Source organism: Ictalurus furcatus, chromosome 17, assembly GCF_023375685.1.
Source record: "Ictalurus furcatus strain D&B chromosome 17, Billie_1.0, whole genome shotgun sequence".
In the NCBI taxonomy this organism is placed as follows: domain Eukaryota; kingdom Metazoa; phylum Chordata; class Actinopteri; order Siluriformes; family Ictaluridae; genus Ictalurus; species Ictalurus furcatus.
In genome coordinates, this window is record NC_071271.1 from 26,271,344 (window position 1) to 26,413,307 (window position 141,964).

A 141,964-nucleotide genomic window follows, 5' to 3' on the forward strand; every position below is an offset into this window, starting at 1 on the left:
AAGCTTCAGATACCAGTCATGCACGCAAGGGCGCTTCCCAAACTGTTATGCTAAAAGAAACGTTGAAGTTTCTTTTGAAAGGGAACTCCATTCATCAGGTTGTGGGGGTTTTCTTGCTTTCTTTACTGGAAATATTGGAGTGCGTACTGACAAATCAGGGCAGGGAACAATGACCCCTGCCTTCAATAATGAATTGAAATCTGGTCCAATGCCCTCAATAGGTTCTGATTTACGAGGGTATTGAGATTGTCTGGGACTAAAGTCAGATTTTTGCTTGATCACGACTGGTAGTGCACTTTTAATTAGGCCTACGTCATGTTTCCCTTGGGCCCACAGCCTGAGAGGCACCTTCTTCAATTGTGGGTGTGTCTCTAGGGGTGTGGGGCTTGTCCCAAGGTTCAGAAACATTCCCTTGTCATGAGAAATTACATCCCGGTTAACCTTGCACATTTCCTGAAAGAATTTTTTTATAAACTCCCAGCGTCGGGCTGTACCATATGTACCATATGTACCATACCATATGCCTTCATTCAGAGTAAAAGAAATTGCAGAGACATTGAAAAGATTTTAATTCTGGATGTGATTATATTTTATTTAAGTTTTGTTATATTCTGTATATATATATATATATATATATATATATATATATATATATATATATATATATATATTTATCTTAGGCTTAACTTAGAGGGTGCACCCTAGGGTATTATATGTATTGTACATGTTTAATTTCACTTAATCTAAATTGTATATAAATCATTCTATATTTACCTTATCAGTTGTGCTGTCACTGTTGTTTCAATCCGCTACCTCCAACTGAGCAGTGGCTTGCTCAGTTGGGATAAATTCGCACCTTTAATATCTGTATACCATGTTGATATTTCTGTAAAGCTGCTTTGAGACAATGTCTATTGTAAAAAGCGCTATACAAATAAAATTGAATTGAATTGAATTGAACAAGCAGCTACAGGTAGCCAGTGGACAGGTACAAGTAGGGGTGTGAAATGTATCTATCACAGAGCATACACACGGTCATTGATCATAATCAAGCAAGCAACATATCAATGTAACTAAGATTATGTAAACATATGAACCCTTTCATTGGTATAATTCAGTTTTTATTTTGTTCATATTAATTATTAGGTATTGTTCTTATGTATGTGGAATAGATGTAAATATATGTCGTGAAATAATTTTATCAGGGCAGTACTAAATAAAATATAATAATTTTTAGCAATTTTTATGATCCCTCTTATTTTTTAAAATGCTAAACATGTTGTCGATTCTGCAGGGGTGGGTACCAACATATTCACTCAACTGTATTGACCAGTAGTTACTAGCTAGTTAGAGTAACCATACCCTGAATGTTAATATTGAGCCGTATTTTAGAACCAGGATGGCATGTACATAAAGAGATGTGACTTTCACTGTAAAAAAAAAAACAACAAAAAAAAAACATATTAAAAAATGTAGAGTGTGTTAACATTATTGTGAATTTATGTTCTTTCAAGAACAAATCTATAAAATGAGACCTTCTCTGCACTTTCAGATAGACAAGTCTGTGCTCTCCATCATGACTGATGAGCAAATGGCAAGGTTTATTAATTCATATGGTGACCAACTGGCTGTCCTCTCCTTCTGTCAGTAAACAGCGGCCTGCTCTGATAAAGAATCTCTGTTACAGAATTTGAGAGATAAAATTGAAGCAAGGAAACTGGGATCAAAGTCAGCTAAAACTTTGCATGATAAAGCATGTGTCTTCTCTAAGGAAAATAATTTATTGGCAAGACACAAAAATGTATCTGCAGAAAAAACTTCCAGAAGAATTGAAATTGGATGACTTCACTTCTGCAGTAATGGATACCAACAAGTGAGGACCAGTACTGGTGGTGGCACTAGACATGTGACGGTTCAAAAAAAGACAAGTGTCTTACAAATCATGGAAATGGGAAAGAACCTTTTTTTCCCAAATGGGGAGTCACAAAAAGGTCCAGAAACAGACTTCACTTTTCATGTTTGTGATTTTAAAAGAAACCAAATTCCCTTGGATAGCACTGTTGGAAATCTGTATGAACAAACCAAACTGAAATTGTTGAGATTTTGTGTCTCACAGACGTAGAATCTTTATCTGATGGAGATAAAGAGGAATGTAATGAACACTCATTACTACAGGATGGATTAGACTGAGATACTCAGAGACCTGCTGCAAAATTGTCATCACATGGATTTGACAGTGATTCTGAGGATTCAAGCACACATTTATTGGATGACAGACTTTCATCTTACAGAGACACCAAGCGGAAGGTTAGTAAAATCACCAAGACTTTGACTTTAAGATATTTAAATGTATTTTGGGCTTCATTTTTAAATACAGTGACAGAAGTGTTGTAAATTATCATTTATTTTAGCTGAGTGGCTATTAATATCATTAATTTAGCTGAATGGCTGAGTTAATCATTGAATGTTATATTGCATGTTCTTCAGAGACGAGAAAGCGCTAGAGCACAGAGAACAAGTGGAATGGAGGATGTTCCACAGAGTGGTTTAACCTTAGAGACCATAGGAATAGAGACACCCAGCACTTCACACAGCTCCCTTTCATCATCAAAAGATACCAAAAGAACAAACATCGTCCAAAGACTCACAAACACCTCAAGGGACGAGGAGACTGATGAATTGTGGAATCAAAGTGCACAGCAGTCGAAGAGTCCACAGCATTCACATGAGCTCCTTGATATACAAGGCTATGATTTCACTGACTTGACCAATCAGAATCCTCCACGACACAACAATATATTTGAAACCCTTGGAGATGATGATAAGGAAGACACAGTTGAGTGGAATGAAGGTGACGAACTTGGACAAACAGATGAAGACCGAGCAATTGTGATAACATGGAATCTGAATGAGAACATCATATTGGTAATGTGGTCCTAATGGACCAAATGTCTCAGTATAGATGTGGAAAATGAAGTATTCAGACTAGAAGCATTAAATAGGAATTATAAAATATGTACATCCTAATTATAATAGAAAATAAATTCCCCAGCTTTGTGCTTCTCACGCATCACTAGGCAACTGTTACATTATCAACAGTGACACTTTTTTTTTAATGTTTTTGTAACAGTGTGTCTCACTTTCATGTTCTGCATGTTTATTGATTATCCAGAATGCAGAGCTGAATGAAGCTGAAACTGAGGTACCATCACCACCCTCAAGTAATCCTGTACTGCTGGTAAGAGAGCCAAAAATATTGCATGTGTCAATTCAAAATATACAGAATTGTATATTTTGTAAGGGTCGACTATTGCTTGTTTAGAAAATTAAATTTAAAAAGATTATACAATAAGGAATAAAGAAGGGACAAAGACTATATAGATCATATCATATATACATACAAATAAAAAAAACATCTAAACATTTTTACCAGTGTGGCTCACATAATGACAAAAACACTTTTTATTTTGAATGAAATGTTTTGGGTAAGTTACTACATTCTGCAGACATGCAATAGAGTTCTGATGTTCCAGCAAACAGTTATGACAATTGAACGTACAATTTAGAGAATGTTAAGACTGTTTCATGCCAAAGCGATTGAGAACAAGTGTAATTATAATTTTGATACACAGTATATTTTAAAAAGCTGATTACTTTGTAATTTGCCTTAATTATACATGAATGTGCCACTGTACAGTGACAAAAGAAAATCTTGTTCAGATTAGACAACAATATGAGGGTGGGAAAATTATTTTTGACTGAACGAATTGTTTGAAAAAAATTTTTTTGAACACACATTGTAAAGAAATCTTGGAATAATGGTTCTAAATGATTTTGTTGTTGTTGTTGTTTTAACCTTTTTCTAGATGGGTAGCGAAATGCCTTCAGCACCAGAAGATTTGCCATTACATTCAAGAAACCACCTTCCTCCTACAATTTCATCTGGAACCTCAGCAAATCCAAAAGATGTCCATGCTTTAATAAACAGGGTAAAGGTTATAGAAGATCTTTTGGCTGTGTTCATGGATATCAGCGTAATTCAATCTACACTGAAGATGGAATTTGTAAATGAGAATGCTGTAGATGATGCTGGAGTGTCCAGAGAAGTTTACACTGCATTCTGGGATCAATTCCTTGAACAGTGTGAAGGGTAAGATGAGCGTGTTCCTAGACTGAGACCAGACTTCTGTGAAGCTGAATGGGAGGCAGTAGGAAGGATCTGGGTAAAAGGATTACTTGACCTCAGTGTACTGCCAGTGAGGCTTTCCAGTGCTTTCTTTTTAGCATGCATGCATGGTATTGACTCAGTCAGTGATGATGTCCTGATGTCATCTTTCCACAACTACCTCTCTTTGACTGAACAATCTGCTGTTGCAAAGGCTCATCAAGCCACACTAGAGGATTGTGATGAAGAGGATTTGCTTTACCTCTTCACTAGAATGGGCTCTCATTGCATCCCTCCAAAAAAACACCATGGAAGTTGCCAGCCAAGCAATAGCTCATAAAGCAATTCTTCAAGAGCTCAAATATATAATAGATTGCTTCTCCAAAACCATGCCATTTGCACTGCTGAAAGTACCAGACAAGGAAAGTCTACTGTCTCTCTAGGACACAAAGAAGGTCACTGGCAAAAAAGTGGCACAGCTACTTCAAACAATACAGATGATTCGCTCTCAGAAAGAACAGATGGTATTCAATCATCTGCAACGTTATGCCAGACATGCTGACCAAAGCAAAGCAGAAAAATTTATACGCTTCTGTACTGGTTCTTCTGTCATATGTGTTGATCAGATCAAGGTAAGCTTCATTGTAGAATCTGGCCTCAGCAGAAGACCGGTTGCTCACACTCGTGGAGCTACTCTTGATTTATCATATACTTACAGTTCTTACCCAGACCTCCACACAGAGTTTGATAACATTCTGTCCAGTGAATACTTTGAAATGGACATCCTGTGAATTTGAGGCTGCTCATGAATAGTTCATAGTTATCATAATCACCTTTTTGGAACTTGACAGCCTGTATTTATTCTAAACTTGTTGGTAACAATCTATGCAAAGATTCTTTTTTGTGTTCCATTCAACATTCAATTACATTCAACAGCAGTCTTTGGAGAACATTTCATTTAAATGGCATGTATATTATTCATTTGTTTTAAATTTACTTTTCAAATAGGTTTGGAGTTCTCCAATAAGTGGTCAGGTTAATTCTTATTCAAAGCATATCACCAGAGCTGTTAGTACACTTTAATTGTTATTTGTCTTATTGTTGCATGCGTTTTGTTTACACACACACACAAAAATAAATTTTAGTATAATATTTTGAAATATACTCTACAGCTGCAAAGTGTTGAAATGAAACAGATTTCTGAGCTGTTTTTCATCTTATGCAATATAACTTTTATTGTTAGTACAGAAATTACTCAATCAACTTTTTTTGTTAATTACATAAAATCTAACCACAGACATAGTAAGTGGTCAGATTTGGGTTTTTTTTTTTTTTTTTAAATACATCACTGAAGCCATTAATACTGATAAACTGTTATTTGATTCTTATATTATTCAAGTCTTATATGTATTGTGTTCACACAGGGAAAAAATTAGTATGTTTTAAAATATGGATTTATGATCTTGACACTTCTCAAAGTTTTTGAATTGAAAATATACTGGAAATGTTAACAAATGGCAGTTATGTTTTCCCTTCTATGTAATACCACTTTGGTTGTTGGTAAGGAAAGTTCTCTGCATCTTTAACCTCTTTGTTTATTCCATAAAGTTTAAACACAAAGTTTACATGGTGTTACATGTTCAAATTTCTCTGAAATAAACAGATTTCCTCAGTAGCTTTTCTGCCCAGTTATAAACAACTTTGTAAACAATAAACAATTTTGCACATGTTGGTTTAATTTTTAATAACATTCATGTATTGTAATTCTTTATAAAAAAAAAACTTTCTACACTGTTGCAGGATCCCCCTGGGGACGGTATTGTCTACAATGTAAGCACAATACAATGTAAGTCAGACAATACGTTTCAGATAAAAAAAAAAAAAGGGCCTTGTAGTTCTTACAGTAATGTCCTGACCACATCTCTTAAATGCATGTAAAAGTTCACAGCTTGATACGGGTCTCTTGGAAGGTTCAACCTCAGAAATTATGATGATGCACAGTCCATTTACATCTGGATCACATGGTATGGGGCGACGGTAAGGGCCGGCCGACTGGGCCGACCAGTGGGGCTGTGATATTCTTTGATGGCCTAATGGTGTGTGCATTCCAAACCTGTGCAGTGTCATCCAGCTCAACCTGTAAAAACATTACAATAATAATAAAAGAAATTAGAAACTTTTAATAGAATTAGTTTACTCAGAAATTAATAGTATGCCCACATTTACCCAGTGTCTTATTGTTTCAAACATACAGACATCTGTGGAAAACAAAAGATGGTGGATTCTGCACTGAATATCCACAAAAAAATTCATGTGCATTGTATGTGTACTATTTGGAACAATGTCACGTGAGTAAAGACAGAATTTTAAATTTTGATGACTCTCTCTCTCTCTCTCTCTCTCTTGCTCACACACACACACACACAAAGAAGCATCAAAACATAATTTCAATTGAACTCACTTGGATGAGTCCCATACAGCAGAACTGGACATTTGTCCAATAATCCTCCATCGAAGTATCCGCTTTCTCTGAGGTCAGCAAAGAGGGAAATCCAGAATTCCATGCATTCCTTGCGCAGAAACCCCCACCAGTACTCGATCCTTTGGTTGGCCATACTTGCACCATCCAAATAGCTGTCAAGAGTTTCATCTGCATGATTGATGTGAAGGAAATGCTGAAAGTCTCTAACATGACCATTTTCAGTTCCAAGATCCCCCCCATCAACTCTTGGGCATCCTCCCAAATGCTCCACCGCTTCAATATAGTAACCGCCTATTAACTTTGGATCACTACAAAGTTGTGTATGCATTAAGCCAGATAATCTTCCTCAAAAAGCTGTCAATGCAACCATTAATACAAATGCCATATGGGTTTAACTTATCGTGTGAGTCCAAAGGCCAAATAAAGTTGTGTCCCTTAGCAAAGTAGTTGCACCGTCTGAGACGTCTGGCTCTCCTCACTGTAACTCCTATAGGGTCCAGTTCCTTCAGCACCAAACGCACATCCTCTTTTCTCACACGTAGACCCTTCTCTCTGCATTTGGCCTACATCCATCGGTACCCATGAAGTTGCCCAGAGGCCTGCAGCTGATTACGGATGAAATCAACAAGGTCCACTAAGCTCGAGTAATTTTTTCGTCGAGACAATCCTCTTTCATGTAATATCCTTTTCAGGTGTCTTTCACTTACGTCAAACCGTGCCTCAATCTAAGCACAGACCGCATTTCTTTGTATTTGAGTCCAAGTTTAAAATAAAACTCTATGAACCGCTCCATTGTGAACCTACAGAGCTGTCTGAACCACTACCACTGGGAAAATAAACAGGAAGAGTTTGACCGAACTCATAACAGGTTTTGCGAGGGAACGCAAAACTTTCTCAGGGGAACAGAAAAGATTTGCGAGAGAAAAATTTTTTCTCCCATCCCAATTTTTTCCACCACCATGTCCCTTTAGGGGCTCCGTACATTTAGGTTTCACAGTAAAATTCAACAGAAATAGCAAATACTACAAGTACACACACAAGAAACAAAGCAAAAAAAAAAAAAAATACAGTCAATGTATAAAAACCGATCAATAAAAACAATTACACATTTCCTTTAAAGCAGTTTGCAAAAGACCTTTAAAAGTTCTCAAAGAGGGAAAGATTTCTAAGTTGAATACATTTTGCAATTCATTCCATACCTACAGAGCATAAAAAGAGAAAGCTGTCTTACCAAATTCTGAATGTACCCCTGGGACTTTCAGATGAATTTGAGTTGCAGATCTCGTGCAGTAACTTAGTTTAAAGATTAAAAGTTAAAAGATTAGAAACATAGTAGGGTAATTTACCTAAAAGTGAATAAAAACATATGCAGTTTTCTCCTGTGATTTAAGGACCATGCTAACGATTCATATAAAATACAGTGATGAGTACGTGACTCGCACAACAAACAAAGTGTAGAGCAGCATGATAGACAGCGTCCAGTGTTTTGAGTAAGGATGCAGCTGAATGCATATATAATATATGTATATATAATCATATATACCATTGAGTTCGTTCAGAAAGAGTTTTCAAACCATTTTAAAGCAACCTCACTAAAACCTATATGCCTGAGTCTCTGTAATAATAGATTATGATCTACAGAATCAAATGCTTTTGAAAGATCAACAAATAAAGCTGCAGAAGACTGTTTCCTGTAAAGAACTGATAATATTATTTGTGACTAACCTGGCTGCTGTAATAGTACTATGGCCCGATCTAAAGCCTGATTGATCGTCATTAAGGATATTATTATCAGATAAGAATTGTTTTATTTGATTGTTTACGCAAGATTAAAATACTTTAGCTAAGACAGGCAGTTTGGAGATCGGGTGATAATTATTTGGATCAGAGGGATCTTCACCCTTTAATAAAGGGACAACCACAGCCGATTTCCACATTCTAGGCCTAATGTTAGAAGTTAAACTTAAATTAAATATAGATGCAATAGGCTCTGCCACGATATTTGCTGCAATTTTTAAGAAATAGCTCTCAGTTTGATCAGTTCCAGCTGATTTTCTGTTGTCTAATTTCATTAAAGCTTCACAGCCTTGTGTGGTGGTAATAGGAGAAAATGTGAACAGCTGCAAAGAAACCTTGAGAGGAACCAGACTCAAAGGGAACCCATCCTCATCTGGGTGACACCAGATAGTGCGATTATAATAAATAAATAAATCCCTTCTATAAATGTACTGATACTACATGGTGAAATAGTTTAGTTGTGTAACCAGGAAATTCATTACAGTTTTTACATGAAGTCTGTTTTGTTGAACTTCTCCACTGTTCACTGATGGAGCCTTGAGTACAAAACTGTTTATAGCAATTGTAGTCCTTAATCCATCATACCATAACTGTTCATATGAATTAAGGTCCAAAGCCATCTTTATTGTTTTTAAGAGATACGATCTTCAGTAATCTCAATGATCTTTTATCCTCAGCAGCAGCATGTGACTTCCAAATTGATGAGAACTCCAACCATAAGTAGGGCATCAGGATGGATCGGGCAGGTCTGGAGAGCAGAAGGTGTCAGGATCGCTGGTATCTCAGGAGTAACGTGTAGCTCGACAGAAAGAGAGAGGGAGAGAGAGGGAGATATTATTAGGTATTCTTATTGTCCAGTAATGGTTAAGGACAATGTACTTTGCGTGAGTGCAATCAGGGACTCCAGAAAGACTAGCTATGACAGAGTAACTAAAAGGCAGAACCAGAAGGTAACACACACATGAGGGCTCCCTGGGACATAAGGCGGCCAGACACTCCATCATCAACAGAACTGGGTGAACACGTGAAAGTGGGGGGGCGACAGCATCCAAACATCCAGTTCACCACAACACTCTATACTTGTGAGTCTCTAGATCTGCTCCTTTACCTGAGAAAAAACTATTCACAAAAAACTTGAGTAAACAAATATGTTTTCAGCCTGGACTTAAACACTGAGACTGTGTCTGAGTCCCGAACACTAATTGGAAGACTGTTCCATAACTGTGGGGCTTTGTGAGAGAAAGCTCTTCCCCTGCTGTAGCCTTCACTATTCCAGGTACCAACAAATATCCTGCACCTTTTGATGGAAATAGGCGTGGCGGATCATTAAAGATCAAAAATTCACTCAGGTACTGTAGCACGAGACCATTTAGTGCTTTATAGGTCAATAATAGTATTTTATAATCAGTGTGAGATTTTACTGGGAGCCAATGCAGTGTGGATAAGATCGGGGGGATGTGGTCATATCTTCTGGTTCAAGTGAGGACTCTAGCAGCTGCATTCTGGACTAACTGGAGTTTGTTTATGCTCCTACTGGAACATCCAGACAGTAAGGCATTACAGTAATCTAGTTTAGAGGTGACGAAAGCATTAACTAATATTTCTGCATCATGTATTGACATTATATTTCTTATCTTAGAAATATTTCTGAGATGAAAAAAGGCTATCCTTGTAATATTATCTACATGAGCATCAAATGATAGACTGGAGTCAATAATCACACCAAGGTCTTTTACTGCTGCACATGATGAAACAGAAAGTCCATCCAGAGTTTCTGTGTGATCATAAAGAGTATTTCTAGCTGCTAGATCGCTATCACTTCTACGAACTGATAGTGGTCAGAACACACACACGCACACGCACACACACCTGTTGCTTTGTGTTTCTGTCCCACAGCTTGACAGTCCTGTCGTACGAGGCTGAGGTGATGATACTCATGACAAACTGATCGACATCTACTGTTGTACTGACTAAAGCTTCATCTGTTATTTGTGTACAATGGATCAGCACCAAGGCCATGATACTGTTTCAGCTAAAGAAAAAACACCCGAAAAACACATGAGAACTGGACATCATCATTCTTTTCCAAGTAAATTTATACAAATTCAGGTGGTTTAATTGGATATGTGTGTGTCATTCACTGTGAAGTGAGTGTTTTATTTAAAGTGTTGTTGGTTGTTGTAAGGCAGGTTAAACAGGTCAGACCAGTCAGTGCAGCTTTAAACACACAGCAACATTCTTACTGCATTTTACACACATGAATGTGTTAAGCTCTGTAACAGTGTTAAAAGATGTTGATGTGAATATAATTTTCAGTCTCTGACACGATGAGGCTCCTCCACAGAGTCCACACCACATTCACTCAGCCTCTATACGCTGGGTTCAGGATAGATTAGGAATCACTTGTGAGGTCATGTGATCCAAATATAAACATTTTGTGAAAGTATTTTTGTAAAAGGTTTAAAAACTGAAGATTTTTTGTTAAAAACTGTCAGATTTGATTTCTCCCTGAGCTACAGTGGCACTTTTGTGTGAAGAAACAGTAATGTTAATGCTAAACAAAAAAGTTTTATTTTTTAAATCTATTAAAATAACAATAACTTAACATTTGCACAAGAATCCAGGTGTTTCTGCACCTTGATTAAAGTTATCCTGTGGTAACTTCAGTTGACTGGAGTAGGAGAAATTGATCTGTTTATACAGGAAACAGTAGAAATGTGAGGTACATTCAGGACCGTAAATATTTGGACATTTACAAGGTTTTATTTTATTTTATTTTACCACAGGGTATTGGAGTATAATTTTAGTATAAAGCGCTGCTGCACTTCATTTCCGAAAGATTGGCTTCCAGGCTTCCGCTTTAACGGGAGAAAATAAAAAATATATTCAGTTGTACTTGGTTCTATGTCCACTCCAGAGAAAGACAATACACATTTTGTCCTTGTTTATTTCTTGTCCCCGAACTGCCGGAAAACTGACCAGTGACAGAGCACGTGAACGCTGCAGCAATAACCGTCACCTACTTCCGGTTACAGATTTGAAACTAAAAGTGACGGTTACACTGGGATTTTAAAAAATGACAGCTCATGACATCACTCTGTGTAAAAGTTTTTACACCTTTACATGAAAAGAACAAAGAAATGTATAATCTATAAAAGTAATCTATCATTATCACATCTAACAAAAATCATTAAACAGCGTGTGTTAAGATAAAAGCAGTGAAACAAAAAATAAATTATATTAATGAACTGTTTAAATCTTCGTTTCTGGATTGTCTGCTTAAATTTGTTGACTTTGTCCACCCGTTCGTCAGGCTGTCTGTCATGGCCAATTCCGTGTCTACTATGAAGCTTGGTGGTGATAGTATCCGTAATAAGATTAGAGATACAGGAAGTATGTGCTTAAATTTAGCATGCATTTTGTTTGAGTTAATCTAAAAATCATTGACTAAGTCCATGTGGGATGTGGAGTCACAACACAGGCAGGTAACATCAAACAAGGATAATCACAGTATAATCTAGGAGAACAATGAAGAACACAAGACAGGGTGCAGAAAAGACATGACTCAAAATAAAATGCTCTGGTGGGATTCATGACAGGATCATGCTGTGGGGATGTTTTCCAGCAGCAGGGACTCTGAGACTTGTCAGGATTGAGGAAAAGATAAACAGGTCAAAGTTAAGAGATATGCTTGAGGAAAAATGCTGAAAAGCACCAGGACCTCAGATTGGAGTGCATTTTTACCTTCCAACATGACAATGACCCAAAACACAACCAATACAATGTGCTGATATACAGTAGGTGTGTGAATGTTCTTGAGTGGCCTAGCCAGAGCCTGGATATGAATCCAAATGAACATCTCTGGTGAGACCTGAAAACAGCAGTACAGCAACACTCCCAAACCCACATGACAGATGCTGAAAGGCGCTGCAGATATCAAACAGAGAAGATCCTTTAATCCAGGTGTGCCAAGCTTGTAGCATCACACCTACAAAAACATAATGTACTGAGTAAAGGGTCTGAATGCTGAAAATGTAATATTTCAGTGATTATATAAAACTACATTCAAATACACAACAAAATCAAATCAGATTTCAATGAATTGGACAGTTTAAGTCAGAAAGAATCTCCTGCAGTAAGGCTGCGCTTTTCCTTAAAAACCTAAAATCTCTCTTTAAAGCCACGCCCACTCTGTCTGTCTGCCCATTCTCTCACGCCCACTCTGTCTGTCGCTCTATAACACACACAGAACCAGGAACTTCATTTCAGAGAAAACAAAACTCAGAAAACTCAGAGCCTCTCTCTCTCTCTTTCTCTCTCTCTCTTTCTCTCTCTCTGTGTGTGAGTGCAGGAATATGTCAGAATCCAGTATTTCAGTAGATCAGCTTTCAGTAGATCAGTTCAGCTGTCCAGTGTGTCTGGACCTCCTGAAGGATCCAGTGACTACTCCCTGTGGACACAGTTACTGTAAGGTGTGTATTAATGGCTGCTGGGATCAGGAGGATCTGAAGGGCGTCTACAGCTGTCCCCAGTGTAGGGAGACTTTCACTCCAAGGCCTGTTCTACGCAGGAACAACATGCTGGCTGAAGTGGTGGAGAGACTGAAGAAGACTAAACTCCACGCTGCTTCTCCTGCTCACTGTTACGCTGGACCTGGAGATGTGGAGTGTGATTTCTGCACCGGGAGAAAACGCAAAGCCGCCAAGTCCTGTCTGGTGTGTCAGGCCTCCTATTGTGAAGATCATCTTAAACCTCACTTTCAGTCTCCTGCCTTTAAGAAGCACAAGTTAGTTGAAGCCTGTGCAGAGCTCCAAGAGAAGATCTGCTCTCAGCACGACAAACTGATCGAGATCTTCTGTCGTACTGACCAAAGCTTCATCTGTTACTTGTGTTCGATGGATGATCACAGAGGCCATGATACGGTTTCAACTAAAGCAGAAAGAACTGAAAAACAGGTGAGAACTGGACATGATTATTCTTTTAAAAGTCTAAATATATCTATTCATAATCTAATTTCTATTTAGTTGATTTAATTGTTTATATGTCTGTCATTCACTTTTATTAAAAGTCAGTGTTGTTGGTAAGGAAGTATTAAATAGATCAGACCATGCAGTGTACTTTAAACACCCAACCACCTTCTTACAGCATTTTACAGATAAAGTGCACAATGACCAAGTTACAACTCCATAAAAGTGTTATTATGGTGCTGGTGTTTAAATTATTTACAGTTTCCATTTGTTTTAGTTCTGTTAGATTTTTATTCATTTTATTTTAGACATGATTATATTTATGTCTATATTTGTGAGATACACTACGTACTGTGTAACATAACTGGAAAATGCCAAACGTGTTTGAAGTCTCATTTGTCATTTGTGAGTACACACCCTCAACTAAATGACATGAAGCGTGATTGTGGAATTGTAAAACGTGGGGAGAACTCTGGGAACTTGAGCTGGACCCCTGGGTGGCTTCTGCTTCGTGCTAAATAACCAGGACCCAAAGAGCTCCAAGTAAACTGATGTAGTTTAGGATTCATTTCCAAAACCCTGTATCTGTTGTTCTGGATGTAGGAGTCCTGATCAGGGTTGAGGTGGATCTGGAACTTCTCCTAGTAACACCAGGCACAAAGCAGGAGAATTCACCCTATAGGCCACCCTGGAGCACAATGCATACACATTCTCACACTCATTCACACCTAGGGGCAATTTAATATAGCCAGTTCACATATCTGCATGTTTTGTGGGAAGTAGGAGGAAACCAGAGAACCCAGAGGAAACCCACACAACCATGGGGAGGACACACAGACAGTAACCCAAGCCCAGGATTGAACCCAGGACCCTAGAGCTGTGTACCTGTACTGCCACCTACTGCATCAATTAGGAACAACTAGGGTTCAGGCATGATGTTTATCACAACTTTTAGTTATTTCATAACCCCAATTCAATTTTCTGCAGGTAAAAAAGAGACCTTAATCTGCCTGAATGTGAGTGGATTCATGGTGTAGTTCAGTACAGTGAATACTGCTGAATTCTGTTAATGTTTCCGTAACAAAAACAACATTATTTCTGCAGCTGCCATTTTCACACAAAACTAAGCTTATTATGTAATAAGTGCTGAAGAAAATATGAACATAGAAGTGACTTTGTTTTGGGTCTCTATTTTAGTCAAAGTAATATTTCTAGTTTTAATTTAATTTCTAGCACTAATGCTTTTTACCCAATTTATTTAGTATTTTTATGTATATTCTTGTACTATAATCATGTAGAACATGAGCTCCTGATGCAGAAATAATGAAATGTATTTTATTTGGTCTCAGAATGAGCTACAGGAGGAGCAGATGAAATCCCAGCAGAGGATCCAGGAGAAGCAGGAGAAGGTGCAGGAGCTGAAACAGACTGTGGACACTATTAAGGTGAAGAGTCAACACACACACACACACACACACACATACACACACACAAATGGATGTCTAGAGGGAGACTCCTAAACATTTTCGTGTTTGTGTGTGTGTGTGTGTGTGTGTGTGCGTGTGTGTGTGTGTGTGTGTGTGTGTGTGTGTGTCTAACAGATGCGTTCACAAGCAGCAGTACATGAGAGTGAGAAGATCTTTACTGAGATGATCAGCTCCATGGAGAAAAAGCGCTCGGAGGTGAAGGAGCTGATCAGAGCTCAGGAGAAAGCTGTACTGAGTCGAGCTGAACGTCTCCTGAAGCAACTGGATCAGGAGATTGCTGATCTTAAGAGGAGAGTCACTGAGCTGGAGCAGCTTTCACACACACACGATCACATCCACTTCCTCCAGGTAACACTCACTGTCTGATCTACAGAGGGCGCTGTTCCTCACAAAGTTTCCTCCTAAAAGCTCATTACTGCAACAATAAATGTTCCTGTCTGAGATCACAAGTGTGTGTTTGGTCTGATTCAGTCTGAGATTCATTCGTTCCTCTCCTACACTTTTCTCCTTCTCTATTATGTGTTTCCTCTCTGTAGAGTTTCCCGTCTCTCTGTGTTTCTCCTGGATCTGAGGACTCACCCAGCTTCACTGTCAATCAACATCTCTCATTTGATGGAGTGAGGAAATCTCTCTCAGATCTGAAAAAACGAGTCGAGGAAATTTGTGAGGAGGAATTCAACAAAATCTGTCCACAAGGTAAACAAGCAAACATTTGTCATAACAAATACTATGAAGATTAGATAAGAACTGAGGCCTTAATTCCTACATAAAGTCCATGAGAAAATAAAACACACATATTGTCAGAGCTTCACCTGGGAAAAGTGTTTGCTTGTTCTCGTGGTTTAAGGTTTTGAGGTGTCGCTGATTCTTACATTCAAATGCTGCACCGTGTTGGGACATTTTTGACCAATAATTTGATGAAGCTCTAAATCCAGTAGAACTCCATGGAGATGTGTCTGACTAGGAGCAATGAAGTCTAATCTAATCTAATTTCAATTAAATCTCATTTTTCATTTTCATGCTTTAAACTGTTTCCACCTCATTTTTCCATCTCCATTTTGTCTCTGTGTCTCCACAGCTGCAGCAGTTCAGATGATTTTACTCTCAGAACTGAAGAGCAGAGAAGATTTTCTGCAGTGTAGGTGTAACACACACACACACACACACATACACACACACACACACACACTGACACACACACACACATTATAAATCCTGTGATTGATATCTTATCTGTGGGCATTTTATTGTTTTAGATTTCTGTTATCTGACTCTGGATCCCAACACAGTACATCATCAACTCATTCTGTCTGAGAAGAACAGAGCGGTGAAGCGCAGTGGGACAGAACAGCGATACTCTGATCATCCAGAGAGATTTGACTCCTTGTATCAGGTGTTGTGTAAGGAGAGTGTGTGTGGACGCTGTTACTGGGAGGTGGAGTGGAGCGGTGATGATGTGTTCATATCAGTCTCATATAAAGAGATCAGCAGGAAAGGACAGGGATATGAGTGTTTGTTTGGATACAACAATCAGTCCTGGAGTCTGTGGCATTTTTCTTCCTCTGTCTCTTTCTGGCACAACTACATTGAGACTGATCTCCGAGGTCCAGCGTCCTCCAGAATAGGAGTGTATGTGGATCACAGTGCAGGAACTCTGTCCTTCTACAGCGTCTCTGACACGATGAAGCTCCTCCACAGAGTCCACACCACATTCACTCAGCCTCTATACGCTGGGTTCTGTATGTGGAGTTCTGACTCGACTGTGAGGTTCTGTGATCTGAAATGAAATGTTGGTAAAAGTTTTTAGTAAAATTATAACTGAGGTGTTAGATTTATTTTCTCCCCGAGTTAGAATGGCACTTTTGTGTGCAGAAACTGTAACAGATCTATACTATTATTATTATTATTATTATTATTCATTTAAATTTTGGAAACCCCTAAGTGAAAATGTCCAAATTGGGCCCAATTAGTTATTTTCCCTCCCTTGTTAGTGTTACAAGGTCTCAGGTGTGAATGGGGAGCAGGTGTGTTAAATCTGGTGTCATCGATCTCACACTCCCTCATACTGGTCACTGGAAGTTCAACATGGCACCTCATGGCAAAGAACTCTCTGAGGATCTGAAAAAAAGAGATGTTGCTCTAAATAAAGATGGCCTAGGCTATAAGAAGATTGCCAAGACCCTGACACTGAGCTGCAGCACGGTGGCCAAGACCATACAGCGGTTTAACAGGACAGGTTCCACTCAGAACAGGCCTCGCCATGGTCGACCAAAGAAGTTGAGTGCACATGCTCAGCGTCATATCTAGAGGCTGTCTTTGGGAAATAGACATATGAGTGCTGCCAGCATTGCTGCAGAGGTTGAAGGGGTGGGGGGTCAGCCTGTCAGTGCTCACACCATACGCCGCACACTGCATCAAATTGGTCTGCATGGCTGTCGTCCCAGAGGGAAGCCTCTTCTAAAGATGATGCACAAGAAAGCCCGCAAACAGTTTGCTGAAGACAAGCAGACTAAGGACATGGATTACTGGAACCATGTCCTGTGGTCTGATGAGACCAACATAAACGTATTTGGTTCAGATGGTGTCAAGCGTGTGTGGCGGCAACCAGGTGAGGAGTACAAAGACAAGTGTGTCTTGCCTACAGTCAAGCATGGTGGTGGGAGTGTCATGGTCTGGGGCTGCATGACTGCTGCTGGCACTGGGGAGCTACAGTTCATTGAGGGAACCATGAATACCAACATGTACTGTGACATACTGTAGCAGAGCATGACCAGTATGCAGTATTCCAGCATGATAACGACCCCAAACACACATCCAAGATGACCACTGCCTTGCTAAAGAAGCTGAGGGTGAAGGCGATGGACTAAACCCTATTGTGCATCTGTGGGGCATCCTCAAATGGAAGGTGGGGGAGCACAAGGTCTCTAACATCCACCAGCTCTGTGATGTCATCATGGAGGAGTGGAAGAGGACTCCAGTGGCAACCTGTGAAGCTCTGGTGAACTCCATGCCCAAGAGGGTTAAGGCAGTGCTGGAAAATAATGGTGGCCACACAAAATATTGACACTTTGGGCCCAATTTGGACATTTTCACTTAGGGGTGTACTCACTTTTGTTGCCAGCGGTTTACACATTAATGGCTGTGTGGTGAGTTATTTTGAGGGGACAGCAAATTTACACTGTTACACAAGCTGTACACTCACTACTTTACATTGTAGCAAAGTGTCATTTCTTCACAGATGTCACATGAAAAGATATAATCAAATATTTACAAAAATGTGAGGGGTGTACTCACTTTTGTGAGATACTGTATTTTGGGGAGGGAAGAGGTCTTGTAGGAGAATAATTTGTAGGTGAGAGGTCATATGATGTGTTTGTAGCAAAGCTACTATCATCATCAGAGGAAAGAATAAACGGGCCCTCCACAGAAGTTATTTGAAGAAGTTGAGCTTCAGTTTGAGTGGAAGCATGAACATTGGTCACTGATGGAATGATACGATAAGCGGGAGAATAAGGAAACCCGGTGGGTACAGGTGAGGAGCAGAGACGTTCCAGCAAGCTGTAACATCGATGGCCAAATAAGCCAGCTGATGAAGTATATTTTCACCCAGGCCTGTGAGATTGAGCAGCCGAGTGAGAGAAAGTTGTAGGTGGGCGTTGATCAGCTGGACAGAGATCAGAGAGAAAGGACGAAAATTAAATAAAACAGTAGTGGTAACACTTAAAACATATTCACATAAATACATGTACAAGCACATGCAAAGAATGTAGGAAACAGGTATCAATACATGATATGGAAAAAGCATAAAATTGAAAAACACACTCATACGATGTTTTGAGAAAAACACACATCCACACACTCACAAAAATGTAACGAGAGAAACACACACACACACATGTATATACTCACAGAATGTCTAAGAAGCACCAAAAAACATATAAACATACTTAGAATTAGAGAAGAAATATGTGTAACATTAAGCAATAATAAAAATACATCTCACCCATAATGAAGAAGTGATAAAAATATCCAAAGTGTTCAGGACAACAGGCGATGAAATGCGCACAGCTCGATTACCGGAAGTGGGAATGGCAGTAAGGGTCTTGGGAAATGTTTAAAATACCCTAAAGGAAAACATGAAGATAATGGAGTATCCAGTGGCTGAAAATGTGTTTTAAGGTGATTTCAGAACGAGAAAAGCTTGTTCTAATGGTATTTTAAAATCCAATAAGTAGTTTTTAAGGGGAATCAGAAAAGACGTTAATAAAGCATATTGGGATTCCAAAAGAATGAGATAATTGGGCATAACGTAAAGATAAGACTGTATAAATAGGGCATTGAATCTGTGCTTAGATTCAGATCACTTTTGGGACGTCTCACGAGGGGATCTCAAGTTGGATTTTTGCTTCTCTCATCTATCTTGTTCGTTGCATCATTTTGATCAGTAAATTGAGGACTATTGTATTGACTAACTACAGGAAATTCAGCAACCTAGTAGTTCTAGTTACAACATTTTGGCGAGCCAGCCAGGAGAGGTTACGGCTGGCGAATCGATCCCATCCTGTGGGACTTCAAAACTCTGTGGACAGCAGATTTTGGCCATATAGGAAAAAGGTAAGCAGGCACCTGTTTTATTCAAAGCTCTGTTGTAGTGAAGGGGTGGGGAGGGGAGGGGAGAGAGGAGCCGGTCCCCTGTGCACGAGCCTAGAGGAACCTCAAAGATAAATAATTGGATAAAAAAACTGAAACCTCTGGGAGAGCTGTGGATAGGAAAAGTGAAATAAATTAAATTTGGGCCTCTGGTAAAAAAGAACCAGATGATTATGTGAATGTTTTTAATGTGTGCTTCTGTGGTATATGTGTATGAATTATGAAAAGGTTCAGTTGTAATTAATAAGTGAATAAGAAATTCCTGTAATACCGCTGTTGAGACGAGGGTTTGGAACCCCCTCAACAGGGCTGCTTAGAGACAGGAAGCGTGAGGCCTCACTCCCTTGAATACCGCTGCCAAGGTAAGGCAGGGCTGCTTGCTGAGGGACAATATCCTGAGCCCAGGTCTGGGTATCTGCTGAAAAGGGGTAAGAGCAATAAGAGCCAACCCTTTTTGTGAAAGCAGACCCAGTGTGTGTATGAGTGTGATGTGTGTGCATAGGAGATGAATGTGTGAGTAAATAAATAAATAAATAAATAAATACTTAACAGAGTGGATATAATATTGGGTTATTGGGCAAATGGTGAAGATATTAAAATATATTAGATAGTAGAAAGAACATGAGGTGTAACTGGAAAGTACTGTGTAAAAAGATGCAGTCATTCTTTTGGAAGGTTATGTGGATAATTAGTGAATATTGTTGAGCCCCTAGGAAACAAGGCGGAGCTGAGAGGCAGAAGGGAGGAAAGACCTACTATATTTCTACGCACCAGAAAAAAGAAAAACAGATATAGTGCGCGAGAATCATAAAAAAACAGACAAAAAGGGAAAAAAGGTAAGGGGGTAAATATTTAAAATCATGAACACCAGTCATACGAGCATTGAAGAAGGCTTAGAGGAAATTCACAGAGTAGTCAGTTCAGACAACTCTATAGCGTAATTATTATTGCTATTGCTAGGAGTTGATCAGTTAGCAATCAGGCTATCGGCAGACGGGGTGGGGGTCACAAGGTACAGCTCAGGAAAATACCTAATTGATGTATTTTGGGGATAAGTCATATCATAAGTAACCTACGAGTAACTAGGGAGTAGGCGTGATTCATGACGTAGGCGTGTAGGCGTGATTCATGAGTAGGCGTGGGACGGCGCCACCATACGGGATGCAGCAGGGACTCAGCATCCCACCACCATACAACATGCAGTACAATCCCCGACCTCCTCCACGCACGGTGGGAATATACCCATCACTGACACAAGGCGACATACCAAACATCGAAGTATGGGAACCTGCTAGGATGAAATTGCATGGAACATTTGATAGGATGTGCAGGCCACTGGATGAAGAGGAAGCTAGGGGAGACAATGTCTACGTCTCACAGAGACACAGAAGCACGCTGTCTGTACCCCGTATGAACACAAGCGCTGAGGACAAAGAGGTGCAAGCATATTGGGAAGAGGCACATCGGTTCCAACATACTAGCACCCCCATATGGGAAACAACCTGCAGGGTGGCTCTTCTGGAGTGTTTACGCCAATAAGAGGATGGGGAGCTACAAAGACAGGAAGAAAACAGAAAAAGGAAAAAGACACACAAAGGAGAAGTGACTGTAGATCCCTCTCCCCATAGTAAGCGAAGGGTTGAAAGATGCGGCAAATGGACAAGAACCACAAAGGCATGGTACTTTTGTTACTAGGGGTAACACGGCAGCAGATGAGGCAGCAAAGAAAAAAGCTGCTTTAGGAACATCACCAATGATGGCCTTGATAAACCTGGGGTAAACCAGGGGGAAGAAGAGGTCCGACACCCGCAAGAGGATAATGTGGAACAAATCGTGGAAAAGAGGCCAGTGAGACAGAAATAGCTAAATGGATAGCTAGAGGAGCAAAGCAAGAACGAGGCACAGGGCTGTGGCGGAGTGTGGAAGGCTTGTGTGTGGCCCCACTGAGCCTCTTACCGTTGCTCATAAAAGATGCACATGGGGTGGACCATGCTAATAGAGGAGAAACCTTGAGGAAAATCAGAGAGGTTTGGTAGTCCTCCTACTTAGCTAGCATGATTAATAAGGCACTAAATTAATTCGAGACATGCATAAAACACAATGTCCGCAAGAGCTTCACAGCTCCTATAGGGCACATCCAGAACCAAAGGGCCCGTTCAGGCACATAATAATGGACTTTGTGGATATGGGCAGTGACAATCGGAAGGAGGATAAGAGATACATATTGGTATTGGAAGGCCGCTTCAGTCATTGGGTAGAGGCAGTTGCAACAGCCAATCAGGAAGCATTAACAGTGGCTAAGTTTCTGTGTAGGGAAGTTATACCATGGTTTGGAGTTCCAGATTTCATCAGCTCAGACAATGCTCCGCATTTTGTTAATCAGGTTATAAAGGCTGTAGCCAAAGCTTTGTGTATGGAGCATAAGCTGGGGTGTGTGTACCATCCACAGTCACAGGGAATGGTGGAAAGGGCTAATGGAATAATAAAAAAAACAAGGTTACAAAGATCTGTGAAAGCTAACGGCTTACCTGGGTTCAAGCATTGCCACTAGCCCTAATGAAAATGCGGTCCCAGACTAACTTATCTAACCCCACATGATATGTTGATGGGCCGCCCTATGCCTATGGCATTTACTCGGGGTCCCTACAAGGGCCCACCTCTTGAACAACTAGAGGATGAAATGCAGGAATATGTGCGCCACCTAACCCAAATCCACAGGCATTTGAATTCGCAGGTGCACGAGGCAATCCATGGTGAAGACGTCACAACACCTGAAAGACTTGTGGAACCAGGGGACTACGTGTACATATGCACGTTCAAAAGGAAGCACTTCAATGACCCTCGAAAGGAAGGACCATTCAAGGTGGTTGCAGCAACCCCAACTGCAGTAAAAGTTGAAGGTAAGGAGCACTGGTACCACCTAAACCACTGCAGCCGTGGGGTGGGAAAAGGCAGAATTTTGCACCCTACTGAAGACAGGGAAGATAGGCTCCAGCATCCTAATCAAGGAGGGAAAGGTAGACTCCTGCATCCCGCAGGAGAAGCAGACGACACACACTCTGTAGATAATCAAGAAGACCTAGACTTCGCAAGCGACAGCGATCCGGACGACCCCCAGGCAGGTCCATCCCACAGAACACATGGACAAGTTAAGAGGAGGGGAAAGCGTAAAGCACGCTAACAGGCAGCAAGTGATAGCAACACTCCTACAAATACACCAGGTGGTAGCACTCCAGAGCAGGGACCATTGATGATTCCAGGCGAAGACTCACGGGTAGTACCAGACATGGCTGACATGCCACCTGAGGAGGTCCTTGCACCTCCAGCCCTTATTCCAGACCCAGACCAGATTCCTGAAGCCCCTTTCATACTTGACGACAAGACAGGGGAGGGAGTGGTGCAATTGTTAGAAAACGACCATCACCCATATGAGCAGCCACTGGGGACTTTAGATCTACAGGATCTGAGAGATCTTGACATCCTTGCTTATCCCCAACAACCCCAACAGCACCTGAACACTGTCCCTGTCATAGATATAAACCAGCAAATTCTATAGCTCCTTTCACCTGAATTTGCAGTTCCGTTTCCTGAGGTAGCTCATGCAGTTGGACCAGATGTAATACCCTAAGCTGGCCCCGAGGCCATAACCCCAGATGCCACTGAACCGCACCAACCATCACATTAAAATCAGGATGCTTCTTGCAGCCATCATTGTAATAAGTGCTGTCGGAATGACCATGCTTATTATTATCATTCTAGGTGGCACTAAGGTCCAGAAAATAGTACCCATGACTGAAACATCATTGCACCACACTACCGTCGGAAACAGTATCACAATCTTTCATTTGCGGGTGCCTAACACTGGGCAGGCTAATGCTGTAATCCCTCACAGACCATGCAGACACACTAATGGCTTACCCATACCAACGAGCCCACCTACTCCTGCTAATATAGACCACAGATGTGCCTTAGCTTTGCTTAAATTGGCCCATGGTGCACAGTTGCTTAGAGCAGACACCAGCTATACCGTCCATTACAGAATGTGGACATGCAGCACTCCTTGTTAAGAAGTACAAACCGGCAGTCACCTGGGACTGATTTTCTGCATCAGAGAGCAGGCATGCTACAATCTCTAAAATTGGTCACGCAAGTTGCTGGCTCAAATTTAGCCTATTACCCAAAAACACTTAAAATTCAACATAGAAGCCAATACTCACATCTACCTCTGAGCCCAGTTGGAGATAGGAAAAAGACACCAGCCGTGAGTGAGAAGAAGCAAGGGTCCAGCTTTATTGGTTCCGTTCCACCACACGAGATCCACACCGATGAGAATTCTCAGAAGTGATCCGATACCCTGAGCTTAAGCTCCAGTATTTATACTGTACTTACACAGTAAATAACCCATATGTTTCAAGAAGACTATGATCTCACTACCAATAGGGTTAAAAAAGAGCTCATCTACCTTACTCTTATGTTCCAGAAAAGGGCTATTCCACTTACACATAGAATCAAAACCAGGGGTTTCAAATTACACATAAAATCAAAACCACGGGATTTCAATAACCCAGAGACTCAAAACTAAGGGATTTCAGTAACCCAGAGAATCAAAACAAGAGGATTTCAGTAACCCAGAGAATCGAAACCAAGGGATTTGAATTACCCGTAAAATCAAAAGTGGAGAGAGACAAAACAATCTAGAGTGACCTTGGTCTTACTGTTATCTCGCGGGGAGGGGGGGGGGGGGGGGGGCAGGCAGCTTGACTCAGCCACCCTTATAAATGGCTCCTCATGGTTCTTTCTTAAAATTAAGGCCTTCCTTGCGAGCCTGCATTTCTAGTTTATAATTTATTTTCATATTAGCTCTATATCTCTATTTTATATATAGTTATACTGCTTGAAAACACGGTTTACTGTACTTCCTACTTCATAATATCATTATATTACCCTTCTACTGTCCCACATATCCTATTATTCTGTTTTTTATAAAGAGTATATATATTATTATTATAAGATATTACCCTTATAATATCTAAATATTCCTTTTTATTATTCTTATAAAGTTATTGTAGTATGTGTGTGAGAGAGAGAGTGTGTGTGTGTGTGTTATGTCTACTTGCCCGCCCTTGACTGTACGAGAGTGTGTGTGTGTGTGTTAGCACTCCTCAGCTCGTATACTTCTTTTTGACTTTTTGACTAATAAACCATAGTGTATTACTCTTAAAGATCTAAGATCTTTAAAGTGTGAATCCAATTCAATATTCAATATCAGTCAATATCCGCCTCACACTGCTTCTGTGTGTCTTGGTGCCCGTCTTTTCTTCTTCTCCCCTTTGCTGGATGCTAGGTCTCCCTTATGTTTATTTTATGACATTTTTTATCCACAACAAAGTAGGTCCATTAAAGATCACTGGTCGCCCAAAGTTGTTTCTTTGCTCATCAGGCATCTTCAGGGTCAATATTACCCAGGCAATTGGTATTACTCGCATTAGGGGACTGAAAACAGTATCGCACCTCCACTTTTCTTTTCGTTGTAACCAGACAGCATGCAGTGATCAACCCCAAACCATTGTAGTCAAGAGGACCGCCGTCGCCCAAATGGTAAAGCTGCAGAGATATAGCTTTTATAAGGAGGGTACCTGCCCTTGCAGCAATTTGTATTTGAATTGGATGTTTCATACAGCTCACACAGTTGCCAATCACACCTGTCTCATTTGTTTGTACCTGTACCTACAGGTTTGTTTAAACAGATTTGTCCAGGAGTAATTGAACCACTTTTAAATATAATCAATTCTTCCCTAAGCACTGGCTATGTACCTAAATCACTTAAATTAGCAGTTATTAAACCCTTGATTAAAAAACCTGACCTTGACCCGTCTCAATTGTCCAGCTATAGACCAATATCAAATCTCCCCTTCATCTCTAAGATTTTAGAAAAGGTTGTAGCAAAGCAGTTATGCTCGTACTTAGATAGGAACACCATTCATGAAATGTATCAGTCAGGATTTAGACCTCATCATAGCACAGGGACAGCGTTAGTTAAAGTAATAAATGACCTTCTACTGACCTCTGATCAGGGTTGTGTCTCGCTGCTTGTGTTACTCGACCTTAGTGCAGCTTTTGATACTATAGATCACACTATTCTCCTTGATAGATTAGAAAATGTTGTTGGCATTAAGGGAACAGTCCTCTCCTGGCTCAGGTCTTATCTGACCGATCGTTATCAGTTCGTAGATGTAAATGGTGATTTCTCCATGCGTACTGAGGTTACTTTTGGAGTTCCACAGGGTTCTGTTTTAGGCCCACTGCTCTTTACTTTATATATGCTACCCCTAGGACAAATTATTCATAAACATGGAATTAGCTTCCACTGTTATGCTGATGATACACAGTTGTATGTTTCAGCGAAGCCAGAGGACAGACAGAAGCTTAGTAAAGTTAAGGATTGTGTAAAGGACATTACACGTTGGATGTTAACTAACTTCCTTTTACTTAATTCTGATAAAACAGAAATACTTTTATTAGGCCCACGTGTAGCTAGAAGTAATCTTTCTGATCACATGGTTACTCTGGATGGTCTTTCTGTTTCATCATGTACAGCAGTTAAAGACCTTGGAGTGATTACTGACTCCAGCCTATCATTTGATGCTCATGTAGATAATATTACTAGGATAGCTTTCTTTCATTTCAGAAATATTTCTAAGATAAGAAACATATTGTCACTACATGATGCAGAAATACTAGTTCATGCATTCGTCACCTCTAGATTAGATTACTGTAATGCCTTACTGTCTGGATGTTCCAGTAGGAATATAAATAAACTCCAGTTAGTCCAGAATGCAGCTGCTAGAGTCCTAACTAGAACTAGAAGATACGACCATATCACACCAATATTATCAATACTGCATTGGCTCCCAGTAAAATCTCGCATTAACTATAAAATACTTTTATTAACCTATAAAGCACTAAACGGTCTCGCACCACAATATCTAAGCGAACTTTTGGTTTTCTATGATCCGCCACGCCTACTTAGATCAAAAGATGCAGGTTATTTGACAGTACTTCGAATAGTGAAGGCTACAGCAGGGGGAAGAGCCTTCGCTTATAGAGCCCCACAGTTATGGAACAGTCTTCCCATTAGTGTTCGGGACTCAGACACAGTCTCAGTGTTTAAGTCTAGGCTTAAAACGTATTTGTTTACTCAAGCCTACCCTGACTAGATTCTATTTTACTACTTCGCAGTCATAATAATTGTTTTTTCTCCCTCTCTCCTTTTGCCAAGCCGCACACGAATTTATGGAGATACTAGAGATCCAGATCCTTTCTGCCTCTGGATGGAGCTCAAATCTTCTCTAATTCCAGACTGCTGGGACTACGGCTGCTCCTAAGGCCATACAGACTTCATATAAATCCATAATGAACTTTTTCACACTATCTGTTGTTACCCAGATGAGGATGGGTTCCCTTCTGAGTCGGGTTCCTCTCAAGGTTTCTTCCTCTTAAAACATCTTAGGGAGTTTTTCCTTGCCACCGTCGCCACTCAGTGGCTTGCCCAGTTGGGATAAATTCACACCTTTAAAATCTGTATACCATGCTGATATTTCTGTAAAGCTGCTTTGAGACAATGTCTATTGTAAAAAGCGCTATACAAATAAAATTGAATTGAATTGAATATGTCATGAGCATAGTGCTCGACCCCCTCTCATGCGACCTTAGGGAAATTTGGAAGAATGTTTGGTAAAACCTTACAATGAACATTACTTGTGTCCTACCATCTGCCTGTTAAGGGGCAGCTTCCTTCAGCTATGGCCCAGCTTGGATGCGCAACGTGAGCCAGAGCTGTGACTTCCACCCAGTGAGTTCCCCTCTCAATGCTTCGATTCCCGTATATGTTAGCTTCCCGTCCACCTTTCCTCTCTGTGTTTGCTCTGAGGAAGGCCTTGATTTTGTAGGGAACATATCTAGCGACTGTACAAACATTAAGCCTCGTGCCTATGGTGTCCACCCGTGCCCATTATGACAACAATACAGGTTATACATGTACAGACTCATCGATGGTTCGTATACAGTTGCCAGAATTAGTAGATGGCACTCTGCCCTTGGTGGACATTTTTTGGTATTGTGGCGGAGACCAGGTATGCCAGACCCTCCCTGTGGATCGGATGGGGTGCTGCAGCCCAGTACGCCTGGAAGGTAAGACTCGTGTGCCACAGTTGACTAATGACACATATAACAACATTACTGTGCTTTCACGCCCAAGAAGGGACGTTGCACACGTATCTTCGTGGACAGATTATGTGCGAGATGTTGATGATATACAGTACTCCGACTGGGGTCCGGACCCAAGTGTATCTCTTGACTTTGGTGGAACACCTGTGGGTATCCCGTATCATTATAAGGCCATTGAATCCGTGGGTGATGGATTTGCCACCGTGCTACTACCCAGTGTCCAAGTAATCCATAACACAGTATGGATTAACTACATCTGGTACAATCAACAGCGGTTCATTAACTATTTGCACGATGCTTTGGGTCTGGACCGTGAACAACTGCATGCTACTTCTATTATGGCAGCTCAGAACCGCTTTGCTATTGATCAAATGCATGCCCCAGACGAAGGAGTGTGCACCATCGTTGGGGCTGTATGTTGTGCTGTTATACCCTTGCATACAGGAACACGTGATTCCCTGACCAAGGTCTTGACCCGGCTTAAATAGCTGCGGGAGGAACATGTCCGTAACACAGGTTTTACCCCCCGTTGGCCTACGTGGTTGTCTTGGTTTTTCTGCGCTGAATGGGCATCCACGTTGACTTTGTGTATGATAGGCCTCATTGCATGCTGTGTTATACCCTTGGCAAGCGCCTTATCCTAGTTGTTGTTAATAATGCTGCTGGACAGCATGTGGTTGTCCAGCCTTAGAACCGGTCGTTTGCTTTTCTCCTTTGGTTGAAGCGTGTCCGCCTCAAAAGGGGGGAGGGGGGTTATATTACAATGTGTATTAAATGCTCTGGAATACTCAAGCTTGCAGGTATATTATGCAGTGTTAAGAGAGATACTGGTATGTACTTATATGATACTGGAAATTTTTATATCGATGTTTGCATAACCCCATTTTGCATGTAAACATTGGCTCACTTACACACGTAGATGTCTGTCAGGGCGAGACTGGGGAGCAAGTAAGGTATTGCTCATCAATATTTATCATGTCTGCATAGCTCATGGCACTATGCAGACATCGCAGAAGTGAGTGCCATACTGTAGAGCCTGGATAAAAACGTGAGTAGATTTGTTTCAAGTGTACTTGTTTTGTAAACACTGTGGTCATTTCCTTTCTTGCTATTTCTCTTGTCCTGCATAATTTGAATATAAAACATTTGTACTTTTGAGGCATCAAATCACAGGAAGAGGGTTGCAGTACTGTTGGGGCTGCCCCAGTACATGTGGGAGAATCCATCTCAGTTCTTAAAGATCTGTGAGTTAAGTGTCTGTGAGGAAAGTAAGAAGGGATGTTGGAAGATATTCAGATAACGGGAGTCCATGTATTTATCTTTCCAACTATTTTGATGGAGTTTACGTCGTTTTATTTTTATGAGAGATGATAAATTTCAGGAAGTTGTACAGTGTTTTTTTTTTTTTTACCACCATCTAATATTAATTCATTTTGTGCGATAACTACTAAAGTTAAGATCGGTTCACTCATGCTGTTCTTAAGTTGTTGAGCTTGTGAGGTTGTATATGTGAAAGCACATTTTAAAGTTTGTCTTTGTTTTTAATACAACACACAGATTCTGAAGAAGATTTAATCAAGGGCATGACTGTTGGAATCATTACAGTTCTGGATGATGTGATGGACCCTATTCCGTGTGACTGCAGTGATGTAGCCCTTGAAATAGAAGAAATTGTCATTCTACACAATCTTGGTGATGTACCAAATGCATTTGTCAACTTGATGGGATTGCTTTATGCACTTAACATAAACTACCCCAAAAACTTCAAATACACATTTGAGGTCATTCAGAGGCTGTTCATGAACATTGGAGTTGATGCCTGCAGTGCACAAGTACATTCACTTAAAAATAAACTGCTGAAGTAGAGATGGGTGTTATACATTTCTTGTAAGAGAGATTTCATGTGTTGTGTTATGAAGTAATCTTTCTGATCACATGGTTACTCTGGATGGTCTTTCTGTTTCATCATGTGCAGCAGTTAAAGACCTTGGAGTGATTATTGACTCCAGCCTATCATTTGATGCTCATGTAGATAATATTACTAGGATAGCCTTCTTTCATCTCAGAAATATTTCTAAAATAAGAAACATATTGTCACTACATGATGCGGAAATACTAGTTCATGCATTCGTCACCTCTAGATTAGATTACTGTAATGCCTTACTGTCTGGATGTTCCAGTAGGAATATAAATAAGCTCCAGTTAGTCCAGAATGCAGCTGCTAGAGTCCTAACTAGAACTAGAAGGTACGACCATATCACACCGATATTATCAATACTGCATTGGCTCCCAGTAAAATCTCGCATTAACTATAAAATACTTTTATTAACCTATAAAGCACTAAATGGTCTCGCGCCACAATATCTAAGCGACCTTTTGGTTTTATATAATCCGCCACGCCTACTTAGATCAAAAGATGCAGGCTATTTGACGGTACCTCGAATAGTGAAGGCTACAGCAGGGGGAAGAGCTTTCTCTTATAGAGCCCCACAGTTATGGAACAGTCTTCCTATTAGTGTTCGGGACTCAGACACAGTCTCAGTGTTTAAGTCTAGGCTTAAAACGTATTTGTTTACTCAAGCCTACCCTGACTAGATTCTGTTCTACTACTTCGCAGTCATAATAATCTTTTTTCTCCCTCTCTCCTTTCGCCGAGCCCCACATGAATTTATGGAGATACTAGAGATCCAGATCCTTTCTGCCTCTGGATGGAGCTCAAATCTTCTCTAATTCCAGACTGCTGGGACTACGGCTGCTCCTAAGGCCATACAGACTTCATATAAATCCATAATGAACTTTTTCACACTATCTGTTGTTACCCAGATGAGGATGGGTTCCCTTCTGAGTCGGGTTCCTCTCAAGGTTTCTTCCTCTTAAAACATCTTAGGGAGTTTTTCCTTGCCACCGTCGCCACTCAGTGGCTTGCTCAGTTGGGATAAATTTGCACCTTTAATATCTGTATACCATGTTGATATTTCTGTAAAGCTGCTTTGAGACAATGTCTATTGTAAAAAGCGCTATACAAATAAAATAAATAAAATAATAAAAAATAAAATAAATGTGTATGTTTCAGTTTCTATGCCTCAACAGTATGACTTCAATATTGTTTTATATTTTCACCTTTAAACACTGGGCAATTGAAATGTCATTTTGTTAGGCAAAAACAGATTTCTGCTTGCGTTTTCTGTTTATTTTGAGAAATTCATGTAATTTCTTAAAAAATTTTTACAATTGTAATAGATTTTTGTTTACTCAAATTGATCTTATCACAATATTACATTTTTAACCTTTTGCTTAAATAGTTAAAAGAAACACAGGCTATTGTAGCTCTGGATATTTGAACCTGTTTGACTTGTTCTGTTTACATTTGTAAATTTATAAGTGGAACAATTGATAGTCTTTCATATGGAAAAATGGGTTGTTATTTATTTGGTTGAACTTGCTAATGGAAGTTAGGAAAATAAGCCACATTAAGTTAAATGAAGTCGAATTTTAGTACAGACAGCTTAAAAAAGTTAAGTTCACCTTACTTTTATAACAGTATTTCAACTGTACTTGGGAAGTCTGCATTATTTGAAACGAGTAGTTGGGTCAATTATTTAATTATGTCAACAAAACTTTTTAAGTTGAAATGACTTATTATTTTACATAAATACAACTTAACTGAGTCAAAGCAAAAAGACAACTCAATAAGTTAAGTTGAGTGAACAAATTTTTTTTTTACAGTGCTGTTAAAAGGAGCGTACACAGAAGGTGTACAGGTACCCTAATAAGAAAGGTGTTATCATAAGGTATTATATAAAGAGGCGTGAGTTCAAGAGGAAAAAATAATTAAATTAAGTTTAAAGTATGAATCAGGTCCTTTGTGTTGGAGAAAAGAAGTGAGTAAGAAAGATATATGGATCTGTTGTAAAATATGAGGTTGAAGATTTTATGTAATATGAAAAACTGAATTTGCGGTGTGTGTTGATAATTAGAGTAGCCAAGAAATCGGTACTACAGTTAGTTTGAACATTTGTTTAATTGCTTCCGTTGTAACCCAGAGGTTTTGTCCAAATGATCCTAATTGTGATCACTGTGATAAAAAAAGGGTATAAAATTTCTGCTGAATAACCCATGAATATAGCGAAAAAATGTCTTTTGAACTGACAAAATCATGAGCATTTGTGTGTGAAGAGTGAAATGACAGGATCCTGCGTGTGTGTGTGTGTGTGTGTGTGTGTGTGTGTGTGTGTGTGTGCTATGTGTTTAATTCTGCGTGTGTCTATATGTGTCTGTATGTGTGAAGATAAGGGTGAGAGAACCGGTGGAGTGTATCTGTATGTATGTATGTGTGCCCTCTGGCTGACACAGAGTTTGGAGGTTCATTTTTTTATTTTTTATTTTCTATGTTACAAAGCACCCTAGGAAAAAGAAGCAGAAACTAGTTTAATCTTTGTGCCAGTAGACAAAAATGTCATTTTTGCCTGTTTTGGGGGTACCCTTGTTCAGTATGGAATTTGTTTGCGATGTCACATTCCACAGTAGTGGTTAATGGCTTATATAAAAGTAGACACTCAAAGCTGTAATGATTGGCAGTTTTTCGTAAGAGTTTCTGTTTTTGCCTTGCCACCTAGGGGTAAAAATACTCCGAAATAACTCCTCTAGAAGCTGTGACACAGTCAGGCTTCTTCAGGAGCACGCCGCCGCTACAAGATGCTAATAAAATGCACCAGAAGAAAACCGGCGATCAGGAAAAACTAACAAACATGGAAAAAAAAACTTGCTGTATAAAGTTCTGCAGGAAAAGTATGGCTGTGATTACTACGTATTTGATTTTCTCAGCCTCTGGATGGTCAATCATGGCCAGTTAGGTCTTCAACTGGTCCATGTGGGTGACAATCAAGTTAGACTGTCCGATTAAAATTTGACAATTCTAAGAATGTTCACCAGAGCCCCATCAGCCAGTTTTTTTAGAATGTGTTTTGTGCTGTTATCACCTCATGGACCTGGGGGCTGGATCTTAGGAGGCAAAAACTGAAGGGAAAAAAAAAAAAAAGAAAAGCAAAAACATCAACTGTAAACAACAACCACCCCTAATTTGGCTGTTTTCTCTGTAATTGACAAGTTTTGCCCACAAAGGCAGTGACACTTCATTAAACCTAAATTCTTCACCTTAATCTTTAACCATTTCCTGTTTGTTAGTAAGCAAGCTAACATTCCCAATTTGATGATTTTTTTTTGGCGTTCGTTTCCAAGTTCAGTTATTTATTCCCAATGTGTTCGCTCTTCGTATTCTGAGGACAATTTCCATTTGCATGATTTCACTGCTCGGGGGGGAACAAAAGATGAAATGTGTGACACATTGAATTAGGTACTCGCCAACTATATGATTGTTCTTGAGCTTTTCCAACAGGCAGTTAGTCATTCTCATTAATAAAGTCTTCAGAGAGAAATTCAGTTTGTCTCTTTTCATTGATATCTATGTATTTCTATAAATTTGATTCATTTTGTAGATTTGAATGATGAATTAACACAATATTGCGTGGTATCATGATACTTCAGCTTGTATAGTATCGTAAGATATGTTTATGGAATCGCGACATCTCTAATATAAACAGAACATTTCAAAATGTTTCATAGATCATTATTTCATTCTTGTTTCATTGATTATTTTCTTCATGTTAAACGATGTGCAGCATCTTTGTTGGCGATCTTATTTTTTCAGACTTCATTGATTCAATGTTAAAAAGAGAAAAAACAAATATGTTCGCATTATTTACTGAGGATCAGGAGTTCAGCCTGTAGTGTAATTCAACAGGCAGCAAAAGCAGAGTCAGTATTATTCAAAAGTACGGCTTAATGGAAAGCTTTTCTCACTTACCTTAACATCTTCTGACATTACAGTTCTGTAACAGAGTCCTCTAATGAGCCTTGCATACTTTTCAATTGTTTCATCAGGGTGAACATCTGATTGTCCAGAGTTCTGCAGCCCTGAGTATTCTGAGCATTTTTCTGAGCTTCAGCCAGAGAGCCCTTGTAGTTCAACAACCAACAGATGGAACAGAAATGAATTATTAAGAATGAACAGACACAAAGTCAGATACAAATACAGATATGAATCAAAGGAGCACAATTTTATTTTGGTCAGTGGATTGTTCCAGTAGCCTGACCAAAATACTGCCGTAGTAAGCCATATTTCTACCATGTTTCTATAACAACTGGCCTGAATATCCCAAAATAAATTATTTTTTCTATGGAGCTCCCACTCCACAGACCAGGCAGTCCACACGCTGTGTGCAGAACATCACATAACCGGGTCTCTAAAAAGAATCATTTTATTACTTCTTTATGCATGTTGTTCCCAGTTTCCTAAATGTATTTCTCCATAGCTATTAAACAAAAATCATACAGGAAAACCATATACAAGTGTTAATGAAATGCTGCTTAAAGGACCTCATACTGGATCAAAACAGCACTGTGTACTAGCTTTGTAGTAGATTATGAGAGAGTCCAGAGATCTTTTCTGATCTTCCTGGAACATAAGAAACCCAAACACTAAAGTAAATCTGATCAAATATTAGGTGGCCATTCTTTTCCAGACTTATTTCCTCTCAGCAATTAAGTCAGTAGATTGGAGAAATCTTATTTTGGGTGTGTTTAGGGTCATGGTCATGTTGAAACATTCGCCCCAGATTCAGTTTCTTGGCCAAGGAGATTAAATTCTCCTCTAATATGTCCCACATCATTCCTTTCATTCATTTTCCACTGCAACTCCAACACAACTTTGGATTCTGCTCCCAAAGACTGCTTTTATTGTACATGAATAGGAACTGGAGCCAAACATTAGCAAACAGGAACTACACAATTAACATTATGACATTTAAAATGAGAAGAAAATCTTACCTTATTGTCTTGGTAACTGGCCAAAAGGTCACAGTAATACAGACACTCTTGCTCCTAAAACACACCATGTGAGAGCTTTTTGTTCACATCTGCAATGGGACATTTCACTTTGTTTTTTTTTTTTTTAAAATGCAGTTGTAAACAAGATGCTGTGATGTAATTAAAACGGCATTGTTGGCTTATGTGATTGAGTAAATAACTGATCAAAGTGTTACAGTGTCTGGTCAAAGGGTGTATTGTCTCACTTGAAAGGCTTTAATGTATAGGTGAACTTTTATTTTTCCTTTTCTCAATATTTGCAGCATTTGCAGAAATTAATGTGAAAATTCAAAAAGTTATACCTAAACGTAGTAGAAAGCATGAGCTATCCACAAATTCATGCCAAGTTTACATAACAGCCCTGCAACACAGACACTTTTTGATGGCAGAGAAAAATCATAAGCTTAGAGGGGTCTCTGAGCCCCATCAATCTGGAACACAATCTATGCAGAAAAAAAAAAAAGCATTACCAAGACCAAGTCACATGACCCCACCCATCATCTGCAAGTCATGCTGGATTAAAGCAATGAAAATAACTCATTTCAATTCAGGCAGCTGTGGCTCAGGTGGTAGAGCGGACTGTCCGCTAATCATAGGGTTGGCAGTTCGATTCCTGGCCCACATGCTGAAGTGTGCTTGGGCAAGACACTGAACCCCCAAGTTGCTCCCGATGGCAAGCTAGTGCCTTGCATGGCAGCTCTGCTACCATTGGTGTGAGAATGGGACACAATGCAAAGCACCTTAGATAAAACCACTATACAAGTGCAACATCAAGTAAGACCCATGTATAAACAAACACATTGAAGTTACATGTAAAATATCATGAGTAAATGTTACTCCAGTGATAACTCTGAAACCATCATAGATGGACATGCTAGACTCAGCTTGTGCACAAGACATTTGAATCAAACAGTCAGTTTGAAAGTAAAAACTGCTTTATTTGCCATAGCTTTAAACAAACTGAGGTGAGGAGCTTTGGGTAAAGATCACAGCTCCACTAGACACTACTCCTGAGGTGTGAGGAGAGCCTTCTGCAGCAGCATCTCTTCCTAATGAGAGAAAGAGAAAATCCATAAGCCAGTCAAATGAAGCAAGCAGGGTTAAGGTGGTCTACCTACTTCTTCTGGCACACGTTGGTTCACAAGAGTCTTGTGCAGTTGGAAGACATACAGCTGTACTGCAGTGGATGTAGAGCTGAGGAAAAACAAATTAAGCAGTCAGACCCATTTCATTTACAGGAGCATGTGCAAGAGCATAAAGAGAACTCAAGCCTTTACCGTCTCATGCATTGGAGCCATAGAGTCTGGATCCACAAATGTGAACATCTTCAGGACAAAGCGTCTGTAATGGGTGGGGTAGGCAAGTCCAGACATCCCATTAACTGGGATCAGCTTGGTCAAATAGCGGTCATCTTTGTATGGACACCTTTGGATTACACAAGGTCATCTCTTCCTGTTCAATACAGTCACTGGATTACATGAGCAGGAGACCTGTGAAGCGCTTACCCATTCACCAGAAGGTCCCACTGGGGAAGGCTGTAGGGGTTAGTCGAAGCAGTCGCCCAGCAGCCTCCCAAAACCAGGACAATATTTGGATCAGTTCTTCTCACAATGTGCACTTCAACATACACTGGTTCCCTCAGAACCTTAGTCACAGGGTAGTCAGCAGCACTGTAGTACGAGGTATAGGCTACTTCATCTGTTGGGTGGCAGAGGGGGGAAATCAAATCCTGTTCAAACCACTGACAAGTCAGACTACATGCTAATATCCAGACAAGTTTCTCACCTTCCGCACACCCCTTTGCAACACAGTGACCATTTCCTAGTCTTAGTTCTACTTGGAGTGGTCCAGAAGCAACAATGGAGGGAGGATCAGCATTGGCTGAAGGGTCAATAGCCAGAGTGGCCAAGCTAACACCTGAATATTTACACTGGAAGTAAAGCCTACAAAGGAAACAATAGATCAGTAAAAGCCTTAAAGAAACCCCTGCCATGAGTTTTAGTCATCTTACTCATAGTGAGTGTCTCTGGTGATTGCTCCTCGGGGTCCAACCCCAACTTCATAGGAAGAGAGCATCCTGTTTTCATAGACCACATAGCCACCTTGTACCTGGACAGAGGTGAGTAGCAGAGCTCACACTTTCTATACATCTTAAAATTGAACACCATCTATTTGGGAACAACTAAACACAAACCATCATGGTCGTCCCACAAGCAGTTACAGGAAACTGGTATATAGCAAAGGCTGTATTCGAGTCAACAGGACTACAGGGTCCAAGGTTTCCTCCCAACATGCTGATGGACTCCAGGCTTATCCTGGGAACTGTTGCATCTCTGGCCACCACCAGCACAAACTGGCCATCAAGGGTACACTGGACAGTCACTGGCAATACCAAAGAAGAGAAAGGAGTCAGTTAATCATTTTTTACCAAGAATCAGAAGTCAGATAGAACTCCAATCTTACCCATCTTCCCATAATAGCACTGTTGGCCATCAAAACAGCAGTTTATAGTGGTGCACTGATCACCGTTGATGCCAGGTTCTCCACAAGGAACCCTTTCATAGTCTTGCACTTGGCATTTCACAACCTGGCCAGGCATCTGTGGCTGCAAAGTAGGCTTCCCAGGAAGCTGAGGAGCTTGAGGTGGCATTTTTACAGCTTGCGGGGATGCAGGTGTACTGCTCACATAGTTGAAGACCAGAAAAAGCCCCACAAGTGCTAAACTTACCCTTGTAGTTGCCATTGCTCCCAAACTGCACACACCAATAGTGAGACAGTCAGCAACAGTGGCCTTTTATTGTGTCTTTCCTCCTAATTGTATCTGGAGTCTCCTCCTACTCAACTAGTCATTAACAGTGTTCCAGCCGTGTCTCAGCATTAACTGCTTTAATCACTGCGTTCATGTTAATGGCGGTCATTTTGAGAGGTGTTTGAAATAGATATTTGTTCAGTTACTTGTCACGTTAATTGTCTGTGAGAGTAATGTAATGCTAACACATGCAAGCCTTAGTTATATAAATTAGATGGCAGCTAATCAACAGAAAAATTAAACCATCGTTTTAATGTATGCATTTAAATAAAAAATACATTTTTGCCCAAAGTTTAAATCAGTATTGTGAAAAGGTGCATAAGCTGAACATAAAATTTTAACATTAACCACAAACACTTCACATTTTAATTACTTCTAATGTTAAAAGTGCCGTGGTTTTAAAATGGCTAGTGCAGACATTATTCATTTCCCTCAATATTCACATCCACAGTCATTTTTTTTAGTCTTGACAGAGAAGATCTGCTTGTAGCTTAGGTTACTTTTATTTTGACAGAGTTTTGTTTCCTTGTAGGGTATCAGTGTGAAGCTACCATCACAAAGATAAAGCCAGACAAAAATACAAAATAAAAGTTGCCCTGAACTACAAACTTCACTCAGAAGTAAGACGCTCTAACCATCTATAAAAATATATATATTGCAAACCTTAAAGTGTCTTTTCTTGTTGGTTAGAATATGAAATATCATGATTATATGTATAGTTTATTATATTATGGACATGAATCCCCTAGCTCTTTCCTAATTCGCTTCTAGAACGAATGGGAAAACAACTCATGTTTTGCATTAGTCGGGGACCATACCATTTCATTCATAAACTCATGTTTAAAAAATATGCGGCCAGAGTGCGCTTAACCCATTAGTATTACTGCACAAAACTTGCAGGGAATGACAGCTTGGGATTTCGTCACGTGACTAAGGGAAATGGAATCCGCCGGGGCGTTCAAGGCCTCTGTCAAAACTAAGGTTAAACCCATTATGGCATCTGACATTCATGATGGTCCGCTTCGGCCCTCGGGTCAATATAAATGCCATATTGGTGCCAGACGGCCAGTTAAATGTCGTTACTGTCATGCTCCAGGTCACTGGGAAAGGGAGTGCCGAAAAAAGCATAGGGATTTAAAGAATAATCAGCCACAATCTGCCCCTGTAACCACGGGGTCGAAGCCCAAAACCAATATGGATGCACAGAGGGAGGGAACACCTTCTATGCTTTCTTTCATACTGATTTCACATCACGGCACACATTATTTACCTTTTTGTCGAGGGTAAATCATACGTTTTTATGGATGACACGGGTGCCACCTGCACCTCATTTGGTAGACAGTACGAAGGGAGAGTATCAAACTCTAGCATTAACTCCATGGGAATAGATAGAGGTTCCTGTCACCTGTCCAAAAACACACTCCCTACGTGTTTCTTTCCCTGACGACCCTGACATTTCTTTTTTTTTCACAGATTTGTTGTCATCACTTCATCTCCTTTCAACTTACTAGGTCGAGATTTAATGTTTAAACCAAAGTGTTCACTCACAATTCATAACGGACAGTTTACATGGCTCACTCAATCTAATCTCTGTTTCTCTTCTGTTTGTCATGTTGCTAATGACGAGCACGAGCCTGACTGCGCCGAGCGTCCACTGCCTGAGGCACTTGCCTCTGTCCCTAAAACATAGTGGCCTCAGCATTCTAATGAAGTGGGTCCATATCCAGGTACCCACATACATGGCTCACTCAATCTAATCTCTGTTTCTGTTCAGAAGCTGAAAACTACTCGGCCTGTTTATTGTAAGCAATATTCTTTATCAGCAGAAAAGGAACTTGGCATACAACCAGTGAGTGACTCATTATTAGCACAGGGCATTGTTGTTCCCACCTATCTCCGTACAATACTGCTGTTAATCCTGTATGTAAGCCAAATGGTAAGGGATGGCGTTTCACCCAGGACTTTAGATGCATTAACAACCTTGTCATACCTATTAGCTCTTTAGTGCGTGACCTAGCATCTATTTTGACTGCAAGTCCACATTCACATACACACTTCACTGTCGTAGACTTCTATAGTGCTTTTTTCAGCGTCCCTGCCTTTGTGCAGACGCAGCCCAGTTTTTCGTTTACCTTTAAATATCAGCAGTACACTTGGACCCGTCTTCCTCAGGGTTTCATTGACTCTCCTGCTGTGTTCTTGTTCGTGGTGCATCAAGCCCTCTCATCGCTTGTTCTAACAGACGGCTGCTGGCTGGTACAATACACAGACGACATTTTGCTGTCGGCAGACGGACATGAACTTTGAAAAGAAGGCTCTCTCAAACTCCTGATACACCTAGCTCAATGACACCATGACAAGGTCCTCAGACAATGCTGTCTCCAAGACTTTTTTTTAAATATTGAGTGGACCAAGGAAATGATACATTCCTTTTGCTACCTGAAACAGTCACTAAGCTCAGCCCCGGCAATGGGACTTTCAGACTATTTGTCCTCTTTGCACCTCTATGTATTTTAGGATGGGAGTACTGCAGTGTGGGTCTTGGCCCAGGAACATGGTGGTAGCTATCGTCCTGTAGCATATCTCTCGGAAACTCTAGAACCTGTAGTTCAAGGTATGCCTGCCTGTTTGCGGTGCGTCACTGCTTCCGTGCTCATGGTCACTGCCGTTGAAAAAGTAGTGCTATACCACAACTCACGTTGCACGTGTCTTATCTATCCCGAATAACATTCAGACTCAACACATGACTGCACAGTACAGATCAGGTTATGAAGCCATCCTTTGCGCCACTTGTAACCTGACCATCAAATCTGTGAAAACGTCTAATTGCCCCGCTGTCCTGCTCCACAGACTTCTGAGTACCTGCTCGGAAGAGCCCGCACCTGAAGCCTGACTGGACCATGAATACTTAACCTACATACATGGCCCATCATCACTCTTTCCTGCTCTATCACAGCACCCTTGGGAAGAATGGGAGGAAGTATATGTTGATGGGTCATGCTCTAAACCCAACAACTCCACATTTTTCTGTGGCTACTCTGTTTGTTCATAACCAAATATTGTTCACGAGATTCACTCCATCCCCTTTCAGTCTGTTCAGGCTGCGGAACTCGTTGCTCTTACTCATGCTTGTCATTTCTTTAAGGGTAAGACTGTTACTATTTACATTGACTCCTTGCTATGCTTTTGGTGGTGCACATGATTTTGGAAAGATAGAGACATTATGCCACTGATGGCAAACCTATATCGCACACCACGCTTGTTTCGGATCTTGTCGAAGCCTCGCTCTTACTTGACATGCTTGCTATTGTTAAGGTTAAAGGTCATGCCTCCTCCAACACAGATGAGGCTCGCCGTAATTCATATTAGTATTAATAATAATACGTTTAGTTTATATAGCACCTTTCTCAGACCCAATGTGGCTTTACACAGTATATACACACATACACACATTTATACCTATAAATACATACATACATGCGAGTAAACATATGTACAGAAATACCCATAAACATACGTAAATACGTAACATATGTGTGTGTGTGTGTGTGTGTGTGTGTGTGTATATATATATATATATATATATATATATATATATATATATATATATATATATATGTATGTATATATATTGTGGTGAAAGGCCGGCGGCTGGTGCACAAGAAGTAAAGAGCACTCCTCGAGCGAGTGCCGATGTGGTGCTGAAGAGACAGCTCCGCTTCAGCGCCACCAATGTTTTGGACAGGCGGAGAACGCGTGGCTGCGGGGCAGGGGCCGCCGACACACATACGGCTGGCGGTCGTTAAGCAGCGCGACAATTCTCCACCATCCAGCAGTCAACGGGAAAGTATAAAAGGGTGGTCCTCCACTCGCAAAGGGAGAGAGGTCCCCCAAGGCATGCAGGATAATCTGTCTTGTGTCTTTTGCAGAGCGTTCGGAGGGAATGGAGGATTTCGCCCCTTGGCTGCACCTGCGGCGCTGGTTGACCCCAGAATGGGATCTCAGCTGCTGGGAAAGCCGGCACCTGAGCACTTCACCCTACTGCACCTCCTTTGCACCTCACACCCTCACTGCACTTAAATAAACTCTGCACGTTTGCCTCAGAAATGGTCTCCTGTGTGTCTGTGCTCAGCCCACCACTATCTAAGCTCACTACAATAAGCATATATATACATATAACACACGCACACGCACACACACACACACACGCACACACACAAACATGTATAAACAAGTATACACATAAACATAAATACATAGACATATAACCGAGTAGAACAGGGAACTACTGAGAGCTGGCAGTGTGATAATGTAGTGTGATTAGATGCATTTTAAGTTTAGATTTAAACCATGAAAGAGTTGAATATTCATGGAGGTATTGAGGCAAGGCGTTCCAGAGATTGGGAGCAGCAGCACTAAAAGAACGGTCACCAATCGAAGACATGGACGTGCGAAAGGTAAACAGGAGCAAGACTGTGCAGCGGCAGCCAAAACACGTACAGTGTGCACTCTACCAGCACTCGCTCACTCGCTGATGAAGTGGTGAAGTGGGCACACAAAGAAGGCTAGCGCAGCCCCTTTGTCCAGCTTATTGGCTCTATTTTTAACATTTTCTCATTCTCTAACTCCTCCAGACTTTGCTTTTTTTACAAACGCATGCCTCTCTAGACGACCTTATGTTTTGGTCCTCAGTAAGCTGCTCCCCCTAGCCCACCGATGGTTTAGTATGCTTCCCTGCTGGTCGTCTCACTCTTCCGTCATCCACACATCCACATCCAAGCTCGAGTCCTCTTGCCTTCCCCCTCTTCTGCATTCTTTCTCCTTTTGTTTTTGATCAAGGTTTCTTTATTAACATTTTTCAAATTAAACATACAACACCAACCAAACAGACAGAACCCCCCCCCCCCCCGTGCCAGACACAGAGCATACATATTACATATCATAAAGCCAGACCACCATAGAAGAGAGCAAAAGAAACAAAATTATAGACAATGATCACATAACAATACTGTCAACATCCACGTCTCTGACAAAGAACAGAAAAGGTTGCCAGATTCTGTAAAATTCCCCAGTCACCCCCCTGAAAGTGTACCTAATCTTTTCCAACTTAAGATGAAACATGACTTCCCTGACCCAATGACCATACACTAGTGGAGCAGGATCCTTCCATCTAAACAATATTAATCTCCTGGCCAGGAGAGTGCAGAAGGACATCATGCTGGTCTCACACCATTTAAAAGAAGTATTCTCCGGGGTCACCCCAAACCACGCAATAAGAGGGGACGGCTGTACTACTCTTCCCAATATCTTAGTAAAGGTCTCAAATCTAGATTGCCAGAATGTGTACAGCTTTGGACATGTCCAGAACATATGCAACAGAGTGGCTGGGGCCTGTCTGCATCGATCACATGTGGGATCTATGTCAGAATTAATCTTCGAGAGTCTAGCTTTGGACCAATGCAGACGATGAACAATTTTAAATTGGACAACCGCATGTCTGAGACATATGGAGGAGGAGAAAATCCCCTGGATTACCTTGCACCAATCAGCATCAGAAATTGATTCGCCTAAGTCCGCCTCCCATTTATTCTTAAGGAGATCTAGGGACGACAAATCATGCATGCTGAGTAGGTCATAGATAACCCTTATTGTCTGCTTCCTGGCCAGTTTACAGTTAAAAATTGCATCTAATAGCGAATTGGAAGGGCACAACGGGAAGGTATCCGAATTTAAGGCCACAAAGCTTCTAAGCTGCAAATATTTATAAAAATGCGATCTGGGAAAGTCATATTTCTGCGTGAGCTGCTCGAATGAGACAAAAACGCCCTCAAAATAGAGATCAGACAGTAAGACAGCTCCCTTTCTAGACCAAGTAACGAAAGTCTTTAGACTCTTTAGACTAATTTTGAAAGGGAATGAGTCCAGGGGTACCTGGAGTGCCCCCTCCCCAACAGGCATCAGTTCACTTTTTTGAATATTGACTTTATAGCCCAATATTCTACCAAAAACCTCGAGTAGGGTCATTAGTTCAGGGAGACCCTCAAGGGGCTGTGAAATGAACAATAGCATGTCGTCCGAGTACAAAAAAACTTTATGCTCTATCCCCGCACGCCGGATCCCCCTAATCTCAGCATTCTGTCTTAGCACCACAGCAATGGCAAATAGCAGTGGGACATCCCTGTCTTGTACCCCGCTGGAGCTCGAAGTAGGTGGACAAATTATTATTAGTGCGAACAGCAGTCCTCGGAGACGTATATAGAAGTTTGATCCATCATATGAACCTGGGACCAAACCCAAACCTCTCCATCGTGCTGAAAAGGTAGCCCCACTCCACCCGGTCAAATGCCTTTTCTGCGTCAAGTGAAAGCACCACTTCTGGGGTGCCAGGCGGGGAGGGGCTATAGAGGATATTGAAAAGGCGTCTGATGTTGAAAAAAGAAGTATCGATTCCTAATAAAACCTGTTTGGTCCGGTGATATAATGGATGGAAGAACTCCCTCCAAGCGACATGCCAGAGTTTTAGCAAGGATTTTAACATCGCTATTTAGTAAAGAAATTGGCCGGTAAGAGCTGCACTCAAGAGGGCTTTTGTCTTTCTTAAGGAGTAAGGAGATAACTGCTTCACGCATACCAGATGGCAGGGCTCTCAAGGAGAACGACTCCTTGAAAACCAACAATAACAAAGGGGAGAGTTGCCTTGAAACTTTTATAGAAATCGTCTGGATAACCATCCGGTCCCGGGGACCTGCCGCTTTGCATAGAGCCAATCGCCGATGCTATCTCCCCAACCGAGAGGTCCTCCTCTAACCCTGCAGCTTCCCCTGGATCTAAGGACGGAACATGCAGGGTCTTAAAAAAGTCTTCCAATGCAGAAAGGTCTACAGATGGGCCGGAGCTGTATAGTGACATATAAAAAGCTTGAAAACTGGAGTTAATTTTATGATTATCTGTGCATTTTGAGCCCTGCTCATCATATATTTCAGAGATGGTCAGATTAGCAGTCCGCTGTCTTAGTTGGTGGGCGAGAATCTGTCCAGCCTTCTCCCCATGCTCATAAAACCCGTATCGTGATTTGGAGATAAGATACTCAGCCTGTTTCGTCGACAAAAGGTCAAACTCTGTCTGCAGTGACAAAGCCTCTTCCTAAAATCTGCAGAAGGTAGTTGGCTATGTGCCCTATCCAGCTCAAGAATCTCTTCCGCCAGTTCTTTAAGTCGAGCCATGTTCACTCTCTTCTGATTAGCACAGTATGAGATGACCTGACCTCTTAAATATGCCTTCAGTGACTCCCAAATCGTCAAGGAGGACATTCCAGGTGTTTGATTAATATCCAAAAAAAACTCAATTTCAGATGCAATAAAACTAGTAAAAACATCATCCGACAGGAGCAGAGGATTGAGTCTCCAAGGGCGGTAATTGGATTGCGTATCCGGGATGCGCATTCTCATAGTCAAGGGACAGTGATCTGAAATAACTATGGGTCCATAATCACATCTGTCTATGAGGGGAAGCATTCTTTTGTCCAAAAAGAAATAGTCTATACAGGAATATGTATTATGAACTGAGGAGAAAAAGGAGTAACTCCTGGAAGCAGGGTTGCGAAAACGCCATACGTCCACCACTCCGTACGACTCGAGGAAGAGCTGGATAGAACGTGCCGCCCCCGACAGGGATGAGGATCTAGGTGAGCTACGATCCAACACGGGGAAAAGTGTACAGTTCATGTCACCCGCCGAGGATAAGGTAATGCGATGACATATTCGGTAGGCGTTGAAAAAAATTTGTGAAGAACATTGAATCATCCCAGTTTGGTGCGTAAACACTGGCCAAGATGACCGGAAAAGTATAAATTTTCCCAACGACAATAACATAGCGCCCAGCGGGGTCAGCTTCCATCCTTGTCATCGTAAATCGTGTATTTCTATCAATTAATATAGCTGCCCCCCTAGGCTTCGAATGGAAATTTGAATGAAATATCTGTCCTGACCACTCCCTTCCCAATCTAATGTGGTCTGATGACGCGTGGATGCATCTCCTGAAGAAAATGCAATATTTAATTAAGCCGTTTCAGATGTGTAAATACCTTCTTCCGCTTCAAAGGATGATTAAGTGCCTTAACATTCCAGCTCACAAATTAACCATACTACCATCTGATCCTGATCCTGATCATGTTGATATTTCTGTAAAGCTGCTTTGAGGACAATGTCTATTGTAAAAAGCGCTATACAAATAAAATTGAATTGAATTGAATTGAATCCTCTGGGAATACTGAAGTCAGTCATAATGAGAGAAGAAAAAAAAAAGGTTAGATATCTGAGCCCTGCAGGTAACCTAGAATGACAGCAGATGGCCACAACACAGATGTCTGGGCAAATAAACACAATAAATGACAAAGTCTGCACACCCTCCCCATAACCCCACCCCCCACAGCACCTACAGGAACAGGGTGCTCACCATATCACCCAAAACAAATCCGCACATTCCGTGCTTGTGTGGAGGAACTCTATAGAGCCTACCGCTCAAGCTCCCACCGAACCCCTGGTACGAAAAGTAAATGAAAAAGTGCATCCTATCACAGCGTAGAAGCATACACCATATCATAGCGTATTATAACAGAAAATAAGACAACGGAGTTGACCATCTTCCTTGTTACAGTAGAAGTCTGATCAAACAGTTATCATCCCAGTCAGAGTTCAGAGACGATGAATTAGCCGGCGGCAACGTTACTCGCTCAGCCCTCTGCCGTAAGTGATGATATTCTTCTTGACGTAGCTCATCACTTTGCTTGCATCTATGAACCCCTTTCCTCTCCGTTGAACATAATACGGAGACGGGCTGGAAACACGATGCCATACCGAACCCCCTGCCGGTTACGGAGCAACTTCCTGACCTCATTGAAGGCCGCCCTGGCCTTAGCGACACTCGCGGTATAATCCGGAAAGATAGCAATCGTCTCACCGCTACGCCGGAGCGGCGCTCGAAGAGCGCGCCCGGCTCAGTATCTCAACGCAGTCCTGGTAGTAGTGGAGTTTGGCTATGATGGCGCGTGGTTTCCCATACCTTCCTCACAGACCCAGGCTTCTATGAGAGCGGTCCACAAGCACATCCCTATCCAGCTGTAGTATTTCTCTCAGTAGCTCCGACACCGATGTTGTGGAGCTGGAATCCATTCACTTAAGCCACCCCAAGAATTCTGATATTACATCTCCTCAGTCTACCCCCATGTCCTCACACTTGTTTCTGAGTCCACTCACCTCCACTGCCAGGGTCCTTCACCGTAGTTTGTAAGACTGCCACTTCGTCCCGACCAGGTCGTTAGCCCACCTTCCACCTCTTTAATTGCGGTTTTTCATTCTGGTCGATTTCGGAGTGAATTGCGGCCGTATTGTTCTGTATTTCCGCTTTCACTTCTTGCAACTCGGCTCTTAAGAAAGTCGAAACCTTCAGCAAGTGCACTTTTCAGCTCAGTTTTATGACCGCAGCAATGTCAGCCCTAAGTGGAAAGCAGGAATATCCGTCTTCAATGATTTCAGCGTCTAACTCCTGGCTGTTCGACGGGGCGGGGGCACCGATGCCCGGAGAGGCAGCAGAACTCGCGGCCGAGGCGGTACTGGGCCTAGATTTTGGTTGACTCGGTGAATTTATTAGTTCCGCAAGTTTGCCGCCATCTTCACGCAAATATACGCACCATCAAATTAAGAAAACGTGTTAGAACAGGGTTTGCCTAGTATTTAACTGTGAAAAAAACTCTTATTAACTTTAAAAAAACATAATTCCGACAGGAGCTCAACGAAACCAGACCTAACTCCATTTCCCGCTCAACAGCGCCCACCCCCTCCGCATTCTGTCTCCTTGACATTCAAACAGCTGCCCACCCACACACAAGGGAGGAAATGTCCTGGACCTGGGTCTTCCAGTAGTCGACCCTCTCTAGCTACAGGAATCAATGCTACCCCGCTCCACACTTGCTATCATCACTTGGTATCCTTCACCATCAACCTTCATATCCTGCCTAAAACCAGCTACCATTACTTCTCTCCTACCCATCAAAACCTCCATTCTATCTCTCGTTTCACCATTGCTTCCTGCACCCTATCATCCCTTCCAGATGCCGACTCCTTTTCCTCCTCCTACCATTGCCAGTTAGCCACAGAAACTTTCCTCTCCTCATTTTCCGCATCCATGGACCCCCTCTGCCCGCTATCCTCTAAGGCCTAGGAACTTTTCTTACCCTGTTCCTTGGCTGTCGGATGTGTTGTGCAGCAATCTGAGAGAACTAAGAACAGCACAGAGAAAGTGGGAGAAATCACAACTCGACACAGATCTTGCCTTTTTACCCGCACTGTCCTGTCCAAAATTCTCATGTGAAGTTCACTTCTGCTAAGACTTCCTTCTACAAGGAAATGCTGAAAAATTCTGCACAAGACCCTCCCAAGCTCCACAATATCTTTTCTTCACTACTCAATCCCACCAGCTCCTCCTGCTCCATTCTGTCTGACTGCTGAAGACTTTGCCACATTTTATGATAAGAAGATTGATCAAATCTGCCAGACCTTCACTTCTACCCAAACTTCTACACTATCCACTGAGGAGTGCCCTTCTCTTTCACTGGCACATTTTTCTAATCTAGCAACAGAAGAGATGTTGCAGGTCATCATGTCTTGCAATCCTACCACCTGCCCATTAGTTCCAATCCCTTCCACAATGCTCCAACACCATCTCACAAGACCTCCTCCCTTCATTACAACTATCATCAATGGCTCCATATCATCTGCTTCATATACCAATGCATTCAAGAGAGCAAGGGCTATTTCCATCCTGAAGAAACCCACCCTGGATCATTCTGATATTGGCAACTACCGACCTATATCAGTCAGCTGTCCCTCTACCTCTCACAGAACAACTGCAAAGATCCTAACCAGTCTGGCTTCAAAGCCAGCACATTCCACAGAGACTGCCCTTTTGGCAGTCACTGAGAAGCTACATGCTGCTAGATCAGCCAAACTGTCATCAGTCCTCATCCTCCTCGACCTTTCAGCAGCGGTTCACACAGTCAACCACAAGACTCTCTTGTCCTCCCTCATGAGTCTTGGAATTTGTGGTGCAGCATGGCAGTGGTTTGCTTCCTAACCTGGAAGGTCGCTCATACCAGGTGACGTGGAGGGGATCCACATCTGGTCCCCGCAGACTCTGCAGTGGTGTCCCACAAGGCTCAGTACATGGTCCTCTTCTGTTCTCCCTCTATATTCGATCTCTTGGTGAGGTCATGTCCTCACATAAGATTCACATAGGGTTCTCATACCACTGCTATGCGAATGACACTCAACTCATCCTCTCCTTCCCTCCATCAGACCTCATCTTTCCACACAGATCTCATTAGCTGAAATCGGCTTAATCCCAACAAAACTGAACTGCTTCTCATCCCATCACCATGTCAGCATCTTGTGATCTCCCTGGACAACCCTCTGATCCCACCTTAGTTTACTGCACACAACCTTGGGGTAACCATAGTCAATGATATGTCCTTTTCTTGTCACATTGCTAATCTGTCACGCTCATGGTGATTTCTCCTTTACAACATCAGAAGGATTGTCAATTTCTATCCATACAGGCCAGTCAGGTGCTGGTTCAGTCTCATCATTTCGAGACTGGACTACTGCAACTCACTCCTGGCAGGTCTACCTCTGAGCACCATTCGACCTCTGCAACTGATCCAGAATGCAGCTGCTCGACTTTTTTCCAACTATCCTAAGTTCTCCCACACCACCGCATTGCTACACTCCCTCCTCTGGCTTCCTATAGCTGCCCGCATTAGATTTAAAATTCTGATGCTTGCCTACAAAGCCAAAAATGGACCAGCACCCACTTACTTCAAATCACTTATCACACCCCGCATTGCACCATCCTCCCTCCGAAACTCTAGCACCGCTAGACTGGTGCCACTATGTCTCAGGATACAAGGAAGGCATGTATCAAGACTCTTCTGAACAGCTGTTCACTCATATATGAACAGCTGAGTCACTGGTGGTCTTCAAATTATGTCTAAAGATCTACTGTACCTCTTCCTGAAGAACTTAAATTAGCACTTTTCATTTAAAAAAGTGTCTGTGTTTTTCTTACTATATTTCCTCCCAAAAGAGTTATAAGACTGATGGTATTCTTAGTCCGTGACCTAGTGAACCAGTATCTGGATGTATTCATTGATAGAGACTTCAAAGCACTTCTGTAAGTCGCTCTGGATAAGGGCATCTGCCAAATGCCATAAAAGTAAATGTAAATGAATGCAAAAGCTTGTAAGTATTAGCCTTTTATATTAACTTGTCATAGGTCGACTTTAACGTGTCTAAGATATTACAGCTTTAGCTTTGGAAACTTTTTCTACTAACCATATAAATACAGTCATCCACTTTTAATGCAACATACTTTGTTACAGAAGAACCACTGAATATTTAAAGATAGCAATAACAAATGAATTTATTACACAAAATCACAAAAGAAGACATACATAGAACAGAGACAAATGTAACTTACAGAAATGTTCATTTCTGCATCGAGGACATAGCATGATTTGTTAATTTAGTTCCTGAGAATGAGTCGGTGGGAAGAATATTTCCCATGCAAACCAGAGTGTGTGAGAGTGTGTGTATGCGTGTGTGTGTGTGTGTGTGTGTGGAGAAAGAGCACATATTGCAACATTTATTGTAAAGGTTGTTTTCTAAACTTACATGATATTTATTATATCACCACATCGTTCACCATGAAATATGGATAAAAATGATACTAAACATGCCCTGAGTAATACTGTTCTTAAACACAGTTTAGATGATCAGGTTAAGTTCACATAGTATCTCTGAACCTCATTCCTGATCATTTTAACCTTAATCAAATTACTACCACACATTGATATATCTTCTACACCAGTCCGCTTTGGATGGCAGCGTCGGGTTTGCAGCCGCCGTGCGCCTCGGGTGCAAATGCACTGCCACTAAAGGTTCCATGGGAGACATGCGGTGAAGGCCATCCTTCGCCATTCCCTCCACATTGAGAGCAGATCCCCCTTGGATGGGCATTTTAATGGTGAATGCTTTCTCCTGCCAGGTGTCCGCCAGCTCCTCCAAGAGCTCCGGAAATATCGGGAGGAGCTGTCTCACTGTCCGTTTAGCTCTCTGCAATCTTTTGCCCTCATAGCATGACTTTGCAGCCTCTGCTACCACAGTCAGCCATGGAATATTGTGTTTCTCTGCAGCGCATTTGCACACATCCTGCAGATCAACACTGCAAAGCGGAGAGGGTGGTGCCCTGCTCGCCCCCTCCATGGATCCCGCTGTGGAAAGGGGTTGTGCCAGTTACAAAAAAGGGAGCCCTCAAGATCTTCCTCTTCTTGCGAAAGAAGAAATTGTGACTGTCCCTTTTCCTCAGAATCGAGCGCTTCCTCCTCATCCTCATCCATGCTTGGCAAGCTGGGCAGAAGGGCGCATGCACTCCCAGGATAATGCTGCCGTGGTGGGCAGCTCCACAGGAATAGATACCTGCAGGGTGGCAGCCGGAGCAGGGCTAACTAACACAAGGGACCCTGGCCCTACAAATACTTGGGTGATATTCTGTGGAGAAGGTTCTTCATGTCGAAGCAGCACAGTTTGTCAGATGAAGGAAATTGACAGGCCACCTGGGCATGTCTAAGCCCGAGAGCATCAGAGCAGACCTGCTGTAGAATTCATGAGTAAGACTGGAATGGAAACTACAGGAGTTAGGCAAAAAAAAAACAGCTGAAGAATCCGGATTGAATAATTAGTTAAGGCGATGGAGATTGGTTTGTTTCTAGAAAGGAAAGGTGAAAGCCCCGCCTAGGGATAATGTTACTGCTTCAGAGAGGTATATAAAGACATGTTTGTGCATGTACAATTCGGACCCTCTGCAGACTGTCTTACGGAGCCCCCCTAGTGCCAGGTAAAAAAAAAAAAACAGCCATGTGCAATCCGTTCCCTCAGTTTTGCAATCTGTACTCTCAGTATTGTAATCTGTGCTCTCAGTTTTGTAATCTGTGCTCTCAGTTTTGCAATCCGTGCGCACTTCCTTCTTCACTTTTTTCTGCAGCGAGCAAGAGACCATAGGACTTTTCGACGGTGTACATCTGCCTGATAAATCCAATTTATCAAGGTTTAAGGGTAGATTTAATGCTATGTTGTGTTTTGAATCAGACATTTCACAGCTTTCATCGTGTAACATTGTCTTTATTGTGCTTTGCCCTCCAAACCCAACTGTTTGCTTCCCAGGCTTTCTTGTTAGCCAAACTTTGTGTTTGAGACCTCCATTAATGGCGCAAGTGCTTGTCCAGGTATGAAGTTATGAATTTCCATGTACTCTGTCTGGTAAGTTACCAGATTTTAAAAACCCAAACTGGAACACTATGGTGCTAAAACCCAAACCATTTTAAAAACCCAAACTGGTACTCTCTTCTGCAGTACTGCCGAATAGCTGTCCGATCTCCAATTTTGGGCACATATTTAATTAGCTGGTCATCTGTCATACCATGGACAGAATAGCAGTCAATCTGGAAAAAAAACAACATTAAATTACAACACACATGAAACATCTATTTGCCTCATTCACTCTGCTGCAATGTTAGTCGACTTTGATGCAACGAGGGGTACTGATGCGGATACAAATGCAGAAGTGTCCATTCACTGAGATCGCATGGATTGTTATAACGGATTGTTTTCTAACAAGTGAGGATCCTATCAAAAGCTGCTGTGATTATAGAGTCAGGTTTAGATATAGAATAATAATAATAATAATAATAATAATAGTATTTTAAATTTAAAGGCATACATTAAAACGATGGTTTAATTTTTCTGTTGATTAGCTGCCATCTAATTTATATAACTAAGGCTTGCATGTGTTAGCATTACATTATTCTCACAGACAATTAACGTGACAAGTAACTGAACAAATATCTATTTCAAACACCTCTCAAAATGACCGCCATTAACATGAACGCAGTGATTTAAGCAGTTAATGCTGAGACACGGCTGGAACACTGTTAATGACTAGTTGAGTAGGAGGAGACTCCAGATACAATTAGGAGGAAAGACACAATAAAAGGCCACTGTTGCTAACTGTCTCACTAGTGGTGTGTGCAGTTTGGGAGCAATGGCAACTACAAGGGTAAGTTTAGCACTTGTGGGGCTTTTTCTGGTCTTCAACTATGTGAGCAGTACCCCTGCATCCCCGCAAGCTGTAAAAATGCCACCTCAAGCTCCTCAGCTTCCTGGGAAGCCTACTTTGCAGCCACAGATGCTTGGCCAGGTTGTGAAATGCCAAGTGCAAGACTACGAAAGGGTTCCTTGTGGAGAACCTGGCATCAATGGTGATCAGTGCACCACTATAAACTGCTGTTTTGATGGCCAACAGTGCTATTATGGGAAGATGGGTAAGATTGGAGTTCTATCTGACTTCTGATTCTTGGTAAAAAATGATTAACTGACTCCTTTCTCTTTGGTTTTGACAGTGACTGTCCAGTGTACCCTTGATGGCCAGTTTGTGCTGGTGGTGGCCAGAGATGCAACAGTTCCCAGGATAAGCCTGGAGTCCATCAGCATGTTGGGAGGAAACACTGGACCCTGTAGTCCTGTTGACTCGAATACAGCCTTTGCTATATACCAGTTTCCTGTAACTGCTTGTGGGACGACCATGATGGTTTGTGTTTAGTTGTTCCCAAATAGATGGTGTTCAATTTTAAGATGTATAGAAAGTGTGAGCTCTGCTACTCGCCTCTGTCCAGGTACAAGGTGGCTATGTGGTCTATGAAAACAGGATGCTCTCTTCCTATGAAGTTGGGGTTGGATCCCGAGGAGCAATCACCAGAGACACTCACTATGAGTAAGATGACTAAAACTCATGGCAGGGGTTTCTTTAAGGCTTTTACTGATCTATTGTTTCCTTTGTAGGCTTTACTTCCAGTGTAAATATTCAGGTGTTAGCTTGGCCACTCTGGCTATTGACCCTTCAGCCAATGCTGATCCTCCCTCCATTGTTGCTTCTGGACCACTCCAAGTAGAACTAAGACTAGGAAATGGTCACTGTGTTGCCAAGGGGTGTGCGGAAGGTGAGAAACTTGTCTGGATATTAGCATGTAGTCTGAATTGTGAATGGTTTGAACAGGATTTGATTCCCCCCTCTGCCACCCAACAGATGAAGTAGCCTATACCTCGTACTACAGTGCTGCTGACTACCCTGTGACTAAGGTTCTGAGGGAACCAGTGTATGTTGAAGTGCACATTGTGGGAAGAACTGATCCCAATATTGTCCTGGTTTTGGGAGGCTGCTGGGCGACTGCTTCCCCTAACCCCTACAGCCTTCCCCAGTGGGACCTTCTGGTGAATGGGTAAGCTCTTCACAGGTCTTCTGCTTGTGTAGATTAGTGACCGTATTGAACAGGAAGTGATGACCTTGTGTAATCCAAAGGTGTCCATACAAGGATGATCGGTATTTGACCAAACTGATGCCAGTTAATGGGATGTCTGGACTTGCATACCCTACCCATTACAGACGCTTTGTCCTGAAGATGTTCACATTCGTGGATCCAGGTTCTATGGCTACAATGCACGAGACGGTAAAGGCTTGCGTTCTCTTCATGCTCTTGCACATGCTTCTGTACATGAAATGGGTTTGACTGCTTAATTTGTCTTTCCTCAGCTCTACATCCACTGCAGTACAGCTGTATGTCTTCCAACTGCACAAGACTCTTGTGAACCCACATGTGCCAGAAGAAGTAGGTAGACCACCTTAATACTGCTTGTTCTTCATTTGACTGGCTTATGGATTTTCTTTTTCCCTCCTTAGGAAGAGATGCTGCAGAAGGCTCTGCTCACACCTCAGGAATAGTGTCTAGTGGAGGAGTGATCTTTACCCAAAGCTCCTCACCTCAGTTTGCTTAAAGCTATGGAGAATAAAGCATTTTTTACTTTCAAACTGACTGTTTGGCTCAAATGTCTTGTGCACAAGCTGTGTCTAGCATATCCATCTATGATGGGTTCTGTGTTGTGATCACTGGAGTATCACTTACTCTAGTGATCCTTCACATGTAATTTCAGTGTGTTCACATGGTGCTTACACTCATTGCTTTAATCCAGCATGACTTGCAGATGATGGCTGGGGGGTGGGGTCTTACTCAAGTGCTGTGACTTGGTAGCATTTCTGCTAGGTAATGCTGTTTTTCTGCCTAGATTGTGTTTCAGCTCCAGATAAGCTCTGTTAAGAACCCTTTAAGCTTAGTCTTCACTGTTAAAAAGCCCCTGGGTGTTGCATAAGACCCAAATGCAAATTTGGCATGACTTTGTGGCTAGAGCAAGCGTTCCGTTAAGTGTAGGCCTGACTTTGGACATTGAAAAATGACTTTTGGTCCAGTTGAAATTGGCAGGCTTGGATAGGATATAACTGGTGTGAAATTGATTAAACTTAGACTTGAGTTTGTCTAAAATTGTCCCTGTATGGAAAGGACAGGGAACTTGCCTTCCAGCTCCATGTACAGTAACATAGCCAAAATGTGAGGAGGAAGGGTGGCCTTTTCTTTAGGTCCACTATAATCCCAAGGGCTTGTTTCTGTTTAAGTGAGCCTGAATCATGCTGATTGACCTGGAACACAACTTTTCTTTTTTCAGGTCTGTCACCAGAGTATCTTTGTGTTTTTTTTTTAAAAACTGTCTTCTACCGGTCTGTTCTGGACTATGACTAAAATTTTATGGGCATTTTCTACAGTGTGACACAGTGTTCTTAATAGACCACTGAGCTTGGTCTAAAACAGCTTCTTGCTGATTGAAGGAGAAAAGGCATTGTCTGGAGTTGTGTTGGTATTAGTTCAAGACAGTGTATGAACTGTCTCTGTTCTCAAATGTAGTCTTCATTAAGGACATGGAGGAATACCGGTCAATTCAGATAATAGTTAAACCAGTCAATTTAAAAAAATACTCTACAGCTTCAGTCATGATACATTCCTAAAATATTAATTCAATTAAGGTGTACCATTCTTTTTATGTACTTCATCAGTCTACTGAACTAATAAAACCGACTACTAAAAGAGGTGCTATTTCCAACTGTATTTTCACTCTACACACAGAAACAAAGGGTTAAACTCTTCGTGAAAATAGTAAACTGGGAAATATATTTTTCGGTTTCCCTCCAAATTTAGCATCGTTGTGTGCCAACTTTTAATTTGACCGAAAATTCATGTGACATGTTCACTGCAGCTAGCTTCATGTGGGTCATGTGATAACTCACGTGATCCCAGTTGCAGCTACAGAAATCTGAAGGTAAGTAAATATATAGGATATGGTGTTGTCTTTCAAGGACACGTTCGTTGTCTCATTATGGGATACTCCCCTTCCGCGTATTCCTAGGAAGCCCTATTACGTTCTGCCAGCCCGTTTTTTCTGGCAGGCATAATGTTTGTGCCTGGGAGTGGCTCCCTTCTACAGTATAAGAGGAGCAGCACAAGGTCATTCTAGTATTCAAAAACCTCTCTCAGTTCACTCCAGAAGTCTGAATTACTGTTCGTATTGTCAACTGCTAGCCTCCACGCTAGTTGCTGGATAATTTTCCAGGTGCTGGATTCTTCAGCTGTTTTTTTTTTTGCCTGACTCCTGTAGTTTCCACTCCAGCTTACTGCATGAACTACAGCAGGTCTGCTCTGCATGCCTCGGGCTGAGACATGCCCAGGTGCCTGTCAATAGTCCAGGTTCATCTGAGCACTGTGCGTGCTTCGACATGAAGAACCTTCTCCACAGACTAGCACTCCAAGCTAGTCTGTAGGGCCAGGGTCCCCTTGTGTTAGTTAGCCCTGCTCCGGCTGCCACCCTGCAGGTATCTATTCCTGTGGAGCTGCCCACCACGGCAGCATTATCCTGGGAGTGCATGCGCCCTTCTGCCCAGCTTGCCAAGCATGGATGAGGATGAGGAGGAAGCGCTCGATTCTGAGGAAAAGGGACAGTCACAATTTCTTCTTTCGCAAGAAGAGGAAGATCTTGAGGGCTCCCTTTTTTGTAACTGGCACAACCCCTTTCCACAGCGGGATCCATGGAGGGGGCGAGCAGGGCACCACCCTCTCCGCTTTGCAGTGTTGATCTGCAGGATGTGTGCAAATGCGCTGCAGAGAAACACAATATTCCATGGCTGACTGTGGTAGCAGAGGCTGCAAAGTCATGCTATGAGGGCAAAAGATTGCAGAGAGCTAAACGGACAGTGAGACAGCTCCTCCCGATATTTCCGGAGCTCTTGGAGGAGCTGGCGGACACCTGGCAGGAGAAAGCATTCACCATTAAAATGCCCATCCAAGGGGGATCTGCTCTCAATGTGGAGGGAATGGCGAAGGATGGCCTTCACCGCATGTCTCCCATGGAACCTTTAGTGGCAGTGCATTTGCACCCGAGGCGCACGGCGGCTGCAAACCCGACGCTGCCATCCAAAGCGGACTGGTGTAGAAGATATATCAATTGTGGTAGTAATTTGATTAAGGTTAAAATGATCAGGAATGAGGTTCAGAGATACTATGTGAACTTAACCTGATCATCTAAACTGTGTTTAAGAACAGTATTACTCAGGGCATGTTTAGTATCATTTTTATCCATATTTCATGGTGAACGATGTGGTGATATAATAAATATCATGTAAGTTTAGAAAACAACCTTTACAATAAATGTTGCAATATGTGCTCTTTCTCCACACACACACACACACACACACGCATACACACACTCTCACACACTCTGGTTTGCATGGGAAATATTCTTCCCACCGACTCATTCTCAGGAACTAAATTAACAAATCATGCTATGTCCTCGATGCAGAAATGAACATTTCTGTAAGTTACATTTGTCTCTGTTCTATGTATGTCTTCTTTTGTGATTTTGTGTAATAAATTCATTTGTTATTGCTATCTTTAAATATTCAGTGGTTCTTCTGTAACAAAGTATGTTGCATTAAAAGTGGATGACTGTATTTATATGGTTAGTAGAAAAAGTTTCCAAAGCTAAAGCTGTAATATCTTAGACACGTTAAAGTCGACCTATGACAAGTTAATATAAAAGGCTAATACTTACAAGCTTTTGCATTCATTTACATTTACTTTTATGGCATTTGGCAGATGCCCTTATCCAGAGCGACTTACAGAAGTGCTTTGAAGTCTCTATCAATGAATACATCCAGATACTGGTTCACTAGGTCACGGACTAAGAATACCATCAGTCTTATAACTCTTTTGGGAGGAAATATAGTAAGAAAAACACAGACACTTTTTTAAATGAAAAGTGCTAATTTAAGTTCTTCAGGAAGAGGTACAGTAGATCTTTAGACATAATTTGAAGACCACCAGTGACTCAGCTGTTCATATATGAGTGAACAGCTGTTCAGAAGAGTCTTGATACATGCCTTCCTTGTATCCTGAGACATAGTGGCACCAGTCTAGCGGTGCTAGAGTTTCGGAGGGAGGATGGTGCAATGCGGGGTGTGATAAGTGATTTGAAGTAAGTGGGTGCTGGTCCATTTTTGGCTTTGTAGGCAAGCATCAGAATTTTAAATCTAATGCGGGCAGCTATAGGAAGCCAGAGGAGGGAGTGTAGCAATGCGGTGGTGTGGGAGAACTTAGGATAGTTGGAAAAAAGTCGAGCAGCTGCATTCTGGATCAGTTGCAGAGGTCGAATGGTGCTCAGAGGTAGACCTGCCAGGAGTGAGTTGCAGTAGTCCAGTCTCGAAATGATGAGACTGAACCAGCACCTGACTGGCCTGTATGGATAGAAATTGACAATCCTTCTGATGTTGTAAAGGAGAAATCACCATGAGCGTGACAGATTAGCAATGTGACAAGAAAAGGACATATCATTGACTATGGTTACCCCAAGGTTGTGTGCAGTAAACTAAGGTGGGATCAGAGGGTTGTCCAGGGAGATCACAAGATGCTGACATGGTGATGGGATGAGAAGCAGTTCAGTTTTGTTGGGATTAAGCCGATTTCAGCTAATGAGATCTGTGTGGAAAGATGAGGGTCTGATGGAGGGAAGGAGAGGATGAGTTGAGTGTCATTCGCATAGCAGTGGTATGAGAACCCTATGTGAATCTTATGTGAGGACATGACCTCACCAAGAGATCGAATATAGAGGGAGAACAGAAGAGGACCATGTACTGAGCCTTGTGGGACACCACTGCAGAGTCTGCGGGGACCAGATGTGGATCCCCTCCACGTCACCTGGTATGAGCGACCTTCCAGGTAGGAAGCAAACCACTGCCATGCTGCACCACAAATTCCAAGACTCATGAGGGAGGACAAGAGAGTCTTGTGGTTGACTGTGTGAACCGCTGCTGAAAGGTCGAGGAGGATGAGGACTGATGACAGTTTGGCTGATCTAGCAGCATGTAGCTTCTCAGTGACTGCCAAAAGGGCAGTCTCTGTGGAATGTGCTGCTTTGAAGCCAGACTGGTTAGGATCTTTGCAGTTGTTCTGTGAGAGGTAGAGGGACAGCTGACTGATATAGGTCGGTAGTTGCCAATATCAGAATGATCCAGGGTGGGTTTCTTCAGGATGGAAATAGCCCTTGCTCTCTTGAATGCCATTGGTATATGAGCAGATGATATGGAGCCATTGATGATAGTTGTAATGAAGGGGAGGAGGTCTTGTGAGATGGTGTGGAGCATTGTGGAAGGGATTGGAACTAATGGGCAGGTGGTAGGATTGCAAGACATGATGACCTGCAACATCTCTTCTGTTGCTAGATTAGAAAAATGTGCCAGTGAAAGAGAAGGGCACTCCTCAGTGGATAGTGTAGAAGTTTGGGTAGAAGTGAAGGTCTGGCAGATTTGATCAATCTTCTTATCATAAAATGTGGCAAAGTCTTCAGCAGTCAGACAGAATGGAGCAGGAGGAGCTGGTGGATTGAGTAGTGAAGAAAAGATATTGTGGAGCTTGGGAGGGTCTTGTGCAGAATTTTTCAGCATTTCCTTGTAGAAGGAAGTCTTAGCAGAAGTGACTTCACATGAGAATTTGGACAGGACAGTGCGGTAAAAGGCAAGATCTGTGTCGAGTTGTGATTTCTCCCACTTTCTCTGTGCTGTTCTTAGTTCTCTCAGATTGCTGCACAACACATCCGACAGCCAAGGAACAGGGTAAGAAAGCTTCCTAGGCTTAGAGGATAGCGGGCAGAGGAGGTCCATGGATGCGGAAAATGAGGAGAGGAAAGTTTCTGTGGCTAACTGCAATGGTAGGGAGGAAAAGGAGTCGGCATCTGGAAGGGATGATAGGGTGCAGGAAGCAATGGTGAACGAGAGATAGAATGGAGGTTTTGATGGGTAGGAGAGAAGTAATGGTAGCTGGTTTTAGGCAGGATATGAAGGTTGATGGTGAAGGATACCAAGTGATGATAGCAAGTGTGGAGCGGGGTAGCATTGATTCCTGTAGCTAGAGAGGGTCGACTACTGAAGACCAGGTCCAGGACATTTCCTCCCTTGTGTGTGGGTGGGCAGCTGTTGAATGTCAAGGAGACAGAATGCGGGGGGGTGGGCGCTGTTGAGCGGGAAATGGAGTAGGTCTGGTTTCGTTTGAGCTCCTGTCGAACTTATGTTTTTTTAAAGTTAATAAGAGTTTTTTCACAGTTAAATACTAGCAAACCCTGTTCCTAACACGTTTTCTTAATTTGATGGTGCGTATATTTGCGTGAAGATGGCGGCAAACTTGCGGAACTATAAATTCACCGAGTCAACCAAATCTAGGCCCAGTACCGCCTCGGCCGCGAGTTCTGCTGCCTCTCCGGGCTCGGTGCCCCCGCCCCCGTCGAACAGCCAGGAGTTAGACGCTGAATCATTGAAGACGGATATCCTGCTTTCACTTAGGGCTGACATTGCTGCGGTCATAAAAACTGAGCTGAAAAGTGCACTTGCTGAAGGTTTCGACTTTCTTAAGAGCGAGTTGCAAGAAGTGAAAGCGGAAATACAGAACAATACGGCCGCAATTCACTCCGAAATCGACCAGATGAAAACCGCAATTAAAGAGGTGGAAGGTGGGCTAACGACCTGGTCGGACGAAGTGGCAGTCTTACAAACTACGGTGAAGGACCTGGCAGTGGAGGTGAGTGGACTCAGAAACAAGTGTGAGGACATGGAGGGTAGACTGAGGAGATGTAATATCAGAATTCTTGGGGTGGCTTAAGTGAATGGATCCAGCTCCACAACATCGGTGTCGGAGCTACTGAGAGAAATACTACAGCTGGATAGGGATGTGCTTGTGGACCGCTCTCATAGAAGCCTGGGTCCTGTGAGGAAGGATGGGAAACCACGCGCCATCATAGCCAAACTCCACTACTACCAGGACTGCGTTGAGATACTGAGCCGGGCGCGCTCTCGAGCGCCGCTCCGGCGTAGCGGTGAGACGATTGCTATCTTTCCGGATTATACCGCGAGTGTCGCTAAGGCCAGGGCGGCCTTCAATGAGGTCAGGAAGTTGCTCCGTAACCGGCAGGGGGTTCGGTATGGCATCGTGTTTCCAGCCCGTCTCCGTATTATGTTCAACGGAGAGGAAAAGGGGTTCATAGATGCAAGCAAAGTGATGAGCTACGTCAAGAAGAATATCATCACTACCGCAGAGGGCTGAGCGAGTAACGTTGCCCCGGCTAATTCATCGTCTCTGAACTCTGACTGGATGATAACTGTTTGATCAGACTTCTACTGTAACAAGGAAGATGGTCAACTCCGTTGTCTTATTTTCTGTTATATACGCTATGATATGGTGTATGCTTCTACGCTGTGATAGGATGCACTTTTTCAATTTACTTTTCGTACCAGGGGTTCGGTGGGAGCTTGAGCGGTAGGCTCTATAGAGTTCCTCCACACAAGCACGGAATGTGCGGATTTGTTTTGGGTGGATATGGTGAGCACCCTGTTCCTGTAGGTGCTGTGGGGGGTGGGGTTATGGGGAGGGTGTGCCAGACTTTGTCATTTATTGTGTTTAATTTGCCAGACATCTGTGTTGTGGCCCATCTGCTGTCATTCTAGGTTACCTGCAGGGCTCAGATATCTAACCTTTTTTTTTTTCTTCTCTCATTATGACTGACTTCAGTATTCCCAGAGGATTCAATTCAATTCAATTCAATTTTATTTGTATAGCGCTTTTTACAATAGACATTGTCTCAAAGCAGCTTTACAGAAATATCAACATGATCAGGATCAGGATCAGATGGTAGTATGGTTAATTTTGTGAGCTGGAATGTTAAGGCACTTAATCATCCTTTGAAGCGGAAGAAGGTATTTACACATCTGAAACGGCTTAATATAAATATTGCATTTCTTCAGGAGATGCATCCACGGTCATCAGACCACATTAGATTGGGAAGGGAGTGGTCAGGACAGATATTTCATTCAAATTTCCATTCGAAGCCTAGGGGGGCAGCTATATTAATTGATAGAAATACACGATTTACGATGACAAGGATGGAAGCTGACCCCGCTGGGCGCTATGTTATTGTCGTTGGGAAAATTTATACTTTTCCGGTCATCTTGGCCAGTGTTTACGCACCAAACTGGGATGATTCAATGTTCTTCACAAATTTTTTTTCACGCCTACCGAATATGTCATCGCATTACCTTATCCTCGGCGGTGACATGAACTGTACACTTTTCCCCGTGTTGGATCGTAGCTCACCTAGATCCTCATCCCTGTCGGGGGCGGCACGTTCTATCCAGCTCTTCCTCGAGTCGTACGGAGTGGTGGACGTATGGCGTTTTCGCAACCCTGCTTCCAGGAGTTACTCCTTTTTCTCCTCAGTTCATAATACATATTCCTGTATAGACTATTTCTTTTTGGACAAAAGAATGCTTCCCCTCATAGACAGATGTGATTATGGACCCATAGTTATTTCAGATCACTGTCCCTTGACTATGAGAATGCGCATCCCGGATACGCAATCCAATTACCGCCCTTGGAGACTCAATCCTCTGCTCCTGTCGGATGATGTTTTTACTAGTTTTATTGCATCTGAAATTGAGTTTTTTTTGGATATTAATCAAACACCTGGAATGTCCTCCTTGACGATTTGGGAGTCACTGAAGGCATATTTAAGAGGTCAGGTCATCTCATACTGTGCTAATCAGAAGAGAGTGAACATGGCTCGACTTAAAGAACTGGCGGAAGAGATTCTTGAGCTGGATAGGGCACATAGCCAACTACCTTCTGCAGATTTTAGGAAGAGGCTTTGTCACTGCAGACAGAGTTTGACCTTTTGTCGACGAAACAGGCTGAGTATCTTATCTCCAAATCACGATACGGGTTTTATGAGCATGGGGAGAAGGCTGGACAGATTCTCGCCCACCAACTAAGACAGCGGACTGCTAATCTGACCATCTCTGAAATATATGATGAGCAGGGCTCAAAATGCACAGATAATCATAAAATTAACTCCAGTTTTCAAGCTTTTTTATATGTCACTATACAGCTCCGGCCCATCTGTAGACCTTTCTGCATTGGAAGACTTTTTTAAGACCCTGCATGTTCCGTCCTTAGATCCAGGGGAAGCTGCAGGGTTAGAGGAGGACCTCTCGGTTGGGGAGATAGCATCGGCGATTGGCTCTATGCAAAGCGGCAGGTCCCCGGGACCGGATGGTTATCCAGACGATTTCTATAAAAAGTTTTCAAGGCAACTCTCCCCTTTGTTATTGTTGGTTTTCAAGGAGTCGTTCTCCTTGAGAGCCCTGCCATCTGGTATGCGTGAAGCAGTTATCTCCTTACTCCTTAAGAAAGACAAAAGCCCTCTTGAGTGCAGCTCTTACCGGCCAATTTCTTTACTAAATAGCGATGTTAAAATCCTTGCTAAAACTCTGGCATGTCGCTTGGAGGGAGTTCTTCCATCCATTATATCACCGGACCAAACAGGTTTTATTAGGAATCGATACTCTTTTTTCAACATCAGACGCCTTTTCAATATCCTCTATAGCCCCTCCCCGCCTGGCACCCCAGAAGTGGTGCTTTCACTTGACGCAGAAAAGGCATTTGACCGGGTGGAGTGGGGCTACCTTTTCAGCACGATGGAGAGGTTTGGGTTTGGTCCCAGGTTCATATGATGGATCAAACTTCTATATACGTCTCCGAGGACTGCTGTTCGCACTAATAATAATTTGTCCACCTACTTCGAGCTCCAGCGGGGTACAAGACAGGGATGTCCCACTGCTATTTGCCATTGCTGTGGTGCTAAGACAGAATGCTGAGATTAGGGGGATCCGGCGTGCGGGGATAGAGCATAAAGTTTTTTTGTACTCGGACGACATGCTATTGTTCATTTCACAGCCCCTTGAGGGTCTCCCTGAACTAATGACCCTACTCGAGGTTTTTGGTAGAATATTGGGCTATAAAGTCAATATTCAAAAAAGTGAACTGATGCCTGTTGGGGAGGGGGCACTCCAGGTACCCCTGGACTCATTCCCTTTCAAAATTAGTCTAAAGAGTCTAAAGACTTTCGTTACTTGGTCTAGAAAGGGAGCTGTCTTACTGTCTGATCTCTATTTTGAGGGCGTTTTTGTCTCATTCGAGCAGCTCACGCAGAAATATGACTTTCCCAGATCGCATTTTTATAAATATTTGCAGCTTAGAAGCTTTGTGGCCTTAAATTCGGATACCTTCCCGTTGTGCCCTTCCAATTCGCTATTAGATGCAATTTTTAACTGTAAACTGGCCAGGAAGCAGACAATAAGGGTTATCTATGACCTACTCAGCATGCATGATTTGTCGTCCCTAGATCTCCTTAAGAATAAATGGGAGGCGGACTTAGGCGAATCAATTTCTGATGCTGATTGGTGCAAGGTAATCCAGGGGATTTTCTCCTCCTCCATATGTCTCAGACATGCGGTTGTCCAATTTAAAATTGTTCATCGTCTGCATTGGTCCAAAGCTAGACTCTCGAAGATTAATTCTGACATAGATCCCACATGTGATCGATGCAGACAGGCCCCAGCCACTCTGTTGCATATGTTCTGGACATGTCCAAAGCTGTACACATTCTGGCAATCTAGATTTGAGACCTTTACTAAGATATTGGGAAGAGTAGTACAGCCGTCCCCTCTTATTGCGTGGTTTGGGGTGACCCCGGAGAATACTTCTTTTAAATGGTGTGAGACCAGCATGATGTCCTTCTGCACTCTCCTGGCCAGGAGATTAATATTGTTTAGATGGAAGGATCCTGCTCCACTAGTGTATGGTCATTGGGTCAGGGAAGTCATGTTTCATCTTAAGTTGGAAAAGATTAGGTACACTTTCAGGGGGGTGACTGGGGAATTTTACAGAATCTGGCAACCTTTTCTGTTCTTTGTCAGAGACGTGGATGTTGACAGTATTGTTATGTGATCATTGTCTATAATTTTGTTTCTTTTGCTCTCTTCTATGGTGGTCTGGCTTTATGATATGTAATATGTATGCTCTGTGTCTGGCACGGGGGGGGGGGGGGTTCTGTCTGTTTGGTTGGTGTTGTATGTTTAATTTGAAAAATGTTAATAAAGAAACCTTGATCAAAAACAAAAGGAGAAAGAATGCAGAAGAGGGGGAAGGCAAGAGGACTCGAGCTTGGATGTGGATGTGTGGATGACGGAAGAGTGAGACGACCAGCAGGGAAGCATACTAAACCATCGGTGGGCTAGGGGGAGCAGCTTACTGAGGACCAAAACATAAGGTCGTCTAGAGAGGCATGCGTTTGTAAAAAAAGCAAAGTCTGGAGGAGTTAGAGAATGAGAAAATGTTAAAAATAGAGCCAATAAGCTGGACAAAGGGGCTGCGCTAGCCTTCTTTGTGTGCCCACTTCACCACTTCATCAGCGAGTGAGCGAGTGCTGGTAGAGTGCACACTGTACGTGTTTTGGCTGCCGCTGCACAGTCTTGCTCCTGTTTACCTTTCGCACGTCCATGTCTTCGATTGGTGACCGTTCTTTTAGTGCTGCTGCTCCCAATCTCTGGAACGCCTTGCCTCAATACCTCCATGAATATTCAACTCTTTCATGGTTTAAATCTAAACTTAAAATGCATCTAATCACACTACATTATCACACTGCCAGCTCTCAGTAGTTCCCTGTTCTACTCGGTTATATGTCTATGTATTTATGTTTATGTGTATACTTGTTTATACATGTTTGTGTGTGTGCGTGTGTGTGTGTGTGTGCGTGTGCGTGTGTTATATGTATATATATGCTTATTGTAGTGAGCTTAGATAGTGGTGGGCTGAGCACAGACACACAGGAGACCATTTCTGAGGCAAACGTGCAGAGTTTATTTAAGTGCAGTGAGGGTGTGAGGTGCAAAGGAGGTGCAGTAGGGTGAAGTGCTCAGGTGCCGGCTTTCCCAGCAGCTGAGATCCCATTCTGGGGTCAACCAGCGCCGCAGGTGCAGCCAAGGGGCGAAATCCTCCATTCCCTCCGAACGCTCTGCAAAAGACACAAGACAGATTATCCTGCATGCCTTGGGGGACCTCTCTCCCTTTGCGAGTGGAGGACCACCCTTTTATACTTTCCCGTTGACTGCTGGATGGTGGAGAATTGTCGCGCTGCTTAACGACCGCCAGCCGTATGTGTGTCGGCGGCCCCTGCCCCGCAGCCACGCGTTCTCCGCCTGTCCAAAACATTGGTGGCGCTGAAGCGGAGCTGTCTCTTCAGCACCACATCGGCACTCGCTCGAGGAGTGCTCTTTACTTCTTGTGCACCAGCCGCCGGCCTTTCACCACAATATATATACATACATATATATATATATATATATATATATATATATATATATATATATATATATATACACACACACACACACACACACACACACACATATGTTACGTATTTACGTATGTTTATGGGTATTTCTGTACATATGTTTACTCGCATGTATGTATGTATTTATAGGTATAAATGTGTGTATGTGTGTATATACTGTGTAAAGCCACATTGGGTCTGAGAAAGGTGCTATATAAACTAAACGTATTATTATTAATACTAATATGAATTACGGCGAGCCTCATCTGTGTTGGAGGAGGCATGACCTTTAACCTTAACAATAGCAAGCATGTCAAGTAAGAGCGAGGCTTCGACAAGATCCGAAACAAGCGTGGTGTGCGATATAGGTTTGCCATCAGTGGCATAATGTCTCTATCTTTCCAAAATCATGTGCACCACCAAAAGCATAGCAAGGAGTCAATGTAAATAGTAACAGTCTTACCCTTAAAGAAATGACAAGCATGAGTAAGAGCAACGAGTTCCGCAGCCTGAACAGACTGAAAGGGGATGGAGTGAATCTCGTGAACAATATTTGGTTATGAACAAACAGAGTAGCCACAGAAAAATGTGGAGTTGTTGGGTTTAGAGCATGACCCATCAACATATACTTCCTCCCATTCTTCCCAAGGGTGCTGTGATAGAGCAGGAAAGAGTGATGATGGGCCATGTATGTAGGTTAAGTATTCATGGTCCAGTCAGGCTTCAGGTGCGGGCTCTTCCGAGCAGGTACTCAGAAGTCTGTGGAGCAGGACAGCGGGGCAATTAGACGTTTTCACAGATTTGATGGTCAGGTTACAAGTGGCGCAAAGGATGGCTTCATAACCTGATCTGTACTGTGCAGTCATGTGTTGAGTCTGAATGTTATTCGGGATAGATAAGACACGTGCAACGTGAGTTGTGGTATAGCACTACTTTTTCAACGGCAGTGACCATGAGCACGGAAGCAGTGACGCACCGCAAACAGGCAGGCATACCTTGAACTACAGGTTCTAGAGTTTCCGAGAGATATGCTACAGGACGATAGCTACCACCATGTTCCTGGGCCAAGACCCACACTGCAGTACTCCCATCCTAAAATACATAGAGGTGCAAAGAGGACAAATAGTCTGAAAGTCCCATTGCCGGGGCTGAGCTTAGTGACTGTTTCAGGTAGCAAAAGGAATGTATCATTTCCTTGGTCCACTCAATATTTAAAAAAAAGTCTTGGAGACAGCATTGTCTGAGGACCTTGTCATGGTGTCATTGAGCTAGGTGTATCAGGAGTTTGAGAGAGCCTTCTTTTCAAAGTTCATGTCCGTCTGCCGACAGCAAAATGTCGTCTGTGTATTGTACCAGCCAGCAGCCGTCTGTTAGAACAAGCGATGAGAGGGCTTGATGCACCACGAACAAGAACACAGCAGGAGAGTCAATGAAACCCTGAGGAAGACGGGTCCAAGTGTACTGCTGATATTTAAAGGTAAACGAAAAACTGGGCTGCGTCTGCACAAAGGCAGGGACGCTGAAAAAAGCACTATAGAAGTCTACGACAGTGAAGTGTGTATGTGAATGTGGACTTGCAGTCAAAATAGATGCTAGGTCACGCACTAAAGAGCTAATAGGTATGACAAGGTTGTTAATGCATCTAAAGTCCTGGGTGAAACGCCATCCCTTACCATTTGGCTTACATACAGGATTAACAGCAGTATTGTACGGAGATAGGTGGGAACAACAATGCCCTGTGCTAATAATGAGTCACTCACTGGTTGTATGCCAAGTTCCTTTTCTGCTGATAAAGAATATTGCTTACAATAAACAGGCCGAGTAGTTTTCAGCTTCTGAACAGAAACAGAGATTAGATTGAGTGAGCCATGTATGTGGGTACCTGGATATGGACCCACTTCATTAGAATGCTGAGGCCACTATGTTTTAGGGACAGAGGCAAGTGCCTCAGGCAGTGGACGCTCGGCGCAGTCAGGCTCGTGCTCGTCATTAGCAACATGACAAACAGAAGAGAAACAGAGATTAGATTGAGTGAGCCATGTAAACTGTCCGTTATGAATTGTGAGTGAACACTTTGGTTTAAACATTAAATCTCGACCTAGTAAGTTGAAAGGAGATGAAGTGATGACAACAAATCTGTGAAAAAAAAAGAAATGTCAGGGTCGTCAGGGAAAGAAACACGTAGGGAGTGTGTTTTTGGACAGGTGACAGGAACCTCTATCTATTCCCATGGAGTTAATGCTAGAGTTTGATACTCTCCCTTCGTACTGTCTACCAAATGAGGTGCAGGTGGCACCCGTGTCATCCATAAAAACGTATGATTTACCCTCGACAAAAAGGTAAATAATGTGTGCCGTGATGTGAAATCAGTATGAAAGAAAGCATAGAAGGTGTTCCCTCCCTCTGTGCATCCATATTGGTTTTGGGCTTCGACCCCGTGGTTACAGGGGCAGATTGTGGCTGATTATTCTTTAAATCCCTATGCTTTTTTCGGCACTCCCTTTCCCAGTGACCTGGAGCATGACAGTAACGACATTTAACTGGCCGTCTGGCACCAATATGGCATTTATATTGACCCGAGGGCCGAAGCGGACCATCATGAATGTCAGATGCCATAATGGGTTTAACCTTAGTTTTGACAGAGGCCTTGAACGCCCCGGCGGATTCCATTTCCCTTAGTCACGTGACGAAATCCCAAGCTGTCATTCCCTGCAAGTTTTGTGCAGTAATACTAATGGGTTAAGCGCACTCTGGCCGCATATTTTTTAAACATGAGTTTATGAATGAAATGGTATGGTCCCCGACTAATGCAAAACATGAGTTGTTTTCCCATTCGTTCTAGAAGCGAATTAGGAAAGAGCTAGGGGATTCATGTCCATAATATAATAAACTATACATATAATCATGATATTTCATATTCTAACCAACAAGAAAAGACACTTTAAGGTTTGCAATATATATATTTTTATAGATGGTTAGAGCGTCTTACTTCTGAGTGAAGTTTGTAGTTCAGGGCAACTTTTATTTTGTATTTTTGTCTGGCTTTATCTTTGTGATGGTAGCTTCACACTGATACCCTACAAGGAAACAAAACTCTGTCAAAATAAAAGTAACCTAAGCTACAAGCAGATCTTCTCTGTCAAGACTAAAAAAAATGACTGTGGATGTGAATATTGAGGGAAATGAATAATGTCTGCACTAGCCATTTTAAAACCACGGCACTTTTAACATTAGAAGTAATTAAAATGTGAAGTGTTTGTGGTTAATGTTAAAATTTTATGTTCAGCTTATGCACCTTTTCACAATACTGATTTAAACTTTGGGCAAAAATGTATTTTTTATTTAAATGCATACATTAAAACGATGGTTTAATTTTTCTGTTGATTAGCTGCCATCTAATTTATATAACTAAGGCTTGCATGTGTTAGCATTACATTACTCTCACAGACAATTAACGTGACAAGTAACTGAACAAATATCTATTTCAAACACCTCTCAAAATGACCGCCATTAACATGAACGCAGTGATTAAAGCAGTTAATGCTGAGACACGGCTGGAACACTGTTAATGACTAGTTGAGTAGGAGGAGACTCCAGATACAATTAGGAGGAAAGACACAATAAAAGGCCACTGTTGCTGACTGTCTCACTATTGGTGTGTGCAGTTTGGGAGCAATGGCAACTACAAGGGTAAGTTTAGCACTTGTGGGGCTTTTTCTGGTCTTCAACTATGTGAGCAGTACACCTGCATCCCCGCAAGCTGTAAAAATGCCACCTCAAGCTCCTCAGCTTCCTGGGAAGCCTACTTTGCAGCCACAGATGCCTGGCCAGGTTGTGAAATGCCAAGTGCAAGACTATGAAAGGGTTCCTTGTGGAGAACCTGGCATCAACGGTGATCAGTGCACCACTATAAACTGCTGTTTTGATGGCCAACAGTGCTATTATGGGAAGATGGGTAAGATTGGAGTTCTATCTGACTTCTGATTCTTGGTAAAAAATGATTAACTGACTCCTTTCTCTTCTTTGGTATTGCCAGTGACTGTCCAGTGTACCCTTGATGGCCAGTTTGTGCTGGTGGTGGCCAGAGATGCAACAGTTCCCAGGATAAGCCTGGAGTCCATCAGCATGTTGGGAGGAAACCTTGGACCCTGTAGTCCTGTTGACTCGAATACAGCCTTTGCTATATACCAGTTTCCTGTAACTGCTTGTGGGACGACCATGATGGTTTGTGTTTAGTTGTTCCCAAATAGATGGTGTTCAATTTTAAGATGTATAGAAAGTGTGAGCTCTGCTACTCACCTCTGTCCAGGTACAAGGTGGCTATGTGGTCTATGAAAACAGGATGCTCTCTTCCTATGAAGTTGGGGTTGGACCCCGAGGAGCAATCACCAGAGACACTCACTATGAGTAAGATGACTAAAACTCATGGCAGGGGTTTCTTTAAGGCTTTTACTGATCTATTGTTTCCTTTGTAGGCTTTACTTCCAGTGTAAATATTCAGGTGTTAGCTTGGCCACTCTGGCTATTGACCCTTCAGCCAATGCTGATCCTCCCTCCATTGTTGCTTCTGGACCACTCCAAGTAGAACTAAGACTAGGAAATGGTCACTGTGTTGCAAAGGGGTGTGCGGAAGGTGAGAAACTTGTCTGGATATTAGCATGTAGTCTGACTTGTCAGTGGTTTGAACAGGATTTGATTTCCCCCCTCTGCCACCCAACAGATGAAGTAGCCTATACCTCGTACTACAGTGCTGCTGACTACCCTGTGACTAAGGTTCTGAGGGAACCAGTGTATGTTGAAGTGCACATTGTGAGAAGAACTGATCCAAATATTGTCCTGGTTTTGGGAGGCTGCTGGGCGACTGCTTCGACTAACCCCTACAGCCTTCCCCAGTGGGACCTTCTGGTGAATGGGTAAGCGCTTCACAGGTCTCCTGCTCATGTAATCCAGTGACTGTATTGAACAGGAAGAGATGACCTTGTGTAATCCAAAGGTGTCCATACAAAGATGACCGCTATTTGACCAAGCTGATCCCAGTTAATGGGATGTCTGGACTTGCCTACCCCACCCATTACAGACGCTTTGTCCTGAAGATGTTCACATTTGTGGATCCAGACTCTATGGCTCCAATGCATGAGACGGTAAAGGCTTGAGTTCTCTTTATGCTCTTGCACATGCTCCTGTAAATGAAATGGGTCTGACTGCTTAATTTGTTTTTCCTCAGCTCTACATCCACTGCAGTACAGCTGTATGTCTTCCAACTGCACAAGACTCTTGTGAACCAACGTGTGCCAGAAGAAGTAGGTAGACCACCTTAACCCTGCTTGCTTCATTTGACTGGCTTATGGATTTTCTCTTTCTCTCATTAGGAAGAGATGCTGCTGCAGAAGGCTCTCCTCACACCTCAGGAGTAGTGTCTAGTGGAGCTGTGATCTTTACCCAAAGCTCCTCACCTCAGTTTGTTTAAAGCTATGGCAAATAAAGCAGTTTTTACTTTCAAACTGACTGTTTGATTCAAATGTCTTGTGCACAAGCTGAGTCTAGCATGTCCATCTATGATGGTTTCAGACTTGTGATCACTGGAGTAGCATTTACTCTAGTGGTCTCTTATGTGTAACTTCATTGCGTTGGCTTATACATGGTGCTTGCTCATGGCTTTAATCAAGCATGACTTGGGGGTGGGGTCTTATTCAAGTGCTGTGAATTAGGCTTGATACCATTTCTGCCAGAGAACTGTCATGCTGTTCTTCTGCATAGATTGTTTCAGCCCCAGATTGATGGGCTTAGAGAAGGACCCTTTAAGGTTTTGGTCTTTGATCTAAAAGCCCCTGGGTGTTGTATAGGAGCACTATGTAAACTTGGCATGAATTTGTGGCTAGAGCAAGCTTTCCATGACTGGGGGGGTTCATGTCAATCAGCATGATTCTGGCTCACTAAACAGAAACAAGCTATTGGGCTCATAGTAGACCTAAAGGGAAAAATCCACCCTTCCTGGTCACGTTTTGGTTACACTTTATTGTATGTGGAGCTGGAAGGTGATTTCCCTGTCCTTTCCATTGGGGGAGGATTTTGGACAAACTCCTCTCTAATTTTAATGTCACATCAGTTATGGCATATCCAAGCTGGTCAACTTCAACTCAACCAAAAATCACACTTCAATGTGCTGTTTGTCCAACAAAGTCATACCTATTTGCAGGTCAGTCACTAGAGGATCTTTCATATGTAATGTCACCTGGAGAAAATGGTATATCTCAGTCTGTTCTAGAGTATGATCAAGATTTTGGCATCTTGTGCAGTGTGACATAATGCTCTTAAAAGACCACTCAACTCGGTCTAAGACTGTTCTTGCTGACAAAGAGAAAATGCTTTGTCTCAGTCTGGAGTTAAGTGTTTGGTGTTCGTTCAAGTCAATGTATGAACTGTCTCTGTTCTCAAATTTAGTAGTCTTCAGTAAGAACATGAAGAAATAATCAATTCAGATACAGTGAAATTTAGATCAGTTTAAAATACCGTTTCAGTCACTACCTGTTCCTAAAATATTTATTCTGGTGTATAATGTTTATTCTGGACGTTCATGGCTAAGTCTATTTTATGTGTGTGTGTGTGTGTGTGTGTGTGTATATATATATATATATATATATATACCATGTCAGTCAGTCTAATGAGCTAATAAAACCAACTACTAAAAGACAGGATTATTTCCAACTGTATTTTCACTTTACACACAAACAAAGGGTTAAACACTACACCCAAATACTAAACCGGGGAATTTATTTTTCGGTTTCCCTCCAAATTTAGCGTCGTCGCGTGCCGACTTTTATTTTGACGGAAGATTCAGATGACTTGTTTAGTGTAGCTGGCTTCACGCTGGTCATGCGGTAAGTCACGTGATCCCAGTTGCAGCTCCGGAAGTCAGAATGTGAGTAAATATATAGGATATGGGGTTTTTAAAGAATAAAAAAAATTGTAGTCAAGTCTCAGTAAAAGCGATGTTTTGAAAAGACAACACTCTATCGTAATTCTTGTAAACTTTTTTTTTTTTAAATAGTGATTTATATTTTTGTTTTATCTTCAGCTGCTGTGTTACAGGGTTCATTTTGTTCAAATTTAAGTGCTGGAAAACCTTGAAAATAGCCGTTTTTAATCTAGCAGTGCTTAAAAAGTGCTTGAATTATAAAAAGTCAACAAAAACGACTTCGCTAAATCACTTTAAAGTGTTTATTTTTTGATAGAGCACGAATACAATACAACCTTTCACTGTAAACATGACACCCAACTGCAGCCCCTCCCCCTCTCCACTCACTCATTTTAATAGAAACAGAAATGAGATAATAATATATTAATAACAGCTTTATTTGGAATTCTGCTGTATTGAAATTAAAATACAGTGTCTGAGCACAGAGAGTAGGAGATGTTATAAAGGGCTGACACTAGGCAGAATAACAATATGACGCAAAGACGTAATGAATACGCTAATTAGCGCATGACGTCATCTAGCCGCGTTTGGACGCAGTCCTCCTGTCACCTGCTGGAGTATATTGATATGATGTTGAAGATGAGCAATGACGGAAATGCTCCTTTAGTCCATCATGCCTGGGATTTGTTTTTTGGAATTTAAAAAGAAGAAATAAAGAATATGTTTGACTCGAAAACATAAAAAAAAAAGTCCTTGAAAAGTCCTGGAATTTCATTATGAAGCATCTGTTCAAACCCTGTTGTTATCAAACCGTACTAAAATCTATTCAAGTATTGTGATTTTTTATTTATTTTTTGCTTTATAACCTAAAAAGAATAAAACACTTTTACAAAAATAGACCAGAATTACTGATAAATGTGTGTAAAGGTGTTACTTTATTTATTTATTTATTTATTCGCTTGTTTATCATAAATAACTTTGAAAAAAATATTATTTTTATTTTGAAAAGTAGGCATGTCAAACAGCTGTATTTTCGTTTGTTTATTTGTTTTCTCTCAGCATCATGGCCGACAGGAAGTCACAGATCGTGGTGGAAGGAGAGGCGTCCGAGTCGGACTCTGATCAGGAGATCTTCATGACGTCTGGACTCACGGTTCCGGGCGAAGCGTCAGAGACAGAAAGTGAGGGCGAGGAAGAAAAACCCGCCGCCTTCCATCATGACTTACCGCCTCTCACTGTCGATCGTCATGACAACGTGTCCATGACTCAGCAGAGCCCGACCACACCCACACACGGCAGCCATGTTAACTCACTGCTGCAGCAGAAACTGCAGGAGAGCAACGCGCGTCTGTGTGCTGACGTGAGCCAGAGCGTGAGACAGGTTTATCACGGAGCCACGAGGGACATTAAAGCAGCCACGGCACACCTGAGTCACTCTCAGGGCGTGATCATCGCCGCCTCACACGCCGTCCGTGTCGCCATGGACGATCTCCGGGCCGTGTGTGACAAGATCGACATCATCACTAGCTGTCGGTTGCTGCCTGACATCGCCATGACGACGCCTGGAGCACCCACAGCGCAATGCTCCTCTCTTCATTAAACCGAATCATGGACAGTCTTCACTCCACACTAGTTCTGTGCCAGCCACCTTAAGGTTACGAGTTCATGTGCCAGGACTGATAGAGAGCCAGTGTGGCGATGAGGTTTTGCGTTACAGAGCGGACCGGTATGAAGCATCCCAGGACTGGCAGAGAGCGGTCAGCCTGAAGGTTATGGGTTTAAACCCCATTCTAGACAGAGTCCCAGAAGCCTTGAAATTGTGTTTGAGTCCCAGTCCTGTCAGAAAACCAGCAACCACAAAGTCTCAGCACAGATTAAGAGATAAAAGGTATTAGGCCATGAGTTCAAATCCCAACACTGATAGACAGCTGATGACCCTGAGGTTGTGGTTTCGAATCCCAGTGGCCATAAGGTTGTGAGTTTGGATTGGCAATCCGCCAGATGTTTGTGGGTTCGAACCTTGGCACTGATAGAACCGTGTGTCAGAAACGTGTCCATCGGCTTTCTGGCCATCCTGGGATTCAAACTCACAGAATTCTGGTGACCAGAACAGAACAGAATTTTGACCAGTATGTATTAATGTTTGTGTTGTTTATGGAAATAAAATAGTTTTGCTTTCCTTTATTCTAGAAGATGTGTGTAGGTGGAGATTTCACATTTAAAAAATCACAGCTTTATGAATCATCATCATGCAATCAAGCGTGTGACTTAACACTCTATCCCGTCTAACTGTCTGGTTGTGTGTGTATGTGTGTGTGTGAGACACACCATAACGCTAATGTTACACTTCACAGCATCTGTGATGACGCCTGAAAGCTAAATTGCATGCTGATTAAACAAGTGTGAAAACAGGAAGTGCTCATGATCACACACTGCAGTGTGTGTGTGTGTGTGTGTGTGTGTGTGTGTGTTATAACTCTGAGGCTTTTAAGTAAAGACAATACTAATACAGATGACCTACACAACATCCTCCTGCTGCTTCCTATTTCTAATAGAAATACAGTAAACACAGCTGCTCAGTGCACAATGCATGGAGATGTTCAAGCCAAAGGAACAGGAAGGCCATTATAACACATATAGTGAATGCTAGAAGTATTGGCACCCTTTATGAAAAATGAGTGCAAATAAATCTTATTGTATAGTTCTGTATATTCTGGCTCAAATGTGTAGGATTGGATGTCACTGTGTAATAGCAACTGAAAAAAAGTCAGGGTTGGATTGGGGGCGGAGCCAAAATATCCAGTTGGCACCTTTAACAACCATGCTTGCCAATGAAATATAATCTTTGTATTATAATGGAGAACTACAGGCTTCCTGCCATATATCTACCCAGAACTGTTGTAGTTCTATTTTCTAGTCTCTCTCTCTCTCTCTCTCTCTCTCTCTCTCTCTCTCTCTCTCTCTCTCTCTCTCACTCACACACACACACACACAACTGATTGAGAAACAGAAAGAGGATCACCTAAGAAAACTTGCTCAAAGCGCTTGCTATTGCAAAACATTTAAAAAACAAGAGCTCTAGGCTTTAAAGCCCGACATAAAACAATAAATATTGAAAGCAACGCCTCCATAATGCTCAGAATTCCTCAGAGGGAACCTCAGGACCTCAGACCCATATGCAAATCAGTTCAAAAGCCACACCCCAGTCATTAGCGTGATACAGACTTTATTCATTTAAACTTTGCTATCCAACATATGTGAAGGAATCATAAAAATAATAACTTATTTTTTTAGCAACATAATACCACCATATTGTCTGAACTGCTGAAGTCTTTTCAGTCTTTACGTCATGTTATAATTAGCTCCTGCTAAAGAACACACAAAATAGTTAAAAGAAATTATTTCCTTTTTTAAATCTGATTCAAATCCACGATTGCCTTCGTCTTCCCCCAAGTAGACCGGACGTTAAACTAGATTTCTTTTTCCATATTGAATTTAGCAACATAAATACAGATTTCTGAATATCTGTCAACTGAATTATTGAATCTGAATTTGTGAACACTGAAAAATATGTAGTATTTCAATATGCACTCCCGAGCACTTTATTAGGAACACTATACTAATACTGGGTAGGGCCAAATTCTTCATAGCATGGATTCCACACGATGTTCCTTTAAGATTCTGCACCATGTTCACATGATGACATGCATCACGCAGTTCCTGCAGATGTTTCAGGTTCACTTTCATGCTCTGAATCTCCCGTTCTACCACATCCCAAAGGTGTTCTACTGGATTCAGCTCTGGTGACTGGGAAATCCACTGAAGAACACTGAACTCATGAATCCAGATAGAGGCAAGTTTTGCTTTGGGACATGGTGCATTATCGTGCTGAAGTTGTAAATTGTGGCCATGAAGAGATGCACACGGCGAGCAACGATACTCAAATACGCTGTGCATTTAAGCCATGACTGATTTGTCCCAAAGTGTCCCAAGAAAACATTCCCCACACCATTACACCACCTCCACCAGCCTGGACTGGTGACACAAGGCAGGTCGGGTCCAGGGATTCATGCTGTTGGAGCCAAATCCTGACCGGACCATCTGTGTTCCTCAGCAGAAACCGTGATTCATCAGACCAGGAAGTTCATCCAGTCTTCAGCTGTCCAGTGTTGGTGAGCCTGTACCCACTGCAGCCTCAGCTTTCTGTTCTTGACTGACAGAAGAGGAACCCGACGTGGTCTTCTGCTGTTGTAAACCCATCTGCCTCAAGGTTCGATATGTTGTGCATCCTGAGTTGCTTTTCTGCTTGGCACAATGATACAGAGTGGTTATCTGAGTTACTGCAGCCTGTGACCTGTCTCTCTCTCAACAACAAGGACATTTCCATCTGTAGAACTGACGATCACTGGATGTTTTTTCTTTATCACACCATTCTGAGTGAACTCTAGAGACTGTTGTGTGTGAAACTCCAAGATCAGCAGTTATAGAAATACTCAAACCAGCCTGTCTGACACCAACAACCATGCTACAGTTACAGAGACCACTGAGATTTATTTTCCACATTCTGATGTGTGATGTGAATATTACACGAAGCTCTCAGTCTGTTTCTGCATGATTTTTTGTATTGAACTGCTGCCACGTGATTGGCTGATGAGATAATGTGAGTGAATGTAGGTGTACAGGTGTTCCTAATAAAGTGCACGAAATAAACTGAACACTGAAATAAAACTAATCTGAACTTCAAGGAGGTTCATTCAAAATAAATAAATAAATAAATACAGATGTGTGATGTTTTTTAACTTCATATATTTCAGTATTCTATACTCTTGTCTTGATGACATGTTTACACTTCTTTGCTTCCATATTCAGGTTACAGCGCGAGAGCCAATCGCATCACAGCATGAGGAAGCGTGTAAAATAGCTTGAATAACTCCACACACACTACTTCTTCATTTTCTTCATTTTCTTCTTCTTCTTCTTCTTCTTCTTCTTCTTCTTCTTCAGACAGACTTATTGCAGAGATGTGTGTGCTGAAGTTCGCTCTCGCCTGCCTCGCGATTGTTGTGTCTGAATGCGCGAGCTCACCGGCCGACAGATGCGAGGTGAGAACACGAACACACACACACACTCTAAGTTAGTGTTATTAGTGATAAACTTTAGATGTGGTTTGAATAGAGTCGCGCAGGGATCACGTCATCTTGTACCGGAACCCGGAAGTTAGCATCACACCGCTTCCCTCGACAAAAACTCAATAGGATTTTCGCCTTAGGCTTTTGGATTAATTCTCCCATAAGAAAAAAAAATCTCTGTGATCAACAAATGCTTACAATACTAACACGTTTTGTCCATCAAGATAATTTTTACAAATAAACAGAACTTTTATGAAGTCTGAAGCCTAAATACAATCGCCAGAAATAAATAGCTAATTGTATAGTATAAACGAATAACACCACGGTCGCTTGATTTCAACGTCACCAACACTGAGCTTTCGAGAACTTTTCAAAACTTGCTTTAATAACATTTTTAATTGAGGGGGGTTTGGAGATAAACCGGACCAGTCTATCTGCAAAGTTTATTCCTGTTCCGCGTGATGACGTTTAATGTCCGGGACAACCTCTGTAGTCCCGTTTAGCAACATGTTAGCAACGGCCTTTTTCAATACATGTGAAAGCTTTTTAAAAAAAATCCTGAGTATGGGTATTACTGGTGTATTTTATGTCGTAGAATAAAACGTGAAAATATTCTGAGCTTGTTTTCACCACAGGCCTTATTTCGGGCTTTTAACCAAAATACAATTTTAAAAAACCCACTAAGTCAGATCACAGAAATGTGACCCCACACTCAAATACGGTGATGGCGAAATGTAAACAAAACATTTCAATGATAAAAACATCCTCATGCTAGTTAACTAAGAGGTCAGGGTCTAAGAGCACCATCCAGAACACTTAGTGAAAACCAGGTGTTTATATTAGTGGCATTATTTAAGTAATAAAAAGGATAAAGAAAGCTAGCCAACACATACGCATTAATTAAGACAAATAAAACTAATCATTCAATTATCACAAAAATAATGACAGTGTATAAATGGAGGATGGGCCTGTCTGTCTGTGCAGAGTCGTATTGTAGTAACAATGTCTAATAATTAACGGTTATAATTCCGTGTGCGCGCGTGTGTGTGTGTGTGTGTGTGTGTAGGCACTGGGGCAGTGTGTGCAGGTGAACTCCAGCAGGAACAATGATCCTGTGAATGTGACTCTGTACTATGAGTCTCTGTGTCCCGATTGTCAGAAGTTTCTGGCATTACAGCTCATGCCAACCTTCATCATGCTGAATGAGATCATGAGTTTGGAGCTCGTCCCGTACGGCAACGCTCAGGTACACACTCCATGTTAGTTACTGTCAACACTGAAGTTGATTCCTTTCCTATAAAAGAATGCCCCAAGTGTTTTATTACTGTATGACACTGACACTGGAGACTCCTTCCATAAATGTTAAATAAACGTCTTGTTACAGCAAACCACATCACCAATTACACAAGTTCATGTACAGTGTCCGCCGTACAAGTGCCTGTGAATGAGCCGTTACTATAGAAACGATAACGTGTTGGAATGAGCGCATTAATATAAACCTGCTCTACTGTCATAGCTGCTTTTATAGAGAATTAATCAACACCTCCTGACCAATCACAATCCAGAATTTAACAGCGCTGAGTTCTCAGTAACCCCCCGGTTCTGTGTGCTGCAGGAGAAGCAGGTTGGAGACAAGTACCAGTTCACCTGTCAGCACGGACCAGACGAGTGTCTGGGCAACATGATCGAGGTGAGACAGTAGAAAATGATCAGGATGATAGAAGGCGGGGTCAGTGATGTCATTATTGCACCTGGCTCTGGTGTGTTCAGCTTTATGAACAGTCATGTAGTGTGTGTGTGTGTGTGTGTGTGTGTGTGTGTGTTCAGACATGTGTGCTGAATAAGAAACTGGGTGGTGCTGCGTATGCAGTGATTTACTGCATGGAAGCGGCTGCGGACGTGGTGAAGGCTGCGGAATCTGTAAGTGTTCATTATCACTGAATTTACACCTCTGCTCTTGAGACTGCTCTCAAATTTAATCTGGAATACACTACCCTGACTGAGACTGGCCTAAATCTGATTTGGACTCACTTAACGTAACTTGGGATGGCTTCCATCTTACACGCAGCTGTTGGACCCAGACAAGCCTCAGTGGGATGCCGACTAGTCTCAAATTTAATCTGGAATAAATTTCCATGAACCTGGTCCTCAATCAGACTCAGGCTCTGTCTCGATCAGCTCCCTCGTTCAGTAGCTGGTGAAACAGTACATCATGTACACGAGCTGGGGCACTGGTAAGGACCCTGGCTCACTACACATTGGGACGCTGATAACTCAATATCCGGCGACATGATCATGTATTCGCGTTGTAAAACATCGCCACAAATTAAAAACGTAAAAATATTTCAGTTTTATGTCATGTAAATTTGTTAGCTCAATCACATGTATTTCTGTCATGGTACTGCAAACAGGATCGTAGGCAAGCTAGTGGATTATTTTTTTTTTCAAATCATTAAACACTTAAAAAGTCATTAGACTCAAACAAACCATGTAGAGAATGTTGAATAAAGTTAAAAATCTCTAATGTAATACTTTGAGAGCTGCAACAACAAGCTGCATCGATGCTTTAGGGAGCGAATGTTCCAGTGCGCAGGGAGGATTTTGTGACTGAGACAATAATGGCCGACTCCCTGATCAGTGCTCTGACTACTGAACTAGGGAGCTGATTAAGACGCACCCTTAGACTATCTTAATGTAACCGGGACTGGCACCACCCTGACCCAAACTCACCTCAATGGGACACAGATTAGACTTTAACCTGGAATAATGTAATTCAACTGGTATTACTCTAACTGACTTGGACTAACTTGGGATATTAGACCCAGACTAGTATAAACTTGCCTCGCCTCAGGCTGACCCAGATTAACTTAATTTGACTCCCATTTGCCTCACCTGGTTAGCCCAACCCAGACTAGCACCCATCCTTGATCCAGATTAGGCTAGTGTTTACCTGAACCTTACTAGCCTCAGCATAAAAATGATTCTCATTTTTGTTGAAGTCATAATAGTGAACAAAAAGCACAGATTTTACTCCATACACATATATCACACATTCCCATCATCCTCTGCGTATGATAAAGGTTCTCTATCATAGCGGTCAGTTCCTCACTGCAGTGTACTGACGGTCTGTTGTTTGTCCTCAGTGTCTCGCCCTGTTCAGCCCAGAAACGCGCTTCGGTGACATCATGGCGTGTGCGAACGGTGACGAGGGAAACCAGTTAATGCACCAGAACGCCAAGAAAACTGCCGCTTTACAGCCACCGCATCAATACGTGCCGTGGATCACCGTCAACGGAGTGAGAACTATTATTCTCTTCATCCAACACCGTTCTTTAATCTTTCTTCTTTAATCTGTCACTTCACTTCCTGCATCATGATTATTATCTGTGTGTTTACAGGAGCACACTGATGACCTGCAGAAGAAAGCAATGGGCTCACTCTTCCAACTCGTCTGCAGTCTGTACAAGGTCAGTGAGAGAGAGAGAGTCAGGCAGGCAGAGAGAGAGAGAGAGACAGAGATAGATAGAGAGAGAGAGACAGAGATAGAGAGAGAGAGAGAGAGAGACAGAGGTAGACAGAGAGGGGGAGGAATGAAAAGAAAGCGGCATAGAGGGACAGGCAGACTGATGGAGAGATAGATAGATTGACAGAGGGATGGTCGGAGGGAAAGACAGACAGATAGAGGGAAAGAGGAAAGGACAGAGGGACTGAAGGAAAGTCAGACGGTAGATGGAGAGTCAGACAGATGGAGTGACAAAGAGACAGATAGTGGGACAGACAGACAGACAGATGGAAGGACAAACAAAAGGATGAACACAGCCAGACAGATAGACAGAGAGATAGACAGAGATGGACACAAACAAATGGACAGAGAGACAGACAGAAGAACGAAGAGATAGACATAGGGACGGACAGAGAGGTGAACAGCTGGAGAGAGAGGGACAGAAAGATTGAGAGACAGAGAGAGAGACGGAGTGGCAGACAGGGACAGAGAGACTGCGTGATAGAGGAACAAAGACAGATGAGCAACTGAGGGATGGAGAGAAAGGCAGAAAGATGGAGAAAGTGACAGACACAGGGATGGTGAGAGAGTGAGACAGAGATATAGAGAGAGACAGAGAGAGAGAGAGACATACAGAACATTAAGATTTAAAGTTAATTTGCTGCTGGATGGTGAGTGTTACCTGCTGGACTGTGGTGTTTATTTGTGTGTGTGCGTGCGTGTGTGTGCGTGTGTGTGCGTGCGTGTGTTACAGGGTCAGGCCCCGGCAGCGTGCACTCTCGGACAGAAGGTGGTAAAGACAAGTTACTGCTGAAGAAGTTTAAATCTGACTGTAATCCTGAATCATTAAATCATTAAATGATGAATGTAACGCAGTGGTGATTTTAAAAATGATTGAAAATGCTTTTTTCGTCTGTCCGTGACATGAAAAACGATTTACGGAAACCAGAATTTACTTCTATACATATGGGAAAGCAAAAATATAAAAAATATATGATGTAATGGACACACAGATCAGAGGCAGAAACGACTGTATTTTTAATAAGGTGCAGATGGTCCTTGGTGTTGTCCTGGTTGAGGGCCTGTGGGAAGGCCTGTGGCCTTCGGGGAGTGGAAGTGCTTCTAGAAGAGTCCATTGTGTGGATGGCTGAGGTCCTTCATTGTCTTTGCCTTGGTCCAGCACTGCTTTCTGTAGTTAGACTGCAGGTCAGGGAGCTCAGTGCGGATGGTACGCTCTGTAGAGCCCACGTACTGTATCCTGCTCTGTGCTGTTCCCAAACCAGGATGTGATGCTTCCCGTCAGGATTCTCTCCATGGTGCAGGTGTAAAAGTTCCTTAGAACCTTAGAGGGCAGTTTAAAGGTGGTAAACACATTGACGGACCTTCTTCACCAGGATGTTGATGTGACAGGACCATGGCACGTCCTGCGTGATGTGAACACTGTATCGTTAATATATAAAGAGGTTTAATCAGATGCAGGAGTGTGGATGTAGAAAATGAGACATGAAGACGCCATGGCTGGCATGAATGGTGTCTTTAAGAATCCTCTGTGCCCTCGTCAGACATTTCCTCTCTCCAGGACTCTGGAGGTCAGTGAGAGCAGTTGGTTTTAAATCAACTCTCTATAGAGAAAAGCCAATAAACCCATCGTGCCTTTGCTGAGCAACTCTCTTCCTCATATTTCTAATTTTAGGAGGAACTTTTATGACAAGGTTTATACCTAAATAAAACACCCATGAGAATCCATATCAAATCTCCTGAGATATCAGAGAGAAACTTCACTACTTACAGCATCTAAATGAAGACGTAAGGAGTAGAAATTATAAAATACAAGCCTTAATGTTTAATTTAAGAACAATCAACAGTACTGGCATCCGTACAGTACAAGAAGAGTCACGTGAGAGTGCAGTTTTTACTTTGACCTGACATTCATGTAAGCGAGCACCAAGCAGAAGTTTATTCTCTCGGTATGTGGATGACAAGGAACATAAACATAAACAGTTCTGTACGTCACAGATACACAGTGTACACTTTGTCTGTGAAAACTGATTAGATTTCATTTTGTTTCACAGACTTGGTGTTTCCACGTGCACCCTTGTTCTGAAACTAGCTCAGTGAGGTGTAAAGAGACATTTTTGTTGGGTCCAGCAGGATACCAGTTCTGATGCAAATTTCTAATTCATAGTAAAAGTTCATTTATAGTACAGCGTTACAGATTCAGGAGATTTACACATGTATAAAACATTTTATGAAGGGAATAAGGAAGTCACAAGGTCCTGGAAAAAAAACAACACACTGTTCATAGAGCAGTAACTTTCTACTGTCACTCAACAAAATTATTATTATTATTATTATTAGTAGTAGTAGTAGTAGTAGTATTTATTTATTTATTTATTTATTTTACTCTCTCTGTGTGTGTGTGTGTGTGTGTGCAATAAATCCAATCTTATTTCACAACTGTCTTGGCAATCTCACTGACACACACACACACACACACACACACATACTCACACACACACACACACAGTCTCCTCCTCCATGTGTCAGCACCAGCAGGTGTTCAGGTGATAATGTCACGGGGTAAATCACAGCTCAGCAGATGACTCATGTCCCGTTCATGTGATCCAGGGTGTGTGTGTGAGAGAGAGATTGCCCAGACAGTTGTGAAATATTTACAGTGTAAACACATTCATACTCAAGTTACTAGTGTGTCCTGTTACTACAAGTATTCATTTGTTCAATACCAGATGCATTAGTGTGATTTTTTAGTGTGATCTGTAGCTCCGCCCCAATCTCTGATGCAGTACACTTATTTTAGAAGGTTTTCCCCCCTGCTGGTTTGCTGTATAGTTAACTGGTTCTCAGCTTCCTAATGCGGTTGGATGGAACCCCATCAGACACTTTTAAAGGATTTCAATGGAAAGACGAAACAGGATCTTTGTGGATGAAAAATTTGACCACAAATGATGAAACAATGCACACACACACACACCCATACACATCTTCCTCATTTCTAGTTTCCTGTTTTAATAACATCACCAGTTGGTAGGCCAGTAAATCAGATATGAATGGATTTATTAATATGTTTAATATTAATATAAAAATGTCAGCATGTAAGGCGGGTTTATGTAAACAGCACATTTCGTACGTAAAAGCAAATCGACGTGAGGGTGTAGGAATGTTTCAGGAATTCACTTACTTCTCAGAAGTCTCAGGATGCTTTGACCACAAGATATGAAGCTCACAAAATTAAAGGGAAAATCGCAAAAAAAAAAAATAAAAAATAAAAATTTGTGCCTAATACCCTGTAATTCCCCTTTTAAAAATGCACTTACAGTAAGAATTTAAGTGATATCTGAAAGTAAATGTTTTAGGCTTGCTTATTTTTTCTCTTCTGTGAAAGAGTGATGAATTGATTATTAAAATACTTTCTGTTCAGTGTTTTTGATAAACGTCATAAAATAGAAGAAGAAAAAATGGAAAAGAGTCTTGTCTGGATTTCCCCAAACTTCCCCCTGAATGAATAAAATGCCCTGCATGCTAGTGCAGTTCCTGCTCTGTGCTCAGGTAAAGGAGGAAATTAAAACAATAGCTATGACATGAGGGAAAGTTTTCATGCCATGATTCTGGTGTTAATAATGTAAACATGTAAGCTGATTGGTCTGAGGAGAAAACCTTCTCCATGTCAATATATCCAGTATAAATTATTGTTTGATTGTTTTTGTTATGTCACAGCGCTGCTGATTTCTGGACTCTGATTGGTCAGAAGGTGTTGATTAGTCCTCTATAACAGCGGCTCGGACAGTAGCGCAGGTTTAATATTAATGCTCTCGCTCTAATACGTTATAGTTTCTATAGCAACAGCTCATTCACGGGGACGTGTACGGCGGACGCTCAACTAATAAAAACATATTTTTAAAATCTGTTGAAGTTTTCTTAAAGTAATGAGACGTTTATTTATTTAACATGTATGGAAGGAGTCTCCAGTGTCAGCGCTTTGTAACAGTCAGAGGTGACTTTACGTTTTCCGAAATCTTCAGGACAGAGGAGTTCGCACTTCTTTGCGGTTTCTCGGTATGATGACAAGCTGCTTAACTAGAAGAGAGAGAGAATAAAGAGAGGGAATAAAGAGAGAATAAAGAGAGGGAATAAAGAGAGGGAATAAAGAGAGAATAAAGAGAGAAAAGAGAGAGAATAAAGAGAGAATAAAGAGAGAGAATAAACAGAGGGAATAAAGAGAGGGAATAAAGAGAGAATAAAGAGAGGGCTGGTGAGGGAACGACTGTTTATAGCTGCTGTAATGTTTGTCACAACAGGAACTAACTCTACGACACTGTACATAAATGTACAATGTGTACACTTGCACTTGTTGGCAAATTGCTGTGGTGTAAGAGGAATAAAACACTCAGACGTGCTGTCAGAGGAAAAGAATCCACTTCGGGGTGACTCCCTTCATCACGCTACATCATCACTCAGTATTGTTCTGTAACAGGAGATCTGAATAATTATAATCAGTTATGAACATATACATACACATACACACACACACACACACACACACACACACACACACACAGAGAGAGACACACACACAGGTACTTTTTGGTTTTAATTCCAGCAACTAAACTGTTCATCAAATCTGCAAAATAATACACCAGATGCTGGTCGAAGAAATATTTGTAATTAAATTTTTAACAGTACATAGACACTGACAAAAAATAACTAGCAGTTAGCAGTTTATTTGGAGATGTAAATTAGAATTTGAGCACAAAATAAATAAATTAGTGTATACAGTTCAGGGTTTATAGCAGGTTAATGAATGTCAGAGCGCGTGAGGAGTGTGCTAAACTGTGTGTGTGTGTGTGTGTGTGTGTGTGTGTGTGTCGTGTGACTTACAGCTTTTTAACGTTACTACAATTCATTCGGAGTGTGTGAGTGTGTGTGAATGTTGTTTAAAGTGTGTTAAAGTGGTGTACTTTGTGATTCTCTCTGCTTCTATAGCCGCCATAGTTCTGCTGGTGTTTAATGACGCTTCTCCACGTGACTCTCAGCCAATCAGATCACAGATCGAGCGTCCCCGGAGCCAATCGCGTCACAGCATGGGGAAGTGCGTAAAATAAAAGCAGTAGTTTTGAGTCGCTTACCGCACACTGCTTTCTTTTACTTCTTATTTTCCCTCTCCCTCAGACAGACAGACAGACAGACAGACCGGGTGCAAGGATGTGTGTCCTGAAGTCCGCGCTCGCGCTAGCCTGCCTCTCCGTGTTGGTGTACGAGGGCGCGAGCTCACCGGCCGTCAGATGCGGGGTAAGAAAGTGCACACGCGCGTACGGGAATCACGGTATATATAGCTGTATAGTGCATGCTGATTGTTTTAAATGTCACACACTGAAACGTCACACTTCAAATCTTGTTATTATTATTATTATTATAGCTGTTATACTGAAGGAAAATGTTTGTTGTTTTTTTTTTGTAATGTAGCTTTATTTCCATTAGAAAACACATTGACCTGAGTTAAGGTAATGTTACTTTAGTAGTGTTGCAATTATTATCGCAATGATCTAATCAGCCAATCAGCAAGCAGCATGCTCCTGACCGGTTTATGTTCACATCAAACATCAGAACAGGGAAAAATGTGATCTCACTGACTCATGATTGTTGGTGTCAGACGGTCTGGTTTCAGTATTTTTTAAATACAGCTGATCTCCTGGGAGTTTCCACGCACAGCAGTCTCAGAGGTATAATAATCTACCCATTGAGGAACAAGGAAACACCTCATTTGGAATGACAGGAATGCTACATTAAATCAAATAACCACTCTTTACAACAGCTGTGAGGAGAAAAGCATCTCAACGAAGAGATGGTGAGTGAGTTGAATTATGTTAAACAATAATACAGCTGATGGCGTTAGACTTTGTGGATCAAAACTTCTTGGAAGTGCAGGATTTGACCACACGTGGTGTCATGGAGGCAGGAAATAAACATCAGTCAGGCCCAAACCTGTTCCAGCATGTGACACAAAGTGCACAAAGCGAGCTCCATGAAGACGTGGTGTGTGAAGGTGTGGAAGAAGGTAGAAGACCTTGAGTGTCCTGAACAGAGCCCTGACCTCAACCCCACTGAACACCTTTGGGATGAACTGGAGCTTCCTTACAATCACATCACCACCTGACCTCAACCTCACTAACGCTCTCATAGCTGAATGAACACCGCAAATCCCCACAGCCACGCCCCAAAATCTAATCACTACTGAACATCAAAGTGGCAGAGCTTACTGTAAAACATCAAAAGATCTGGGTAGCGCTAGTCATCTGCAGATTATTATCATTAAGCTGTTTCCTTTCAAATAAATTGGGTCAGAGATGCTCATCCCTTTATTTTGGATATATTCATATGACATATGGAGAATGGGATCCTCATTTATCTATCTATCCATCAGTTTGTATATCTGTCTCTCTTCACGTTTGAGTAATGTGTAAACACCTAATAATGTAGAAGAATAGAATAAATAGAAAAGTAATAATTCTGTATAAGCATGGTGAGCCTGGATTTAACAGTTTATTATTAATAATAATAATAATAATAATAATATTATTATTATTATACGAGTTATAGAAAGGTCTTTATTAAGGAATGTTTTTATGCCACTTAGCGGTGACTCAGAGGGACTCATCACTTACATTCGGGAACTTAATGTATATGCATGTGTATTCTGTACTTTAAAACATGTCCATGTCAATGTTGTAAGCCAGTGTCATGATGGGAGTCTGTGGAGGTGGATGCAAATGCAGAACTTCTTTTATTAGGGAACCGAAACAGGGACCAGGGAAACAGGGACAGGAAGGAGAACAGAGAACTTAAATAGGGTAACTAATCAAGACAAACGACAAACAAATGAGCATGAGTAGTACAGGAAATAAGGGAGACAACAGAAGAAGTTGTTCTTCAAAGACAGTCAGGGTGCCCTCTAGGGGCCCAAGATGGACCTGCCCCTGGGGGCCATGACAGTCAGTCCCTCCAGGATTCTGTGATTTTGCGATCGCAGAAATTAACAAAAAATCAAGCAAACTCCGCAATATTCTGAGAAACCTGCAATTTTTCACAATTACAGCAGATTGTCCGCAGATTTGGGCCAAGACGGGTCATGTAACATCATCCCAACGTGCATTGGTGCGTTGAACATGAGTACAGCTAAAAGGTCTCATTTTCCAACAAACATCACTGTGCAATTGCAATTTTTGTCAATTCAAGTAGTTTTTCAGCTAAACAAGCACAAAAAACTCAAGCATTTTTGGCCGCAACAATCACAAAAAAAACCTCTGCAGAATACTGTACAGACTGTAAGTTCTCTAATATCTCAATGCCAAGATTTTTTTTTTTTTTAAATCATTCAATAAAGCTTGATTTTAAAAAGGAAGAAACACGTGCCATAGGATTGGTGTGAACGTAGGATAAACATTAAACCATGAAATAATCGTGAGTAATGCTTTATAACTAATGGCAGTAATCACGTCTAATGTAACTGTGGTGTGTGTGTGTGTGTGTGTGTGTGTGTGTGTGTGTAGGTACTGGGGCAGTGTGTGCAGGTGAACTCCAGTAGGAGCGCTGATTCTGTGATTGTGTCTCTGTACTATGAGTCTCTGTGTCCCGGCTGTCGGCAGTTCCTGGCGTTGCAGCTCTTGCCGACCTTCATCATGCTGAATGAGATCATGAATGTGGAGCTCGTCCCGTACGGCAATGCTCAGGTACTGAAGTTGATTAGTTATCAAATCACGATTTATTATTAGTAGCGCATTCGCTGTACTATAGCCGTTACTATAGAAACGATAACGTGTTGGAATGAGCGCATTAATATAAACCTGCGCGACTGTCAGAGCTGCTGTTAAAGAGAATTAATCACCACCTCCTGACCAATCACAATCCAGAATTTAAAAGCGCTGAGTTCTCACTAACCCCCGGTTCTGTGTGCTGCAGGAGCAGCAGGTTGGAGACAAGTACCAGTTCACCTGTCAGCACGGACCAGACGAGTGTCTGGGCAACATGATCGAGGTGAGACAGTAGAAAATGATCAGGATGCTAGAAAGGCAGGGTCAGTGATGTCATTACAGGTGTGTTCAGCTGGATGAACAGTCATGTTGTGTGTGTGTGTGTGTGTGTGTGTGTGTGTGTGTGTGTGTGTGTTGTGGTGTGATGTTAGGAAGTGAGTGGTAGATCACATTAACAGCTGGTCCACAGTGTAAATAAATGAATTACACTGATGAATGTTTTGTGTGTGTGTGTGTGTTCAGACGTGTGTGCTGAATAAGCTAAAGGGTGGTGCTCAGTATGCAGTGATTTACTGCATGGAAGCGGCCGCGGACGTGGTGAAGGCGGCGGAATCTGTAAGTGTTCATTATCACTGAATGTACACCTCTGCTCTGACCGGGGACTGGCCTGCAATTTAATCAGAAATAAACAAACCCGACTGGGATTGCCTTCAATCTGACTCGGACTGACTTCCTGTAACTCGGACTGGCGTCTGTTGGACCCACACTAGACTCAGTGGAATGCAGATTAGCCTGAAATTAAACTTGGGACAAATTAAGCTGACTTCACTGGTCTCAGCCTGACCCAGATTAATTTACTGTTCTCAGGTGGACCCAGAGTAGCCTCAGATTTAATCTGGAATAAACTAACCCAACTGGGGCAGGCCTCAATCTGACTCGGTCTCATTTAATGTAATCTGGGATAAGCCATGACCTGGCCCTGTCTGATCCTCAAGTGAATGAAAATTGGCCTCATATTTAACCTGGAATAAATGATTTGTGTCAGTATGACCTGGACTAGCCTTAATCCAAATCATACTGGCATCAGTCTGGCATCCATCCACGTTGAACAATGATTGAGGTTTCTGTGATACACATCTATCACACATTCCCATCATCCTCTGCGTATGATAAAGGTTCTCTATCATAGCGGTCAGTTCCTCACTGCAATGTACTGACGGTCTGTTGTTTGTCCTCAGTGTCTCGCCCTGTTCAGCCCAGAAACGCGCTTCGGTGACATCATGGCGTGTGTGAACGGTGACGAGGGAAACCAGTTAATGCACCAGAACGCCAAGAAAACTGCCGCTTTACAGCCACCGCATCAATACGTGCCGTGGATCACCGTCAACGGAGTGAGAACTATTACTCTCTTCATCCAACACCGTTCTTTAATCTTTCTTCTTTAATCTGTCACTTCACTTCCTGCATCATGATTATTATCTGTGTGTTTACAGGAGCACACTGATGACCTGCAGAAGAAAGCAATGGGCTCACTCTTCCAACTCGTCTGCAGTCTGTACAAGGTCAGTGACAGAGAGAGAGAGAGAGAGAGAGAGAGAGAGAGAGAAATGAAAAGAAAGCAGCATAGAGGGACAGGCAGATTGATGGAGAGATGGATAGATTGACAGAGGAATGGTCGGAGGGAAAGATGGAGGGAAAGGGGACAGGACAGAGGGGACAGAAGGAAATTCAGAAGGCAGATGGAGGGATAAACAAATGGAGTGGCAGAAAGATAAAGGGACAGAAAGACACAGCAGAGGGATGGACAGAGAGACAAACAGCTGGAGAAACAGTGGGTCAGAAAGAAAGCTTGAGAGAAAGACAGAGTAGCACATGGAGGAACAAAGATATGGAGTAATGGAGGAACAAAGAGAGATGAAGAGAGACTGAGATGGAGAGAAAGACAGAGTGATGGACACAGGGATGGAAAGAGAGAGAGAGATGGACAGAACATTAAGATTTAAAGTTAATTTGCTGCTGGATGGTGAGTGTTCCTTGCTGGACTGTGGTGTTTATTAATGTGTGTGTGTGTGTGTGTGTGTGTGTGTGTGTGTGTTACAGGGTCAGGCCCCGGCAGCGTGCACTCTCGGACAGAAGGTGGTAAAGACAAGTTACTGCTGAAGAAGTTTAAATCTGACTGTAATCCTGAATCATTATATCATTAAATGATGAATGTAACGCAGTTGTGATTTTTATACACGCTGTTCACTGTGCGAGTGTGAACACTAGAGCGAATGACTTTAATAAAACAGTTTTTTAAACATCAGTCCAGTGTCTTCATATCATTATATAAAGAGGTTTAATCAGAGACAGGAGTGTGGATGCTGAGAGTACATAAAACACACAGAGAGACGGAGAGAGAGAGGTTAAACAAGGACACAGAAAGCCTTGCATTTAAAAACTGTTCTGCAAACATCATATGGAAAAATTCATTTGTTCAGAAATAATATTTACACATTTTAAACAATTTCTGAAATGCATTATTATTATTATTATTATTATTTTATTGTTTTTCAAACGATGAATAAAGAAATGGGATTAAATAAAGAATGAATAGATTTATTCACAATTTGATCTGTTTATGGAACTACACTGCGTGTAAACAGAGATTCTGAAACGTTTTAAAATCAGAATTTAATTAGAAACGACAGTCACCCATTTGAGTGAAATTGAGTGCGCATGCGCAGTGCTGTAAGGGATTAATCGCGCTGAGCTCTTCACACGGAGGCGAGGGAGAAACACTGCTAATGAAAAAGTAAGCAAATATCTTTTATTTATGGAGTAAACCCTTATTATTATTATTATTATTATTTACCTCCTGGTGCCTTGTTAATACAGCAGCACGCGTTTCTCTGCTGTGATTGGCTGATTTAATTCACCTGTCAGCTGATTGGAGTAGAATCTGCGCTGTTATTATTCATCTTGTTATTGTTGTGATTCACAGCTGACGGATTTCATGTCGTTTATGATGGAGGTGTTATTTATAAATGTAAAAATCAGAGAGAAGTGAATGCAGGGTCAAGTTATTGTTGTGTGTGTGTGTGTGTGCGCGCGCGCGCTTCTGGAATAATCTAAATCTGATTGAGTGGATTAAGGAGAAGGATAAAGTGCTTTAAAGTGACGACACGGAGGACATCTAGTGTCCAACAACATGAATACTAATCACAGTTTTACTGCTGCAGAGAGAAAATGTGACGTCAAAACATTTATACACGGAGACAGAGCAGTGAAATGGTTTATTCCTACTTTTCTTAAGAAATGTATTTGTAATGAATCTGTATTTAATTGAAACCCTCTCAGAACTAAAGGTACTAATCTATACTCCTTGTCCTACCATCAAGGCGACATGTTTTGTGAACTATAGTGTGTATACTGTACCCAGGGAAGCTTGTGTGGTGTTTATTTAACTAGCTTTTAGAGTATTGTGTACCTGGAGTGAACAATAAAACAAAACATTATCACAACACTTAAAGACATTTTTACAATACACAATACACTGTATATCGTGATTAACAAAACTTAATTACTTACCTGAAAAACAAATAAATTCAAATAATTAGCACAAATGTTCAACACCTAATTAACTTCTTATAATCAGAGCATCACAGTATTTGCAAAAAGTGTACTGTGACACAATTTATCATGATATCGATATTATATCGTCATATCACCCAGCCCTATAAACTTATGTACCTTACATTATATTAAAATATAGATATTAAAGTTAGAAAATGTATCTCCTTCATGATCAGTAAAAGGTTGCATTTGGTATCTCTAGATACTGTACTGAGACTGTATACTATCTGTGTATATAATACATATTTTTCCAATTGCTTCTAATAATGTAGAAAAAAAATGATCCGCTGTAACATTATGTTATAATTAACATAGATTTCGGCATTAATTCAACACATTTTATTGCAAACGTAACTTCAAAACCAAGGGCCTGAAGATAAAGAAAGTAAACATGATAGCTTGACAGAAAAGTATGCTACTAAACTAGATTAAAAATAATCTGCGTGCTGATAGAGATGGTCGTGAATTCCGGATTTCCAGAATTTCCTGCATTTTTGAGGATCCTGAGATTAATAAATGTAAACATGTACAGATATTTCTAGGCTGTTTTAGTTGTTTTTTTTAAAAAACAGATTTAAAAACTTTACTCATTATTTTTCATTGTTTAAAACACAAAAGCTTTAGATAACGAGCCACATTACAGAGTTTGTAGTGTTACTTGGAACTGAAATGGACAACATTATTTGTCATGAATCTGCAGATTCAATCAGTAGCTACAGTTTTGCAAAATTGATGTTCAAACAAAAAATAAAATAATAATAAACCTGTGAAAATTAGTTCTTAAAAACATATAATGGTTACAGCCTCATCTTTTTATCTTGCTAATGAAGAATTGCATCATTAGTTTCATCATTTGGTCAATAGCGGAGTTTATGACCCTGAGTTTATTGCTCTATTTTGCCCCCTAGTGGAATTACAGAGAGTAGCTCTTTCTCCATTTAAATTCGGTTCATGTCCACAAGATGATTTTAATTAAGAACACGGATTCTGAGGTGGTTTTCACACTGGTACGTTTCTGTCGTCTGAATCCGAGTGCGATTGTTCTCTGATTGTCGTCGTCATCGTTTAAAACACATGTGCAGGTTATTGTACTTGCTGAACAAATGCGGACCTGTGTACGAATTGCGTTCACTTTCACGGGAATCGTGACACAGTTCCAGTGCAACAGAACTCGCACCACCTCCTACAGGTAGGCTCGGGTTCGGTACCGCGGTGTGCTTCCCGGTCCGCATGACAGCTTTCAAATGACCACTTTTTCAAACCGCCAGTGTGGAAGCTCCATAAAAGAATTTTGTGGCCCGGATTAGAACCTTTATCTGGCTGGTCCTGGCCCATGGGCTGTATGTTTGACACCACTGCCCTACACTCTATACCCTACTTGACTATGTAGTACCTGGATGATTGTTTGTAGGGCGGTAATGTCTCAAATCAACACTGAGTTACTGTGCAGTACCTCGTGCCATTGTTTTGTTGTTTCTCTCCCAGATGGCATCAGTTAATGAGCCTCATTACGGACACAGAGACTCTGTGGATCAGAACTTCGATTACATGTTCAAGATCCTGATCATCGGGAACAGCAGTGTGGGAAAGACCAGCTTCCTGTTCCGCTACGCTGACGACTCGTTCACGCCGGCATTCGTCAGCACGGTTGGCATCGACTTCAAAGTCAAAACCATCTACAGGAATGACAAGAGGATCAAACTGCAGATTTGGGTAGGACGAGCACGAGAATGATTTACTCAGTGAGAGTCCTCAGAACAGGAGCTGGTAGACGTCAGAAACACAGTCACAGGAACTGGTAGACCTCAGTTCCTGCTCCAATCCTGGTAGATCTCAGGACCACAGGAGCTGGTAAATGTCAGAAACACAGTAGCAGGAAATGGTAGACCTCAGGATTGGCGTAGGAACTGGTAGTCCTCAGGATTGGAGCAGGAACTGGTAGACCTCAGGATTGGAGCAGGAACTGGTAGTCCTCAGGATTAGAGCAGGAACTGGTAGACCTCAGGATTGGAGCAGGAACTGGTAGACCTCAGGATTGGAGCAGGAACTGGTAGACCTCAGCACTGACATAGGAACTGGTAATCCTCAGGATTGGAGCAAGAACTGGTAGACCACAGCACTGACATAGGAACTGGTAATCCTTAGGATTGGCGTAGGAACTGGTAGACCTCAGGATTGGAGCAGGAACTGCTAGACCTCAGGATTGGAGCAGGAACTGGTAGATCTCAGGATCCAGAGCAGGAACTGCTAGACCTCAGGATTGGAGTAGGAACTGGTAGATCTCAGGAACACAGTGCTCTGTGGACTGGAATACATTTTGTATTATCTCTGAAACTAGGGGGGTGTGTGTGTGTGTGTGTGTAGGACACGGCTGGACAGGAGCGGTACAGAACGATCACTACAGCGTATTACAGAGGAGCAATGGGCTTCATCCTGATGTATGACATCACTAACGAGGAGTCATTCAGTGCTGTTCAGGACTGGTACACACACACACACACACACCTGTTGTCAATGGCAGACCTGATTATTAATATCAGTTTGTTTCATCATAAAGAGAGTAAATCCCTTTCTCACACTGTCTAAATGTGTGTGTGTGTGTGTGTGTGTGTGTGTGTGTGTGTGTGTTCAGGTCCACTCAGATTAAGACGTACTCGTGGGAGAATGCTCAGGTGCTCTTAGTGGGAAATAAGTGTGATCTGGAGGAGGAGAGAGTCATCACTTTGGACCGAGGGAGAGAATTGTCACAGCAACTCGGTCAGTTATACACATACACACACACACGACATTGTTAAACGTTTATTCTCTTTACAGAAAACTTCACCATATCAACAATTAAACACGTTTATTAATCTGTCTGTTATTAGCGAAGCGTCCTCTGTACACGTCCCTGTGAATGAGCTGTTACTATAAATCTTTGATCTCTGGGTTACACCTGTGAAGACTCAATTTGTTGTTAAAAAGGATAAACCAACATGAAGAACAGAGAGCTGTCTGTGGAAGAAACGCGAGTCATTTTGAAGCAGAGAACAGAGGGAAAATCATTACGAATCATTGCACAAACATTGGGCGTAGCCAATACAACAATTTGGAATGTTCTGAAAAAGAAAGAAACCCCTGATGTACTAACAACCGGACATCAAACAGTTTGGCCAAGGAAAACAACAGCTGATGACGAACATTGTGAGAGACATTGTGAAACCTAAAAACAACAGTCAGTGACGTCACAAACAGCCTCCACCAACCTCCAAGTTCTGGAACCAAGATGAACCTCTACCAAATGATGAAAAGGCCAAAGTGTGGAGAAGGAAAGGATCTGCTCATGATCCAGAACATACAAGCTCATCTGTGAAACATGGTGGAGGTAGCGTCATGGCTTGGGCTTGCATGGCTGCTTCTGGAATATTCTCACTAATCTTTATTGATGATGGAACTCATGATGGAGCAGCATAACGAATTCAGAAGTTTACAGGAACATTCTGTCTGATAATTTACAGAGTACAAAATACAAATGTATTCAAATGAATCAGGAGGAACTTCATCATGCAGCAAGACAATGATCCAAAACACACCTCAACACCGGACTTCATCAGGGGGAAAAGTGGAAGGTTTTAGACTGGACAAGTCAATCACCAGACCTTCACCCAACTGATCAGCATTTCACCTCCTGAAGAGGAGACTGAAGGGAGAAACCCCCCGAAACAAACAACTACTGAAAGAAGCTGCAGGAAAAACCTGGAGAAGCTTCACAGAAGAAGAACCAGCAGTTTGGTGTCAGTGAGTCGCAGGATTGAGGCAGTTATTGCACACAAGGGATATACAACCAAATATTAAGTGTTTACTTTTACTTTCTCTTCCTATATTTTTGGTCTTATACAAAAGGTGCCATGTTCTAAGTTGTTTAACACGTCTAGATGTAAATATGAGGAAATGAAAGCTGAAATTCTTTTGATCTCAAACCCAAATGTCTTCGGTGTACAGCACAAAAAACTGAATTGGCCTCGCCATTCCAATAGATTTGGAGGGGACTGTATGTTCCTGATGACTTGCTAGCTAGCTTAATAACTCTGAAGATCCAAACTTTAAGTACTTTAAGTACAGTAAATAATTGCACTTCTTTATTTCCCACCTCTGACCTCAGCCAATCAGAAAATAAGGATGGGCCAGAAATACAAGACACGCCCACATGCTTACACAACACAAAGGAGTATGGTTAGGGTGGTAATACTACCTACAGTCATGGCCAAAATTATGCGATCACTATACATTTGTTCATGAAAACAGCTATAGACCATGCCAACAACAACAACAGCAACAAAATCGAGTAAATATTATTTATTGCTTGTTTAACGCGTTGTTCACATACCGTTGTCAGTTCTTAGTATTTGCAGTGAAACCCCTTGTTTCTTATAACTGTCTCAATGCGCCGAGGCATCAACCTAGCTAGTTTCTTGCAAAAGTCCGGCTTTATCTCATGCACCCAGACTTCTTTGATGCACTTGATCAAGTCGGCTTCAGAACTTGTATTGCGCTCAGACACCTTCTGCTTCATTACTGTTCATACATTCTCGATGATGTTCAAGTCTGGACTACTTCCTGGCCATGGTTCCAACAGCGGAATGTGGTTCTTGGTTAACCAGGATTTGACAGCCTTTGTGCCATGACACGGCGCACCATCCTGTTGGAAGTGGCTGATATTGTGAATGTTGATGAAATTTGGCAGCTTCTCTTTCAATACGTTCAGATACACTGTTCCGTTAATTGTTGTGTTCTTTGGCATAATCCAGTCCTGTATGCCCAGAACCGGATACTGCTCCCCAAATCATAACTTTCGGGGCCTGTTTCACTGTTGGTATGATGTACTTCGGGTTATGTCTTTGCTTTGGTGGCCTTCTCATGTGCCAACAAAAGCTGTAGAACGGAGTAAAGGTGCTTTTGTCTGAAAACACAAGAGACCAACTCACCTTGCAAGCTTTGTTACAGTGAAAAACTATAAATTATTATTTTAAAAAAACACAACTTCACAACAGTCACCACGAATACCATGCAGTATTTGGTGAAAGAAGCACAAACGGACACAAAATAGCCCAATAGCTAGCCCAAACCGAGGTAAACCTAATTAACTGCGAAAAATTGCATGAAATTGTTGGTGATCGCAAACTTTTGGCCATGACTGTATGCTCTGACTTTTGATGCTGTGTGTGTTTTTCAGGTCTGGGGTTTTTGGAGGCGAGTGCGAAGGCGAATGTGAACGTGAAGCAGACGTTTGAGTGTTTAGTGGATGTAATCTGTGAGAGAATGAAGGAGAGTCCGGACACACTGACAAACAGCAGCGTTCCTCAGGGGGCGGATCTGAACAACCACCCACAACGCTCACACAAAGACTGTGCATGCTGAACACACACACACACACACACACACAGCATACAAACATGTACAAGACCAGAAACAAATGATAGCAAGGACATTCTTTTGAGAATACTCCCAAATGATGCTAGGAAACATTTAAAAATATCACCATGAAAAAGCTAGCTAGCTTTCATAAAATTCCTGAAATAACATTAGAAACAATAAACTAACGTCTCAGAAGAAGAACATCTCAAAATAAAACTAGCTAGTGTTAAAGAACATCCCCAGACAATACAAGCTAACTAACCTTATAGCTTTGTTGAGGGATTTTACAATATTTTCTAAACTGGATGTCAAAAAATATGCAAGAAATTTTAGTTTTATAAATAAATAAATAAATAAATAACACAGTATTTTAACAGATCTCTATTAATGTCTATTTATGTGTTTGTTTAGTAGCTATGGCTGCAGTGGAAATCAGTGTAATATTTATATTTGTTGTGTCTGTGTCACCAAGCAACAACTCTAAAGGATATTTATGTACAGATTTATAAATATAAAACCAAATTTTAAGTAAAGTTTATTCTGCTGTAATGTGTTTTGTAAAGTTATATTTCCTCGTTAGGAATAAATATGTTTAAATAATTTGTATTTTTTCTATTTCTCTGATTTTTAACACAAAACAGCGCAGTTACACTTCATTAACACACACTAACTTCACTGTCAAAACCGAGGGAACGCTCCACAGGAGCAGACTGCACATGCGCAGAAGACAGCTGCAGTACATTGTGGAGTCACCAGAGGGCGCCAGAGAAAGCGCGCGTGCGCGAGAGAGACGTAAATATATGCAAATGAATAAAATATACGACTATATTTTTGTTTATATATTTATAATATCCGTTTCTATTAATTACTGTTATTTTTGTTTTTAAAAATCCAAATAAATAAATGTAAAATATCAAATACCAGTTTTGTGCAAGTGCCACTATCTTTCATATTATTTTAATTCACCAATTAATTATTTAATAAATAATTAAATAAATAATTTCATAGTCATTTGTTCATTAACTCTAACAACAGAAATTATTATTATTATTATTATTATTATTATTATTATTTGTAGTAGTAGTAGCAGCATTTCAGGACAGTGTTATTATAAGACTAACAAAAACAAGATGCCTCTTATCCATATCCTATTGTGTTTTTATGAATTTACAATTTACAAATAAAATACTTTGGTTTAGTGGTTAGCACGTTTGCCTCACACCACCAGTGTTGGGGGTTGGATTCCCGCCGCTGCCCTGTGTGTGTGGAGTTTGCATGTTCTCCCCGTGCTGCAGGGGTTTACACCGGGTACTCCGGTTTCCTCCCCCAGTCCAAAGACATGCATGGTAGTCTGACTGGCATGTTTAAAGTGTCCGTAGTGTATGAATGTGTGTGTGATTGGCACCCTGTCCAGGGTGTACCCCACCTTGTGCCCCATGCTCCCTGGGATAGGCTGCAGGTTCCCCACGACCCTGTAGGATAAGCGGTATAGAAGATGGATGGATGGATGGATGGCTGGACGAATTGAATTGAATTAATGAATACATTACTTTGTGAGAAATACTCCGGTTTCCTCCCTCTGTCCAAAGACATGCATGGTAGGCTGATTGGCGTGTCTAAAGTGTCCGTAGTGTATGAATGGTTGTGTGAATGTGTATGTGAGTGTGCCCTGCGATGGATTGGCACCCTGTCCAGGGTGTACCACGCATTGTGCCCGATGCTCCCTGGGATAGGCTCCAGGTTTCCTCGTGACCCTGAAGGAAGGATAAGCGGTATAGAAGATGGATGGATGGATGGATGAATTGAATTGAATTGAATTGAATTGAATGAATGAATACATTACTTTGTGAGAAATGCAGGCTGCAGTGCCGCGGCTCGCCGACAGGTGTCTCCACTACAGCGCTGTTTTTAATTCCGCGTTAAGTCCCTGCACCTTGCAGTTTTTCCTGCGCGCGCGGAGCAACCGAACTCGGCTTTTAAACACCGCATGCGGATTTATTTCATGTCATTTATATAATGCACGGGACGAATCGCGTTTATTTGCGCATTAATGGAGGTGTGACAGAGATCACGTGACCTTTAAAGGTCGTCGCTATAAATCGGCTTATAGTGCGCACGCAGTTACACGCGCACACGCACATAAATATATATATATACACACACACACACACACACACACGTGCGCACACACGCATACAGCGGAGATCAAAATCTGGACTAGCATGACAGGTAGGAAACCCCCCCATACACACACAATATGATATGTAATAAATGTTACAGAGGGATAAACTGAGTGAGCTATCAGATAAATCAATGACAACTGCAGTAAAATCTACACTAATGTCTGAAGGAAACTGTGTGTGTGTGTGTGTGTGCGCGCGCGCGATAGAGGGATGAAAAAAATTAAAGCTGCAGTATGTAACTTTTTTGTGTAGAAAAGTAAATCAATGAAAGTAGCAGCACACACACTTCAAAACAACAAAACAAGTGCACATTGCAGAGTCTCTGTTTACACTTGGTAGTTTTAACGGTCTTGTACATTAGGATGTGTGTTGATTTTGACGAAAGGTGACATGTAAAGTCAACAGCCTCTTTGCTTGTTGTCACTGTGCTCGGGTGGATCTACAGTCGGTCATTTACACAGTTTGAATAATTAACTGTCAAAAAGTGAGCGAGTGCTTTAATTCCTGGTTACATTATATTATATTACCAGATTTTCCAGCCATGACACGTTTTTGCGCAGGAGTTCTGTAATAAAACATCGGAGCACGCTTGTACTCAATAAAAAGAATCCGATCGGCATGTGAATATGGAACGATCTGCGCAGGTGGGTGTTTTGAACTCTTTGTTATAAACAGACGCTTCCTAGAAGCTCCGCCCCCTTTCGTCCACCCTCGCTTTCTGTCACGGTAAATGGAGAATATTAAAAGAGTTCATTAATGACATAAAATCTATCAATGTTGTTTTTGTTGGTGTTTTCTTTGCTAACATTAGATGTGTATATTTAACAATTTTATTTCTTTTTTTAAATAGTTAATCACGATACTTAAAATCTTGTCTTGTGTCTTTGTTTTTGTGTTTAAATGTGAGGCAATGGAAGAATTAAAAACCTCATTGAACCATTACAACCAGCAGCGCTTTAATAAACGCTACTGACTTACAGAAAGCAGCTTTGCGCACAGCGGGCGTAATTTATGAAGTTGTGAGTCAATGTTTTCCCTGTACATCATATCCCTGGTATGTGGTGGGAACGTGGCGAAGGTTCTGAGCTGGTTCAGAAAATCCAGCCTTGCTGTAGAACCACTGCTATCTCCTTCAGTATGACCTTTGACCTTTCACCAACTGCACAATTCCACTGTTTAAACTGTGACTAACAGAGAATGGGATAGCCAGTAATAGTAGTTGTGTGTGTGTGTGTGTGTGTGTGTGTCTACAGACCAGGCGTATGTCACACTCGCTACAAATGACAGCTATGCTAAAGGAGCGATGGTGCTCGGTGTATGTTTGAGGAACCACAGAACATCTCGTAAGCTTGCCATACTGATCGGAGATGACGTTTCACAACCCTTCAGGTACACACACACACACACACACACACACACACATTGGGTTCTCCTTTATCAAACTGGATCAGAAACTATTTATTTGTAAATCGTTCACAGGAACTTTGACACAAGAAATTCCAGTCCCAGTTATTTTGGAAAAAAAACCTTTCCTATCCCACGCTTCACTCCTAAATTTCCATATAAGGAGAATCGCTAACCTGAACTGATCGTCTTCAAATTGTATAATTGTCGGTGAGTTACAGCGATTTTATTTAATAACCATTTTGTTCACTCAGTATTAGCCTTTATATTCCAGAGCCGTTTAAATAACCAGTAAAAGGTGGAGGAGTTAGCGTGTGTCTCTGGGAGCTGACGCGCTGCAGTGGCTGAGCTGCATTACTGGAAGATTTAGCTTAGAAAGCGCTCTTTCACCTTTTAGTCACCATTTTATCGTTTTCAGTTCTCTGTGAGCTTTGCCTTTTATGGAGATCTTTTATGGGCGTGGCTACGTGTAAATCAGCAGTGCTGTGTGTGAACGCGCTTAGCAATGTCAAGACGGTTGGCATTTATCAATAAAAACCTGAAAAAAACATATTTGAATCGTTGTGGCTCGTTATTATGATTCTGATCCGTCAGAAGGTGTTGATTAGTTTTCTATAACAGCGGCTCTGACAGTAGCGCAGCTGCACATCACAGGTTTATTTATATTATAATATATATGTATATTTGTTCTAATATGTTATCATTTCTATGGTAACAGCTCGTTCACGGGAACGTGTATAACGGACACGCCACTGATTAAACCGATTAAAAACGCGTGTAATCGTTGATGTGGTGAAGTTTTCTGTAAGCAGAAATGTATTTACGTAATGTTTTTGGAAGGAGTCTCTAGTGTCAGAGGTGAAGCTGTAACTTTATGTTTTCCCACAGGAAAACTCCTCTTCAGGACAGAGGAGTTTACGCTTCTTTGCGTTTTCTCGGTATCATGACAAGCTGCGTTTGTTTGAGAGTATAAAGAGAGGATGGTGAGGGAATGACTGTTTATAGCTGCTCTAACGCAAGCGACAACAGGAACGAACTGACGTTCCACAACAATAAATATAACTACAGTATAAACAGATAAAAAGTATTTCAGGTTGGGATTGTTGGCAAATTGCTGTGCTCTTACAGGAAAATAGCCAGTTTTGTGTGTGTGTGTGTGTGTGTGTGTATGTGTGTGTCTTGCAGGTCAGCCCTCAGTCAGATCTTTGACGAGGTGTGTGAGGTGAGTGTGTTAGACAGCGGAGATCCGGCTTGCTTGGCGATGATGAAGAGACCTGAGCTCAGCGTGACCTTCACTAAACTGCACTGCTGGAGCCTCACACACTATTCAAAGTGTGTGTTCATGGACGCAGACACGCTGGTGAGAGATAATAATAATAATAATAATAATAATAATAATAATAATAATAATAATAATAATTAAAGAGTAAAACACTTGTAGTTGGTATAATGAAGTGGAGCTACTCTTCTCACCCTGAATCTTAACTTACTTAACGCTATGTGTGTGTGTGTGTGTGTGTGTGTGTGTGTGTGTAATCGTTAAGGTTCTGTGTAACATTGACGAGCTGTTTGAGCGTGAGGAGCTCTCGGCGGCGCCCGACCCCGGCTGGCCCGACTGCTTTAACTCGGGAGTGTTTGTGTTTCAGCCTTCGAAGGAAACGTACACCAGCTTACTGAACGCCTGCATCCTGAACGGCAGCTTCGACGGTGAGAGCTACGCTAGCCTCGTTAGCCATTACAACGATTTCTATTATTATTTTTTCAAATAAAAAATTGTTATGATGTATTAATGTCTGATAAAGAAGAGTCAAAATTAAAAGCGTGTGTGTTGGGGTGTAACTCTCCATATCTGTATCTGTTAACGCAACAAATATACGAATCTGTATTCAGATTTACAAAAATATAAACAAACTTGTAGCGTGATTTAAACCACACAACCCGGATCACGCAGGGATTAAGGATGAGTGAATGAACGCTGTCTTTACGTTAATATTCACATTACTATTGAATTATCGTTTGTGTTAATGTTGACGTTAATGTGAGTTAATATACACTGATCAGCCATAACATTAAAATCAACATTGATGATCTGGTTACCGTGGCACCTGTCGGGGGGGGGGGGGGGGGGGGGGGATATATTTATTAGTCAGTAAGAGAACAGTCAGTTCTGGAAGTTGACGTGTTGGAAGCAGGAAAAATGGGTGAGTGTAAGGATCTGAGTGACTTTAACAAGGGCCAGATTGTGATGTCTAGACGTCTGGGTCAGAGCGTCTCCAGAACAGCAGGTGTTGTGGGGTGTTCCCGGTGTGCAGGGATTAGAACCTACCAAAAGTGCTCCAAGGAAGGAGAACCGGTGACCCGGAGACAGGGTCATGGACACCCGAGACTCACTGATGTGTGTGAGGAGAGAAGGCTCGTCCGTCTGGTCCGATCCCACAGAAGATCTACTGCAGCACAAACTGCTGAAGAAGTTCATGCTGGTTCTGAATGAAAGGAGTCAGAACACACAGAGCATCACAGCTTGCTGCGTATGGAGCTGCGTAGCTGCAGAGCGGTCAGAGCGTCCATGCTGACCCCCTGAACACCTCCGAAATCTCCTACAACGGACACGTGATCATCAGAACTGGACCATGGAGCGATGGAAGAAGGTGTCCTGGTCTGATGAATCAGGTTTTCTTTTACATCATGTGGAGGCTGGGTGTGTGTGTGTGTGTGTGTGTGTGTGTGTGTGTGTGTGTGTGGCTTACCTGGGGAAGAGATGGCACCAGGATGCACTATGGGAAGAAAGCGAGTTGGTGGAGGCAGTGTGATGCTCTGAGCAATGTTCTGCTGGGAAACCTTGGGTCCTGCGTTCATGTGGATGTTACTTTGACTCGTAGCACCTACCTAAACACTGCTGCAGACCGAGTTCACCCCTTCATGGTAACGGTGTTCCCTAATATCAGTGTCCTCTTTCAGCAGGATAACGCTCCCTGACACACTGCACACACTGTTCAGGAACGCTTTGAGGAACACAAAGAGTTCCTCACCTTCCTCATTCTTCCTCTTCTTCCTCTTCTTCTTGAAGAGAATTTATCATTTATTTTTGTTTAATATTTCAGTTTAAAGTTTGAGATTTTCTCTTTGAACTACACGGACAGACCAGCAGTTCCTTCCTTTTATCTTTTTTCCTCCATGTTTTTCTCTCCTTCTTCCTGGATTTCTTATATTTTGCTCTATCATTCCAACTCTTTTCTTTCTGTTTTTCTTGCATTTCTTATCACTCTATCCCTCATAGTCTTTCTTCCTGTCTAAATTTCTTTCGTTCTTTCTTCCAGTTTCATTCTTTTCATTCTTTCTTTCCACATTTCTTTCTTTCTGAATGACTTTTTATCTTTTTCTTTCTTTCTTTCTTTCCTTCTGAATTTATTTCCTTCTAAATTTCGTTCTCAATTCCTTTCTTTATTATAGAATTTCAGAATGTTTACTTTCTTTCTTTCTGAATTTCTTTCTTTCCAAATTTCTTTTTTTCACTCTTTCATTCTTTATTTGTTCTTCCCAATTTTCTTTCTGAATTCCAGAGTCTTTTTCAATTCTTTCTTTCTTTCTGAATTTATTTCTCTCTTTCCAAATTTCATTCATTTTAAAAAATATTTTCTCTCTCATTCCAAGTCTATTCCTTTGGAGTTTTTTGCATGTTCCTATCACGCCATTCCTCACAACCTATATTTCTTTCTTTCTTTCTGAGTTTTTTTTTTTTAATCATTTCCCCCACATTTATTTGTTTCTTTCTTTCTTTTCTTTCTATCTTTCGGAATTTATTTCTGAGTTTTGCGGACTAACATGGCACCGATGCGGAGTTTAGTCCCAACATCACAGAGCAGTTTATCTGCATCATTAATCACTGTTTGATGTTTATTGCAATACGGATATTACAGAAGCCTGCATGATGTGATCGAGCCTCTGACACTCACTGTGACCGTCTCAGACACTCCAAACACATTTCTGTGGATGATTTTTGGAAATAGTGACGCAGGTCAGTATTAAACAGCGACACATCAAAGGTTTACTGTGTTTTAATAAACTGCACACCACCACATCATCACTGCTGCGTGTAGCGCTATAATTATAATAAGATATTTTTATCTGTATCATGCTATATGTGTGTGTGTGTGTGTGTGTGTGTGTGAGAGAGAGGGAGAGAGTGAGAGTGTGTGTGTGAGTGTGAGAGAGAGAGTGTGTGTGTGTGTGTGTGTGTGTGAGAGAGAGAGAGAGAAAGTGAGTGTGAGAGAGAGAGTGTGTGTGTGTGTGAGAGAGAGTGTGTGTGTGTGTGTGTGTGTGTGAGTGAGAGAGAGAGTGTGTGTGTGTATGTGTGTGTGAGCGAGAGAGAGAGAGTGTGTGTGTGTGAGTGAGAGAGTGTGTGTGTGAGTGAGAGAGAGAGAATGTGTGTGTGTGTGTGTGTGTGTGTGTGTGTCCTTAATGCCCTTTCAGAGTTATTTCTGTCCCCTCGTTTTGATAAACAGCTCGCCCTCTCGCCCTCATTCGGTTTTTATGATTTCAAAGCTGTCGGAAATGTAAAACTTTATTAGTATAAGAACGCAAAACTCACTTTAAATACATTTGAAATGATTTATTTTCTCACAGAATCACCAAAGTTCATTTCCACCCTGATCACAAGAAAGAAAGAAAGAAAAACTGCCTACCATCCAGCCGAATGAATGACATTTCACCAGCAAATTGCACCAAATACACATAACTGTCGCTAGTGGGTGTGGCCTGTCTGGTTTGATGGGAGTAAAATGTAGTTAAACCCTGGAGGATACGAGACTGTTGTGTTTCTGAGCAGGAAAAGCGTTTGAACAAGGACTAAACACGGGCAGGTATTAAAGTTGCGAATGTAGAGGTTAATCAATAATAATGAATAGTGTCATATTTATGTATTTAATATTGGTCTCGAACGCCATTCCAGAGTTTCTTTCCTCCTACTTTAGTCTTGTCCAATTCCCAAGTCTCCCCGGTCACATGACCGCTACCAACCCGGCAGGATGAAGGCTAACACCTGCTTCCTCTGAGACACGTAAAGCCGACGTCATGCTGCGTCACAGGCCGGCTTTACACGGTAGAAAGAAAGTGATATCGTTTCTGCTTATCTCTTCCACCTACTTCAGCTCACAGACACCCACGATTGGCTAGCGTCGCTGTGAGAGAGAGTATGCCCCTCCCACGACCAATTTTGCTCTCTTTTCTCAACACTTTTCTGTTGTGCCACTCAGGAGTTGTTGTTTTTTTGTATGAATTTACAGCCAAAACATAAATTTCATCAAATCATACTGTGGTTAAATCCATCCACACACACCCCGTAGCTGTTTCTCTGATGATTCAGCAGTAGGTCTGGTTTTAATGGAGATAAACACTCGATGTAATTACTTACAATCAATATTCACACACATTAACACACATATGTACTCTAATCACGCCAACAGGTTACATTCGAATAGCTGTTTTATTCTATGTAGCAAATTAGAATTGAGGAATTTTTTTACATTACTACATTATGTGCTGCGTGTGTGTGTGTGTGTGTGTATGTGTGTGTGTGTGTGTGTGTGTGTGTAGGTGGGGATCAGGGTCTGTTAAACAGTTATTTCAGTGACTGGGCTACAGCTGATATCGCTAAACACCTTCCCTTCATCTATAACCTGAGCAGTATTTCCATCTACACCTACCTACCAGCGTTCAAACAGTGAGTCCACACACACACACACACACACACACACATACATACATACACACACACACACACACACACTGCCCTGTAACAGGAGATGACAGCAGGGATGGAAACATCTCTGTTTTTATCTCCAGACACACACACACACACACACACACACACACACACACTGCAGAGACATCAGCTTCTCAAAATAGGCTGCTTCACTGACACTCACGTGATTATCAGTTTAACCGGTGTTTTCATTAACACTCGATACACACAGGGTTTGTTTTCACTAGGTGTGTAAAAATATGCTAATCTTCATACGATAATGATCACAACCTTAATCCCTCCCAAAACCACGCCCCCATCACTGTAACCACGCCCCCTGGTTTTAACGTCATGCTTTTTAAACCGCCGTGTAAGGAATAAAACATTTGGCTGTGTGCTGTTGTGGGAAAATATGATGGTCGGTGTGATGCAAGCCGATGCAGCACAAGTTACTCTAACACCCCATGACCCCCCCCCCCCCCAACTTCGGGGTTTATTAATTTCTTATAACAGCACGCCCCCTAGTGTTTTATTATTTTTCAAATATTACAGTTCTTAATTTATTAAGTTAAGGAAGTTAATTCCTGTTTGTCAGTTAGGTTATAGCAGCTATAAAGTGTTATAGAAAACGAGTCAACAGTGCTGTGGGATATGACTTGTCTGTGTAGCTTTGGCCACAATGCCAGGGTGATCCACTTCCTGGGTGAGAAGAAGCCGTGGGATTATCAGCTCGGTGATGGTGATGGTGATGGTGATGGTGATGAAGAGAGCAGGAGTGAGACGGGGCAGTGTTGTTCTTCCTCTCTGTATCCGGATTACGTTCAGCAGTGGTGGAGTGTGTTTAAGTCGTCGGTGCTGCCGTTACTCTCGAAGGAGCACACACGTCCGCCTTCGGACACGCCCGACGTGGAGGTAACGCTCTATATCACTCTGTCGTTCATTCAAACTGAACATTTCACAGGACTGTAAAAAGTGTTTGGTATATATACGTTCACACATACAGTGACTCACAGCGACAAAGCCACCGGAGACGAGAGAAGGCGATCTCCGGCGACGTGAGCGACAGCGACCGGTGGCTGAGAAAAAATTTATCCGAATTGCGAGTTCATATCGCACAAGTTTTACTTTATTTCTCGCAATTACGAGTTTACATCTCACAATTCTTGACTTTTTTACTTGCAGATTAGACGTCCACTCGACACAGTACCTGAAATGGGGCTAACTACAGCTAACGAGCGCACGCTAGCGTCTGGGTTTCCTTGTCTTGACTAGCTGATGAGTGTTGTTCTTATGTAGCCTGTTTATAGAGAATGATTGGTGCTTTGTAACTCACTAAATGTCACATGGACGTCTAAATTGCGAGAATAAAAGTCAAGAATTGCGAGATATAAACTCGTAATTGTGAGAAAAACAGTCAGAATTGTGAGATATAAAGTCGTATTTACTTTTTACATTTTTTTCTCCGTAGCAGACACAGGCTTTCATAGTAATATCACACAATGGAAACTATGGAAAGTCTTATCATTAGCGTTAGTGTCTTACACTGCTGTGTGTGTGTGTGTGTGTGTGTGTGTGTGTGTGTCCGCACCTCTCAGCAGGAGACTGTGTACGTCGAGGCAGCGCGAGTGGAGGAGTGTGTTCATCCATCGGCTTCTCAAACCTCCTCACAGGACAGGAAGCAGAAGTGGGAGCAGGGAGACGCTGATTATCTCGGAGAGGACTCGTTCACACACATCGAGAGAAAACTCGACTCCTTCCTCAAGTGAACAACACACACACACACACACACACACAATCTTTCTCTCTCACACACACACACAGACACACTTACTTTTATACTCCTTGAAACTACTCCTTATGTGTGGAACACAAACACACATCTGTTTTATTTTTCTGAGGTTTGTGCTTGTGATTATGTAATATGTATTTTTGTTTTTAGTTCTGTACAATATCATTACACATACACACACACACACACACACACACACTCGGGATTATATTTGTTTCAAAAGTAGGGATGCATCCATACTGATACTCTGAAAAAAATCCTGAAAGACCAACATCCGATACCAGGTAATACTATGTAACCCTCGCGTTAATGGACCGCGATCTGGACGTATTCCACCATTAATGATCAAAGCGAAGCAGACTGCAAACTGAAAATATCAAGAGGAGGATCTACAGCGTCTTCCTACAACGAATACGAGCGATAAAACATCTTAAACAATCGCTATGCCAGAAAAAAACATCTATGGACGACGCTAGGTGAGCGAAAATAACTGCTCTTACGTTCCAGACAATCATATGCTATCGTCATGACAACGAGGGATTCTGACGCAGTGAAAACATAAAAACAAAAAACGTACTTTACTTACAGCTGTACATAAACACTTTTCTGACGTGAAACAAAACCCGCTTTTCTCCACTGCTAACTAACTCGCGTAGCTAGCTAATCAACTCGCTAACGCTAAGAACGAGTCTAGTACGAGCCCGAGCACACGAACAAACCCGTGTGAACTGGAGAAACATACAGCTAAAGACATGATGGTGTCTGACTGATTAATATCAAGTACGTTACTCATTCCTGTATCGGTATCAGTTTCATTATCGACGAGTACTAAAATACTAAATACTAAAAAAAAAAATTTAAATATGCTATCGGTGCATCCCTAGTCAAAAGTATTGAATGTAATTTTTTTTTTAATGGAAAAAATTACCTCAATATCCGAACATGGGTCTCAGTCTTCCACATAAAGTGTAGCCTTGGGTTACGATTCGTGTTCGGTTACAAGATTAATATAGTGGGTGTGGTTTAACGATCTCGGTCTCTACTGGCTTTGTGTGATGCATGAGTGTATGAACAAACGCAGGATAAATTAAAGAGACAAACGACGTACTGTACTGATGCTAATCCGCCCCATTATTCACCACAGAATAAAAGGGGCGGGGCTTAAAGCAGATGGCTCAACATGGCTACTGATGGCAGCTTCTGTCTCTGTCCTCCAAACTGTAACTCTTTAATGAGCTGTAAAAAGAAAAACACGCGTTATCCAGCACTGTTCTTACAATATATTACAGCTAGCACTTCATGTACAAACCAATGTTGCCTTCATGTGCTTTTAATTATCCCTTCAAATCATAACTACTGTGAGCTTCAGAAAACAAATGACTGAATTTTTACCCGTTTATCATGGTGGAGAAAAGGACTAGCTAGATGTAGTTCCTCTAAAAAGTTTAGCTATTATGTGTTATGAAGTTTCATTTTCCTCACAACTCATGATGTTTGGTCTGGAGCTGAAGCTAAATAGCTTCAAATATCTAAATAGCTCGCTTGCAACTAAAACTCCACAAATAAACTGCTAAATAAAATAAGATCCACTCAGCAGGAACCACTGCTATCACCGCCCCTGTTAGCATTATTGTATTAGCAATATTTAAGGCCTTTAAATGAACGATGTTTGCATCATACCTCTGTGCTGTTACTCTGAGAGAAAACTGTATCTGAAATAAAGAATTAGCTAAACATTTCTTCCGAGTCTCTTTCAAACACACAGACACACACATTATTAGCATTGTTAGCATGTCCACTAGCCTATATTCCATATTAGCAGTGTGACCATTTCAGTTGACTTTAATTAATCATTAGCCATTTATCTTTCATTACTTTGTGTTAGATTTCATTAACTATCATTTAGCAGTTTTAGCATTTCTACTGTTTTTTGTTTTTTGTAGCAAATTTAGCATCATCTGTAGCTTTTATTATCTCTTATTAGTAATGTTAGTACTTCAACAGGCCTTTATTCATCACTGCGTTCTGGAATTACTATACACATAATATTCTTTTTAAAACTTTCTTTAATTAATTAATTTTTTTTTAATTAATATTTTATCAGCTCCACCGAATCTCAAATCACGGCCCATCTTTACACAGGTCGCCTTCTGCTTTAAATGAAAAAAGGCAGATGTCAAACTCTAAGTTAATTTAAATAATAATAATAATAATAATAATAATAATAATAATAATAATAATAAACCGAATGAAACACTACTTACTTAATATTTTTACATTATAGCAGGATGATAGCAGGTTTAGACCAATATAACGATAAACTCCAAACACCGATGTGTGCAACAACGGTGACACCTAGTGTTTATCCTTCTTCCCAAGTGACCAGTTTTAGTCCCTGCAAAGATGTTTTGGTGATTTCTTTGTACAAATAAATTTGTTTTAGTCATGAAAGAATACAATTTGTATCAACATTACCTCACAAAGCTACATAAAAACCCTTGGAAAGTCACCGTGACTCTCTTACGGCTCTGAATGAGTTGTAATGCGGTTAATCAACCAGCAGAGGGCGCTCGTACTGTAAAAAGAGAATGCTCCGTGTTCTGAAGCACTGCTGAACTACTCTCTTGTGTTATGGATTTATTTATTTATTATTTATTAATTAATTGTTTAACCAGGTTCAGCTACTTAACATGTAGAACACAGATCGAAAGAGATTTTAGTGGTTGATAATGGACAATTTAGATGTAATGTAGCTCATGCTTATGGTTTTGATTCTAGAGGTTTATGAGTAACAGATCCTGCATGCTAAGTTAAGTAACTTAAGCTAATGCTTGTGGGTTTGTTATGGTAACAGCTCATAGCACATTATGCCATAACAGCAGATCCCAAAGCGCTTTAGTGCACTTATACCACAGTGAAAGAGTAATGCGTCACACTTTTTTATCCATTTCTAATAATGTTGTGGAACGTCGGTGAAACGAGCTAGTTCCTGTTCTCGCTTACGTTGTAGCAGCTATAACCAGTCGTTTCCTCACCATCCCTCTCTTTATTCTCTCTCTTCAAGTTAATAAGACAAAAAAAAAATGCAGCTTGACATCGCTGTTTCCGGGAAACCGCAAAGAAGCATAAACTCCTCTGGATACTCCTTCCATAAATGTTAACGATTACACGCAGTTTTTAAAATCTTTAGCGGCGCATCTGCCGTACACGGCGCCTTGAATGAGCTGTTGCTATAGAAACGATAGCGTATTAGAACGAGCGTTTTAATATAAACCTGAGCTATTGTCAGAGCTGCTGTTCTACAAAACTAATCAACACCTTCTGACCAATCAGCGCTGTGGTGTAATAGCTAATAGCATAGCCAATTTGCATATAATAAATATTCATAGTATACAAATGATTTCTATTATGTTGAATGCTTTTAATGCTGGAATTTAATTATTTGTTTATTACACACAATAATAATTCATAACTTGAAAAAAAAAGTTCGTTATATGAGGATAACTAATATTCTAATTTTATAAGGTCACACGACGCATTATAAATCGTTACTCTCTCCATCTCTCGTGCTCAGTCCTCTGTCTTATTTTATGGACGAGTCCAGGATTTCTTCGTATTCCTCCGTCCCGTGCTTTCCACCACGGAGGACTTCGACGATGCCGAGGACGAGGACGCTGACGATGATGACGACGGCGCCGGTGACATCACAGGCAGAGGGGAGAATGCGCAGCACGAGCAGCTGTAGGATCATCGCCACCACAAGCTCCAGGTGCTGCACCTGAGCAAATAAAACTTTAATTAATAACGTTTGTAACATTGATATTTTATTATTACTACAATTTAACATGACAAAATATTAGCTATTATAGCAAGTTAGCATTTCCACCACCTTTCATTTATTAAAAACAATGTTAGCTATGAAGGACACCATTTTGAATGAAGCCATTTTGAAAGCCATAGCTCTTGTTCTAGCTTTTTCACTATAATGCTAGTTTGTGTTGTAGCTTGATTACTGTAATGCTAGTTTACTATAATGCTAGTTCGTATTTTTGACATTTTACTATAAGTTTAGTTTTTGTTAGCCAGTTTTCTATATGCTAATTCCTGTTCTAGCTTGTTTACTATAATGCTAATTTGTATTTTAGCCATTTTACATTAAGGTTAGTGTTAGATTTCCACGTATCTCAGGAATATAATTATTATGTCTTCAGATCTCCGTCAGCCCTTTCAGCCTGTTCTACAATTACTTTTATTAACTTTACTCTTAGTTCTGTGCTGCTATGAGCTAGAAAGTGTGGTTTACCACAGAGAGTTCAGGCGTGCCTGGAGGAGTCTAAATGAACACACACTGACAGACAATCACTCAATTCTCAATTATAATTATGAATTATACCCCAACGGGTTTGGGAATACACCGCATCAGGGAAGAGTGAAAAACACTTCCCCTGATCCGGAGTACTCACACTTCTGACACCAAATTGTTAGATTTCCATGTATCTCAGGAATCTCAGATTATGCCTTTCAAATCTTCCATCATGCCTTCCAGCCTGTTCTACCATTACTTCTATTAACTTTTAGTTCTGTGCTTAGAAAGTGTGGTTCTCCTCAGAGAGCTTCAGATCAATCTGGGGAGCCTAAATGAACACACACTAACACATGCATGCTCAAATAGACATCCCACTTTATTCATGCAGAGCAGAAGTATTTATACACACTGATAACGGCAGTGCGTGGACGTTTCTACTGGTGCAGGGGCCAGCCAGACAGACAAAACAAAACACACAGCACACTATGAAAATAAGTCTTTTCAAGAGACAGAAAATACATGTGCCAGCTATAAGAAAGGATGGCAGTTGATCAGCTTATTCAAAGAGGTAATTAAATATATACATTCATCATAGGTATTTAATAGCACAGAGACACACAAACAGAAACTACAACCCAGTATTCCCCGTATCCAAGTTGTCTTAATACAGTTCAAAATATGAGAGTACATGATATAAGAGAATTTCCTTTCAGTTAGTTTGTGTGTTAGCCAGTTTATTATATGCTAATTCTTGTTCTGGCCTGTTTACTATAATGCTAGTTTGTATTTTAGCCATTTTACATTAAGTCTAGTTTGTGTGTTAGCCTGTTTATTATATGCTAATTCTTGTTCTAGCTTGTTTACCATAATGCTAGTTTGTATTTTAGCCATTTTACATTAAGGTTAGTTTGTGTGTTAGCCTGTTTATTATATGCTAATTCTTGTTCTAGCCTGTTTATTATATGCTAATTCTTGTTCTAGCCTGTTTACTATAATGCTAGTTTGTATTTTAGCCATTTTACTTTAAGGCTAGTTTGTGTGTTAGCCAGTTTATTATATGCCAATTCTTGTTCTAGATTGTTTACTATATGGTTAGTTTGGGTTTTAGCCTGTTTACTGTAATGCTCGTTCTCGTTCTATCTTGTTTACTGTAATTCTAGTTCATGATTAGCATGTTTCTTCTAGTTATACCATGTAGTTATGGCTAAGGCATGATTAGCCTATACATGTATATTATATATATATATATATATATGTATATTATATATATATATATATATATATATATATATATATATATATATATATATATATATATATATACACACACACACACACATGTATATATGTTAATATATTTTCTGGGTTAGTGTATGGTGTAGGACTCGATTAGATGTGTATATTGTATGCTTTAGTGTGCTGACTAGCACAGGGATGAGTAGCTCTGTATATAATGTGCGTTACCGTGCTGACTAGCGCGGGGTGGAGGCGTTGCAGGCCGTAATAAACCCCCAGGAAGGCGATGGTGGAGCAGAAGCAGATGGATATGAGGAAGATCCAGGTTTCTGCATCATGAGGAATGACTGGTTCTTGTAGGAGGAACATGGAGCAGCAGGACCAGAGAAAACCCATCCATCCAAAAGTAAACAATGCTGTCCACACGCTCACCTGCTGCTTCACACATCTATACAGGTGTATACACACTCTTTACACATCATATACTTTATCAGTAGTTTGGTATTTCAAGATATTGGCTCGTTCACGTTAGTGTACTTACTAGGGCGTTGGCCATATTAAGGCTCCACCCCAAATTCGTCTACCCATGTGTAGTTAGTGTTCTAATGCTAATGCTAGTTTGTATGTTAGCCTGTTTACCATTATGCTAGTTTATACTTTATTCACAAACCTGTACAAAATCATGGAGAGCGCTGCCATCACTCCCGCCAAAACCATCAGTACGTAACCAAATGCCTCCTTCCAGAACCCAAGCAGCTTTTCCTCACTAGCGAGGTTGGGGATTAGGATGAGGCCGAGCCCAAAGACGCTGCAGGAGACAGAGATAATGTCCGTCACACTGAGCCTCTCATCGACGAGCAGGAAGGACAGGACGGCACTGAACACTGTCACACTCGCTCGCCACACGATAGCGCCGTTGGCAGGAGGAACTAGTGCAAAGGAGGTGTATGCACAGGAGATGGAGATGACATTAAATATTCCATAGGAGAATAGATGCAGCCTGCAGCCTCGTGGCCCGAACGGCGCCTCCTTGTGGTAAAGAACGACAGCAATGGACAGGACCTGGAGGACAGAGCGGACAAAGAGAAGCTCGAGCGATGGGATGTGGGATAAATCTGCAGCTAAACGTGTCAGGAGCGAGATACAGCCATGAGCCAGTGCTGCACCACATAGCACCGCCCACATCACACGTGACGACAGGACACTCGCTTCACTGAAGCTCTGCAGCTGACCTCTGACCCCTTTAGAAACTCTTGATGTCGATTCAGACTGAAGGTTAAACACTGTCTTGTGTGTTTTACTGTCACTCAACTGCTTCCTGTCTGATGTCTCTGCCATAACGGCACCAAATACCTCAGAGGATCGTGCAACATCATAGCTCTCATCTCCATGCTGAGGGAAATGGGAGCCGTATTTCACTGTCACCGCAGTCGGGTGGATCCTTGCACTTTTCTTCGAGCTGAGCAGATGCTGCATCAGAGCTTTGTCCATGTTTTTCCTTTGAAGAAGTGAGAAGAGATGTTCATTATTTAGCCTGCTTTCAAATTTATGCTAACCATGAAATTGCTCGCTATAGTTAAGTAACTAGCTTTCCTTAGGTCATCAAGCTAGCTAAGCTAGCTAGAGTTCTAGCCTTATTGCAGCATCATGCTAGTTAACCATAAATAATTAGTTAGCTACTGTGGTGCTTGAAAGTTTGTGAACCCTTTAGAACTTTCTATATTTCTGCATAAATATGACGTATTTTATCCCGTTCCTCAGTACAAAACAGCTTCAACTCTGGGATGGTGGTGGGTTTCCTCACATGAACTGCTCGCTTCAGGTTCTTCCACAACATTTCTAATGGATTAAGGTCAGGACTTTGACTCGGCCATTCCAAAACATTAACTTTATTCTTCTTTAACCGTTCTTTGGTAGAACGACTCGTGTGTTTAGGATCGTTGTCTCTTCAGATTCAGGTCATGGACAGATGTCCTGACATTGTGCTTTAGAGTTCGCTGGTATCATTCAGAACTCATTGTTCCATCAGTGATGGCGAGTCGTCCTGGTCCAGATGCAGCAAAACAGGTCCAAACCCTGACACTACCACCACCATGTTTCACAGATGGGAGAAGGTTCTTATGCTGGAATGCAGTGTTTTCCTTTCTCCAAACATAACGCTTCTTATTTAAACCAAAAATTCTGTTTAATCTCATCCATCCACAAAACATTTTCAGTAACCTTCTGGCTCGTCCATGTGATCTTTAACAATCTGCAGAAGGACAGCAATGTTCCTTTTGAAGAGCCGTGGCTTTCTCCTTGCAGTCCTGCCATGCACACCATTGTTGTTCAGTGTTCTCCTGATGGTGGACTCATGAACATGAACATTAGCCAATGTGAGAGAGGACTTCAGATGCTTAGAAGTTACCCTGGGTTCCTCTGTGACCTCGTGGACTATTACACTCTTTCCTCCATTTGTACACAATCTGTCTGACTGTGGATCAGTGGAGTCCAAACTCTTCAGAGATGGTTTTGTGACCTTTTCCAGCCTGATGAGCTTCAACAACTCTTTTTCTGAGGTCCTCAGAAATCTCCTTTGTTCATGCCATGATTCACTTCCACATACACGTGTTGTGAAGATCAGACTCTGATAGATCAGACTCTGATAGATCCCTGTTCTTTAAATAAAACAGGTCGCTCACTCACTCACACCTGATCATCATCCCACTGACTGAAAACACCTGACTCTAATCTCACCTTCAAATTAAACTGCTAATCCTAGAGGTGCACATACTTTTACCCCTCACAGATATGAAATATTGGATCATTTTCCTCAATAAATAAATGACGAAGTATAATATTTTTGTCTCGTGTGTTTAATCGGGTTCTTTATCTACTTTTAGGACTCGTGTGAAAATCTGATGATGTTTTAGGTCACATTTATGCAGAAATATATCACTTTAGAAATTTTGAAATTTTAGAAAGCTGGTTTGTGTTGTCAGTGGAGTAGCTGAACAAAAATATAATGTATTAAATAAAATAAAGTAATAAGACATAATCACTGCAGTAGCTTTAATACTTGTTTTCTAAAAATGTGTTAGTAACAGCTGGTTCACAGGGACGTGTACAGCCGCTCCACTGCTGTAAGGAAACGTTTATATTAAATAAAATAATCTACTTCAGGGTGCTAACAGTAATTTCACTTCATCACACCACTCCAGTGGTTATTTTACTCTCGCAGCACCACACACACACACACAGTGCTTTATTCTGTGCATATTCGACTTTGAACAGTTTGAAGGGTCCTTAATGTTAGCACAGAAACGATAACGCATTAGAACGAGAGCATGCCGTTATAGAAAAAAACACCTTCTGACCAATCAGAACCCAGAATTCTGAACAGCAGCAGTGTGATGTAAACGAAACAAAATCAAAGCCAAGTATCAAACTCTTGTTACAGTTACTCATAACACAACCTGCTACTAAAACTACACAAAACTATTATTATTATTATTATTATTATTATTATTATTATTATTATTCAATCTGAATTAACTTTTTACTCACCTCCTGTGTTTCTCCTCCATGAAATTCTCAAACTTTCATCATTTCAGCTCGTTCCGCGTGCATGTGTGTGTGTGTGTGTGTGTGTGTGTGTGTGGTTGACTCACACACGCACTGCTCTCTTTTGATGTTGCTACTCCGTGTGCGCCGGTTTCCCTGAACTCTGAATGAATGCTTAACGCAGGAGAGGGAGGATCTGTGCACGTCACACACACACACACACACACACACACACACACACACACACACACTCTCTATGTAATAATGATAATGACGTCACAACCGCACGACTGGTTCTCCTCTCATCAGCACTGATTATGTTCTCTGTGCTCTCTCTCTCTCTCTCTCTCTCTCTCTCTCACACACACACTTTTGCTTTTGTGCATTCATATTTAATATCATTGCCATGACATTAACCCATCCCCCACCCCATACACTGACATATTTTAGACTAATGAATGCCTTCATTCCTTCATTAATTGACACTGACGCGTTAAACACACACACGGTTTGTTTTCATCATCTTCATCTTTTTCATCTCCTCCTCCTCCTCCTCCTTCTTCTTCTTCTTCTTATTATTATTATTCTGGAAGTTTCGGGGAAACAGAACAGAGACCTGATCCATTTCTTCTCCTTCATCTTTTCCTCCTTTTAATTGTTATTAAACCCGCTCTCCTCTTTCCCTTTACTGCAGCTTGTGTCTGTACTTAACCAGGTTAATGACGTCCGGTGTGTGTGTGTGTGTGTGTGTGTGTTCTGACGTGACACACTGGTGACGTAAACAGACAACCTTCGTGACAAGGGCGCAGTTCTGTCACCATGGTAACTATGATGGAGTGGAATAAAGCCGTCACGGGGGAAAATCGTCCTCTCTCTGTGTGTGTGTGTGTGTGTGTGTGTGAGAGAGAGAGAGAGAGAGAGAGAGAGAGAGAGAGTCAGTCATTCACGGGCGACTGTAACATTAAGAGAATATCACTTTTCAAACAGTGTGTGTGTTTACTCAGGCTTTAGACACACACACACACACACACACACACACACACACACACACACACATTAGTCACTGATGCACAGGGACCGTCACTAACACACACACACACACACTACCATAAAGATTGCCTGATTTTTATGGAGATAGTGGAGGTTCAGTAGATGAGTAATGAATTATTGTGTTCAGTACTAAACATTCCTGATGGAAAAGAACATTATACACATTGTGTGTGTGTGTGTGTGTGTGTGTGTGTGTGTGTGTGTGTGTGTGAATATTAATTATATATTGTGTATAACGTTATCATTTCATCATAAACTTTATTTATTTATTTTATATTCATTTATCCACAGTAATCTTTTATTGTTGGCTCGATTTTTCTTTTTCGTACTTATAATCTAGATAAACAAATACCACAATATTATAGATATAAATATAAACTATTTTTAAATCAAGTCTTCAACACAGTAAGACCTTGCTATTCACTCTACATATGCTCACTACTTAGAGTATAAAATAATGAACAGCCCACCTCTCTCTCTCTCTATCACTCACACACACACACACACACACACACACACACACACTCATCTACCCGCTGATCTTCCTGTGTAGAAGTTAGGTTGTAAGGTGTCATTCTTCAGGATCACCTCTTTAAAAACAGGCTTCATGGCTTTGTGTGAAATCTCTCGCCTCCCACTGCTTCTGAATAATAAAAACAGGATGAACACGACCTAAACATAACTATAAGCATATATAATTATAGCTCACAGGAGTGAAACCATTACTGTTTGATATATGCTGTGTTTATGCTGCACTATAGTAAAGTGTATGACGTCACACAATCAGTCATTCACACATTCTAGTAAAGTCATCACCCAATCATCTACACTCGCAGTGCTGTTACACTCCGTGTCCACCAGAGGGCGATGTTTACTGTGCAGATCTCGTCAAGGATTAGTTAGTCTGAGTTTTATTTTAATTCTGGACACTAAACTCGGAACTGCTCAGCATTTTAACAGCTTTATGATAGTTAATATTTACAACGATCAGCCATAATGTTAAAACCACTGACAGGTGACGTGAAAAACGTTGATTATCTCAATTGGTTACAATGTCACGTGTCAAGGGGGGGGGATATATTACCCACCGCTGAAAGCTCCTACAATGGGCACGTGATCATCAGAACTGGACCATGGAGCGATGGAAGAAGGTGGTCTGGTCTGATGAATCAGGTTTTCTTTTACATCATGTGGAGGCCGTGTGTGTGTGTGTGTGTGTGTGTGTGTGTGTGGAGGCAGTGTGATGCTCTGAGCAATGTTCTGCTGGGAAACCTTGGGTCCTGCATTCATGTAGATGTTACTTTGACACGTAGCACCTACCTAAACACTGCTCCAGACCGAGTTCACACCTTCATGGTAACGGTGTTCCCTAATATCAGTGTCCTCTTTCAGCAGGATAACGCTCCCTGACACACTGCACACACTGTTCAGGAACGGTTTGAGGAACACAAAGAGTTCAAAGTGTTGACTCCTAACTCCCCAGATCTCAATCGGATCGAGCGTCTGTGGGACGTTCTGGACAAACGAGTGCACTTCACAACTTACAGGACTTGAAGGATCTGCTGCTAATGTCTCGGTGCCAGATCCCACAGCACACCTTCAGAGGTCTTGTGGAGTCCATGCCTCGACGAGTCAGAGCTGTTTCGGAGGCACAAGGGGAGGACCTACACAATATTAGGCAGTTGGTTTTAATGTTATGGCTGATGCATAACATACATACACAGGTCATACCGCTACTGTCAAAGTAAAACTAATTAAAATAAATTATGACTTAAGATTGAACATAGTTACAGATAATGAAATAAACGTAGCTCACGATCGACATGTCGTTAGCTTAGCGTCAGTAAAGCTCATGATTATTAACACTAACAGATTTTAGCATAATAAGCGTAAATGTTTATTAGCTTAAATGTAATAGCTGTACAACACTTTACACCGTAATACGCTGTTGTAACCTCTGTAATTACACTTCAGTAAAAAACAAAACAACAAATAATGAGTATAAACGAACAGCTTTTAAAACTATTTTATTTATTTTCAAAAGAAAAAAAATTAAAGGCGGGGAAAAAAAAGTCATGCGAACACATGAGGCGTCTCCGAGCGAAACCTCGTCAGGTCTGAAAGCAAGACAAAATAATAATAATAATAATAATAATAATAATAATAATACACATGGAAATATATTTAGATTTATATATAGCTATATATATGATGATATAAAACTCAAAATAAAGTTGCACACGCACAGTTTGATGTTAAACAGCCGGTGTTAATCAGCTGCACAGGGTGGAGTTCTTGCATAGATCATTAACGTGAAATAACACTACAGCAGGTTTACTCGCTCCGCTCCTGATGACTGAGCTGGGAAAGTTCCAGGAAAACCGATTGTTGTCGGACACCGACTTCATCACGCAGGTCGTCGTAGAAACACTGCGGTTCAAGATCGGTCCGTTTCTCAGCATTTAAAACTCCGCCTCCACCACGCAGTGGCAGAGACTAACGCCAAAATATTACAATAAAATAAAATACAGAGGCATTTACAGCGGTTGTTAGAAAACACACTGCGGCTATGGTACACACACACACACACACACACACACACACACTCACAAACACGCACTCACACACAAACACTTATATAAATTATATATATTATATATTACACTAATTACATAAAAACAGTGTACAGTTAGAGAGTGTGTTACACGTAGAGTTAGCGGTAACGCTAATCCAACACACACATACACACACACTTTAATGATTGAAAATGATGGCATGAGTCAACCAAGAGTGGACAAGGTTGTAGTGTAGAGGGCAGAACAGCACCCCCACATGGTGCACTGATATTACTACACATCAAAATGCTAGTTGCTAACACAAACGTTAGCAACTAAATACAAATAGCAACCACTAACCACTAAGTGCTAGCTAAACCAAACACTAGCGGTTAACTCGCATGCTAATACGTAAGCAAAGTCTGGCTAATTGGGGAAGGAGAGAAGTCCCAGTATGAGTTGGTTGTTTCAAAGGCAGCCATGTTGAAGAGCAACATGGCAAAGCTTTCTAACGTAGAAGTCTCTACTAAACGTTTAAAGATTGTCCTGTTTTAGTTCCCACGTTTGTAAAATTTTGAATATGGAAATGTTTAGTGAAGTTTGAATTTTCAGTTTGTAGTCAAGTTACAAAAAAAAGAAGAAGAAGAAGAAGAAGAAGAAGAAGAAGAAATAAAATACTAAATAACATTGAGTCTCCACCACATTTTTTCCCCCCATTTTAACATGCAATACCTGAAGCGGCCACTAGGAGCGGCGCACTACATCACCATTACATTACTGGTTCAGCACTCAAAGTATTAATGTGCAATATTTACTGTGCATCATTTCACTCACACTAAAGCACATTCTAATGAACCCTTCCCGCTCTACGCTAACCCGCCGGCATCAAATCTCACCACTGCGGTCTGATTATTTGGATCGGTTTTGTTTTTATTTGGCTCGGTTTACATTTTGCGTAATTAGGCACGGTTGCAAATTTATTCACAAGACATGTTACACAGAGCAGGCACCTATTTATGCTACCTGTCATGTTAATATTGCCTAACTAGCTAGATAGCTAACCTGACTGACTACCAGCAAATAAGCAACTTTATTTGTTCGTTGCTAGCTAACCATTGCTTGATGTCCATATCGCCCAGTTTCTTAATAACAGTGTTCTCATGATTTTATTTAGTGTTCTCATGACTAGCATGACATTTATGCTAGTTACCTAAATTTCCAACAGCTCCGAGTTGCAACATAATGCTAACATGTCAGGAAACACAGTGATGATTCTCTCTCTTTTCCGCCGTAACTGTTCTAGCTAGTGTGTATAATTTCCTAGTTGCCTAGCAACGGTGTTCTCATACCACTCAAACGTTGAGTGTATCTCGTTTAAATTGTAGTCGAGTCTTTTTTCACATATTTACCGACATATCTGAGAGAAATGCCAACCTTCTGGATGATTCTGTCCCGATTCCGCGGTCACCGTGTCTTTCGTTAGCTAGCTAGCTAGTGAATACTTGGCATATATGTTTCCCAGCTGCCTAGCAACACTGTTCTCACAGCTGTAACTACCTGCACCGGTGTGTTTGACATTTCATACAAGGCACAAAGTCGCAATATTAACGTGAACGTAAATTTATGTAACAGGACGACTTTAATAAACGTATAATGTGTGAGATTTTGACAAACACAGCGTTCCCTTCAAGCGTAGCACTCTAATAAAGTGTCCTAAAGCATCTCATGCCTTATTAAGTCTTTTTTTTTAATTTGTATTATTATTATTATATATATATATATATATATTAAATAAAGTGAAGGATGGAACCAGCCGGACGTTTAATTCAGATCACGAGGAGTGGGGTTTGTTTGTGATAATGGTTAAGACATACTGAACACGAAGCATTCGTGGGAGTTTACGATCTCTCTCTCTCTCACACACACACACACACACACACACACAAAGTCCGTTTGTGCACTGTAGAAAAGTGTCTATTTGCTCTGTGAGCGAGCTTCAAGTCGATCATGGGGACAGATCGGAGATCACCAGTTTGTCCATTTTGTTTCCGATCTCAGATGTAATAGGAAGCTCCTCACACTCGTAGTCATCCTCAAAAGACCTGCAACACACACACACACACACACACACACACACACACACACACACACACACACACACACCGTTAACTAAACAGTGCACGTCAAACATCTCGAATCCAAATGTTAACATAACCACAAAGTCTAATTGCTAACTAAATAAGATAAGATGAACATAAGCAGCTAACAATAAGTCTTAAATGAAAGACTTTGGAATGACATTAGAATGTGTGTGTGTGTGTGTGTGTGTGTGTGTGTGTGTGTGTGATTACCCGTCATGCAGCTGCTCACTGACAGTCTCCTCCGCTACCAGGATCTCGTATTCCTCTGATGCGTACTTATCCCAGTCTGAGGGCTCCGGACCCTCACTGTCCACATCCTACACACACACACACACACGCACACACACACACTTTAGTTTACAGACGTACAGTATACAGTCGGATAGATACAGGCTGGAAACTGAAGACAGACCTTCTGAACGGAGAACGGGTCTTTCTGCTCATGGTCCAGGTATTTATCCAGGTTAAAGAACGTGTCGAAGAAGATGTGGGCCATCCTGCAGCGCTTCAGATCACGCAGAGTGATCTTACCTACACACACACACACACACACAGAAATATTAGGTGAATTTTAGTTTAATACTCATGGTATAGAGTACAGCGTAAACGGAAGTGCACTCAGATTTTTGGACCCTGCTGTAAGTGAAGAGGACCTGAATGAGACACAGTATAAGGGGACGAGACTGAGCTTCAGGCTGGTCTCTGGTCAGTGTTACTTTTGAGAGTGTAACTTTTCAGAGTGTTACTTTTCAGTTACTTTTGAGAGTGTTACTTTTGAGAGTGTTACTGTTCAGTGTTACTTTTGAGAATGTTACTTTTGAGAGTGTTACTATTCAGTGTTACTTTTGAGAGTGTTACTTTTGAGAGTGTTACTTTTGAGAGTGTTACTATTCAATGTTAATTTTGAGAGTGTTACTATTCAGTGTTACTTTTGAGAGGGTTACTTTTGAGAGTGTTACTATTCAATGTTAATTTTGAGAGTGTTACTATTCAGTGTTACTTTTGAGAGGGTTACTTTTGAGAGTGTTACTTTTCAATGTTAGTTTTGAGAGCGTTACTTTTGAGTGTTACTTTTGAGAGTGTTACTATTCAATGTTAATTTTGACAGTGTTACTTTTGAGAGTGTTACTTTTGAGAGTGTTACTTTTGAGAGTGTTACTATTCAGTGTTACTTTTGAGAGGGTTACTTTTGAGAGTGTTACTTTTCAATGTTAGTTTTGAGAGCGTTACTTTTGAGTGTTACTTTTGAGAGTGTTACTATTCAATGTTAATTTTGACAGTGTTACTTTTGAGAGTGTTACTTTTGAGAGAGTTACTTTTGAGAGTGTTACTATTCAGTGTTACTTTTGAGAGTGTTACTTTTCAATGTTAGTTTTGAGAGCGTTACTTTTGAGAGTGTTACTTTTGAGAGTGTTACTTTTCAGTGTTACTTTTGAGAGTGTTACTTTTCAGTATGTTTTGAGAGTGTTACTTTTGAGAGTTACTTTTCAGTGTTACTTTTGAGAGTGTTACTTTTGACGGCCTTACTTTTGAGAGTGTGACATTTCAGAGTGTTTCTTTGAGTGTTGTGCCACAAGATTGGTCACAGAAGTGTAATGCAGCCAATCATATGGCTTTATTGCTTTGCCATGTTGGAACAGATTTTCATAAAATGGCGTACATTTAAATTCGTATGACACTTGTCACCGGACTTGTAGCTCTGTACAACATTGCTTGTTGACCTGCGAGATCTTTGACCAGTTACTGACCTTGACTCTCTGGTTTGACGAGATCAAGCATCTGGCACAGCAGATCTTGGAAGGGCAGCGGTTCTATTCCCATCCCCTCCATCCGCTCACACTGTTCCTCATAGAAATATTCCAGCTCATACATGGAGAGAACGCCATCGCCATCCATATCCATACAGCGGAACCAGTACTCCACACTGCACACACACATCATCACAAACACACTCACGATGCACTAACACACATCACATAATTTCTGTCACCTGTATCGTCTCAAACCACACGTTCTAGAGTTACCTTGTCGGGTTCTTCTTGTCCTCTTCTGAGATGAGGAACCACACAAACTCAGCATAACTCATACGTCCTTCTCTCTGCACAGAGTTTCCCCTGAAACACACATACACATTTCCTCAAAATGCTAAAAGTGAATATCTTAAAAATGCTAACATTGCTACAAATGCGGCTAATAGTAAGTGCCTTAAAAATGCTAATAATAACCTAAAAAGTGGTAATATACAGTGTAATGTGTGTGTGTGAATGAAGACAGAGGTGGTGGTGTCGTGGTCTCACCGAGTGACAGCTCCTGAGAAAAGCCTCTCGATGATCCTGCTGGATGAAGCTGTGATGATATAAAGCACATTTCAGCACAAACTCCATTTTTAGTGCATCACCCAAACCCATCGCCACGAACATGTCTGAATTACGGCTGAGCAACGCGGCAAAAATATCACGCTGCCACAAAAATATAACTCGCCGCCTCAGAGCTCACGGAACACGATAGCTTTCACAATATTTAGTTCTGCTGAGGTTTGATAAAGACGTTCCAGGGAAACTGCAGTGTCACATTTAAAAGAAGCCACAATGCACTTAAACTGTAAGATCGTGTTGCTCGACTCGACCCAGAAATGAGCTTCTGTCAACGTCGGAACAAACGTATTCTTACCTAAAACATAATTTTTCGAGTCAGAAACAGAAATATATATCATTCCTATTAATGATATTACAGAAATGTTCTGACTTGCTAAATACTGCCTGCTAATAAATGTACCACTACGTTAAATACCGTCACGGTTTCACCGTGTTTACGGGGAAAAAACTATCACAAATTGGATTGCAATGTAGACATCATTATTTTCTTATTTACTATCATTAATTTAGTCCATTTAATACTATGTATTTATTTATTTATTATTTATAATGTATTATTCCTTTTTTTAAATTATTCACTAGAATTAGTTAATTTTGTCCTTTGCAATTACAATTAAACATGTATATATGATTATTAAACCCATTCGTAGATATTTTTTCCTAATTTCCTAAAATTATCTTCTTCTATTAACAGATCGTTTTGCTTCAGTCTAAAAATAAACACTTAAAATAAAAGAAATATTACATAAACTTTGAGAAATACGGCATCATTCTGACTATGTTCAAGATATTTTCACTTGACATGTTTATTTGCAGTGTTTCTCAATACGGCAGAACCCACGGCGCTCCAGTTAGCGGTTGATGCTAAGTTCAGTTACAGTGTAATTTTAGTCATTCTAAGCATTTTCTAAATAATTAACCAACACATCTGAGGTAAATATTGACCTTCCGGATATTTCTGTCTCATTTCCGATATCACTGTGACATTATATTGTCTGTAATAAAGACTTTACGGTGACATGCTACCTAGCTAAATCGTTAGCCTTCAGGTGTCTGTATTTTCGAGTTGCCTAGCAATAGCTTCCTCGTGACATACTGTAGCATGTGATCAGTTTCTCAAGTCGGAAGAATGAACCTTTAAACCGGTATACAATCTGAAAGAAAGAGTTTGAAAAAAATAAAAATACACTAACAGTGTCACATAATGTCAAACCAGTGTGTGTGTGTGTGTGTGTGTGTGTGTGTAAACTCGCTCGGATCCTCACCGTGGTCGTTGTAGCGGGAGAGATCTTTGGGGTCGATGAAGAGGTCGTGGTCGGTGTCCAACTCCCAGAACTTACAATAAATGACATAGAAGTGTTCATAAGAGAAATAATCAGTGATCTGATTAATGTCGTCCTCCTCCTCCAACAGGGCCAGAGTCTGTACACACACACACACACACACACACACACACAACACACACATACACAAAATAAATACCTTATTTTATACTTATGCATAGTGTTTATTTTATATTTATATCAGCTAGGTAGCTATTTAGCAGCTCCAAATATTTGTATTCAAAACATCGTACAATTCTTTGGACAATAATCTGAACTTTCGCATTAGCAATCTAGCGTAATGGTAAGCTAATGCTAGTCAGCTAGCTTAAAGAAACAGCTTTACATTTTTTTCTTGTAAAAATCATTCCATATGGGGGAAAAGCGATTTATTCTAAAATATCTTTAGAGAATATACGCATGTGTATGTTTGAACAACTAATAACGTATTCGTTTATGATCGGTTATGATATCTGAAACGCGCCACAATTTACTCACAACCTTAACCAAAACATTATTTATACTGTAATACAGCTTATTCTTAAACTTACAGATCAAAATTTTGTTGATTAGTTTTTTTTTTTTTTAAATGTGCCAATTTCAGATATTTACATATAGTAGATATTCTGGAATATATTTATATTTTTCAAAGCAAAAAAACGGCAAAAAAAGGTATTTATAAATAAATACTGGTTTATATACAGTGAGGCCTCGTCTTTTTTTTTTTGTCGCTATTAAATACGTCAATAGTTACTCCATATTTCTCCTCCTCATGGTCGCCGGCATCTGTATTGCCATGGCAACACTACATCTCTTTGAAGTATTTATTTACTTTTCACAGCTGGCAAAAAGGCAGCATCACGTTTATTTGGTGAAAAACATGAATTCATTACAGCACTAATGGTTTCCGTAAGGAATCTGCTGTATGTACGAAGTCCATTCCAGTGAAGGGAAACTGTAACACTACGGCGTACAGCAGTGTACGTTCTAGTTCTATAGGCCACAATTGTGTGCGTCCGACTTTGAGAAAGAACCACGTATGCGTGTGATGGTCAGGTGTCCGGAAACTTTTGGCCGTATAGCGCATGTATTACAAGCTTTATATTCCACGTGCGATGATCTACTTCTGTAAACGAATATATCATTGGATGTCCTGCTTATTTTAGGGCGTAAAGCATTAAGGAAGCGTAATTATAGAAATTGTGCGCAGCGCATGTTCACTATGTTAGGCTTGGTGTGAATTCAGCAATACTACTTTTAAACGAGTCGTGTTTGTTTTTAGCGTGGCTTATAGCGTGACCTCGCGGAGTTTCACACCAGCTTTAAATACGCCTGACCGGACTACTCCAGTAAAGTGTTCACTTGGTTAAAAATGCGGGGTGTAAACCAAATGAACAGCGGAAAAGTGGATAAAGTGAAGCGAAGGGGCAGGGAATCATTTGTGTTGGACGAGGTACGAGTGTGTACCTGCAGGAAGTTGCTTCTCCTGAGCTCCGTCATGGTGATCCTGCCTGTCCACGAGCGATTCACTGTGTAAAATATCCTCTGGATCACCTACACACACACACACACACAAACTTGTAAATTACTGTATAAACACAGGGAAATCATTCTAATTGTTCATTTTTATACACCGATTTTCCTCAGCTGTGTTCCGTGAATAAACAGTTCCGGTGTGGTTGTGCTGGACAGTCTGGAGGTGGAGGGTTGCTCGTGTTCATCCCTATTTACTAACTGGAGTTATATGTGCATCGTAGTGCTGAAGAAGTGACAATCGCTGAACGTTAACATTTCAGAGCAGATACTGCTTCCTGGTAGAACGATGGACAGGAAACAACCAAATATGGGCATGTGTGTTAGGGGGCAGTGGCCTCACTGTTTCCGTGATGTCACACTTGACTATAATTACTAGACCCTCCAACACACACACACACACACACACACTCACACACACACAGGCGGGTCCCAGCTGTCCATAGGCAGACAGACACGCAGCGGTCCATGCCCGAGTTTGATGAACTCAGCTCAGATATTTAAAAATAATCCCGCACTTTCTAGGGACCGTGGCTCCGACTGAGCTCCAGAATGAAAAGACAAGTACGGGCGTGTAAAGACAGCATGGCTGCCTCAGCGATGAGCGATTCTCGTGCTTAATGTGACTGAGTGAAAGTGACGTACGGTGGTGATGTAGCGGGAATGGAATTCAGGAGCATCTTTTAAAAATGTCAGACCCGGATGAGTGTCCACGATGTCCTGAAAGGGAAAAAAAAAAAACAGCATGATTAGACAGAAATGACACAGAGATCTGAGACACACACACACACACACACACACACACACACACACACTGAGCGGACCTGTAAGAGGGGGATGAAGTCTTCCTGTTCCAGGTACGTGCAGCCCGGCTTGGCCAGCAAGTAAACAAACTTGGACGCATCATCATAGCAGCTGTGTAACAACCTGCAGAGAGGGAAAGGGAATGTTTGTATGTTTGTATGTGTGTGTGTGTGTGTGTGTGTGTGTGTGTGTGTGTGTATGTTTGTATGTTTATGATATTAGGTGTTAGCGGTTACAGCTATATATTTGACCAGCAGTTTTGGATGTCTTGAACAATAATTGACTTCTGCTCACAGCGTTCTGTATTTGTATCTCACGCGTCGCTGCTATGGAAGACTGCACCTCCTCAAAACTGTTTATGTCTACGTCGAAAGCAGCGGTCACGCTACTAGACTTTCAGCAGACCGCCGCGAGTATGGGCGGCAACCGGATATGACTTCACGCGCCAAGGCATTGGATTTAAAAAAAGAATAATTTGACAAACAGGCAGCTTTTAGGCATCTTCTCTTTCAATGTTGATTTGATATTCTTTTAAAACCGGACACTTCGACACCGCTATAATCGGCGCTTCCTCCATCGTGGATTTTCTGAAGAGGTCACGCCGTGATGTGTCGATCTTCTACTGGTCACGTGTCTTCACGTGATACAAATTCATAGTACACCAAACGACTTGTTCGCTCGAGTTCTCGTTTCCGGTCTCCGGCATCCGCAGGAGCGGAAAGTGTAGCGTGACCGCCCCTTAACCCTCCGAGACGTTTATTCTCACGTGGATGCTACAGATTTGTACCTAAGAGTTGCTGCTGTAATCATTAAGACTGTCCTGTGCTTATCCCAGGACTCTGGGAGTTTGTTCCAGTGAAGAGGAAAAACACCGGACTGTTCAGTAGAAATCTGGATTTCTTTGCGACAATGTCTGCTGTTAAAATCACTAAATTTCTCTACAGTCGTATATTTGTAAAGCCATCAGATGACTTTTTGGCATCAGACGCATTCAGATCTAAATTGTTACCAAATCTAAACGTAATAAGTCTGTTTCTGACTTTTCCCCAAAGATACACATTACCACTCCTCTAGTCTCGTGCAAAATGAGTGCAAGTGGCCAAAGAAGGTATTCCCGAGTTTCGGGTGTGACCTGACTCCGAGTTGATGGAGCTCTTAATCCTCCAGATGTGAAATCGAGTATGTAAATAAAGCTGCTTTATGTGTCGTCATGTGTCACGTATAATCCTGACTTTAAGCAGGAATGAGGACATCTCAATTCTGGACACCTTCACTGAGCGTCAGTACCGAGGCCGTCGTTATAGTTACGAATAATAATAATAATAATATATGGACTTCCTTGTTAAACTGATTGATCCACAGTCACAGAATGTGTTTTGGATGTCTTTGTTAACTGAAAGTCAAAGAGTAATATTCGAATCTCTTTCCTGCCTTCAATGCTGTCTCATTGCAAACATGTCCAATTTGATAACGGAGGCAGTCTCAGTGCTATCAGACCCGATGAACACCGTATCCAACTTGGTGACAGCTAGCTCTCGTTTGTCTTTCAGCATACGAGTAAGGAGATTCGAGCTACTGAACACGGCGCACATGTTCCACCTTGTGAGATGCCTGACATTTGGTACATATTTGCTAACTGTAGGTCAAAAGTCCAAGGAAACCTTTATCCGATTTCTCAAAAGTCTCAAACAGGTCACCTGGAGGAGTGACGAATCCAAGTTTGGTATCACTGTGTCAAAACTGATAAATATTTCAGCAATGTAAGGACATCTTGGCTAAATCACCAGAACCTTAAGATCTTAGATCTTTGGACGACTTTGGAGACTTCTGGTCCAGTTTTGGACAATTCTAGCTACACTAGTGTAAGTCAGGTCAGGTCACAGTGGACTTGTTCATCCAAGTGAATTTGGTTAAGGAGATAAGGAGATGGACAATTTGTGTGCAGGATCTTTTAGTCACCATATTTGGACAGGATCTACCAAACTTGGCATGCTTTTTTGGCTCTTAGGTATGCATTACATGTTGTAATTTGGTAACGCTAAGTCAAAATGTCTAGCAGGTATGAGGTTAACCATAATTTGGGGCATTTTGCTCATATCAAACCCTAAACTTTTCACTTATTCAATAAAATCCCTCACGTACAAAGTTCCAGTTAAGCGATTAAACTGACTGAATGGCCACAAGAGTTTCCTTTAATGCTTGACGGTTGGTTTATGGCTATAAGTCTCATGTTCATGTTCAGTCCAGAGTCGCTGGACGGAATTTTATTTTAAATTTATCGCTCTCAGTTCAGTCCGTAGAAATACTTTGCTGGGTCCAGTTGATGTCCGCTGCCTTACTGTAACTCCTAAGCCCTAAATCTATGTTCACAGACGCATGTTCACAGAGTTCTGATATTGATGGCTGGAACACCATGTCTGATGAAAAGATTTTATAAACTGCCAAAACTGTACTTGAATTTCATATTATTAGTTAACATTAATGTACGTTCTCCATTTGTGTGTGATGTCACCAAAGTCCCTTTAATTGCTTACACTTTATGCGTTAAGAAGTCCATCCTTTACCTTTTATACCTTCTGACAGACTGTTGATTTGGTGTAGGGTTTTAGGGTTTACTCACTTTCGCCATGTGGCGATAAATGAATGGACGGAGACGAAGCCAGTCCTCTCTCCTCCTGCACAGTTAAACATTGGGGCCTTCCAGTACAGCGGACACCCGCATGCCTGTGTATAATTACAAACATTCTGTTATTATGGATCTAGTCATATTTCCCCTTATAAGGTCTGAATAATGTTGTGAATCATGAAAACAGTTAGGAGACGGATTATTTTTCTCTAATTCCTGGTCACCTTGGCGATCTTGCCCATCTCGTAGATGTCGGCCTTTTCCTCCTGCAGCTTGGCGAAGGCCGCCTCGACTTTCGCTATGGCCTCGTCGATATTAACGATGAGGTTTGGGAGACCCGTGGGAAAATAAAAGCGTGGAATGTTAATGGAGGGAGGAGGGGGGGCAGGTGGGGGAGGAGAAGGAGAACGAGGGATGGGAGGAGGAGGAGGAGAGACGGGTTTCTTCTCCGGCTGGATCTAGAAAGAGAGATGCAGAGAAAGAAGGATCGGTTTACGTTCGGTTTCAGTTATTGTTTCACTGAGCACCTACTTTGTTTCTTTTTTTTCCCCCTCTCAACATCATCTAATTAGCATATTTGACATTATTCGTTAAATCAAACTCGGTCTTTTTGTGTGCATGTCATGCTGTTATCTATTTAGTAGATAAAACGTTTATTTGTTAAACAATAACCGGAAACTTTACAAATATATGAATCCCAGGAAATGACAAACATCTACAAAAGAAGCATTTTTTTTTCATATTTAAACTGTTTTGCAGGTAACACGTTTTCACCTAACAACATGGAAACTACATGGTGACAAAGACAACTTCAAACTTGAGCATGTAAGTAGCAATAGAAATTAATTTGAAAATAAAAAGTATTATAATATATTGACTGAACAGGAAGGTCTTTTAAACCTAAAGCTATTTTCAAGGTTGTTTAGACTTGTCTTAAATGATATTGGTTGTTGTGGGAACACAAACGACCCCTCCCACCCTGACTTTGTACGTTTAAAAAAAAAGCAAAACGCATCAGCATTCAGTGTGGTGCACTATAAATCATCACCCTCGCAATGTTAAAATGCTAAACGATGATGATGGAACAGTTCCTCACCTACAAAGACGTCCATTACTCCAGGAAATAAGTTCATAAACATCATAACCAAGCAAGGAATGGTGTTTCCTCACTGCGTCACACTCACACACTGATCGACACGTCACAATCGGAGCCCCGTAAACTTTGTGGATGTTCAGATTTAGAGTCATATCACATTTGAGTTAGATTCGTAGAAAGAAAAAACAAAACAAAACAAAACAAAACAAGACACTGCAATATTCCGGGTTTGTTACATGGGACACTACTAACATAACATTTCGGTTTTATCTGATCATGAATAATATTATTCCTTCTTGGTTTTCTGAGCTCTAAATGGGATTAATATCATCTCTGTATCAAAACACACCTTTAAAGCACAACGGGAGTCTCCGCTGTTCAAGAACAGTGTAATGCAATGTAACAGTGTAACAGTGTAACAGTGTAACTCAGTCTAACAGTAACACGCAATGTAACAACGTCAAGCGACGTTACTGTGTAACACAGTGTAACACTGCAATGCAATGTAACACAATGTTTAAGAAAAACTGTAATGTAATGTAACACTAACACAAATTGAACAGTGTAACATAGTTACAGTGTAATTCAAAGTAACAAAGTAAACGCAACGTAACACCGTAATAGTATAACGGTAAAATGCATTACAAACTGTAATGTAGTGTAACACTGTAACACAATGTAAAAGTGTAAGCATATCGTTCACTGTCACTGTGATGCAAAACTATAACACAGAGTAAGAGTGTAACACGGTGTAACAGTGCACCGCACTGTAAAACTGTAATAGCGTAACAGTACAATTCCATGTAGTAGTGTAACGCAATGTAACCGTGTAACAGAATGCAACACTGTACTGCAATGCAACACTGTAATGTAATGTAATGTCACAGTGAAACTCACTGTAACAGTGTAACGCAATGTAACACAATGTAGCAGTGTAACATTGTGTAACAGTGTAATGCCACGTAATTCCACTGTGGCTCCAAGTAAAGAGCTTTGAGCCACTGAACACGGCGCACATGTTCTACCTTGTGAGATGCCTGACATTTGGTACAGATTTGGAAACTGTAGGTGAAAAGTCCAAGGAAATCTAGATCAGATTTCTAAAAAGTCTCAGGCAGGTCACCTGGAGGAGTGACGAATCCAAGTTTGGTATCACTGCGTCAAAACAGATAAACATTTCAGCAATATAAGGACATTTCACCAGATCCTTAAGATCTTAGAGCCACACGACTTTGGTGACTTCTGGTCAAAAGGAGACAGGACAGTCCAGTTGTGGACAAATCGCTCAATATTCTAGGTACACTAGTATGAATCAGGTCAGGTCATAGTGGACATTTGTCCACTGTTTATTTTATATATATATATATATATATATATATATATATATATATATATATATATATATATATATATATAAATAAATATAATCTTTGATGTAATGGTGTAACACAACGTAGCACTCTAATGCAATGTAACAGTGTACTGCAGTGTAATGGTGTAACGCAGCGTAACTGTGTAACACAATGTAACACTAACAGTGTGATGCGATGTAACACACCATAGCAGCGTAGTGCTAGTGATGTAATGCTGTAACACAATGTAACAATGTAGCACAGCATAACGCAGCATAATGTAAAACAATGTAATATAGTGTACCGTGTAACACGATGTAACACTGTAACACATAATACAGTCTAACAGTGAAACACGATGTAACACTGTAACACATAACACAGTGTAACAGTGTAACACAATGTAACAGAGCAGAGTTCTAAATTCTGAACTTGGCATTCAAGAACCCTGCTGGTTAGAGTGAACATCTCTCTGCTTTGTATTAGTGCACTACATAGTGCGCACAAATCTCCAGTGTAGGCAGTTGGGAAAATGGTCCCATTTGGAACACAGCCCAGGAAAATATTACAGTAAAAACACAGCAGTATGAACAATGCACATGGACACTGGATGATGGCCAATATTACAGTTATGTGCCACTAAACAGTATATAAGGAGCCTACTGTACATAACCTTGACTAAAGTCTACACAGGGACACTACATAAGAAGGGACTATTGTGTATTAGTGCCCCACTAAACACTGAATAAACACTATATAGAGACACTATATACTGTACTTACACCATTGTTTGGTCAGTATTAGTGTGATATTAATTGAATAGAGTGAGAATAATGTACAGAGTGAGATGGGGTGTCTGTGTGTGTAGGGGAAGCATGCTGTTTCGGTCTTAAAGCATGGCATGTACACACTCTGATTTCTAATTTACACTCCGGACACCTCGGGTTATTCACAGCTGACAGCTAACTTGCCATTCTATCTCTCCAAGGACCATCCCACATCAGCTGAAGGGTAAATATCTGCTTAAAGGCCACAGGAAGGTGTGTATCACACCACAAATACTCTACAGAGTCAGGGAGCCAATGATTTATCTGGGGTTCTTCATCAGTTCTCCTGACCTATCACTCTGTACACTACGGTATATTATAATATCAACTATTAAATAGAATCTGTAATATTGTGTTGAGAAAATTGACACACACACACACACACCTTTGGAACAGGCAAGGAAGTTTGGCCACATGGAAACCAACAATTTAGCAAACTAGCATATCATACACAAGCATGTTACACACAATGGAAAGTCATAGTGACCAGGAAAATGAGATAGAACCATCAGGAACATAAACGTTTCTGTCAGAAATGCTGGGAAAATACAAGGAATGACTAAAATTACTCATTAAAATCAGCATCCAACTTTTATGGGTTCTGCAATATGTAAAATATGTCAACGTTGTGTTGCGACTCAAGAATTCTGCACCAAACTCTAACAAAACCTGCCAAACTTCCAATAAACTATGAACATTCCAGCAGAAGTTCATTTCTAAACAACAAAATCTGTTAAACGTTACTGGATGAACATGATGATGGCTTGTAGGAAAGTGTTTGATATTTGTTGGTTAATATTGCAGGTAATATGTAGAGTGTCCGCCATTACAAATCCCTGTGAATGAGCTGTTACTATAGAAACTGGAGGTTTCTGGTATGGTGTCCTGGCGAAATTCCCCCATTGGCCCTTCTCTATCATGGCCCCCAATAATCTAAAACCCTGCATTAGCTACATCACTCCCCTCTCCTCTCCACCAACAGCTGGTGTATGGTGTGTGCTCTGGAGCACTATGGCTACCGTCGCATCATCCAGGTGGATGCTACACACTGGTAGTGGTTGAGGACCGCCCCCCCTACTTTGAGTGCCTAGAAAAGCACTATATAAATGTAAGGAATTTAAAAAACCATGACGTATCTGAACGAGCACATTAATATAAACCTGTGATTTGAAGCTGCACTATTGTCAGAGATGCTGTTCTAGAAAACTAATCAACACCTTCTGACCAGTGATCAGAATTCAGAATTCAACAGTGCTGTGGTATAAAGGTGAACATTTTATTGGGATAAAATTCACTGTTTGTATTTAAAACTGCAAAGTAAAGTAGAAATATCTGCAAAGTATTACTGTAACCACTGTACAGGGCACCACTCGTTATGAAGAACTGATGAAGAACCTCGGATCTGAAGCATCATCTAGATGATAACATGAACCAGGTGTGTTTAAATACTATTATATAGAATTATCTGGAAGAGGAAAGATCACACAGGGACTATCACATTCCCATCATTTCAAGTTTCTAACATAGTTATAACATCAATTTTCCCAACCATCTTTAGATCTTCATGAATTCTCCTGGTCACTTTTGTTTACAAATGGACATTCATGGAAATCATCTCAAGGCCTAGAGCCAAACAAAGCAGGTGTGTGGGGTTTACTGAATGAAGGATGCTTCGGTTTCATCATGAAGGCACGATGATAAAGACCATGATGAAGACCTGATGGAGCTCCTCAGATGAATGGAGCACTTATTAAACTCAGGAGGTCCAATTAACACAAGGTTTGTTTTCAGGTGTTTAGCATCTTGCAGTGGATTCACCGGTTTAATTAAAGTGACTGGACTCATTTCAATCACCCGCTTCTTCAGTTCTTCATCAGAGCATTGTGGAGATCATAATGAGTCAGGAGTTTTACTTCAGTAATATTGGACTAGCAGCTTTCAGGTAGGTTATGCAGTGAAATATGAAACAAAAGGAATGAAGTGAAGAAAAAGAGGGAAAAAAGCTAAACAAAATTTTTTTAAAAAAGTAGTAAAAAAGTATTTGATCAAGATGCTCATGATTGTTATGTCTGCTCCTCTAAGCCAATCAGAACACACTACTACTGACCTGACCGAGCTTTTACAAAAAAAATATAACTAATTAGAGTTTGATATCTGATGAAATTGAAAGAGCACTTGTTAGTGCACTTAGAATTTGGACTTGACTGTATTGAACACAACAGCTGTGACTGAGGACACTGCCTCCGCACCACCCCCCTCCCCCCTCCCCCCTCCTGTACACCACATTCACTCGGACACTGTATTCCTGTCGCCCCTATTAATAGCCGTGTTGGTATCTGCCTGTAAATAGTTTTGTCTTCCCCGGCATGTGCAAGTTAGCTTCAGTGTGTTTTTTTATTTTATTACTGGACTGACCTGCGCTCGCTGGAAAGATTTGAGCCTTTTCTTGAAGCGCGACGGCAAGACAAAGTCACAGCCTCGTGCCAAAAACTCCAGCTCCCCCCGCAGGTCAGGGTCTTCCCTGAGCGAAGAGTCCTTTATCATCATGGTTGCAAAGTCCAGGGACAGATCGATTGAAGTCCGACCGGCCAAACTGCTCAAACAAACTCCAAAGTCCTTGGTGACTTCCACTTTAGAAGGTTGTAGGTCACACTCTACAGCCTTCCTATAGCCTTGCTTTGCTCCCTCCACCCTACACGCTAACCACACCGCGCCCTTCAAAAACTCTGGTTGCAAGCTCCTGTCCACACAGTCCTGCCTTCTGGATCTGGACACATGGATGGATTCCTGGAGAATCGGAAGCTAGCAGGGAAGCTCAGGAGCATCGCCACAGTGAGACGAGGCCTTCAGGCTCCCGCCTGCTTTCTCACAAATGCAAAAACACGACTAGTGCACAAGTGCACCACCGGTGGATCCCAACTGTGCGAAACATGACCCTAGCAAGGGTCTGAATCCCAGACAAGTCCCTGATCTCAGCCCGCTCTGTCCTGACAAGCACAGGAGGGGATGGGAGGGGGGGGGGGGGTGACAGGGGGGCAGCTGTGTCAGATATCTGTGAGCCTGGATCAGCAAAGGTGCATTATGGGAAAGCGAAGGGAAAGGAAGAGCCCCCCCTACACCTCCAACCCACGATCCATTTAGAAAGAGCCAAAGTTGAGAGCGCAGAAGAACTGCAAGTGGCATGTTGATCCGGACTTTGTTTACTACTCAGTGCACAGACAGAAAAGCACCAGCTTAAGAGTGAGATCCTTGGATGCCGAGCTTTAGCGGGTTCACAGGGGGCAGTTTGGGGATCGGAGGGGCGAGGTGGGGTTGCAGCCGGTGATGGGGGAGTCAAAGTGTCGATATACATTTCAACCTGCTGAAGTTTGGTATCCAATGATCTCGCAATCTAAGCTGCTGCTTTTCTCTCCGTGTGCCATTTGAGTGTTGCTACTGCCATAAGACACCAAATAGCTCGGTATAATCAGGTTCTGAGAGAATTAGATGATTCATGGAGAAGGGGGGCCATTTTGGGATTGTAAGGGCAAAGGGGACATGAGGTAGGGGTGGGTGGGGCAAATTTTTTACCAGAAGTACTAAAGTGTCAACAGATGATTCAGCATATAAAACTTTAGCAAGGGTGTCAATAATTCTGGAACTGACTGTAAGATTAAGTAAAATATTAACTAAAATAAACGCCCGTGCTTTAAATCAGCCAGTGCTGTTTTTGTAGTTTGTTTCTGTTATAGTTTCTCCATCTAGTGTTCTACTGCTTATGTTCTTAATAGGGCTTAAACAATATCCATCCTTTAAATAAACAAGTATAGATAGAGAGAGAGAGATATGTATAAATAAGTATAGATAGACAGCTACAGATAGACATGTATAGACAAGTGCAACTAGATATAGATAAGTATAAACACACAGGTCTAGATAGACAGAAAAAGATTATAGTTAGACAGGTATAGTCAATTACAGCTAGACAGGTACAGCTAGACAGGTATAGAGAGCTAGAGGTAGGAAATATAGATAGGTAACGATAAACAGGTATAAACAGGTATAGACAGGTATGGACAGATATACAGAAATTGATACACAGGTATAGATAGATATAGATTGATTAGAAGACTAGAAATTGTTGTTGGAGTTACGGAAACGGCTCTCTCCTGGCTCAGGTCTCATGTGAATGGTTGTTAGATGTAAATGGTGAGTTCTCTATGTATTCTTAAGTAAAGTTTGGTCTTCTACAAGGTTCTGTTCTAGACTCACTGCCCAATTATTTGTAAACATGGGATTATGTTTCACTGCCACGCCAACGACACACAGCTATATGTTTTAGCACACAGAAACTCTGGATGTTCTTTCTGTTTCATCATGTGCAGCAGTAAAAGACCTTGGAGTGATTATTGACTCCAGTCTTTCATTTGATGTTCATGTAGATAACATTACTAGGATAGTCTTCTTTCATCTCAGAAATATTTCTAAGATAAGAAACATAATGTCACTAAATGAAGCAGAAAAACATTCATAATGCCTTACTGTCTGGATGTTCCAGTAGGAGCATAACCGATCTCCAATTAGTCCAGAATGCAGCTGCTGGAGTCCTAACTAGAACCAGAAGATACGACCACATCACCCCGATCTTATCCACACTGCATTGGCTCCCAGTAAAATTTCACACTGATTATAAAATACTACTAGCACTGAATGGACTGGTGCCACAGTACCTGAGCGAACTTTTGGTCTTTTATGATCCACCACGCCTACTTCCAACAAAAGGTGCAGGCTATTTATTAGTACCTATAATAATGAAGACTACAGCAGGGGCCGAGAGCTTTTTCTTACAAAACTCCACAGGAACAGCCTTCCAATTAGTGTTATTAGTGCAGACATAGTCTTAAACTTTACATCTAGGCTAAAAAATTTGTTTAGTCAGATATAGATAGCCAGATGTAGTGCCCTCTAGTGGTGCCGTGTGTTTAACATGATAGAGGATTGAAGCACAACCGTGTTTTATGTCCTCCGCTGACTATTTCATGCAGAGACACAGTGGATAACACACCCTGAGGAACTTTAATGCTTTTGCATAACTCACCCCACACCCACACCCACATACCCCACTCTCCGAACCCTTCACCAGCATGCTCGGGTCCTGCAGCTCCTCTCCTCTTTCTTTTCAGTTGTATAAATAACTCTGTGTACAGCAGGCCTCCTGACATTTCAGCTGCACATAGCTATCCCAGAATCCCCTGCTCTGCTGCCCCGGTTCTCCGGCAGCTGTTCAACAAATATCAAACGCTTCAGATTCCAGGGAAGAGAATCTTGCCACGTTTGACGCCATCGGCCGGATCAGCGACCACGGAAACACCGGCATCAGCTCGTCTAATTAACAAAAAGTCTACGAACTAAAGTCAACACTGTTTATGCATCACTCAATCAGCCAATCAGGAGCCTCTTTCACACACACACACACACACACACACACACACACAATTCCACTTCACTCAGTTTTACTCATTT

General features: G+C 41.4%; 11 protein-coding genes across 18 annotated transcripts in view; 8 read left to right on the forward strand and 3 right to left on the reverse strand.

Moving 5' to 3' along the window:
* Positions 1–12,694: 12,694 nt before the first annotated feature.
* LOC128621587 (E3 ubiquitin/ISG15 ligase TRIM25-like) lies at positions 12,695–19,253 on the forward strand. The gene is made up of 6 exons (XM_053647462.1): positions 12,695–13,399; positions 14,761–14,856; positions 15,013–15,246; positions 15,435–15,594; positions 15,977–16,036; positions 16,155–19,253. Exons 1-6 carry the CDS (start codon positions 12,800–12,802, stop codon positions 16,682–16,684), a joined length of 1,680 nt encoding a protein of 559 aa, XP_053503437.1. The 5' UTR covers positions 12,695–12,799; the 3' UTR covers positions 16,685–19,253.
* A 16,384-nt stretch (positions 19,254–35,637) lies between these two features.
* On the reverse strand, positions 35,638–37,531 carry LOC128621579 (zona pellucida sperm-binding protein 4-like). 2 transcript variants are annotated; one of them, XM_053647451.1, is made up of 8 exons: positions 37,162–37,531; positions 36,893–37,080; positions 36,710–36,807; positions 36,484–36,641; positions 36,204–36,396; positions 35,976–36,123; positions 35,817–35,892; positions 35,638–35,747 (listed from the first exon to the last, which is right to left on the reverse strand). In XM_053647451.1, the coding sequence occupies exons 1-8, from the start codon at positions 37,439–37,441 to the stop codon at positions 35,650–35,652; spliced, it is 1,239 nt and encodes a 412-aa protein (XP_053503426.1). In that variant the 5' UTR covers positions 37,442–37,531; the 3' UTR covers positions 35,638–35,649. The 2 variants fall into 2 exon arrangements, with proteins under 2 accessions (XP_053503426.1, XP_053503425.1); XM_053647450.1 differs by having other exon boundaries at positions 36,204–36,641.
* A 15,019-nt stretch (positions 37,532–52,550) lies between these two features.
* Positions 52,551–54,504, forward strand: LOC128621585 (zona pellucida sperm-binding protein 4). The gene is made up of 8 exons (XM_053647460.1): positions 52,551–52,937; positions 53,016–53,203; positions 53,289–53,386; positions 53,455–53,612; positions 53,699–53,891; positions 53,972–54,119; positions 54,203–54,278; positions 54,350–54,504. Exons 1-8 carry the CDS (start codon positions 52,658–52,660, stop codon positions 54,442–54,444), a joined length of 1,236 nt encoding a protein of 411 aa, XP_053503435.1. The 5' UTR covers positions 52,551–52,657; the 3' UTR covers positions 54,445–54,504.
* A 15,339-nt stretch (positions 54,505–69,843) lies between these two features.
* Positions 69,844–71,725, forward strand: LOC128621586 (zona pellucida sperm-binding protein 4-like). Its single transcript, XM_053647461.1, has 8 exons — positions 69,844–70,213; positions 70,295–70,482; positions 70,568–70,665; positions 70,734–70,891; positions 70,979–71,171; positions 71,252–71,399; positions 71,483–71,558; positions 71,628–71,725. The coding sequence occupies exons 1-8, from the start codon at positions 69,934–69,936 to the stop codon at positions 71,723–71,725; spliced, it is 1,239 nt and encodes a 412-aa protein (XP_053503436.1). The 5' UTR covers positions 69,844–69,933.
* Positions 71,726–73,116: 1,391 nt separating this feature from the next.
* On the forward strand, positions 73,117–76,124 carry bloc1s3 (biogenesis of lysosomal organelles complex-1, subunit 3). The gene is made up of 2 exons (XM_053647471.1): positions 73,117–73,177; positions 74,234–76,124. The coding sequence occupies exon 2, from the start codon at positions 74,238–74,240 to the stop codon at positions 74,772–74,774; it is 537 nt and encodes a 178-aa protein (XP_053503446.1). The 5' UTR covers positions 73,117–73,177; positions 74,234–74,237; the 3' UTR covers positions 74,775–76,124.
* Positions 76,125–78,163: 2,039 nt separating this feature from the next.
* On the forward strand, positions 78,164–82,676 carry LOC128621593 (gamma-interferon-inducible lysosomal thiol reductase). Its single transcript, XM_053647469.1, has 7 exons — positions 78,164–78,276; positions 79,370–79,549; positions 79,919–79,993; positions 80,131–80,223; positions 81,447–81,599; positions 81,702–81,770; positions 82,560–82,676. Exons 1-7 carry the CDS (start codon positions 78,196–78,198, stop codon positions 82,617–82,619), a joined length of 711 nt encoding a protein of 236 aa, XP_053503444.1. The 5' UTR covers positions 78,164–78,195; the 3' UTR covers positions 82,620–82,676.
* A 4,228-nt stretch (positions 82,677–86,904) lies between these two features.
* LOC128621592 (gamma-interferon-inducible lysosomal thiol reductase) lies at positions 86,905–91,876 on the forward strand. The gene is made up of 7 exons (XM_053647468.1): positions 86,905–87,112; positions 89,371–89,550; positions 89,780–89,854; positions 90,094–90,186; positions 90,810–90,962; positions 91,065–91,133; positions 91,672–91,876. Exons 1-7 carry the CDS (start codon positions 87,026–87,028, stop codon positions 91,729–91,731), a joined length of 717 nt encoding a protein of 238 aa, XP_053503443.1. The 5' UTR covers positions 86,905–87,025; the 3' UTR covers positions 91,732–91,876.
* Positions 91,877–94,277: 2,401 nt separating this feature from the next.
* LOC128621594 (ras-related protein Rab-3A-like) lies at positions 94,278–98,746 on the forward strand. The gene is made up of 4 exons (XM_053647470.1): positions 94,278–94,899; positions 95,551–95,669; positions 95,819–95,943; positions 98,399–98,746. Exons 1-4 carry the CDS (start codon positions 94,672–94,674, stop codon positions 98,581–98,583), a joined length of 657 nt encoding a protein of 218 aa, XP_053503445.1. The 5' UTR covers positions 94,278–94,671; the 3' UTR covers positions 98,584–98,746.
* A 1,062-nt stretch (positions 98,747–99,808) lies between these two features.
* gyg1a (glycogenin 1a) lies at positions 99,809–109,829 on the forward strand. The gene is made up of 7 exons (XM_053647464.1): positions 99,809–100,809; positions 102,017–102,152; positions 103,353–103,527; positions 103,712–103,874; positions 107,760–107,886; positions 108,576–108,819; positions 109,503–109,829. The coding sequence occupies exons 1-7, from the start codon at positions 100,803–100,805 to the stop codon at positions 109,671–109,673; spliced, it is 1,023 nt and encodes a 340-aa protein (XP_053503439.1). The 5' UTR covers positions 99,809–100,802; the 3' UTR covers positions 109,674–109,829.
* A 3,276-nt stretch (positions 109,830–113,105) lies between these two features.
* Positions 113,106–121,163, reverse strand: slc35g2a (solute carrier family 35 member G2a). 5 transcript variants are annotated; one of them, XM_053647454.1, is made up of 7 exons: positions 121,152–121,163; positions 120,365–120,471; positions 119,289–119,655; positions 118,785–118,977; positions 115,909–116,736; positions 115,467–115,686; positions 113,106–113,474 (listed from the first exon to the last, which is right to left on the reverse strand). In XM_053647454.1, exons 4-7 carry the CDS (start codon positions 118,802–118,804, stop codon positions 113,280–113,282), a joined length of 1,263 nt encoding a protein of 420 aa, XP_053503429.1. In that variant the 5' UTR covers positions 118,805–118,977; positions 119,289–119,655; positions 120,365–120,471; positions 121,152–121,163; the 3' UTR covers positions 113,106–113,279. The 5 variants fall into 5 exon arrangements, with proteins under 5 accessions (XP_053503429.1, XP_053503431.1, XP_053503430.1 ...); XM_053647456.1 differs by having other exon boundaries at positions 118,785–118,955; positions 119,272–119,655; XM_053647455.1 differs by having other exon boundaries at positions 119,223–119,655.
* Positions 121,164–124,195: 3,032 nt separating this feature from the next.
* ppp2r3a (protein phosphatase 2, regulatory subunit B'', alpha) overlaps positions 124,196–141,964 on the reverse strand; it is a 55,638-nt gene continuing 37,869 nt past the window's right edge. For 2 of the 3 annotated variants that reach the window (XM_053647432.1, XM_053647434.1), the window contains 12 exons: positions 133,412–133,645; positions 133,182–133,285; positions 130,582–130,684; positions 130,403–130,477; positions 129,692–129,778; positions 128,168–128,324; positions 126,825–126,873; positions 126,552–126,641; positions 126,276–126,451; positions 124,940–125,058; positions 124,738–124,844; positions 124,196–124,488 (listed from right to left, as the gene is read on the reverse strand). In XM_053647432.1, the coding sequence (XP_053503407.1) occupies positions 124,392–124,488; positions 124,738–124,844; positions 124,940–125,058; positions 126,276–126,451; positions 126,552–126,641; positions 126,825–126,873; positions 128,168–128,324; positions 129,692–129,778; positions 130,403–130,477; positions 130,582–130,684; positions 133,182–133,285; positions 133,412–133,645 (1,398 nt within the window). In that variant the 3' untranslated portion in view covers positions 124,196–124,391. Of the gene's footprint in view, positions 124,489–124,737; positions 124,845–124,939; positions 125,059–126,275; positions 126,452–126,551; positions 126,642–126,824; positions 126,874–128,167; positions 128,325–129,691; positions 129,779–130,402; positions 130,478–130,581; positions 130,685–133,181; positions 133,286–133,411; positions 133,646–138,877; positions 139,167–141,964 lie in introns of those variants that run through there. The other variant, XM_053647433.1, reaches the window with a different exon arrangement.

Excerpts from the sequence above, each read along its gene's own strand:
- LOC128621587 (XM_053647462.1), top strand. The coding sequence starts at position 12,800 with ATGTCAGAATCCAGTATTTCAGTAGATCAGCTTTCAGTAGATCAGTTC. Across the intron at positions 15,247-15,434 it reads ATCACATCCACTTCCTCCAG|AGTTTCCCGTCTCTCTGTGT; the intron begins GTAACACTCACT and ends TCCTCTCTGTAG. Across the intron at positions 15,595-15,976 it reads CAACAAAATCTGTCCACAAG|CTGCAGCAGTTCAGATGATT; the intron begins GTAAACAAGCAA and ends GTGTCTCCACAG.
- LOC128621579 (XM_053647450.1), bottom strand. The coding sequence starts at position 37,441 with ATGGCAACTACAAGGGTAAGTTTAGCACTTGTGGGGCTTTTTCTGGTC. Across the intron at positions 36,642-36,709 it reads ACCAGAGACACTCACTATGA|GCTTTACTTCCAGTGTAAAT; the intron begins GTAAGATGACTA and ends TTTCCTTTGTAG. Across the intron at positions 35,893-35,975 it reads TGGCTCCAATGCATGAGACG|CTCTACATCCACTGCAGTAC; the intron begins GTAAAGGCTTGA and ends GTTTTTCCTCAG.
- LOC128621585 (XM_053647460.1), top strand. The coding sequence starts at position 52,658 with ATGGCAACTACAAGGGTAAGTTTAGCACTTGTGGGGCTTTTTCTGGTC. Across the intron at positions 53,613-53,698 it reads TGCCAAGGGGTGTGCGGAAG|ATGAAGTAGCCTATACCTCG; the intron begins GTGAGAAACTTG and ends GCCACCCAACAG. Across the intron at positions 54,279-54,349 it reads ACCCACATGTGCCAGAAGAA|GAAGAGATGCTGCAGAAGGC; the intron begins GTAGGTAGACCA and ends TTCCCTCCTTAG.
- LOC128621586 (XM_053647461.1), top strand. The coding sequence starts at position 69,934 with ATGGCAACTACAAGGGTAAGTTTAGCACTTGTGGGGCTTTTTCTGGTC. Across the intron at positions 70,666-70,733 it reads ACCAGAGACACTCACTATGA|GCTTTACTTCCAGTGTAAAT; the intron begins GTAAGATGACTA and ends TTTCCTTTGTAG. Across the intron at positions 71,559-71,627 it reads ACCAACGTGTGCCAGAAGAA|GAAGAGATGCTGCTGCAGAA; the intron begins GTAGGTAGACCA and ends TTCTCTCATTAG.
- bloc1s3 (XM_053647471.1), top strand. The coding sequence starts at position 74,238 with ATGGCCGACAGGAAGTCACAGATCGTGGTGGAAGGAGAGGCGTCCGAG.
- LOC128621593 (XM_053647469.1), top strand. The coding sequence starts at position 78,196 with ATGTGTGTGCTGAAGTTCGCTCTCGCCTGCCTCGCGATTGTTGTGTCT. Across the intron at positions 79,550-79,918 it reads TCCCGTACGGCAACGCTCAG|GAGAAGCAGGTTGGAGACAA; the intron begins GTACACACTCCA and ends TGTGTGCTGCAG. Across the intron at positions 81,600-81,701 it reads CGTGGATCACCGTCAACGGA|GAGCACACTGATGACCTGCA; the intron begins GTGAGAACTATT and ends GTGTGTTTACAG.
- LOC128621592 (XM_053647468.1), top strand. The coding sequence starts at position 87,026 with ATGTGTGTCCTGAAGTCCGCGCTCGCGCTAGCCTGCCTCTCCGTGTTG. Across the intron at positions 89,551-89,779 it reads TCCCGTACGGCAATGCTCAG|GAGCAGCAGGTTGGAGACAA; the intron begins GTACTGAAGTTG and ends TGTGTGCTGCAG. Across the intron at positions 91,134-91,671 it reads TCGTCTGCAGTCTGTACAAG|GGTCAGGCCCCGGCAGCGTG; the intron begins GTCAGTGACAGA and ends TGTGTGTTACAG.
- LOC128621594 (XM_053647470.1), top strand. The coding sequence starts at position 94,672 with ATGGCATCAGTTAATGAGCCTCATTACGGACACAGAGACTCTGTGGAT. Across the intron at positions 94,900-95,550 it reads GGATCAAACTGCAGATTTGG|GACACGGCTGGACAGGAGCG; the intron begins GTAGGACGAGCA and ends GTGTGTGTGTAG. Across the intron at positions 95,944-98,398 it reads AGAATTGTCACAGCAACTCG|GTCTGGGGTTTTTGGAGGCG; the intron begins GTCAGTTATACA and ends TGTGTTTTTCAG.
- gyg1a (XM_053647464.1), top strand. Across the intron at positions 103,528-103,711 it reads TCATGGACGCAGACACGCTG|GTTCTGTGTAACATTGACGA; the intron begins GTGAGAGATAAT and ends GTAATCGTTAAG. Across the intron at positions 103,875-107,759 it reads CCTGAACGGCAGCTTCGACG|GTGGGGATCAGGGTCTGTTA; the intron begins GTGAGAGCTACG and ends GTGTGTGTGTAG.
- slc35g2a (XM_053647454.1), bottom strand. The coding sequence starts at position 118,804 with ATGGAGGAGAAACACAGGAG. Across the intron at positions 116,737-118,784 it reads ATGGAGGAGAAACACAGGAG|GAAAAACATGGACAAAGCTC; the intron begins GTGAGTAAAAAG and ends ACTTCTTCAAAG. Across the intron at positions 113,475-115,466 it reads ACCCCGCGCTAGTCAGCACG|GTGCAGCACCTGGAGCTTGT; the intron begins GTAACGCACATT and ends TTATTTGCTCAG.